Source organism: Miniopterus schreibersii (genome assembly GCF_964146895.1).
Source record: "Miniopterus schreibersii genome assembly, chromosome: 13".
NCBI classification, from domain to species: Eukaryota; Metazoa; Chordata; class Mammalia; order Chiroptera; family Miniopteridae; genus Miniopterus; species Miniopterus schreibersii.
The window spans coordinates 41,314,164-41,439,588 of record NC_138113.1 but is presented as its reverse complement, the minus strand read 5'-3'; the positions used below and the strand labels follow the sequence as shown (position 1 = coordinate 41,439,588).

Genomic DNA, 125,425 nt, shown 5'->3' with positions numbered 1-125,425 from the left:
AAGCTAAGCTGCGCGGTAAAACAGGGTCACTTACCCTCGCTCGCAGATGTCCGTTTGGTGTCCTTTCCCTTGGAACCTTTAATTATCTCTTATTGGTTGTTTAGTTTTCTATGTATTTATCACTTATTCAAACCCAAATTCTATCAGACGTTTCTACATATGGTGACATGCAGGCGCGTCACGTGACCTATCAATCAGCCCTCCCTGGTCCTTCCCAGCCTTTGGCCCCTCCGCCTGGACCCATCCCGCTCTGCGTGCCAGTCACCAAGCCCATATTGGGTTAACCGGGTGCCTGCAGTGTGCTAGGCCCCGGCAAAAGCAGTTATGATTCTTGCCCTCACGGAGCTACTGTCTGATGGTAGATTCAGGAAACAGAGGGTTTTCCTTCCTGTTTTCTGGGGCTGGGAACCGATGCCTGTTTTTCATTACGATGGCCCTGGCCCTGTGTCTCCTGAGTACGAGGGCTGCTTTCCAGGCTCCTCCCTGGCCAAAGCGCTCAGCCTGCGAGTTAGGGGCTGACAGTGTGAACTATGTGGACGTTTTCCCACTTTTTCTCAGCTGGACAGTCTCGTGTATTGAAGTTAGGGTAGGCAGTTTTTTAACCCACTGGCCCCATGGTTAGCTGAGGTTCTGGACTTAGATTCTGAAGTGATGCTGTCTTGTGTGGGGAGCAATGGCGAGGCTGGGTGAGCACTGTGAGGAGAGTGGGCCAGGGATCCTAGAAATATGTGAACCTGGCCATGCCTCCTCGGGGACATGCTGGACCCAAACCCCAGGCAGAAGTCTAGGAAGCCGGGCTGACCTCTGAGGGGCTCTATTTTCTCTAAGTTCAGGGCACAGCCTCAGATTTCACCTGTGCAGCAAGACCACCCAGAGTAATGGTACCTGCATCAGAGCGGGAGGGAGCGAAGAAAAGGAGGGAGAGTTTACTCCAAGGTATGAGGAAGGGCTGGCTTGAGCTACTGGGTATTTTCAGGCCAACTACGGCTCTCTGAGGTAGAAGAGGGGCAGATAGGACTAGAGCTGCAGTCTTGTACCTATCTGTTGTTAGGCTAATCATATATGGAAAATAACCCAGGGTTGGAGGAAGTGGAGTTTCCTAGATCAGGATCTTCCTTAGATTAGGGGGTTGTGGGGATGGGGAAGCTGTGAGATGAGCCAAGAGTGCCCCCTAGATGTCGATAAAGTTAGTTTTGCTTTTATTCAGCACCTACCAGAATTCAGGAGAATTTAGTGAGAAACTGGGAAAGGGCTATAAAAAAGGGTTCACAGCCAGTCAAAATAAAACACTGTAGGTTAAAATCACCGAGCTCCCAAGCAGGTAAAGATGAAGACCACGTGGACAGTTCAGCTTTGCCTACCTTTCTAACAACTGGCCAGCACAATCATTTGGGACACAAAATGCATTGTGATTTATAGTTAAAAAACACTCTGCCTTCCCTACGCACTCCCTCAGCCCACACCGCATGTGCTGATGGTCACTGGAGGCCTTTGTCGGGGTGAGTGGGCAGAAACAGAGGCTGCCCTTAGGGAAGAGGAGTGGCTGAGGAGGCTGGAGCCTCACCTCCAGGAGAAAAGAGGGCAGTGGGTTCTCAGGTTGGGTGTGAACTAGCTCTAGGAAGAAGCAATTCGAGAGTGAGTCCTCAAACTGATTGACGAATCTCAGAGAGAAGGCAGGGGTGGGTGGGTGGGGAGAGATTAACCTAAAAACTTATATGCGTATGTGCATAACCTATGGACAGTAGTGTGGTGAAGGGGTGCAGGGGGAGGGGATCAATGGGGGGAAAAAGGGGACACGTGCAACACTTTCAACAATAAAGATGAAAAAAAAAAGTGAATCCCAAGATAGATCTGAACCAGGAGCAATAGTTCAGCTTGGGCCTGGGCTTCTTGCATCTGTGCAAGGACAACAACGAAACACACACAAAAAACAACAGGATCAAGACCCTGACAGGCATGGGAAAGGCCATTTCAGAGCAAGGTCCTGGAGTGGCTGCTGGGGTATACGGGGCTGGTGGAGAGCGGGGGCAGATTAGCTTCATGCCACACGGTGACAGCACAAGGTGGTAAACTGTGGCTTCTGCCAAGTGCTGACTGAACCGATGTGGGCAGAGCAGGGAACCCACCGAGCTCTCGGGCCAGAACAGATTCTGGGAGAACCTAGGATTGATTACCTGTGAGGGCGATGCTTACATTCTGCAAGCAGCACTCAGCCCAGGAAAACTGCATTGTGAGAACTCTCAGCACCGCCCCCCCCCCCATGCTGTGCTTTGACCCTGTGTGCCTGGGGCTGGTGGCCTGGGAAAACTGTTATAATGTGAAAGCAAGTCCGTATATTTCCTGTTTTAGATGAATCTTCCCCAGGATACCCATGGTAGCATTCCCAAGGTGTGTTCTGGCTGGGGCTAGGAGGAAGGGGCTGCCAGCTGCCGCCTGTGGCTTCCCAGACCCTGAACCTAAATGCTCTGGGAAGGTGCTTGGATGACACAGCCCAGGTGTAGAGAATCACACTCACTGTTTCCAAGAGGACTCCATCCTGCCTGTTGTTTCCTTGCAGACCCAGGTTTCCAGACAATTAACACTTTCTGTCTGTATTCTGAGTAACAACTTTCCACAACACATGTAAATAGTCACAGCATTTAAGAGCTAAAAGGGGGCATAGACATATTAATGCTCTCATTTTACAGGTAAACTAGCCCAAAGTGGCTAATTGAACTGCCCAGCACTACAGGGCAGAGCTAGGCATAGTTCTCATACATGCACCATTGGTGCTTTTCTCTAAGCATTCTTCACAGAGCTCCTGGGTTAAGAGGGAGCCTAGGTTGCACCATTTGAAAGCTTTGAGCTGTGCTTTCTGGCAGGGTCTGCCTTTTTTTTTTAATTCACCCAAGGATATTTTTTTCCATTGGTTTTCAGAGAGGGTGGAAGGCGGAAGAGAGAGAAACATCAATGTGAGAGACACACATTGATTAGTTACCTCCCACTCTTGCCCGACTGGGGTGGAGCCTGCAGCTGAATTACCTGCCCCTGTCTGGAACTGAACCCGCGACTCTTCAGTTGGAGGGCCAGTGCTCTAACCACTGAGCAAAACTGGCCAGGGCAGGGCCTGCTCTTTGACACAGCCTCTCAAGAAGCCTTCTAGGGAAGCAGATGGCCCCTATGGCCCTGATGGAGCTTCACTGAACTTAGAATAAGGCTACTTAGCACCTTCCCTGACTCAACTTTGGGCTTTAGCTTTAATTCAAGGTCACAAGGTTAAGTGCTTTATGCACATTATCACATATATTAACTCCTGCTTTTCAGAGGTGGTTTTCCAGATTATAAACACTGGTTCCACGTGAGATGATAAATGCTCTGAGGCTTCAATCCTGCAAACAAGAGGGGGTGGGGAACACTTACCAAAGGCTGGTAGCCTTTCTCCTGGCCTACAAAGTCAGCCCCTGGGGCAGTTGCGATGAGACTAAGGGGACTTCTAGATCTGAGAGGGCCATGTCTGCCAGGAGTCTCTGGGTATGCCCAGTGGGTACCCTAACCAGACACCCTCTCCACAAAGCCCATGACAAGGCTCTTGCTATGTCATGCTGTGTTTCTAAAGAAAAGCCACATGTCACCCTCACAGCCCATTCTCTTGACTGACCCTTTTAGATTGAGGCTTCCCATGTACTTTAGGGGAGACACTGTATAGCCCCCTGCACAGGTCCAGCTCCAGACAGGAAAGAAATGACCCTCTGTGGCTTGTTTTACGATAAGCCAATAAGAATATTTTTTAAAAGTTATTTATTTTCTAAAAGTATAAAAACACATACAAAAAGGGACTAACTGGATAGAATTAAGAAATAATATCGTTATAACAAACACCCCTGTGGCCAAGGCCATTGTAGAGTAAGTATTGCTCCCAAACCATTAATAATCTTACGCACCACTCTGCCCAGGACTTTTGAGAAGGTTACTACTTTTAAATTACACATGGACAAAGAGTTAGTTTTATTAAACCTGACTCAAAAAGAGTAAGGACTGTGCTTCTTCAGGTTGATAAAATAGAATTCCAAGGCTCTGAATAATCTTATGTCAGTCCCAGGGAACTTTTCTCCCCAAGAGTTGATTGGTCACTTTCTGTGGAAGAAAAAACAGGAAGGAAAGAAGTTAGCAACTCTTGCCATTAGAGGCAGACAGGCGGTCCTAACCTAGGATATGTCACTGAAGAGACCAGTGTGGTTCACCTAAATCTTGTATACCTTCCCCAGTGACAGAAACTATGGTAACTATACAAAAAGTACTTCCTGAAGTGTTTAGGAAAGATGATCTATAATCAATATCTATTATTTCTATATAGATACAGATACTCTATAATCCTGATAGACTAATCCACCCAGCAGATCACAAACACATAAGCACAGTGAGAGGCCTGATGTAGTGCCTGGGGCCTCCCCACCTAAGGGGGCCCAACCTGAGCTCTGGAGTGTGTTCCAGAAGCAGTTTTCCAATTCCATATTGGTCAGGTATGAACCTGTCTTTTGGGGTGAAGTGAGGGGGTTGGGAAGGAACCCAGGACAGTGAAGGATGTAGACCTTGAAGGACCTTAGCCCATTTCATTTCTCAGGAATGAACTGCTAGTAAGTCCCCCAGCCTGCAAGGTTCTGGGACCTGCAGCACCACTGGTTCCACGGGAGAGATGGGCAGGAAATGGTGCCCGGTTGGAGGCTCTGGCTCCCCAAGCTGCAAACTCTTAAGCTATACTCAGACATTTTCCAGTTTATTTAAAAGTTTGAGAGGTATAAAACTACCACCTGGGACTTTAGAATAAAAACCCAACAATTCTACTAGATCTGTCCATTTCTACCATGACATTCATCTAAGCTGATCCCTAAGGATGACATTTGGTTTCCTTCCAAATGTATGCCTGGAAGGGGCCTTTTTTAGGTTTGCTTTTTTATTCCTCGATTTGAAATTTAGTGATAGGTGCCTTTATAGCCTCCACATTTCAGCAGTGGCGCAAAGCACTACGAGCTTAACTTCACTCCCCAAACGTAGTTAATTCAAGCAGGTCAGATGTGTTTCTCTGTTCTTCTTCCTTCTGATAAACCTGATCAATCCTGCTCTGGGACAGACTGACCTTTTTATACAGCTGGGCTCGCAACCGGTATGACTTATATTCCAATCTCCTCTTTTCCTCTTCTCTCTTTTTCTGTATTTCTGGAAGCTGCTCATAAATCCTTAGAAATGGCACCAGTGGAAAAACAGAAAGCAGTGAGGTTATCAGACCACAGAGGCAGGTGATGTCTTCTTACCAATGCCCCTAAGCTCTACGCTCTCAAGGTACCCAGTTGCTCAGACAGGCCTTGTGCCTGTTGTGTGTCCAGCTTCCTCTCAGACACTTGGACACAAAGAACTCTGGCCTGGGGTGTTTATGATCTGGAAGGGGAGACAGATAAATAAAAACACAATAAAATCCTGCTAATAGTGGCTACTTCTGGGAAAGAAGTGGGATAAAGGGGCAAAGATAAACTGCTTTTCACTCTACATATCTTCAATAGAGATAATGAACATGTATTACTATTATATTTTTAAACATAAGGGAAATAATGGGAAAAAAGTACAATAATAGTCATATCTCCACAAGGCTACACAATATTACAGGAAAAGAAACTTATTCTGAGTGAAGTAGGTCAGGGAGGGCCAGAGAGATTAGGCTTGAGGTAGGTCTTGAAAAATAGGAGCAGAAAGAGGATGGGAGGAGATGAAATCACAATCTCAAAGAGATAGCTGCACCCCCATACTCACTGCAGCATTATTTACAGTAGGGAAGACAAGGAAACAACCTAAGTATCCATAAATGGATGAATAAATAAAATGTGATACACACATACACATTTATAAAAATATATAATGGAATATCATTCAGCCACAAAAACAAGGACTTTTCCATTTGCAACAACATGGACTTTGAGAGCAATATGCTAAGTGAAATAAGTCAGAGAAAGACAAAGCTGTGTGATTTCACTTATGTGTGGAATTTTAAAACATCAGAGTCAGAAACAGAGAACAGAATGATGGTTGCCAGGAGCTGAGGGATGGGGCAATGTACAAGCTTACAGTTATAAGATGAAAAAGTTCCCGGGATCTAATGTCCTGCAAAGTGACTATAGTTAATAATACTGTACTGTATACTTGAAAGTTGTTACGAGAATAGACCTTTAATGTTCTCAGCATAATGACAACAACAACAATAAAATGGTAATTATGTGAAGTAAAGAATGTTAACTAACCTTATTGTGGTAAACATTTTCAATATATTTGTGTGTCAAAACATCACATTATACACCTTAAACTTACACAATGTTATAGGTCAATTAGATATCAGTAAGCTAGAAAAAAATGGTCACTACCAGAGAAGGGATAATAAAGGCCACTGGAAAAGTTATCCCAAGAACATGTGGTATGAAGGGAAAACCTGCTTGGACCAGGAAAGGTTGTAATCCAGGGTGGAAAGCTGGGAGCCAGACTAATCAGAGTAGCCAGAAAGAACATTTTATAAATGGCTCCTTGAAAGCAATTATTAACATATTATTGCAGAAAAATACACTATACATTATTGGAACTGTCTGTTCATCTGCTCACAGTCTAAGTCAATTATCTTTCATCTCTGGTACCTGGTCCAGTGCCTGGCACGTACAGCAATAAGTTCTATATGCATTATTAGATTAGTGAAATGACTTCACTTAAAGGACATATTGGAAGAAATGAGTCAAGTTCTCTCTTCTCCAAATCCTTTCTTCTCACCAGAAACCTTTAAATATCTTTGGTAGAGGTTGGTGATGAGAGATGATAAGTAACAGAGATGCAGAGATACAAATCTTCCAGATGATACAATTGAAGGAGGACTGGATGGGGAGCCCAATGCCAGGCTCTCACCCCTGCTCTGGTGCTGACTTGCTGGGCTACTTCTCTCTCGGTTGCAGTTTCCTAACAATTAAGGGTGGACTAGATGATTTGTAAGATAACATTCAATTCTATGATTCTCAAAAGGAAGTAGATGGCTTCTATGTAAAGGGGCCATACCAGAAATAAAACTGAATAGAAGCACTCTAATGAAAACGTATCAGTTTAAAACCTGAGTCTTCCCAGAGATGGGTACTCAATCTACTTCTACAACTTCTATGTTTTGAAGCACTGACACCTTACAGAAGATGCATCCCTTCCCATAGACAAAGCTTCACAGTCCCTTATAGCAAGGGCTCCTCTTACTGAGGTGAGAGTGTAATTAGCTGTCACACAATGAACACTGTGTAATTTCCCCTAATTAAATTTTGTGATGGAAAAAGCAATGGTTTTCAAATTTTTTGGACTAAGGAACCCTTTATATTCTTAAAACTTGAGGCCAATTTTGGTCAATGTAGATTTTATCTATTGATATTTACTGTATTAGACATTAAAACTAAATATTTAAGAAGTATTTAATTCTTAATTCATTTAAAAATAAAAATAATAAGCCTGTTACATGCTAACAAATATAAGAAATGTTTTCCAAAACTAAAATATTTTAGTAAGAGTGGTACTGTTTTACATATTTTGCAAATCTCTTTTAATGTCTGGTTTAATAGAAGACAGCTAGGTTCTTACATTTGCTTCTGTATTATGTCTGTTGTTATATACTGCCCTGGTTAAAGGATACATTTTTAAAAATCCAGTTTACACTCCTATATAGTTGGACAAGAGAGGAGTATTTTAATATTATTTTCAGATAATTGTTGATTTTCTTGATACTACACCAAAACTTGTCAAGTGGTAGTTTCTTAACAAGTAGTTGCAATGTGGAATCTAAAACCATATTAATGAACTTTTATACTCTTACATAAACAGAGGACATCAGATTATCTTGCACTTTGAATATATCATCTATCCATGCCTGATTCTGTAACAATGCAACAGGCATTGGGAGAATCCTGGTCCAAGGACTTATGCAGATCTTTCAAATGCTGACATATTTACTTATATAGAAACATTGTATTTGTTAATGTCACTGCGATAAAAAGTCTTAGTACTGCGAGATAGTCAAGCTTAGAGTGGTAGACCAAGTTTTCTAGAATTCTGTTCTTTGCTTGAAAGCTCAAATGTTCTCTTTGGCAGTAAATACTGTCAGCTGTTTTCCTTGAAGTGACAGGCTCACTTCTTCATTTTCAGGAAAAAGTCTGTCATATATCATACTCGGAATAATCAATTTGTCTTTCTTTCAAGTAAAAGCTGTGTTCTCTGAGAAAGGCAGCTACTTCAGCTTGCTCCATAAACCTTGGTGTAAGTGCTCTTCCTTGAACCAGTCATCGATCTTGTATTCAGCAAGTGCTTTGCGTGTACTCCCCTTACACCACTGGTATGTGGCTGTAAAGAATACAGAGCCTTCTAGACCAGCACAGTCTGGTGCCACGGTCTCAAATAGTGTTAAGGCACCAGCAGTTTTACTCCTCTCCCATTACTTTTGCATCATCAGTGCAAATGGCAACATAGTGAAAAAGACACATAATAGCCTAGTATTTATTTTGAGATTTATTTTGACCTGGCAAATCCCCTGCAAGGGTCTCAGCAACTTCCAGAGGTCCACAACCACATTTGGAGAACTACTTGATTAAAGCATCCCTGTGAATTACCTATAAGGAAAGGGTTTACTAAATTGAGAGTAAAAACACAATTTCAAGAGGAATGCTTTAATCACATAAAAGACACTGTTTCCAAGCACTGTGCTAACTATAAAACTGTTATTATTTAAGGAGGTAGCTAATGAACCCCTAAAAGGTAACTCTTAACTTAGTCATTCCATGGCATTCTCATGATCAATATATGCATATCTCTAGTTAACGAATAACTAAAGTGTGTAATGACACAAAATTCACAAAGTATCAAAAGGCAAAAAATCAGTCTTTCTCCCACCTCTGTACCCCAGGCACTCAGTTCTTTCTCCTAAAGGTAACCACTAATACCAGTTTTTTGGGTATCCTTTCAGAGATATTTTATACATAAAAAGTATTTGCATCTATAGAAGCACAAATACTTCTTTTTAGACTATAAATAGTGGCAGTGTACACATGCCTCTGAACCTAATTTTTTTTAAAGCTTAACTTAATGTATCTTGGAGAGTATTCCATTATTTCTCATTGTATTGAATAAATTCCTAGAAACAGGATGGCCTAGATAAAGAATAAGGCCCTGAATAAATATTTATTTCAAAATATTCTTTATTTATATTCAGGTTTGTAATACAGATGAGCCTGACTAAGGCATGCAAATTAGTGAGAGTTCTTTGTATCTTCTGTAGATGAGTCATCCATACCATGATCTGCTACCTATTTTTCTTCTTTTTAGTGCCAAAAGTGAGAAACTACCTTCACAACTAATATTCTTATACTGGGTTTTTTTTCAGAGATTAAAAAAAAAAGTTATTGTTGATTTCAGAGAGAGGAAGGGAGAGACAGAAACACTTATTTGAGAGAAACATCAATCGGCTACCTCCCGCACACACTCCACTGGGGATGGAGCTGCAACCTGGGCATGTGCCTGACTGGGAATTGAACTGGTGACCTCCTGTTACACGGGATGACGTTCAGCCAACTGAGCCACACTGGCCGCGCTGTTATAATGTTTTAACTTGAGCAGAATGTCTTTATTCTGAGGGCGAGCCAGAGCTCATGATCATTTGCTGGCCTGATTTGTACTTTTCTAATTACTCTTATTCTTTTGGCCTTACCGTTTAGACCTCTGAATCATTTCCTTCTTTCCAACAGGCCTGTACTTCTGGGCAGCCAGGAAGCCTAAGCAAGAGAAGAAAGCATTTTCAGTGAATAGTGACTTAATAAGGAAGGGTGTGGTGTGCAAGTGTTGTGTGAGAGAGCTGCTAGGACTTTGTGGCCCTACTGTGAGCTAACAGTGCTAGGTGGTCACCAATGGCAAAGGCGAAGGCCAGGGTTAAACTATGATGACTGTGACAGCAGCCTAAGTCTCCTGAAGACACAACACTCTGTGGCACAGACTAGACTGTGAACTGAAACACTGCCCAATTTATAGGTAATGTGATGAAACATTAGGTAGTACTTCATAGTTTTCACAGCTTCCATATATTATTTTATTGATCTTACACCCAGCATAGCCAGCCCACCTGGGTTCAAATCCCAGCTTAGTATGTACTTAATTTCTATTTGCCTTTGTTTTCTCATCTCTAAAATAGGGATATTAATAGTATCTACTTCAAGAGGTGTTGTAAGCATTAAATTTGAACAATATCTGGGTAAAACGTAAGGGTTACGTAACTATTATTATTATTATTACTACCACTACTACTACTATTGCTGCTGCTACTATTACTACTATTATTATTGCGACCACCCTATGAAGTAGACAAGCCTGGAATCAGACCCATTTTTAATGAAAAAAACATACTACTACTTTTAGAACCAACTTGCTCATGGATACAGAGCTTGTTTATAAAAACACCATTTTCACCGCACACTCTCGTTTCTAAGATGTAGTGACAGGGCAAGAGTAACTGGCCTTATTTGGATCATGCAAGTACTAAGAGCTAAACTGGGTAGGTTCTGCACCTTGGGAGATGTAAGTCTTAGCAAACAAAAAGTCACCGTCTGCCCATGTAACTGGCCTGGAGTTGAGCAATGCTCCCAGCAAGCAGCAGACCTTGGCCTCTCTACCCATTAACAGGAAAGTGAACAGAGTGTACCTCTCTTAGGGAGCGGGTGCCCAGGGTCCCCCAGGCCCTGCCACTCGCTCGCGGCGTTGAACAGTGCCTCCCGCTCACTCTGCAACACGTTCTGCAGCTTCCTCTCCTGGACTATCAGCTTCAGGCGTTTCATTCGCTCCCCAGAGCGGGAGATGAAGTCAGGTCTGTGAAGCTGAAGTGATTCCTGAGGAGGAGAAAAAGCCCCCACCCTCACATTAATGATGCAGTCTGCTCTCCAAGGGCCTAGAAAAACAGTACTTGAGAATAGATTTAAAAAGCCTGTTTCTAAGCATATTTTCTGCTCTCTAGAAAATATCTCAAGCTGAAGAAGAATCTAAGGACTGTGTGGGGAGCTCCAGCAGGGAACCAGAGGGATCAAAGAAATGCCTTTGGAATAAGGCAAGAACTAAGGCTGCGGCAACCACCACCCTCCCACATAGGGCAGCACCTGGCTCCTGTGCTGTCCTAACTTTCCCTTCAAACAAATACAGGGCAGGGCAAGTGGGGTTACAGTTGTGAGTACGCAAAATAGTTCATTCGTGAATCGTTATTTATCAACTACTGTATTCTTTTCCATAGGAACAGCTGTAAACCTACTTTTGCCCCACCCTGTACATCATTAAATAACATTTCCTTTAGCAACCAAGGAACATGTAAAGAAGAGATCTGGCACCTTTTAAAGCCTGTGTTAAACAGCAATAGGAGTTAAGAGGAACAGATATGAGGCTGATGCCAACAGGAGGCCTCTAGAGCACATGCAGGTGTCTACAAACCCAATTGGCAGTGTCACGATGTCCTCCCTTTTGCCTTGTCCCCAGACATGGAGGGTGATGCATGATTTAAAATGCTAACAGAGTAAAGCAGCCTTTGATTAATGATGAGAGTGAGAACAGATGAATTATGGAGGTGCCAGAAATGAGGGTCACATGACTGTATTTCTGAAGGCTAAGTCACAGATTTAACTTCTTTGTATCTCACCCTTTCTTCCCCCTTAAACACAGGGCTAAAATTAACTCAATGTCATTGTACCTGTAAAGTTGCTTTCACCAATGGCTTCAGTGGACTTCTGCCTGGGCCTGCTAGTGACCCGTGGCTGTCCATGTGCTGACCCTGACAGTTCTGTTCCCGTAGTGGCTCCCTCCAGGGTTTGGTGTTGGTTATTGGTGCAAACCAGGAGATAGCAGGGCCATGATGCTTGAGCAGGTTTTCCTTCTTAGGACCAGACTTCACATTTTCCACAGGAACAAACCATGAAACTCCTACAGGAAATATTGTTAGGTAAAAGTCTGCTTAAGTGCAGGTATGACTCTGTAACTGTAGTGCTAGATAAATATTTTAAAATATACCTTTATTGATTTCAGAGAGAGGAAAGGAGAGAGATAGATAGAAACGTCGATGATGAGTCATGGATCGGCTGCCTCCTGCATGCCCCCGACTGGGGATCGAGCCCACAACCTGGGCATGTGCCCTGACAGGGAATCGAACCGCAATTTCCTGAATACTAGGTCAATGCTCAACTGCTGAGCCACGCCCGGCAAGGCAGTGCTAGATACTTTTAAAGTTTGTTTTTCTTGACATGGTGGTGCTGGGGGTGGAGATGAGGTCTATAGAGTCATTTAGAAAAAAGAATCTGAGCATTGGAAGAGACCTAAAATTCACTAGTCTTTCTGCTACAAGACCAGGAATTAGACACTGACCTTCACAGCAACTCTGCTTGTTCTTCCTTAACTTTTTGTCCCCAAGATAACTGGTGAGGAGCCTTTTTTCTTCTACTTTTTCTTCTGCCCATGAAGTCATATCACTGTCCTCTTCCACTCTAGCCTCGCTAGAAGTTGGAGTTGGGAAAATCACCCCAACATCTCGAGTGTGTTTTTTGACACCGTTCACAATCTCCAAGTTACCTGAGGGAAAAGATCACAGATGTCTCTGGGAGCAGTCTTGAGACTTATTCGGCAGGTAGTATATTCAAATCACTAAATGAAAAGTTTTTAAGGCTTAAAAGATGCCTTTGCTGGGTGGGCTGCAGGTATGTGAGGGGGGGAAAGGAAGGCAGGAAAGGTGGGGGGAGAGAGAGCGAGAGAGAGGAGGAGGAAGAGGAGGGAGGGGAGAGGAGAGAGGAGGAAGGAGGGAAAGAGAAGGTTTTTATTTCGAAGGCAGTTTAGATACTAGAGGGAAAGAACTACTAACATATATTCAATGGGTAAAGGATTTCAGTTCTGATCCCAAGTGAGAAAGACAGTAAATGCTTGCAGACCTCCTGGCAGTCACCCAGGCAAGGAAGAGGTTGACAGATGTAAAGGCAAGACTTGAAGGGGGGGGGGGGGATCAAGGCAGAAGTTTACTTTTGTTTCATAAAATCAAAAGAAATGGAAAGACATAAAATGAAAAGCCTCCTTCCACTCCTGTTCTCCATTCACTCAGATTACAACCCCATGATTCCAGAGAATTTTTGTGCACATTCAAGCAATTCTCTGCCTTCCTTCATTTTTTAAATACATGTAGTAGCATGCCATACACTGTTCTGTGCCTTGCCTTTTCTATTTAATTACATGTCTTAGAGATCTTGCCATATTGGTAGAGAGAGACCTTTGTCATCCTAAGGAGGATTTCATTATATAGATATATAGTAATTTATTTAACCATTTGGCTACTGATAGACATCTAAGTTGAATTTTATTTTCTGCTATAATAAACAGTACTTTGATTAACTATGTGGTTAATTCTACACACTTGTCATTTTGCACATATGCACAATATATCTATAGGTTAAATTCCAAAAGTAAAAGTGCTGGGTAAAAGTAATTTTGATAGAAACTGCCAAATTGCCTGTCATAGGGGCTGTCCTTCCAACTTATATGCCCACTAGAATGTATGAGGATACCTGTTTCCTTACACTCTTGCCCACAAACTTGCTATCAAGCTTAGATTTTTGCCAATCTGAGGTTAATAATAGCATTTGAATATAGTGTTAATAGTCATTTAGTATGGTGCTGAGTATCTTATCCTGTTTAAGAGCTACTTGTATTCTGATGGAAAGAAATGTTCAAATTCAGGTAATTTACCTGCTTGTACGCCCTTGTTTAACATATGTACATTTTGCTTGTCGCAAAGGGTAGAGTCTGAGCTCCAGAAACTACTGGTAGGAGGTGAAATAGAGTCAGAAGAAATCATATGGTTTACCACCTAGAAAAAACAAGAGAGACCCTGTTATCATTACCTGCAGTCATTGGCACAATTCCCCACAGAATAAGAAAACAAAGTCACCAAGAACAGCCCTTTCTTATCGAGTTCAAATTTGTTGAGATGAAGTTGCCAGGAAGCTTGTGACAATGTGAACATGTTACCATATAATTTATGAGAGGGAGGAGAAAGCTGTTGTATTTGAATAAGGGCCTGAGCTGTTTCCTGAAAGACAACAAACAAACAAACAAACAAAAACAAAAAACTGGGTATATTCCTAGGACTTGAAAACACTGAGGATGCTGGCCCCAAATTTGCCTGGCCAGTCTTCAGAATGAAATTCTGACTGGACACCTGCATAAGTTTTGATGAGAGATAGAGGGCTGGGTATAATTAATGAGTGTGATAAGTTGCAGTGCTTTCTAATAAGATCAGACTCAGATACTTACACAAGGGTAAATGCCACAGAGCTGAAAGGTCGCCTAAGTAGTCCTGAATGAGTACTGCAAAAAGCACTTAAAAGCCCAAAAGGCCTTTTTAGTTACCTTCAGAGCAAGGAGAACAATAAAGGTTAGGAAAGTTCATGGGTTTAAGGGGATGTGGGTGACAAAGAAATTATCAAGCTATAGTTGAACAAATATAGTACAAAAGAGTATTTCTTAAATTTACCTATTGTAACAATCCCCTGGGGGAGGGGCCCTGACCCAGAACAATGAGTTGGAATCTCATGAGGAGGGATATGAACATCTGTATTTTAAATAAATGCCAGGTGCTTATCTCCTTAAGCAAGCTTGGTACGGGTAAACTGAAAACTAAGTCAGGAAAGGAAATTGAAGGTATCTGCTCCCTCGAACTAGACAAACTAAACTATATTCTAGGGACTTCAGGAAACTTAGCAACAGAATCCTGGAGGAGGTGAGCTATGTTAGATGTCTAGGGACAGGAAATGTTTTAATTTTCAAAAAGATATGCATTGCAAGTTGGTGGGTTTGACACTAGTGACCTGAAATATTTTAGAATGGATCACCAATCTGATAATTAGAAGCACCTGGAGGTCAAAGATTAGCAAATTTCAGCAGGACTCTATAAGACAGGCAGAACAAGCCCTGCCAGGTTAGCCGTTTTTCCTAGTAGACATGGACACTAACTAGAAGACCAAAAGGATGTGTAGTAGATTACTTGATTTGAATAAAATGACAAAAATTCTCATGACATCTTTGAGGGCAAGATGGAGTTATATAGGTTGAATGATAAGTTGGTACAACCATAATTATTTGCATTGTTCTTATCCAAATATTATTGTCAACACAGTGAGAGGCCTTTACTGAATGATGTATCTTGCACTCAACAACAAATATTTACTAAGCACTTACTATGTGCCAGTCACTTGTTTTGCTCTGGCTACTCCTTCTTAACGTTTTATGTGTCAATGTCTTAGAGATATAGGAAGCAGATTTCCCCTACAATGCACATCTGGAAGGGCCTAAATGGCTGTCACAATCCCAAATAACAACAGGAATGATAGGCCAAATCAAACAAGGGATACCTGTAAAGCCCCACACATTAGGCAGGAGGAATGGCAGAAACTTGGATGCACTAGTAGAAAAAGCTCTGAGTTTGGAGTTCAAGGCCTAAGCCAGTCTCAAATCTTCCCTGTACTGTTTCTACTTGAGTAAGCCATAACCTCTCTATGCCAGCTTCCCATCTAGAAAGGGAACACCTGCATTTCTGAAATTACTGAAGTGTTAAAAAGAACAAATGCTTTAGATTATAAACTGTAAAAAACTAATATAAAACCATGAGATTATTATTATGTTAAAAAAATAAAATGTACAAGTACAGGAAGGGTGGTGTGGAAGATGTGACTGACCAAATACATCACATCTTTTCTGTAGCTGCAAAAGAAAAAAGAAAAAAAGAAAAAGCACTTTAGTTACTGAAATAGATTGACTTTTCAAGATAGATTATAAGTACAAAAAACAAAGTATGCTGCCATTTTTGTGAAAAAGGATATAAAACATATGCAGGTATTTGCTTTTTAATATGTAAAATACCTGTGAAAGAAAAGAACCCAGGTTGGAAAGGGAGAGGTAAAACTGTTTTTATTTGCAGATGAAATGATCCTATCTGTAGAAAATATGAAGGAATCCATAAGGAGGTACTAGAACTAACATATGTTTAGCCAGATTGCAGAATATAAGATCAACAAGATAAAAAAAATTCATTGTGTTGCTATATTCTAGCAAAGCGTAATCTGAAATAAAATTAAAGGAACAATTCCATTCATAATATCATCAAAAGGAATAAAATATTTAGGAATAAACTTAACAGAAGTACAAGGTTTGTACTCTGAATACAAATGATTGATGGGAGAAATTAAAGATCTAAATAAATAGGAATTCCACATATGTAATTTAAAAGTAGGCAAAAGATTGAATAGACATTTTACCAAAGAGATATGAGTGACCAATAAGCATATGAAAAGATGTTCAATATCATCAGTCATTAGGAAAATGCAAATTAAAACCACAATGAGATATCACTTCATACCTACTAGGATAGTTATAATAAAAAGCATGGACAATACTAAGTGTTGACAAGGAAGCAGAGAAATTGGAACCCCTCACATACTGCTGGTGGGAATGTAAAAATGGTACAGCCACTTTGGAAAACACTTTGGCATCATCTTAAAAATTAAACATAAACTTAAATATTATCCAGCAATTTCACTCATATAAATGAAAATATATGTTCACACAAAAACGTTTATACAAACATACATAGCACATTATTTATATTACCCCCCAAAATTAAACAACCCAAATATCTAACAACTGATAATTGGATAAACAAAGTGTGGCATATCCATATAATGGAACAGTAATCACCAGTAAAAAAGAACTACTGATACAAACTACAACACGGATGAACCTTGAAAACGTGCTACGCAAAAGCAGCCAGATGCAAAAGACTACGTTACATGACTATATTTGTATGAAATGTCCAGAAAAGGCACAGGCAGGTTAGAAATTGGGGCTGTAATGCTAATTGGCTGCAAACAGGTATAAGGTACCTTTTTGGGGTGACAGAAATGTTCTAAAACTGAATTGTGGTAATAACTGCACAACTCTCTAAATTTACTAAAAATGACTGTACACTTGAAATGGATGACTTTTATGTTATGTAAATTATACTTTAATAAAGCTGTTTAAAAATCTCTGTAATGATATGGAAGAACATGTAACATTGAGTGACTCTGGAAAAGAGCTGGGTGCCTGGAAAACAGGAGTGGGAAGGGCACTCTATCAAATACTCTTTTATACATTTTTTATTTTGTACTAGTGTAATAAGTGAGAATAAACTAAACCTTACAGAGAAGAGTGTAGCAATAAAGGTCTAAAGGCTCTGGTGAGTTCAATAGGAGCAAAATACGTTAGGCCATAGAAATGTTCTAGGCACAGAAAGGAAGGTGATAAATCTGCCCAACATGCTCTCACCATCCGAAGTATAGCATGCTTAGTTCAGACAGACATGTTTAAAAATAGGATACTGACAAACGTAATAGAACCAGGAAAGCTGCCAACTTAGAAAAGGGGAGGAGAAAGTATGACTTGAAAGGAATGATTCAGAGTGAAGACCAGAAAGAAAAACAAACACATTTCAGGGAAGGAAGAGGAGGCCCAAGAGATAGGTTAGACCTATTTTCTGTGCCTTCAGAGTGCAAAACTGGGAACAGAGCCAGGATATCAATGCAGGCAGATTTTGGATCTTTGCAAATTACCACCTTTGATAAGCAGAGCCTTGAGCAAATGGGATGAGCTGCCCACGAGCAGTGAGTGGTATAGCTATTGAAGCAGCGGCTGGAGCACCTTGTGTTACGGATGAAGCAAAAGTGTTAATGATGGTCCTTTCCAAGCCTGAGTCTGAACCTCCTGAACTTCCAAAGTACATACCCAGTCATGATACGCACCACTGGTGTGGGAAAAAAAAAAAGGTTTACATCTGATTAAATGAAAAGCCTTGGTATGTGTGTTCCCATTTCTACGTCAAGTTTCTGATTAATTCCTGCCTAGAAAAAGGTTAATACTTAAAAACAGAAAATAGTCTAAAAATAAATTTCCGTTCAACAAAATGTATCTAGTTAGCCCTCCAGAATGCTGAAAATAAAAAGTACAAAACCAAGTGTTTTCAAGGAAGTGGAGAAATTGGAACCTCATACATTGCTGTGGGAATGTAAAATGGTGACAATACTTTGGATAAGTCTAGTAGTTCCTCAAACGGTTAAACAAGAGTTATACAGGGTATCCCCCAAAAAAGTATACACACTCAACAGCTGATAGTTCAATTACAGTCTTTGATAACTGGTGTTTCTTTTCAGTTTTAGCCCACTGGAATTAATAATTATTGCAAGTGTGTACACATTTTTTTGTGACACTCTATGTATCACCCAGCAGATAACCACTCCGAGGGATATGCACAAAAAAACCCATGGCCACACAAAAACTTGTACATGAATGTTCACAGATGCTTTGTTAATAGCCAAAAAGTGAAAGAAATTCAAATGTCCACCAACCAATGGCTGGATAAATAAAATGTGGTATATTCATACAATGGAATGGCATTATTTGGTAATAAAAAGGAATTAATACATGCTACAATGCAGATGAAACTTGAAAGCATTATGTGAAAGAAGCCTGTCACAAAAGATCACATATTGTATGATTCCATTTATATAAAATGTCTAGAGTAAGAAAATCTATAGACAGAAAGCAGATTAGTAACAAAGCTGGGGGCTGGGGCAGAGGTGGGAAGTTGGCGGAAATGAAGAATGACTGCTTATGTGCAAAGGGTGATTTTTTGGGAGTGTCAAGAATGTTTTAAAATTAGACTAGAGGGATGGTGCACAATTCTGTGGGTACACTAAGACCCACTAAATTGTATATATATGTAAATTTTACGGCATGTGAAAGATCTCAAAGAAGTTGTAAAAATATACTTATTCATGTATGGCCAAATGAAATACACGTTGATTATGAAGCCTTATTTGGAGGAAAAAGCTTCTCATGCTTTATGGTTCTGCATCTCCTGTGTTACTGAATCAAGGACATGAGAACAACAGGTGATCAACAGTGTCATTTTCACATAATAAAGAACAGACATTCCTAACAAAAATGTGGGTGCTGAACGTTGTGGGTACAATGAAACATTACACACACTTTATGGTTAGGGCCAAGTGCAAACTATCAGAATCATGTAATCATACCACGTTTACTTCCACAGATTCATAATAATCACAACCCACAGGCCTCCATTGTGCCTGATGTTAGTGCAGAGAACCCACCACGGGATAGAACAGCATTTGTGCTGAGTTATTTAGAGATGCTGTCGGTAAACCACAAGAGTCCACTTTCCTTGGTCTATAGGAAAGGCTCAGGCATCTCCTCTAATGATATCAACATCCCTCAGGGCCCGGGATTTGCCAGGTGTGGGTCATCAGCCCGCTCAGTTTTCTGCAAGGGGGCTTACACAGAAAGATTTAAGTGACTACAAGTCAACTGACATTATCAGCTACCATGGTTTGAGTTTTCTGTTGTAGAGTCTTGAGAGGAGATACATGCTGGCTGGCTGCTTGTTTTAACTTCTCTTATTATGAGCGCAAACTCACCTGCTGATGCCTTATTCCACACTGGGAAAAGAAAGTAACTGCCACCACCTCAGAGATGTTTAAGGCTTTTGTAGTATGTTTTAACTAAAATCTAGGTGAGACTCATTCCCATACTTGCTGATCAGAGACACCATCGGATCCAGAAGAAAAAAAATTTTCAATTAAAAATTTACTTTTTAGATGGAATAGGAAAATATATCTAATATAGGAAAAAAGGCCATGTTTTCTTACATGACCTATATGGCTATTCTTCATGTAGAAAGATTGTTACTGGTGATCTTCTGGTAGTCAGGTGTCTGCAAGGAGATGCTTTGTTTTGGACCAGAGATACACTCAAGTTTAGGACCAGAGAGACACAATGATAAGATAGTCTGAGTCAAAATTAGAAATACATGCAAAGGCATCAAAAGACACTTTTTGTAAGAAGTTTTCAGTTGGCAACTGTAATTTCAATAAAACTTACTAACCAGTAAAGGGTGACACAATCACAAAGTACCTGTCCCAAAAATATCATTTTAACCTAGTTTCAATTCCTAGAGACAAGATTAAAGTTTAAAAAGCAGGAACTCAGGTGATAACTCTTATTCACCTTTAGAAAATCAGAACTGGTCATTTATTTCTGCAAGTATGGTAGGTAGCAATTATGAAAAAACTCCCCAGAAAATTAAAAAAGCTCCTTAGAAATTTTCTTTTGTTACACGAATAAGTAAAGATTACAGAGATGGAATGATTCTGAATGCCAAAATTCAGAGTATGGTCACAAGACTGGATGGTTAAATTAGAACTGAGGTTAAAGAAACTAACAGGATAGTCAAATTTCCCAGAAATCTGGGGTAGAAAAGAAAATGAAGCAAGTTCTCAATTAACACATGGAAAAAAACAGGTTAATATTTATGAAGATGATGATCACCTTTATATAATGACTCTAAAATCTTTATTTCACTCATTATATACCCATGAAATCAGATATATCTATGTTATTTTCACTTGTATGTTCTGATCTAACTTCAGATTTAATAAATGAAATGGCTATTTTGGTCAGAGGTAAGTTTCTTCTTTAAATCTCCCCATTCTGATAAGGTGTTCACATATTATTTCAGTTATTTTGAGCAGAAATTTCAAAAGGACCATGATTAGAGTCCATTTGATTAGAGTCCAGCTTAACGAAATAATATTGGATTTTTATAATTTACGAATACCACTTTATTTAAAAGCCTCTATTGACAACTGAACACAAAAATCATACCTATACACAGAAAAATAAATTCCATATGGATTAGGGGTTTAAGAGTGTTGCTCTCTACCTTAAAAAAGTATTAAAAGAAAAACAGGAGAATTAAAAAAAAAAATCTTGAGTTGAAATCTTTCTTAGCACAGAACGAAGAAATAAAGTAGTTGAGTATATAACAGTACTACAGGCATACCTCACTTTATTGTGCTTTGCTTTATCGAACTTTGCAGATGCTGGTTTTTTTTTTACAAATTGAAGGTTTCTAGCAACTCCCGCTTCAAGCAAGTCTATCGGTACCACTTTTCCAATAGCATTTGTTCACTTCATGTCTGTGTCATATTTTGGTTATTCTTGCAATACTTCAAACTTTTTCATTATTATTAAATTCTGTTATGGTGATCTGTGACCAGTGATCTGATGTTACCATTGGAATTGTTTTGGGATACCATATAAGATGGCAAACTTAACTGATAGGTGTTATGTGTGTTCGGAGTGCTCCATTCACCAGCAGTACCCCCATCTCCCCCTCTCCTTGGGTCTCCCTATTCCCTGACACAACAATACTGAAATTAGGCCAATTAATAACCCTACAATGGCCTCTAGCATTCAAGTGAGAGTTGCAGATCTCTCACTTTAAATCAAAAGCTAGAATTAAGTTTAGTGAGGAAAGGCATGTTGAAGCTGAGATAGGCTGAAAACTAGGTCTCTAGGACCAGTTAAGTTGTGAATGCAAAGAAAAAGCTCTTGAAATTAAAAGTGCTACTCCAGTGAACATATGAATGTTAAGAAAGCAAAATAGCCTTGTTGCTGATATGGAGAAAGTTTTTCTGGATAGGTCACCTCAGCTGCAACATTCCTTTAAGCCAAAACCTAATCCAGAGCAAGGCTCCAACTCTCTTCAATTCTGTGAAGGCAGAGAAAGGTGATAAAGTTGCAGAAGAAAAGTTTGAAGCTAGCAGAGGTTGGTTCATGAGAATTAGCGAAAGAAGCCATCTTCATAACATAAAAGTGCAAGGTCAAACAGCAAGTGTTGATTTAGAAGCTGAGAAAAATTATCCAGATCTAGCTAAGAAAATCAATGAAGGTGGCTATGCTAAACAACAGATTTGCAATATAGACAAAAGAGCATTATATTGGAAGAAGATATTACCTAAGCCTTTCACAGCTAAAGAGGTCAATTTCTGGCTTCAAAAGACAGGCTGATTCTCGTTAGGGGCTAATGCAACTGCTGACTTTAAGTTGAAGACAATGAGCTCAAAAAACCCTCGGGACTTTTAAGAGTTATGCTAAATCTACTCTGCCTATGCTCTATAAATGGAACAACAAAGCCTGGATGATAGCACATCTGTTTACAACATGGTTTACTAAAAACTTTTTAAGCCAACTGTTGAGACCTAAGCTCAGGAAAAAAGATACCTTTTAAAATAATACTGCTTACTGACAATGCACCTGGTCACCAAAGAGCTCTGATGGAGATGTACAATGAGGTTAATGTTTTCGTGCCTGCTAACACAACATCCATTCTGCAGTCCATAGACCAAGGAGTAATTTTGACTTTAATAATGTCTAATTCTTAAAGAAATACATTTAGTAAAGCTATAGATTACACAGACAGTGATTCTTCTGATGGATCGGGGTAAATGAAAACCTTCTGGAAAGATTCATCATTCTAGATGCCATTAAGAATATCTGACTTATGGAAAGGTCAAAATATCAATATTAACAGGAGTTAGGAAGAAGCTGATTCCAAAATTCATGAACAACTTAGGGGATCAAGAATTCAGTGGAGGAAATAACTACAGATATGGTGGGAAAAGCAAGAGAACTAGCATTAGATGTGAAGCCTGAAGATGTGACTAAATTGCTGCAATCTAATGATAAAACTTTAACCGATGAAGATATGCTTCTTATGGATGAGCAAAGAAAGGTTTCTTGAGATGGAATAGACTCCTTGGTGAAGATGCTGTGAAGACTGTTGAAATGACAACAAAGGATTTAAAATATTACATAAACTTTGTTGATAAAAGCAACAGCAGGGTTTGAGGATTGACTACAATTCTGAAAGTTCTACTGTGGGTAAAATGCTATCAAAACAGCAGCACATGCCACAGAGAAATTGTTCACGAAAGAATCAATCAATGCGTCAATCATTGTTGTCTTTTTTTAAAAAAAAAAATGTCTTTATTGATTTCAGAGAGAGGCAGGGAGAGGGAGAGAGAGAAACATCAATGCTGAGAGAGTCATTAATCGGCTGCCCCCGCACGCCCCTTACTGGGGATCGAGCCCGCAATCTGGACATATGCCGTGACTGGAAATCGAATTTCGATCTCCTAAATCATAGGTCAATGCTCAAATGCTGAGCCATGCCAGCCAGGCTCATTGTTGTCTTATTTTAAGAAATTGCTAGGGTCATTCTAACCTTCAGCAACCACTACCCCGATCAGTCAGCAACCATCAACATCGAGGCAAGACCCTCCATCAGCGAAAAGATTAGGATTTGCTGAATACTCAGATGATGGTTAGCATTTTTTAGTGATCAAATATTTTTAAATTAAGTCATGTACATTGTATTTTTAGACATAATGCTTTTGCACAATTAGTAGACTACAATATAAACATAACCTTTACATGCACTGGGAAACCGAAAAATTCATGACTTTCTTTATTTTGATATTTGCTTTATTGTAGTTGTCTGGAACTGAACCTACAATATCCCTGAGGTATGCCTGTATTATGATATTAATACATTATAATTAATGCTTAAAAATTAATAGGAAAAAATCTTCAGAGAAGTATGGATAGAGTAAACAAGGTAATTCTCAAAATAAGAAATGTAATGACAATCCTTGAAACCTAATATTAAAAAATGGCAATTTAAAGCAATGAGCTTTTTCACACATCAGATTAGCAAATATTAGATTTTTTAAAAAAATCCTCACCTGAGGATATGTTTATTGATTTTATTTTACTTTATTTTTTGTTAACCCTCACCTGAGGATTACTTTTCCCATTGATTTTTTTTTTTTTTTTTTTAAGAGTGTGGGAGGGAGGAAGGAAGGGAGAGACAGAGAAAAATTGACAAGAGACACACATTGGTTGGTTGCCTCCCACACGCTTCCTGACCGGGCCGGGAATCGAACTTGGGACCCTCTACTGCGTGGGCTGATGCTCTGACCACTGAGCCACGCTAGCCAGGGCTGTTTACTGATTTTAGAGAGAGGGGAAGAGGGAGAGAAACATCAATGTGAGAGAGAAACATCGATAGGCCACCTCCCATACGCACCTGGACGAGAGATCTAACTCACAACCTGGGCACAGTGGAAAACAGTTTGGCAGCTCCTCAATAAGCCAAACACAGAATCACCACGACTCAGTATTTCCACTCCTAGATATATACTCAAAAGACCTGTTTATGGGTATTCAAAAAAACACTTGTGCACAAATGTTCATATCAGCTCTACTCATAATAGCTAAAAGGTGGAAACAATCCAAATGTCCATGAATGGATGAATGGATAAGTAAAATGTGGTATATACATGCAAAGAAATACGGATACATGCTAGGACATGGATGAACCCCCAAAACATTAAGCTAAAGGGAAAGAAAGCTGACACAAAGGTCACATATTGTATGATTCCATTTATATGAAATAACCAGAACAGGCAAGCTCACAGAAACAAGAAAGTTAAGTGGTTGTCAGGGACTGTAGGGAAGAGGGAATAGAGATTGCTTAATGCATATGAAGTTTCCACTGGGGTGATGAAAAGTTAAGCTAGATAGTGGTGATGGCTATAAAACACTGTGAATGTACTCAGTGCCACTAAACTGTACACTTTAAGATGATTAAAATGATAAACTTTGTTATGTGTATGTATTTTACTACACATACAAAAATCCCTCTACCCGGATCCTTTTCCCTATCTCCTCTATGGAACAAAAAGCCTTACTCTGTGCCATTCCCAATTATTTTTACTTAAAAAATAAAGTCATATTGTACTATTTATTTATGTAATCACTGTCATTTAATACCTACCAAACCTCAATTATAATATTTATGGTAAACTGGCTGTCTTGTGTCTTCTTTTGTCTAGACTATCAGTCTCTAAATTATGTGATCATGTGGTCCTACAGATAAAATACACACACACACATATATATATTTAATCCTCACCTGAGGATATTTTTCTGACTGATTTGAGAGAGAGAGAAACATTGATAGGTTGCCTTCCTTCTGCACCCTGACTGGGGATCAAACCAGCAATCTAGGTATGTATCTAATGGGGAGTTGAATCCACAGCCTTTTTGGTGTATGGATGATGCTCAACCAACTGAGCCACCCAGCCAGGCAATATTTTTGAGCATAAATTACCAAAGTTGATATTTAAAGGGTTGGCAAAAGTAGAGTTACATCTGTGAGTACATGAAACAGTTCATTCTTGTATTATTATTATTTATTGTATTTTCTGTATGAACTGTAACCCTCCTTTTGCCCCACCCTGTATTTATAATTATAAATTATATATTACTACTGCACTCATATAGTATAAACATATATAAAATATATTTTAAAAGTTTGAGAAAAATGTAAATCTAATATTTTCCTTTCTATACTCCAAAAAACCATTTTGCAAACATCACTCTTTGTAGAGCACTTCTCTAGATACCCTAAATTTTATTCTTGGGTTAAAGTACTTATATTTGTTGACCCCTTGAAAACTGCCTTTACTGAGCTCCGTAATAAGGTCATTAGCCTTACAGGCATTGTTATTGAACCTACTGTAAGGATGCTGCTGAGGACTCTGTTACACTGTGGTGCCTTCTTTATGAGGAAAGATGAGTAAATTTCTCTTAGGTCTTAGTACCAGATATATGTAATGCTTTTCAAAATTCATATTTATATTATAGACTCGTGACTGATTACAAAATTCTAGGAACACTAACTGGTAGAAAACAAAGCAAAATTTGTGGCTTACAACCATACCTACAAGGTATATCTTATCTCCCCTCTAGCATCAACTTTTCTTCCCATAACTCATAATTCTTCATTTATTTATTTTTAAAAGTCATGTTGTACCTCACCCCTCTCTGGCTTCCATAATTTTCTTTCATTCAAATTCTTCATTTACTTTTAAAAAATCATATGGTAGTGTGTGTGTGTGTGTGTGTGTGTGTGTGTTTAAAAGCAACTCAACATTTCTTGAAAGACAGGTAGGAATGAATAAACAAAAAACAAGCAAAAAACCCCCAGGCAATATTGTTCAGAATGGAGGTCTTTCTAAACTCAAGCCTCCCCTGTGCCAGGGATATGTTTTGCAAATTCTGAAGCAGTAGGCAGCAAAGCCCTTCAACCAAAGGATAATTTGTAAATGAATGTTGATGAAAAGAATGACAACTCACAAGAGCACTGTACTACACTTTCTCACTCTTTTCCAGTTGGTAAGGAATATTATAGTGAGGAAAGGGCAAATGGCTTTTTTTCACCTGTGTGCAAAGCTTAACTAAGAAGTCCATGAAAAAGGCAGTCACACTGCCAGATGCAATTTGTAGCCATGTACCTGGATGCGTTTCCTTCTGGTGTGTTCAGAAGTCATTTGGGGATAACATGTACTCAGTGCTTTCTTCTTGTTCTTGCTCCGCTTCTCAATGTATCTCCTCTGATGGTTGGTGATGCTGCTGTATAATTTAATTCGCCTGGGTGACAAACAAACTCTTTCATGGCCAAAAGCCTGGATCAATCGGGCAGTGTCAATGGTGGAAATAGAGCTGCTCCTCTCATGCAAAGTCACTTCTTTATCTGTTTGGGTCAATATATCTGATTCCACAGGAGAAGTTGTGGTGGACAGGATGTTGGTGGCAGTATCTGTGAGCAGCTCACTGTCCTCTGAGGGTCTAGAATCTGAAGAAGTATTGTTTATATAAGGAAAATCTGGCTGTTTTCTCAGAATATATTTATCAAATTTAACCTGTTCAATTTTAATCTGATTGGACCTGCCAGCTTGATGAGTAGAAAGCACCTTGCTTTTTTTAAGCTCGCCTATGTTTTTATGGCATTTCTCCAAGCTTTTATACCGCTTCTTTTTCTGAAGCTTGTTTCTCTGCTGTTGCTGTCCACCACTCCATTCCTTAGCATCTTGCTGCCCTCTGCTATCATCCTGTGTACCTTCTGAGGGCCGAAGAGAATGTGTGATGGGATTCTGAAGAAGTTTAGCTAAACGATCAAGTCGCTCCACCAAGGATAGTTCTTTCCCACCACTGAACCCTAGAGGTTTCTGTTGCTTCTGACGCTCTTGATACTTATTCCAGAGAGCATTCAAACTTGTAATATGCTGAGTTGTGGGCTCTGGGGTGACCTTAAGATCTTTCTTTTGATCATTAACTTGTCTGTCGCATTTTGCATAATCTCCAGCTTGATTTTTAGTAGGATGAATCACTTCTTTGTTTTTCAAGTTCACATTGATACTGAGGCTCTCTATACTGGCATAATCTGTCTTAGTCTTTTCTTCATTTTGATAAGGGGGAGGAAGAGAAGTATGTTGTTTGTCTGGATTATGCTGAAAGAAATCTTTCCAAGAATGTCTCATGAAAACACTTCTCCCTAAGGATTCGTGGCTAAAATCTCCATCACTTGGTAGGTGCACTGGGTGATGAAAGTAAAACTTGGCTGACCTGAACACAGAATGGGTAGTATTTTCAAATTCTGAATGACATCTGGACTCTGAAAAGGAGAGAAAAAAAAAGATTTTGGAGGACTTTCAAAATATTTTCATTCCCTTTAGAAATCATATTCACACTTAATTCTTTAGATATAGAAGAAAAGAACAGTTTATATATAAAGTTTCAGAAAATTCACCGCCTAAACAAAGGATTCATGCCTTGTGCTTAGTGGCCAGACTGGTATGGTAAACATTTAAGAGGCTCAGGGTCAGAAGACCTGGATTCTGGGAGGGACTCTGCCACAAACTGGCTGTGTGACCTCAAGAAATGTACTTTAGTCCTCTGGACTGTAACAGTAGCTGCTTTGTATTAACTGCTTGCTATGTGTGGGCTATTATATGTGCCCTATATCTTTTTCCCCCCTTTTTATTCAATCATGTTGATAAAACTGAGAGACAGGTATTATTAGCCCCTCTTTCAGCTAAGAAACCTGAGAATTCATTTTCATCATCAGTAACTAAATGTGCGGGATAAAAAAGAAAAACTCTTTGTATGTTCTAGAGCCTCTTAAAATTCCTTTCTGTGAGCCATCTTTACATTTTTTCCCTCCAATTTTGTTTCTTGTGGTAAAATATACCTAATACAAAATTTACCATCCTCTAAATTCACTTTTGACAGTCATTATTCTATGTCAAAATGGGCATTTTTAGATGTAACAACATCTTACAATCATAAGCCAAAACTGTACATAGTAATATAGAATCAATATATATTTTTGGAGTTCCAAGTCATGGGTAGAAACAAAGACGTATACATGCATGCAACAAGTAACACTTGTAACTATGGGATCCCTTTCACCTACAGTATAGATTACTGGCAACTAGAGTTTTCATTAAATACTCTGGGAATTGTTAAGGCAATTTCCCCAAAATATAATAAGACACATGAAATCTGCTTTTATGTCTAAAGTATAAAAAGACAATCTGCCCTGGCCAGGTAGCTCTGTTGGTTACAGCATTGCCCCAATTCCCCAAGGTTGTGAGTTTGATACCCGTTCAGGGCACATATAAGAATCAACCAATGAATACATAAGTAAGCGGCACAACAAATCAGTGTTTCTTTCTCTCTAAAATCTCTCTCTCTCTCTATATATATATATCAACATACATATATATATTCACCTGTTGATGGACATTTGGGTTTTAATATCTTGATTAACTTGAATAATGCTGAGATGAATGTAAGTGTGTAGCTATCTATAAGATCTGCTTTGATTTTTTTAGATATATACCCAGAAGTGGAATTGGTAGATTATATGCTTAATTCTATTTTTTTATTTTTTAAGGAACCTCCACACTATTTTCCACAATGGCTGCACCCTTTTATATTCCTACCAACAGTACACAATGGTTCCAATCTCTCTGCATCCTTGCCTACAATTGTTATTTTGTTCTGACAGTGGCCATCATAATCGGTGTGAAGTGGTATCTCATTGTGGTTTTAAGAGGCATTTCTCTGATGATGAGTGATACTGAGCATCTCTTCATGTGCTTATTTGTCATTCATATATCTTCTTTGGAGAACTGTCTATTCAAATCCTTTGCCCATTTTTAAATTGGGTTTCTCTGTTGTTGAATTATAAAGGTTCCATATATAATCTGGATATTAAGCACTTACCATGATTTACAAATATTTTCTCCCATTTCACAGGTTGCCTTTTCACTCTATTGACTGTCCTTTGATGCAGTTTTTAATTTGGTGTAGTATAACTTATTTTTTATTTTTTTATTTTGTTGCTTGTGCTTTTGGTGTCATATCCAAGAAATCACTGCCAAATCCAAGGCCATGGAGCTTTCCCCCTATGACTTCTGCTAACAGTTTCATAATTTTAGCTCTTATGTTTAGATCTTTAATTCATTTTGAGTTAAATGTGGTAAAAGGTAAGCATCCAACTTCATTCTTTTGCACATGGATATCCAGTTTTCCAACACCATTTGCTGAAGAGAATGTTTTTTCCCCACTATGCAGTTTTGGCACCCTTGTGGAAAATCATTTATCTTATACATTCTTGATGTGATCAGCTGTACCTGCACTATTTTGAAAATACAATATGGATAGATTATAGCTCCTTGACTCCTTTCTTTCCTTATTTGGGTACTGTGCTATCTTCCTCTAAGACGTAAAGTTTGACAGCCAGGTAGTAATGGCTTGTGTACTCAATGCCTTTCTTTTGTTAAGACTTAAAAGGGGCCATGAGTAAACATAAATAGATATGGTCTTGGCTCTCTTTTACTGTAATTTTTTAAAAGTTTCTATTAAGGTTCTTTCTTTGTTAGTCTTCTGGAATACCTTTAGGTTTTCCCCTGTGTCAGTACTGAGACATACTTCACTTGTAATACTATCTGCCTTAGGTATTTATTTATAATCTTGTTTCTAAGTTGCCAATATCTTTTCCCAGAAGTAACAATTATTTTACAAATCAATATGTACATCCAAACAAAGTAGCACTGAAGTTCACATAAGAAAGTGAAAAAAGAAAAAATGGATCTGTTTAAATCATGAGGTTATATTCTCATCAGAATGAAAAGAGAACAGACATAGCACTCCCAACCCTCCCACACACACATCCCAATCCCATTACCTTCAATATCTATCTGCAAGGATTCCTTATCTTCTGACCAGGCTTCCTTAGGAAATGTCCTCTGACTATGGATCTCCTCCTTCTGTTGAATGGCTTTAGTGTCTGGTAGGTGTTTAATCTTTGGGCCTTGTAGTTGAGCTGACAGCTCTGCAGCAACTGCATCACTGGAACCTAAGAGAGGGCAATTAATACCCTATCCAGACAGGAAGTTGACAAAAAATATTTTAAAATACTTCTCCAGCATCTACTATGAAGGGCATTATTATTGGTGTTGAAGAAAAAATAAAAAGATCAATCAAGAATGTGTTTAGAAACTGTTGCTCTACATTGGAGTTAAAAAAAATGTATAGCCCAGCCGGGTGTAGCTCAGCGGTTGAGCACTGACCTAGGATCCAGGCGATCGGGGTTCGATTCCCAGTCAGGGCACATGCCCGGGTTGTGGGTTCGATCAATGACTCTCTCATCATTGATGTTTCTATCTGTCTCTCCCTCTCCCTTCCTCTCTCTGAAATCAATAAAAATATATTTAAAAAAAATTAAAAATGTATAAAAATAGACATCATACAAAATAAAAGAATTACACCATAAGAGAAAGATAAAGAAGTATAAGCACACAAAGGAAAGTTAACTAAGCTTGGTGTTAAAAGATAGCTGAGCTGGAATACAGACTGAAATGGAAAGAGGAAGGCCATTTTAGGCAGAGGTGACTATATTAGAAAAGAACGGAGTCAGGAAAGCAACTGAACATCTACGAAATAGAGCAAATATATAGTTTGACTACAGAATTTATAAAGAAGAGAGATAAAATTGGCTTTTGAAAAGCTGTTTTGGAGCTGATTCTATTGTTCTGAAAGACTACGCTAAAAGTTAAGATTTTATTCTTAAGGGCAATGAAAACTTTTTGATTAATAGAGTAACATCATCAAAACTGCTTTTGGAATATTCAAAAGGGGGATAAATTTTTGAAGTGTTGACCAGAATATAATATAAATTTGAAAAAAAAGTAATACACAATTAAAGAGCATAATACACAATTATCCTCCAAAAGATATATTTCTGTTTACATGGTAGCAGACTGCAAGGTGTCGTCTGAAATCCAGTTTCCTTTTTCCTCTAAAACAGAACCCCAACATAGCTGGGCATATAGTTACCAGAATAAAGATATTTCCCAGACTCTGTGGCAACATAGCTTGGTGTGACGATGTGACTAAGTATGTCCAGTAGGATGGAAGGGGAACAGTACATGTAACTACTGAGAAGTATTTTAAAGAAGGAATATGCTTTTTTCTTTTCCTTTCTTCCTTTCTGCTGGCTGGAATGTGAGCCAGATGGCTACAGCATGAGAATGGAGGCTAACAATGTTAGAGCAACAGGAGAGAAAGAGCTTTGTGCCCTGATACTCTGAAGTACCAAGTCACCCCTGGATGTCTCTCTCTGGATTTTTACAAGAAAGATAGACAATTTCCTGCCTTCTTTAAGCCAATGTTATTTTGTTGTTTTCATCTCTCAGAGCCAAAACTCATCCTAACTTAAACACACTATAGGCATTTTTAATCAGCATAGTCCCACTGAAGAAAATTAACTGGATAGGTAGTTAAGAAGGTAAACAAGCTAAACTCCTAAAGCACACAGACTTATATAAACAATGGTGTCAGAAAGTCAGCATTTCGTGGCACTGAATGTTTTTAAAAAGCCCATTAAGTGAATTTCTGTCAATGAAATTAATTTGTGTACTACATTCACAAAGTTCTCCAGAAATGTATCAAAGAGCTTTAAAAATGTTTCATTAAACACTTGGTTTTATACCTGTCAACGTATAACAAAAATTACAGCTAGTATCTTACTTCACATAAGAGCAAGATGAAAGAGCAAGAAGAGAATAGAGAATACTGTTCTATCTATTCTCATTTTAGAAGGCCAGAAGAAAATAATATGCAGATAATCCAGTTCAGCTACCTCCAGTGTCTTTCTGCAAGACTTCCATTTCTTTAGCTTGGGCAGGCTTAGTCACTGCCTTTTTACTGTAGATCTCCTTTTTCTGGTTTTTGTCTGAGAGGTTCTCATTTCCAGTGATAAGAACTTGAACCTGAGCATCTGAAATAACGATATCATTTGACACCACAGAGAAAGAAAAGATAATAAACACACATGGCAAGTAACCCTATCTGCCCCACAACCCCCCAAAGACAAAACCCCAAACCTCATTATATATATCAGAAAAAAAGCACCTCTTAGGCCCCACCATGTAAAATCTGTGACAGTTATGTTGGATTTATGACATAAATTGGAAAGCTTTCCTTATTTTTCTTTGTACAACAATGGTTCAAATGAAGTATCACTAAAATCTGTTCCTTGTGGTTTGATACAACAATGAAGAAAAAAAACTAGATCAGGTATCTTTTTCAAAGTAGAAAAGTATAGTTGAACAACCCTTTCAAGTTCTTTTGCCTACTCAAAGTTTTTATTACTTATAGAGCCAATTTTGATATTTCATATAATCCTAGAAAAGCATTTATATCATGGACAGTTTATATATAGTACTCATATAACTTTAAAAATCTTCTTAAGTCACAGCCTTTTAAACTTGTCTAACCCTTTCTGTTTCTGTTTTCCTTGGTCATACTTGATAGAGATTTAGCTATTTTATTTGTCTTTTAAAATCAGCTCTTGATTTTTTATATGAGAAAAAATAGTGCAAAGTAATATGTTAGTAAATACATTAAAAAATCACCAATACAACAAAGATAAAGCATTTGTTAATAATGGTTACATGTTTTTACATTGGGTTGACAAGAAATTCATTTGCTATCTCTAAGTATGAATATTTCTCAACAAAAAAAATCAGAAAGGCAATAGAGATTATTAAACATAACATAATGAACACCAGTATGTCTTAAAAAATAAAATATTACTGAATAATGATTATAATGATTCTGTGTATAAAGCCTCAATGAGGCCATTCTCTTTTCAGTAGCAACCTTTATACTGAATTTAGAGTTTATCAATGTCAAGGATGTTTTTATTTTATTTACTATATTGTATAAATTAATTAACAATATACAGGATTGTTTTGCATGTCTTTAAACTTTATATAAATGGTATAATACTCTATGTAGCTTTAAGCAGCATGCCTTTTTCACTCAATATTATGATTTGGGGATTTATTCACACTAATATATGTGGCTCTAATGAATTGATTCTCTATTGTCTCTTTGGAACACATTTTTGATGTTGAACCTTTTGGGCCAATCTTGAATTTTCTTTTTTCCCCCCTTTCTTTCCCTTCTTTTTATGTTCTATTTTCCAAGAGATTTTCTCACTTTTATATTCCATCCCTTCAACTGAAACATTTACTTCTGATATATTTTATGAGTTCATTTAGCTATTTTACACAGGTCACTATTTCTTCAGGCAAGCATCTCCCCCTATCTTTCACAATCCTTTAAGGTAAGAGGTTCTGAGACTGAACTTTTCCCATGGTGAAATGGCTGCATAGGATTAAGTTGGGAGGAGGACTTTTCCTTAGGATGCAAAGTTTAAATGAAGAACAACAATAATAGTATTAGTAGACACCCATAACAGGTGGGAGGTTATAGAGGTCCCTTAGGTAACAGAGCCAAACTTTATTTCAAACACATCATCCTTACCAAATGCAGCCTAAGAGTGAGTTATAGTTGGTGAGTACTTTGTGCAGACTTCTGAAAGTGTTCCCTTATTCTATCACTTTGTTCCCTGCCAAATTTTCCATATCCTCCCCATCCTCAATTGTTTGTCACAGGGTTATCTATGTCTACCAAATTGCCACTAGTTTGTATCTTCTGACAGATAAACTCATCAGGTAATTTAATCAAGATTTTCTATGGATTCTAGTCTCTAAAACATACTTGACTGGTTATGTTTTATTTCAAAAATCGCAACATATTTTATTTTCCATAGTAAAAATAAAGTTTACAGGTTTCAAAAATCTGTGAAGTATTTTAAAAAGATTTTATAAATATTTTACCTTTTTCTATATCCCCAATAAAATAGCTAACAGTGTGTATAACAAAGCAGAAAAAGATAAAGACTGAATAGTATTCTCATTTAGGATGAACAGGGCGCACAAAATATATAAAGCCAATCCAGTTACCTGTATTATCTTTCTGAATGTTTTTTCCCCCCTTTGATAAGGATGCCTTAGATACTGCCCTCTTACTGTAGATCCCCTCTTTATGTTTAATATTAACAGTGAATTCTAGGTCATCGTCTCTAGTGCCTAGCACCTGAGCCGGGAAGTCTGGAGCAATGGCATCATTGGATCCTAAGAAAAATGGAAAAGTAGTACAATTAACACAAATATAGGCATGAAGCTGAAGAAAGACAAAAATTTACCTCTTAAACCACTTCAAAAAAAAAAAAAAAGCACTACAATGGGAGTGTTGTACAGTAATCAGAAGCTAACGAAAGTGTCAGACACTTACAATAAATTGCAATACAAGGTTAAGAAGCAAATGACATTAAGAGGAGACATATAAAGTAGACTAATTCAGGAAGGAGACAATTTCCAGCTCAGGAAGGTTTTCACAGGAAGGTGAAAATAAATTGTACCTTGGAAAATAAGTAGGCTGTTTGAAAAACACAGAGGAAGGAATAAAGACATTTTAGGCAGAGGTTATAGCATTAGTAGACAAGGAGGCAGGAAAGCCAAGAGTACATAAGAACAGCAGACACATTTGTGCTCTGGCTAGATTATAGAATACATTAAAGAGAGTGGTGTGAAATATTAAAAAATAACTGTTTGGGACAAAATTCAGCAGGACATGGAATCCCAAGCCAAAGAATGTAAATTTTATTGTAAGTGAAATGCAACATTGTTAAGATTTTTTAAATAAAGAGAAATATAATCAGCTATGTTTTAGGAAGATTAATCTAACAATACAAGAGACAAAACACTGAAAGGAACCTTTTATGTAATAATAAATACACAAATTGAAACTAATTTTATTTTTTTAAAAATTTTAATGTTCTATTCCTACTGATAAAAGTTTATCTATGCCACATATAAGCAGCAAAAGAACATCTGTGGACATGTAAGAGTTTGTAGTAACTTTAGAATTATCATCTACAAAAATGTGTTTTCTTTCAAATCTGGAATTCTGTACTTCACGCATTTTCTGAGCACATAAAATGAATATGCAATAAAAGCTGGGTAAGTATCAGTATCATCAGTACAATACAAATATTAATAAGCCATGAAGAATTTTTCAAGACAGATTGCAAAGACCCTACAAAGCCTTACTGGCCATAGTACCAATTATATTTGGATCTTCTCAGTTTCCGTGGTATCACTTTCTCTGGTTTGCTTCCTACCTCTGTGGCAAATCCCTCATATCTTTTCTCCTACCAAATCTCTCACTGTCATAGTTCCACAAGGGGTCAAAATTGAGCGTTCTTCAAATCCTGGGTGAAATCACAGATTACCGATGTATGGAACACTACCTATATGCTGATGAGCAACAAATATATATCTCTAAGTGGAACCTTTCTTCCGAGCTTCGGATTCTAGCATTCAAGACAGAGCCAGCCCTTACAGCATCTTTTGAAGAAATTAGAATAACAGTCCCTTCCTTAGTTACAAAAATACTGTTATTATATACTATGGTATAATACAAACTACTATACATGGGGGTCACTCTCCTCACAACTACTTCCAGATAAACAGCAAACACACTCCGGCAGCAGCACACACATGCACACTCTTACTACGACCTTTCATTCTCCAAGAGAATGTCAGGTTCAGTCAGGTGGGGAACAATTAAGTTCCTGAGAGCAGCGAGTAGATGAGCAAGAGAATCAGTCTCAGTGGTGCTGAGAGGCAGCTGAAAGACAGTAGAGCCACATACATGTATGTATGCCAATGCGTGTACCTGTACTTATTTCTTGCGTCTGTACACAGCTATCGGATGTGTAAGTTTGAGGCAGGAAGAGAGTTAACAATATTGCTCCAAATTTCTAAGGAGATCTGGAACCTTCATGCCCACTATGCGTTTTCATAAAACAGCAGCATGTATTTATGATGCAAATAGCGCCATCTTCTCTGTGGTGCCCTTGCATAAACCTCAACATCTGCAAACTGACTGTCCACATTCAGTTGCACATTTAACAACTCTATGTGACTGTGGAACAGGAATCGCATTTTAATATGTCCAAAGCAGGTATTTCGATCGTCTTCAAACCTGCTTCTTCTTCAGACTCTGCATCTCAGTAAAGGGCGCCTCTCTCCCCACCCAGTTGCTTGCTCCTCCTGGACATGAGAGCATTTTTCTCACCTCCTCACCCGCCACCGTAACCTACCACCAAGTCTGGGAGGAACTATTTCCTAAAAGTAAGCTGACGGTACGCACTTCTCTCCGTCTGTACGCCATCACTCTAATCCCACATACTCCCATCTCTGGCACTGACACTGCATCAGCCTTCCAGCGAACTGGTGCCCTCACTTCCACTTCTTGACCCTCCCCCACTATGGCTCCCAGTCTTCCCACCTACAAGCCATTCTCCAGGGTAAATTTTACAAATGTAAATCAAACCACAGCTGCCTACCAGAATAAAATTCAAGTGCTTCAATATGGTTTTACAAGACCCTGCATGATCTTGGACCTACCTTTACTTAACCATATCTAGCTGCCACCCTGCTCTACCTACCCTACCTTTTTCTCATCTGTCAAGTGCATTAAACTCTCCTGCTTCAGTAGCTTTGGCCATACTGTTGCTCCCTCTGGCCCAAACACTCTCACTCTCCACTCTGCCTTCCTAACTCACCTTTATCATCCAGGTCTCGGCTCAAATGTTTCTTCTTCCTTTGGAAAATTCTTCATGAGCTCCTAAAACTAAACTGGGTCCTCTTATTATTCTCTTAGGACTCTTTAATTTCTTAACACTCATCATTTGTAATGTACTTATTTGTGGTCTATTTGTTTAATCTCTCTCCACTTTAACATACACTCCAGGATCATAGGGGCCATGTGGTGGTGTTTTTAAAATATGGAACGCTTCACGAATTTGGGTGTCATCTTTGTGCAGGGGCCATGGTAATCTTCTCTGTATTGTTTCAATTTTAGTATATGTGCTGCCGAAGTGAGCATGGGGCCATGTTTATTTTCCACACCCCTGTAAAAATAGCACCTAGCACACAGTATCTGCCAGGAACACAATAAGAGCTTTAAAACCGTTTGATTGAAAAAAACAAATGAACATAAGCTGAAGGCTTTCTGTCACCTTAAAAAAAAATAAAAATCAACCTGGTTACCTTAGAAAATTCAGTGAAGTATGCAGAAAATAATTAAAAAACAAACAAAACACACACAAAAAACAACCAAATATATCTTTCTAAGTGAATATATTCTGGGATCACAATGCATAGTCTCCTATCTTTTTATTCACTCAAGTAGAGATACATTTTAAAAGGAATTTAGAGTTTAAAGTCAGAATATAAGTTAAAACATCATGCAGAGCCTGGGTTATGGGCTTAATCCCCAGTTGGGGATGCGCAGAAGGCAGCCGATCAATGACTCTCTCATCACTGATGTATCTCCCTCTCTCTCTCTCCCTCTCTCTGAAATTAATAAAGACATATTTAAAAAAAATAAAAACAACAATTATATGTTTATGTAATTTTCCTTTCATTCTAACTCAAAATCTTTTTCTAGTATGTATGTCAGTCTCTTTCTACTGATCTTTGCCTGGATCGCATAACTTTCAATCTTCATACTGTGTTCCCGTTTTCAGGAGACTTAAGATTTCCTCCATTCAGGCTTTGATATTACTTTTGTTCACACTGTTCTGCTTTCTTCTTCAGCTATAGATATAATTCTTGGTTTGGTTTACTAAATAGCTGTGATTCTTATGTTTCTCATCTTCTTTTTCCTCTGTATTTTTGGAGAATTTCTCAAGTTTGTACTCATCACCACTTCAATTTCCTTCACATTAAGTTTACTCTTTATTGCCTGCAAAATGTATTTTAAATCTGCTTCCAAATCTTTACATTTTCAGGCAGTCTTTCCTTCATTTGTTCATTCCTGCTGCTTTTTTTTTGAATTGAGATATAATTCACAAAACACTTAAATAAGTATGTAATTCAGTAGTTCTTAGTACAATCACAGCCAGCACTGCTATCTAATTACAGAACTTTTTTGTTACCTCAAAAAAACCCCTGTACAAGTTTAGCATATACTTCCCATTTCCCCCTCACCCACAACTCCTGGCAACCAGTAATCTACTTTCTATCTACATGAACTTGCTTATTCTGCACATTTCATATAATGGAATTATTTTTGCTACTGGTTTGAATTACTTCTCATGTTTTGTTTTCTTTTTAATTCTGTGTTTTTCTTTTTGTATTTAGGACTCTGTTGCTAGGTGCATGTATATTTATGTGTTTTACCTTCTTGATAATGGACTGACTCTTTTATCACTATAAAGTGACTTGTCTTTAGTAATAATTTTTGCTTTAAAGTCTTTTACTGTTTATGAATGTTACTGGTCCTAATAAGTAAATTCTAACACCTATTTCTTTGGGATGTTGTTACCTTTGCTTGTCTGTATTTTTTTTTAAAGGATTTTATGGGGTCAATTGTTTATTCATTCTTAATTAAGGAGAAACCTATTTGGCCCAAATATTTGCTAACAGTAACTTGTCCTTGGCCCCAAACTCTAATTGGATCATTCGCATATCCATAGATGCACAACACATTAATAGACAATGACTATTAGAACAATGCCTAGGCTTTCATCTAGAGTAACTCTACTGGTCTGAGAGAGGATTGTTTTCTATTCTCAACTCCCTTATTCTCAGAATAGATGGAGAACATGAAAAACTACAATCTCAAGTATATACAGTTACTAGATCTCTTATCTTACTGATATATTTAGTACCTTATTTACAGGAGCATTATTTCTCAGGATACAATGTACCATCCCACTTGAGTCATTTTCTCCTCCCATCACTGCCCATTTTTTCTCAAAGATAATGTCTCGAGCCAGGCATGGCTCAGTGGTTAAGCATTGACCTATGAACCTGGAGGTCCTGGTTCGATTCCCAGCCAGGGCACATGCATGGGTTTTGGGCTCAATTCCCAGTAGGGGGCATGCAGGAGGCAGCCAATCAATGATTCTCTCATCACTGATGTTTTTCTCTCTCTCCCTCTCCCTTCCTCTCTCTGAAATCAATAAAAACATTTTAAAAAAGTTAATGTCTCCAACTAGATGGTATAGTTATGGATGTAAATGGATAGCTGGACACCAGAGGCCTCAAAAAGTACTGGGAAAACTGATCAGATTTCTGTTGATACAGACATTCTGACTTCTGACGTAGAGGCTCAAAGTGATAGGCCAAAAAATGTCCTGCCTACAATCAATTAAGCGATCTTGTTTTATTTCTGGTAGCCATTAAGTGTGTTTTTAAAATCAGAGACCAGCAAGTAATGGACATTTCTTTCAAGTTCTGGTTAAAGGCTTAATAATCAATTTTAATATTTGGTAGTATGAGCATTTATGTAGTCCTTTTTCAGTGGTATCATAGTGGGAAATTAGAAACAGTTATACCAGGGGCTTTAAGTCAATTACCATTAGGTACTAGTTGTGTCCTCTCAAAATTAACAAGACAAAACAAAACAAATCTGTCTAAGCCCGGCCAGTGTGGCTCAGTGGGTTGAGCGTAATGCCATGCACCAAAAGGTAACCAGTTCAACTACCAGTCAGGGCACATGCCCTGGTTGCAGGCTTGATCCCCAATAGGGGGCATTCAGGAGGCAGCCAATTGATTTTTCTCTCTCTCTCCCACTCTCCTTTCCCTTCCTCTCTCTGAAATCAATAAAAAAATATATTTTTTAAAAAAACATGCCTAAGACCAAAACAATTTCTCCTTTCTATGTAATTTCTACAAATATAAAGATGTCTACTGACAAATCATGAAGAAACAGTTTATATCTAAACTGAACCAAGTCATCTTCTGTGGACCACTCAAAATGTTATACCATCAATCAAAACCCCACAACACACCAACTATCCATCCTTATTTTAAAGTCATCAGAGGAAACATTTTCTAAATCCTCAGTTGCCCTGGAGTAATCTCACAGGAGTGCTGCAGGATATTTTAAAGATCTATGGAAAGAACAATGATATCTGCTATCTGGTATACACTACACAAACTACTACCTCAAGGTCAAGTTTCAATATTAGACAGCGCTATACTCCTTTCAATGCTATGGTATCTTTACAAACCTGAATTTATTACAGTTTCTGTAATAAAAGCAGGAAATAGGGTGTTGTGTCCAAGTTCATCTCAAGATTTGAGAAGGTATACAGTGCCCTAGCAGCTGCACATATCTCATTAGTAACTGTGGTTATTTATGAATGAAGTATTTTCTTTCTTTTTTTAAAAAATATTTCTTTATTTATTTCAGAGAGGGAGGGAGAGGGAGAGAGAGAGATAGAAACATCAGTGATGAGAGTGTCATTTATTGGCTGCCTCCTGCATGTTCCCCGCTGGGGATCGAGCCCGCAAGTCGGGCATGTGCCCTGACAGGGAACTGAACCTTGATCTCCAGGATCCTAGGTCAATGCTCAACTGTTGAGCTACGCCTGGCAGGGCTGAAGTATTTTCTTTCAAAAAACAAAACCAAAAAGAAATACCTAACATTTTTGTTTATAGGTAATATTTTAATTAAGTTGTTTTATTAGATCAAAACAAGTATTTGTGTCCTAATAACTTACTAGCTATTTGAAAAAATGCTTCTTATAATTATATGCGTTCCACATAATGAGGGAAAAAAATCGCTGAAGCATTAAGGGCTCTGCGAGCAAACTTGGAAAACTCTGACCTAGACAGAGTCTACTAACAATTGTCCATGCAATTTTCTTCATCAAATATTTATTAAATGTTTAAGTATACATAATATATATGACCAAATAACTCACCTATCTGAACCAAAGATTAAGGCATGAAAAGCTCCATTATTTCACTGAAACATTAAATAGCACTGAAATTTTATGTCATTTCATAATTAACCAGCTAATCCACAAATAAAATTTCAAAAGGTAAAATTTTAAATAATTCTGTATAATACCTGAATGTGAGCTCTCAATGGTGGTGTCTGATGTGGAATCCAGAGATGAAGGAAAATGACTAAGTTGTGGAACATAGTACATCTTCGTACTACCAGAAGGCTTATATGGCAACAATGAAGGCTGAGCTAAGGAGATAAAGATCAGAACAATTAATAAGAAAACATTTACTATTTCAATGAACAAATACTGAGTGCCTTCAAGTGCCAGGCAGTGTTCAAGATTTTGGGGATATATCAGTGAACTACAAAGAAAAGTACCTCTGCCTTAAGAGAAAGGAGATATACGGTAAATAAGCAACATACAAAAATAAGTAAATTATCTAGTATTTTAATAAATTATAAGTGACATGAAGAAAATAATTAGAAAATGATGAGGGAGACTAGGAGTACTGGAGAAATTGGGGCAGGATGCAGGCCTAGTAAAGTCTCAGACTGTTTAGGAATACTTATACCATTCTATCAGGCAAAAAACAAAACCCAGAAAAGCAAAAATAAAACCTACGACAAAAACACAACACACACACAAATCCCAAAAAATCCTAGCCAACGAGAACCTGGCTAAAGTTAAAAGAAATAAAACTTTTGTAGAGGGAAGAATTTAAACAACAGAAAAATAAGCTATAGCCTTCACTTTTATTTGGACATTGCTATAATCATTATTGCTAGAATACTGATTTATTAATTTTGTTCTTTTACCAGTGTACACAAAGCTTGACAGTGATGGTTAAATTTACCATTTATTTAAAAGTTTGCGCCTGGCCTGTGTGTGGCTAAGTTGTTCAGTGTCCACCCATGAACCAGGAAATCACGGTTCAATTCCCAGTTGGGGCAAATGGCCAGGTTTTGGGCTCAATCCCTAGTAGGGGACATGCAGGAGGCAGCCGACCAATGACACTCTCTCATCACTGATATTTCTAACTCCTTCTCCCTTCCTCTCTCTGAAATCAATAAAAAAACATACATATATATTTTAAAAAGGTTGTGGAAAATGAATAACAACAATTGGGCAGAAAGAATTACAATGGACCCAGATCAAGAGTGGTTATGATATGGAGAATTCTGAGGAAGATAAGTGGCTTTTTAAAATTTTCATCAAATTTATGTTTGGATGGAATAGTCTTCAGGTTACTTTGTACTGCCTGTCTATAGAGGAAGAAGTGACTACACAGCAAATAATGGTTGCTTTTGGGAAAGAAAAAACTAGCAAGGATTAAAGAAAATTCAACTATAAATTTCTTCAAAAAATTTAAAAATAGAACCAAATATAAACATAGTAAATTATTCTGAATTTATTAATTTCAAATTAGTGGGCATAGTCATGTGTTGAGCATACTATTCTTTGTACTTTAAAATGTTTTCACACAGCCCGACTGGCATGGCTAATGGCTTGAGCATTGACCTATGATCCAGGAGATCAAGGTTCTATTACCGGTCAGGGCACATGCCTGAGTTGTGGGCTCGATCCCCAATAGGAGACAGACAATCAATGACTCTCTCATCTTGATGTTTCTCTCTCTCTCCCCTTCTCCTTTTCTCTCTCTAAAATCAATAAGGACATATTTTAAAAAAATAAAATAAAATGTTTTCACACTGCCCTAGCTTGTTTGGCTCAGTGGTTAGAGCGTTGGCCCATAGACTGAAGGGTCCTGGGTTTGATTCTGGTCAAGAGCATGTACCTCAGCTGCAGGCTCGATCCCCAGTCCCGATTAGGGTGTGTGAGGGAGGCACCAGTCAATGTGTCTCTCTCACATTGATGTTTCACTCTCTCTCTCTCCCCCCTTCCACTCTCTCTGAAAAGCAATGGAAAAAATATCCTCCGGTGAGGATTTAAAAAAAAAAGTTTTCACACCAAAAAAAAAAAAAAAATCATAACAATTTTACTTTTAAATTCATAGTATTAAAAATATTTAAACCAAATAATATTAATACTTTGATGGAATCCTTTCTGCTCTACTGGTGTGGTCCAGTGGTTGAGCACCGACCTATGAACCAGGAAATGACGGCTTAATTCCAGGTCAGGGCACATGCCCGGGTTGCGGCCTCGATCCCCAGTAGGGGGCATGCAGGAGGCAGCCAATTGATTATTGTCTCTCATCACTGATGTTTCTATCTCTCCCTTTCTATTCCTCTCTCTGAAATCAATAGTAAATTAATTAATTAATTAACTAAAATAAAGTAAAAAATAAAGGAGTCCTTTTTCCCAGGTGCCTGTATGTAAGGTAAAAACCCTAAATTGTGGCCTCTATATAGATTAATCCATTTGATATGAACAGTGGTTTAAAACACACTTTTACAGTTGGGTTTCCCCTTTTGTGCTTCTAACACCACCATGAGAACAACATACTGTAGGGTAGCTATTGTCCCATTGCCTGGGTTTCAAAACAAGGCAAGTGGAACAGAATCAAATCATTTCTGCTGCCTGTAGCCACACTCCAACTGACACACAAACAAACCAGTGAGTGAGATAAGCAAATGTTTGTTGTTATAAAGCACTGAGATTTTTGAGACTGTTGTTACACAGTAGTATCACTGTGGCAATAGGTAACTGACACATAAAGGTGTTCTTTGTAATATTTATTAAACTGTACAATTTGGGAGTTTCCTTTTATTTCACAATAAAAATGCACAAGAAGTATAACCATCTTAAATAAATGTACTTATTTAAATTCAATTCAATACAATTTAAATGCTGAACCAAGCAATCTTTTTATATACATTTAGGCATATCCTTTCTGTATCTACAGATGGATAAACTTTTTGCATAAGTAGAAAAATTTTAAATAGATTTGTGTAAACTATTAAATACTTTAAAATTAGTAATCTAAAGTTTCCATTCTCATATGGGAGAAGAATGGAAACTTAATGGTTAATTTTCCTGTTATAAAAAGAAAATAACTTACTCTGATTTTGAATGTTATACAGTATAAGCACTATTGAAATATCACTGTCACAATAATAGCGTAGCACTCTGAATGTAGACCTTATGGTACAGATGGCTAGCTGCTCACCAAAATCCATCTCTTCACCATGGAAAACACAGCTAAATTATTCTTAGCCTATAAAAGGTAATTTGGACCACTTCAGGCCTAGCCCATAAAAACTTCCCACATGCACTCTTTCATGGTTTCTGTCCCTTCCAGCTGACTGTGATACTGAATTCGAGGTAATCACGAGTTCCATGTTTCAAAGACAGCAGGGCTACAGCCAACCTGGGTCGCTGGTCACTGTTTTATGATATTTTATTTACACTATTACATATATTTGTATCCACTTATTATGGTATATAACATTTACTATAAGAAAAAATGCCAATAATTCACCTGCCCATCTAAAATCAGACCTCTGTAGTTTTTAAGTTTTTATGAATTATTTGCATTCTTAGTACAAGTAGCATGAGTTAAAAATATGTTAACCACAAGCAGCATGAGTTCCATATATGTTAACTCCACTAGAAATTAAGGTAAAAACATAATAAATCATTCTCTTTATAGCTATGTAAATAAAAATTGGATATAATCATGTGGCTCCTAATGCTTACAAGTAAAATTAGGTTTTCTGACTAGAAAAACACAATCACAAATTTCTAAGATAATTACACATAAAAGTAGGAATCGGACCTAAAATGCAATCACATTCTCTTACCTTCATTTGTGTCACGAGGAACAGTAATCTGTTGGACTGAAGACGATGAAGCATACTTGACAGGAGCTTTACCCAGCTTCTGGGAACTGGGTTCTGGAATTTCACGTCCAAGATCTTTAGCATTAATAAAAATCTCAGATGAAAACATAGTTTTTCCTGGACTCTCTGTTGTAATCTGAGTGACTGCATCAGATGATAATTTTTCAGAGAAGGCAGAAAATAGGGGCTTAATCTCCTTCAGTGATCTGAACAAATAAGAGAAAGGACACACAGCAGGTCACATTCTTGTCTTATAAAATACCATAATATCTTTCCAAAAGTGGCTTCAAGGAATATTTCAGTAGTTTCAAGGAATGTTTTGTGCAGACACACCAAATGGTTATTTCTGTAATGACCTTCGCTTTCTTAGATACTTACTACAATGCAATCATGCATGAGTTTACTTTTGTTTTAAAATCTACTTTTTAATTTGGAATGCTATTACATAATTTAGCTGAGGAAAGAGTTCTTTTCGGTTCAAGTGAAAACACATTCAACCATTTTTTTTTTTTTTTTAAATTACTGGAGGTCCACTATAAATTAGGGGACTGTACTAAATACAGAGAGTATACAAAGATAAACAAGAAACAAAGCCTTCCCTCAAGGAGTTTATATGTCAATGGGGGAACCAGAAATTTTCAATGTTGTAATCATGTATTAAGATTATAGAGAACTCATATTAAAACAGAGTAAATAAATGACTGAATAAACAAATAGGAGATAAAAGACAAATGTTGCTTACAGAAGAATTTCAAATAATATGCAGATACCACCATCACCCACCCCAGCCCAAGGAGGTGAAGCTTAATCTCTCCTCCCCTTGAGTACAGATGGAACTTAGTGACAGGATTCCAAAGAATAGAATATAAAAAGGGAGAAATAGTAACTTTACTATGGAGAAACCTGGCAAACACTATGTTATTTATCCAAATGATAAAGGTACACATCACCAGTGATGTCATGTGAATGTCACATGCTCTCTGCTATGATGTGATGAGAAGGGTATTTCACTTCTGTGGTATTCTTTGCCAAAACCCCATAACCCTAGTCTAATCATGAGAAAAGCACCAGCCAAACCCAGACTGAGGGACATTCAACAAAATATCTGACCAGTATTCCTCAAGCAAGCAATGAGGAACTATCATAGACCAGAGGAGACTAAGGTACATGACAACAAACTAAACTGAAAGTGATATACTGGATTGGGTCCAAGAACAAAAAAAGGTCATTAATGGAAAAACAGGTGAAATTCAAATAGTCTGGAGTTTAGTTAACAGTAATGTACAAATGTAGGCTTCTCAATTTTGACAAACATACTATGTTAATGTAAGATGTTAACAACAGAAAAAACTTGGAGAGTACAGGAAACTCTATTATATTTATTTATATCTTTTCTGTAAATCTAAAATTACTCAAAAAATAAAGTTTACTTTTTAAAAATGGAGTAATTGTATTATATTGAATGAGTATCTATAATATATCACAAGACCAAAAGAATTTTTGAATTTCTACCTTCTGCCTACTACTTACTAATTGAAAAAAACAATCATGAGAAAAGAAACAGGCCAATGACTCTTACAAATATAGAAGCAAAAATCCTAAACGAAATATTACAAAACCAAATGTGTGTGTGTGCACGTGTGCACAAATTGCTACCAAGGTTTACCCCAGGAATGCAAAGTGAATTATTATTCAAAAATCAATGTGACTCACCCCACCAATAAAATAAGAAGATGCATATGATCATATTGATTAGGTCAGATAAAGTATTTGATAACATTTAATAACCAGGTGTGATAAAAATTTGTAGCAAAGGGAAACTACAAAAAACTTTAGAGGATCTACCCTACTTACTGTGAAATGTGGAGAATGTTCTTTGTGAGATTAGGAACAAAATAAGGATGCCCACTCTTACCATTTCTATTGAACATTTTAGTAGTCTTAAATGGTGTCAGCAGTTAAAACAGGAAAAAGAAGAGATATTAGGATAAGAAAGGAAGAAATAATACCATCACTTTTCATATTTGATATAATTTTGATAGAAAATCCAAAACAATCTATAGATAAGTTATTAGAATATGAGGTTTTAGAAACGCTGCCAGATATGAAACCAAATTTTTAAAAATACACTACTTTTCAGTACCAGAAGTTTAAAAATTGAAAGCTAAAAAATACATCACATGTACTATTATCAAAAACATAAAATACCTAATAATAAGTATAATAAAAGATATAAGCACTCTAAGTAAAATACTATTAACATATCATAGAGAGAAATTAAAGGTGATCTAAAATAGGATCCGCTTTCAGGTAAGATGTAGGTAGCCACAGGCCATCATTCCTGCTGTAACAAGTTGAATAAATTATAAAAATCATACTAGAAAAATCAGAGAGCTATGGGAACAATCAGGGAACAATATCAACTATTATGCTAGAGAAGCATCTTAGAAATTATGGGCAGGGGCTTGGTCTAGGTAGATATACTCCACTGGATAGGAGAAATCATCAAGAGTTTTTGATGAACCCATGGGCTGGCATAATAGAGTGAAATCTAGCAGAATGCCAAACTGATTTTCCCCACAGGACATTTCCTTAGTGTTAGGGAAGTATTGGAGGATGGGTAACTGAGCCATAAAAGCAGAGTGAAATCTCCTGCACAGTCATGGCACTACTAACAAACCAAGTCCCACTAGATAGAGGGGCCTATGATAAACATCAGGCCTCCTTTTCACATTTGCCAGATTTTGAACCTGGATAAGGCAGGAAACTAAATAACTAATGCTTGAGGGGGAGAACTTTCAAGGTAAGGAATTTCGACCTACAAGACTAGCAATAAAAAAACACACCAGGGTGCCACCCTCAAGAAGGGGGCTGAGTAAGAAAACAGTGAAATCACTTGTAATCTTCTGAGTGCTTATGAGACAAATTGCCACTGAGAAAATGTAACCACAAAAATATATAGCTGGTTTCCCTTTACAGTTGCCACATTTTAAAGTTGAGAGTCTAAAGAGCTGAATTCAAACATCTGAAAGACTGAACTGTGTATCTCACTATATTTAATTATTGAAGAATCAAAGACTTGTCGCCCTAAAGCAAAAATCCAAACAAATCATTAACAATCATAGGCAGAATGAGTCAACTAAAGATCCAACCCAGCTCTGATCTAGTAAAATTCCTGAAGTGATTAACAGAGAAAAGGGAAAATCTTCTCTGTTGCAAAGTAATAACATTTTCATTCTCTATGATTTTTTTAATTCACAATGTTTAGCATACAAGCAAAAATTATAAAATCTGTGAAGCAGAAGAAAGTAAAAATTGAGAGGAAAAAAACAGAAAAGTTGATTTACAGGAGATTCAGATACTGAAATTAGCACAGAAGGACTTTAAAATAATTATTAATATATTAAGAGAACAAAAGATGAGGATAATAGATAAAAACATAAAGAAATCTCAACAGAAAATTGGAATCTATTTGAAAAATAAAATACAAATAAATAAAAGAAGAGCACTGATCTCCAGCAGACCTCAGGAAATACCAAAATAAATTTTTTTAGGTTGAAGTAAAATGATCCAACAAAGTACAGAATTGCCAAAAATAATGAAGAGCACTTAATAATGTGTAGCATATACATGTACATATGCACACATACATACACACAACTTTATATATATGTATGTTATTCTACATTTCACATATAATGGAATAAAAAAGCAATGATAATGTCATTTGCGAATTTATAAATATGTAGAACAGTGGAGAATACTGGCAGACACCACTTTAGCCAAGTGATCAAGGTTAATGTCACCAGGAATGCGTATTAATATGATGTGCTCCCTGATGAGATGCATTAAAAATGCCTAACCTTAATCTAATCTTAAGACATCAAACAGTCTAATGGAAAGACTTTCACCAAAATAACTAATCAATTCTCTTCAAAGTGTCATGGTCATAAAAAACAAGGAAAGACTGAGAAACTGCCACAGATTGGAGGAGACTAAGGAGATGACAACTAAAATACAAGGTGGGATCTTAGATTGGATCTGAAACAGAGAAGGTTCATTTGTGGAAAAACGAAGTGAAATCCAAATCAATCTCTACTTTAGTTATAATTTTATATGAAGGATAATTTCTTAGTTTTCGTGAATGTTTTATGGACTGATGTCTCTAGCTAACAGCCACATAAGCAAGCTTGGAAGCATATCCTCTCAGTCAAGCACAGCTGAGATGAGACCACAGCTACAGCCAATACCTTGCTTGCAACCTTGTGAAGGACCCTGAGCCAGAAGCACCCAGCTAAGCCATGTCTGGATTTTAGACCCACAGAAACTTTGGGATAATATTCATTGTTTTAAGCTGCTATATTTCAGGGTAATATGTTACACATCAATAGATAATACAGAAACTCTACTATTTTTTGTAACTCCTCTTTAAGTTGAATATTATCTCAAAATAAAAGTTTAAAAATATTTAATACTTGCACATTGTGTATATACAAACACACAAAATCATGCCTTGCTTCACGATGAAAATACATTCTGAGAAATGCATCTGTAGGCAATTTCATCGTCGTATGAATATCAAAGAATGCACTTACACAAGCCTAGGTGGTAAAGCCTAATACACACCTACACTCTATGGTACAGCTTATTGCTCCTGGGCTACAAGCCTGTATAGTATGTTACTATATTTAATACTGTAGGCAACTATACCAAAATGCTAAGTATCCGTGTGTCTAAACATATCTAAATATAGAAAAGGTACAGTGAAAATATGGTATAAAAGATTTTAAATAGTATACCTGTACAGGGCACTTACTATGAATGAAGCTTGTAGGACTAGAATTAGCTCTGGGTGAGCCAGTGAGTGAATGTGAAGGCCTAGAATATTACTGAACACTACTGTAGACTTTATACTTAAGTATACTACTGTATACTTAAACTACACTAAATTTATTTTAAAAACCACCTTTTTTCTTCAATAAATTAACCGTAGCTTACTGTAACTTTTTTATTTTACAAACTTCTTATTTTAAAATTTCATTCTTTTGTAATAACACAGCTTAGAAAACACACTGTACAGCTGTACAAAAATATTTTTCTTCATATCCTTATTCTATTTAAAAATTTTGAAATATTTTTTACTTTTTAAACCTTTTTTGTCAAAAACTAAGACACAAACACACATATTAGCCTAGGTCTACACAGGGTCAGAATCATCAATATTATTGTCTTCCATCTTTACATCTTGTCCCACTGGAAGGTCTTCGGGGGCAGTAACACACATGGAACTGTCATCTCCTATGATAATGAGGCCTTCCTCTGGAACAACTCTTGAAGGACCTGCCTGAGGCCCTTCTTGAGGTGTCACTCTTTTCAGAAATATGTCCATGGTGGTTTGCTTGGTTGTTTCTTTTTTATCATAGATTTACTTGTAAGTAGATAATGCACCATGAACATTCCTCTCTATTAATGAAAACCCTTCAGTGTTGGGGTTCATGTTTTTAAAAAATTTTAAGGAGCTTGTTGATGTCTGCAAAAGCTTCTACTAAACCCTTCACTGAATTTTCTTGGGTGTTCCTCTTCTTTTTCTCCTGCCTCTCCTTCTGCTATGCATTCCTGTTCCAGTTCCTCAGGAGCCGCCCTAGGAGCTCTCCATCATCATCCTCACCCACCCAAGTTACAGCTGTTTGTCATCTCAACCACAACCTTGTTGATTTTTGCAACCTATTCAACTTTGGCAAATCCTTTCGAGTCATAGATGTCATTAGGCAATAAAAATTTTTCAGCTCCATTCTAATCTTATGGGACCGTTGTCATATATGCGATCCATCACTGACCTAAATATTGTTATGTGGTGGATAACTGTATATACGCACAAATAAATGTGTTATGTGTATATACAGTTTGAATTATTTATGAACTCCGGAGTCAGACACACCATGGTTCAAATGACACCTCCAACACTTAATGATCATGTGATCTGAGGCAAAACATTTAATTTCTGTAACTATTAGGCTTTTAAAATCTATAAATTGAAGTAATACTATCTATCTCTGATTATACTGAACAAAAAAATAATATAGGTAACCACTACAATGCCTGGCATTTAGTACATTCTGGACAAATGGCATTACTATTAGTTCATATTTATAATCACACATAATTTTCTCACCCAAGAAACTCAGCTACAATAACCAGGCATTTTATCATTTTGATGAGTTTAAGTATTGTATATAAACTTGTCAATCTCCTCATTTCTAAACATTTTTCCAAAAAAAAAAAATCAATATTGATTTCTACAACATCCTACTATTTATAACATTGAAACTAGACATTCACCTTGTTTGTTTTACCCCAATTCAATTCTCAATCACTAACTTTTAGAGCTACAAGGAACATTTAAGATTTCTAACCCTTGCCCTTCTACCACCATCCACATATGAGTGCCAAAGGACATGTCCAAGAAGATAGTTGGTAGAAGAGCTGGAAGTGGGTATCATGTCATGAACAAACTCTTGTTTTAATTAAACAGACTGTATCTGAATGCCCTATCTGCTGCTTACAAACAGCATTATGAGACAATGCTGTTTGCTGACAAAGTAGCAAGTCTATGTCTCAGTTTCCCGGAGGGTAAATATGGATACCACCACCTACCTCATAGGATTATCATGAGTATTAAATGAGATAAGTCCCTCATTGCCAAGAATACCACATATGGATGTTGAAAACACATTTTTCCCCCTTCCTCCTTTCCAAGATCAGTGCTCTCCACTAATGATATGCTGCCTTCTCAACTATCAACTGGAAACATTAAATGCACAGGGTAGTTCTGTTTAGCCATTACAGAATGTTATGAGTCTCCTGTAAGAGACTAATGTAAAATTGAATTAATGACAGTCTTAAAACTAGGCTGAATAATATAAATCTAATGCATTTATCCCTGAACTGGTTTTCCTTTCCTATAATACATTGTGAAGTAGGACACCACATCAGGGAGCACATTATGTTGATATGCATTACTGGTGATGTTAACCTTGATTACTTGGCTGAAGTGATGTCTGCCAGAATTCTCTACTGGAAAGTTACCTTTTTACATTGTAAATACTAAATATTTGAGAGGAATCATAAAATGGAAACAAAAAGAGAGGGAGAAAGGAGAGAGAGCATGTGCAGGAGAGTGAGCATGTGCATGCATCCCCTCCCAAAGCCTGGTCTTGAGCATTTCAACACAATAAATAAGGAATTGGTAACCTGTGCCAACTGCATGAACAAAGATTCTTCTCAAAGTAATTCAATGTTTTAAATACTTGAAGCCAAGTCTTGTTAAAAGCCCTTTGAAAGTATAAACACATTACTTTCAGATGTTCTCTCTTAATTTGATATTTATCTCTTGAAAGACTTCTAGCAGGTGAGTCAGATAAAATCTCCCCTAAGAGAATCATACTGCTTTCCCCCCAGAAACCTACATTTGCTTAAATATTTAAAACCCTTTATGACAAATTCCATCAGCTTGCTTGTCATCACGAGACTCACCGATCTGCAGATATTGGAGTCCCTTCTGGATTGGAATATTCTTCCAAATCTGAAAAGTTCACTTGTGTTTGCCTTGAGGTTACTATCTGGCTATTCTGAAAAGGTACGGTTTTCAAGTCCTGAGTAATAGTATTACTATCTGGAAGAGACTGTATGACTTGAAAGTCCGGTGAAGATTTAGGTCCTAGAGAACCTTGATCATGTGCTACAGGTTTACTGGTCAGTAATTTGGAGGTTGGTTCCACTGATCTTGAAGATATAGTTTGTAGGTCAGAGTTAAACTCACTATTCATTCTTGTTTTAGAAGCCGGATCCAATGAAAGAAATCTTTTATCTAAGGTTCCACTATCCAACTTGGAGGGAGTCTTGGGAGAAAGAGTTATACGAACACAAGAAAGTGCTTTTCTATTTGAAGGTGGAGTAGATGGAGATGTTACTAATGTATATTGATCTGGGGCTAATTTGGAGACCACATTATTGAATTTAGTTTCAACATTTATATTAGAAATGTGTGATTTAGGCTTATGTTGATTGTTTTCTACTACAGAATCCTGACCTTGAGGAAGGGGGGAATATTGTTTTCTCACGAGGTGATCTACATCTGGGGCTTTGCTTTGTTCAAACAGCTGACGCTGTTCAAGAAAAATGGAAGAAGGAAGGTCTGACACTACATAATCCTGACCTTGAGGGAGGGGAAAGTGGTTTTCTCTCATCTGATGATCTACCTGTGGGGTTTTGTTTTGTTCAAAGATTTCTCGTTTTTCAAGAAAAATGTGACAAGGAAGATTTGGAGCTACATAATGCTGATGTTGAGGAGGGGGAGAATGATGTTTTCTTACATATTGATCTGCATGTGGGACTTTATTCTGTTCAAAGAGCTCTTGTTGTTCAAGAAATATGGGCGGAGGATTTGGAGTTACAGTTACATTCTTCTCTTTTACTCCTAGTGTGGAACTTGCTCTGCCCAAGTTAATAAGGTTATGATTATCAGATAAATTAACTTCCTTGAATTTGCTACAATGTGTACTGGTACTGGGCTCAGAATTACTGCCTTTAAAATCTGATCTTTCTAAGGGTTTCTCTTCTCGGTAGGAATGTTCAACAGATAATTTTTCGCCTTGTCTACTACTTTCTGCTAAAATAGTCACAGCTTTATCTGGTGAATGACTAATGATTTTAAATGATGAAGGGGAAGAGGTTTCCTGTCTTAGATCTCTAAGAGGACTTTGCTCTTCAGTGAAATGAGAATTAAATACCCCTACAGATGCTCCAGTACACTGGCTATCTTCAGTAACACCAACCTTAAGAACAGAGGAATCTGAAAAGCATTTAGAATGTCGGTGAGATGAAAAAGTGATGGAGGTAGTAAACTTTTTCATGGATTCTGGGGACAGCCTTTGTGGTGAAGAATGACAATCCATTTCTTCAGGTGGCACACAAGTAGGTTCTACTAATTCTGACAGCCAAGGGTTCATATTTTCACGGAATGGCATTTGAAAACCCTTGCTAATTTTGAAGTCATCAGCTGAAAAGTTTTGAATTGGGGAATGACTTTGTAACTGCAAGGAATTCCAAACTTTGAAATGGGTGTTGCTCTGGTCTAGTGATTTAGAAAGGTTGATGTGCCTGGTTTTCCATGGTGATGGTCTCCGTTGTCCTCTAATGATTTCTAAGGGTTCAGCTGATCTGAAGACACAGGGATGGCTGTCCAACTGTGGCTGTTTAGCAGTTAGGGTCCTGAAACATCCTTTTTCATGGCTCTCAATAATAATATGACTACACACAGCTTCTGGCTTGCATCCTATTCCTCGTGGACTCTGTAAACCCTAGAAAATATAAACAAGGCCTTACTTGAAGTAGTCCAAATAGTTATACAAAAATCACTTTGTTGATGTTTTACAATAAAACAGGAAAGAACACAAGACAGCCAACTACAGAATAAAATGGCCCATGATAACTACAACCACGCAGTTAATTTCTTCTAAAAATTTTTCATTGAAGTAACAAAAGCAAGTACTGTTGTCCTCCAGTATTCTCACCTTTTTTCTTTTAGTAACAGCAGTCCCATACCCCAGCATTGTCTGGTCACAGGGCCACCAAGCTGCATACATTTCCAGTTTCTTTTGAAGCCAGGTGTGACCATATGACTAGGTTTAGGCCAATGGAGCAAAAGCATTTAAGGACAAAATCTGCTTCCTGTCCTTAAAAAATCAAGTTCTTGACCTCTAAGTTCGACCTACTACCACCATCACTACTATCACCATTACTATTGCCAGTTGAAATAGGTGATGTCTAAAACAACCTTGGAAGCCATGTAAAAGGATGGCTCAGCTGCCCACCCAGCTTGGGTCCTTGGATAACCTCAAGGAGCTTGCTCCTGCTCCTACCCTGGACTATCACATAAAAGAAAAATAAAATTCTACCATATTTGAGCTATTGTATTTTTGGGTTTCTTTGTTACAGAAGCTTAGCCTACATCCTAATATTTTACCACTTAGAATAGGAAAAAGAACTAATACTTCCTTCCTGGTTAAGATTAGTGCCTAATACTACCATAAATATAAATTTTCTTTGAGATTTCTGTGTTTTACCTATAAAGTCATAACTTGGCACTCTACTTGATGATATAGCCACATCTGGTTTCATATAAAAATATTTTAAAATATGCTGCCACTTCTGACATAGTGGAGATGTGCTTTGCCCTATTCTACCTGCTAAGTCCAGCTATAAATCCTGAACATTATACATAAAACAAACTTAAGAAGAATCTGAAAAATGTAGAAAAGGCAGCAGACTGGCGGGACATTGGGGCCTGAGGAATGACATGGTAGTGAGAACCCTGGGTTTTCTTTTTACCTCATATATCCCAGATTTGGATCTGAAGAAGCCAGCAACCCAGGAACGAAGGGCACAGACAAACACTCTAACAAAAAACCTACTCTCATTAGCCCCAGTAAAGGTGAAGTCTAACAAGACAGAAAATTTTGCCCTGGCTAGTGGCTCAGTTGGCTGAGTGTTGTCCCGTACACAAAAAAGGTTGTGGGTTCAGTCCCTGGTTGGGGCATATAATGGGAGACAACAGATCGATGCTTCTCTCTCTCTCTCTCAAATAAATAAAAAACACACATATCCTTGAGTAAGAATTAAAAAAAGACAAAACTTTTAGACAAAAACTGATCTATTTCAGCAACCACTACAGAAAAAAAATGTGGCGAAAGTCTAAGTGAGAAGCATAGACTTCTACCCTTGCAAAACTATAATGAAGCACCCTCAAGCCAAGATTATGGTATTAGAAATGACTAAGTAAGAGCCTAGGACTTATTTTTACCCCTGCTGGCTGGTACGAAGCTACTCCTCCCTGTGGTGTCAGTGGAAACCACATAGGAAGACCAGACTTCCATTTTCACTCAGCAGTAATGAGGTGCCCCAATCCTTCCCAGCTACCAAATGGAAAATATTTGCAAATCTATATCCAATAGAAGACTTATATCCAACATACAAGCATGAAAAGATGTTCAACATCAGAATAATAAAGAAAACGCAAATTAAAACCACAATGAGATATCACTACAAACCTATCAGAATGGCTAAAATAAAAAAATAGAGAAAATACAAAATGCAGGTGAGGAGTAATGGACTCATTCACACATTACTGGTGGGAATGTAAAATGGTACAACCACCCTAGAAAATGGTGTGGCAGTTTCTCAAAAAACTAAACATACAACTACCATATGACCAAGCAATAGCACTTCTGGGAATTTACCTCACAAAAACAAAGACTTACATTCACCAAAAACCTGCACATGTTTATAGCAGTTTTATTTGTAACAGCCCCAAACTGGAAAACAAACAAGATGTCATTCAATAGGTGCATATTTAAACAAACTGTTACATCCATACCATGGAACACTACACAGTAATAACAAGGAACAGACTATTGATACACTCAACAACTCAAATATTACCCAGAAAATTATGCTCAGTGAAAAATGCCAATACCAAAGGGTTACATACTACAAGATTTCATTTATATGACATTCTTGCAATGCCAAAATTATAAAAATAGAGACAAGATTTGTTGGTAGCCAGTGAAGTGTCTGGACATGGTCCATGTCGCCTGAGGGTCTGCAGTCAAGGACTCAACCCTCCCCACTATTACCCTTGAGGAGGTTTGCTATCTGAGATAAGGAAATATCAAGGTCTGGACTCACCCAGAAGGCAATTTACTCTGAAAGAGTGTTTATGCAGCCTTGAAGGAACTATTTTGTATCACGCTCACCTCATTACCAATTGTTTGTCACTTACTATACAATAAAGGCATTGAAGCCATTTGGGGCTGGTCCTTGCCAGAGGGCAGTTCTCCTGATCCCATAACTTTGTCTGTCTCTTTCATTCCCACCACTCGAACTCAGGTTTGTTCGTTACTCAGGCTGGTTCCTGACAAAGATTAATGGTTCTATTCCTGGTCAAGGGCACATACCTGAGTTGCAGGTTCGATCCCTGCCCCAAGTCAGGGTGCGTGCAGGAGGCAATCAATCAATGTGTCTCTCACATCGATGTTTCTCTCTCTCTCCCCTTCTCCCTCCCTCCCACTCTCTCTAAAACTAAATGGAAAAATATCCTCAGGTGAGGATTCACAATAACAACAAAAAAATACCTACCTTAACCTTATCCATGGGCTTTGATTTATTTTCTTGCTGCACCCCAACAAATGAGGGGATGGTTACGAACAGAATTTCAAACTATCATTTATCTATTGATGTTCTTGATTGGCATTTTTGCTTTACTCAAATGTTCCCAGGGTTTAGGTGACCAAAACCCTGCCAGTGGCTGTTAATATCTCTACCATCTAGACAGTGCCCTTGATTTTCCCCAAGGACTAATGCCTAGGCATCACAGGGTCAATTGTGATGAGAAAACAGCTATTTTGAATTGCTGCCTAGGCATTTTACAGTATGACAATCCTGCTTACACCCAGAGTATAGACAGTTAGATAAGGCCCTGAGTTTAGGATTCCTGCCAGAATTTCCCTCTTTGTTTCTTCTAGGGCATCTTTGAAACTAAGCACTTAGAGTTGAGCCTGTGAAAAGTCAGCAACCTCCACATCAACACCTTATAAGTAATAAGTGCTAACCTGCTCTCTATCTTCTGCTCATGACCTGTCCTTCCCCCAGCTCAATGCACCCTACTCAGGCTTCTGAGATTTGTAAGTAATAACTCTTGTGATTTTACTTCCTTTGTGTGAGTGTATTAAAACTGCGCCTTCAATTAAAATGACCCCGGAGGTTTTCAATTCCCCAAAGTGGGAGCTCTGATGCTGCGAAAGCTACCTGCCTACCCCATGTGGGTGGCATGTGCCTACTCATTCAAGAGGTCATAATCTGCATATTTTTAATACAAAACACCAACTACAGGCTCCACAACACAGCATACTACAAAGCAAAACAATTATTTCAAGAGACAGGAAGCATAAAACCAGATATGGCAAGAATGTTGGAATTACCAGACAAGAAATTTAAAATAACTGATTAATATGCTAAGGGCTCTAATGGATGAAGTGAACAGCATGCAAGAACACAAACACAATGTAAGCAGAGAAATGAAAATCCTAAGAAAGAATGAAAAAAGAAATGCTAGAGATCAAAAACAGTGTAAAAGAAATGAAGAATGCTTTGATATGCTCTTTAGTAGACTGCACATGGCCAAGGCAAGAATCTTTAGCTTCAAGACAGCTCAACAGAAACCTCCGAAACTAAAAAGGAAAAAGGAAAAAAAACAAGCCCAGACCAAAATATCAAAGGACTTTAGGACAAGATATTAATACATTAGCAACAGAAATACCAAAAAGAGAAGAAACAGAACTATTTGAAAAGAAAACAATAATGAAGAACTTCCCCAAATTAATGTCAGACACCAAAATACCAATCCAGGAATTTCAAAGAACACCTAGCAGGATATATGACCAAAAAAAACAAACAAAACACACCTACAAAACCAGGAAAGCTACACCTAGATATAACATTCTCAAAGTAAATCAAAGATAAAGAAAAAAATCCCAAAAGAAAACACACTTTATCTACAGAGAAGCAAAGAATTACATCTGACTTCTCTGCAGAAATCATGTAAGCAAGGAGAATAAAGTATTTAAAGTGTTGAGAGAAAAACCCCCCACCAACTTTGAATTCTATACCTTATGAAACTACCCTTCAAACTGAAGGAGAAATAAGACTTTCTCAGACAATCTAAAATTGAGGGAACTTGTGCCAGCAGACCTGCCAGGCAACAAATGTTAACAGAAGAACTTTACAGAGAAAAATGTAGGTAAAAAAACAAACAGATCTACATAAAGAAAGCATCAAAGAAAGAATAAGTTAAGGTAAAAAAACAAAACTTTTTTCTTATACTGAATTGATCTAACAAAAAATAGTTTGAAATATTGCTATGCATGCGTGTGTGTTTGTAATGATTGACAGAAATGACACGACAGGAAGGAAGAATTAGGATTATTCTATTAGAAGGTACTCACACTACCTGTGAAGTAGTACAGTGTTATTTGAAATTGATGTAGTAAGTATATGATACCAATTCTAGGGCAACCGCTAAAAATGTAAAAAATACATCTATACATCTATAACTGATATGCTAAGAAAAGAGAGAAAATGTAATCATAAAATGCTCAACTTCAAACCACAAAAGGCAGAAAGAGTGGTAGACGAAAACAGAAACAAAGCATAAGGGCAACAAGTAGAAAACAATAATGAATGTGGAAGATACTAACCCACTATATCAATAATTGCTTTAAAAGTCAATTGTCTAAGCCCTTGGCAGGTGGCTCAGTTGATTGAAGCATCATCCTATACACCAGAAGGATGTGGGTTAGATTTCTGGTCAGGGCACATACCTTGGTTGTGGGTTCAATACCCGATCAAGGAGTGTATGGGAGGCGACCTATCGATATTTCTCTCCCCCCGCCAAAATCAATAGAAACATAACCTTTGGTAAGGATTAAAAAAAAGAACAAGTCATACTAGAAAAAATGTATTCATAATCACTGAGATAACAGATTGAAGAAAGTCAAATATAAAATGGCAAATGGTAAGTACCCACCCCACTTGTGAGAAACATCTTATTCAAAGTTTTAGAATTGAGCTTTCCAAGATGGCAGCAGATTAAGTGGAAGCTACACTGACACTCTTCCAGGACCAAACTGGAATTACAACTAAAATACAGAAAAACCATCCTGAATAATCAACTGAAGACTAGCTGGAGAGAAACCTCATAACCAAGGACAAAAAGTGGAGACTGCACAGAGGTTGGTAGGGAGTGCAGAGGCGAGAAAGGGATGGCTGAGCTCCTACAGGCAGTAGCTGAAGTCCCAGAGGGATATTTCAGCTGTGGGGAGGTTCCCACTGAAATCTCTGGAGTCTAAACCCCAAGCTGGGCACCCAGCCCAAAGCACCAGAACTGAGAAAGGGGCCCACATAGCATCTGGCTGTGAAAAGCAGTGGGGTTGTCTGCCAGGGAGAGATGGCTGGAAATGTAGGCACCCTCTTAAAGGGCAAACCCACAAAGCTTCGTGTGCTGCTGCTCACATCGGGCTCCAGCAGAGAGAGAGCAGAATGGACTAGAGCTGTGTGAGGAGAATCCAGAGTTGTGGACTCTGGAGATAGAGCTCAGAGATCACCGGTCTGGATTCCTGTGCTGAGTCATTTCCCCATAAGGCAGAGATATCTTTCTCAGGCAGACATTTACCATCCAAGCAGTTTTTGCCTGGGGGGTAAGCAACTGTCCCACCCGTTGAAAACTTCTCACCACCCTGTGGAGATTACGGATTGCTGTGGTCTACAGGCTGAGGCTTTTTAAGAAACTAAATAACAATCAGCCTCTGAGTTCTTTGAGTCTTTGCCTGATCTGCTTCTGAACCCAGGGCTCGGAAAAGCAGACCTTGTTGCATATCTTGGTCCTTTCCAAATGCACCAAGCCCCGGAAGAGGGAGCCACAAGACATAGATTGCGAAAAGCTTCAAACAGGGTTCTCAAAACCAGTCACAAACAGCGTATGACATTGGTCTGTACCAAAGACTATCCAGAAGTTTGGGAGTCCTGGCAGATCTACCTAATACATAAAAACAAACCCAAATAGGCAGACAAAATTGGGAAACAAAAAAACAAGCCTCAAATGAAGGACAAGAGAATTCTCCAGAAGAAGAGAGAAGTGAAATGGAGATAAGCAATCTATCAGATATAGAGTTCAGAATACTTATCATAAGGATGCTCAACAGCATGAGAGAAGATATGGAAACCATGAAGGAAATTAAGAATGACATAGTAGAAATTAAAAAAATACACTGAAAGGAATAAAGAGCAGATTAGGGGAAGCTGAGGATCAGATCAGCAACTTACAAGACAAGGTAGAAAAAAATCCCTCAATCAGAGAACCAAAAAGAAAAAACAATTAAAAATCAGGAGGACAGCTTAAGGGAGCTGCAGGACAACATGAAATGTAACAATATTCGCATCATAGGAATGCCAGGAGAGGCCGAAAGTAAGCAAGGGTTAGAGAACCTGTTTGAAGAAATAATGGCAGAAAACTTCCCTAACCTGGTCAAGGGAAAAGTCACACAAGTTCAGGTGAGTCCCAAGCAAGGAGAACCCAAAGAGGCCCATACCCAGACACATCATCCTTAAAATGCCAAAAATTCAAGACAAAGAGAGAATCTTAAAGGCAAAAAGAAAAAAGCAATTTGTTACATACAAAGGAGCTCCCATAAGGCTGTCAGCTGACTTCTCATCAGAAACTCTACAAGCCAGAAGGGAATGGCATGAAGTATTCAAGGTAATGCAAAACAAGGATCTAAAACCAAGACTACACGATCCAGCAAGGCTATCATTCAAAATAGATGGTGAAATAAAGAGCTTCCCAGACAAAAAAAGGCTAAAGGAATTTATTGCCACCAAACCAGCATTGCAAGAAATGTTAAAGGAACTGCTGTAATAAGAAGTTAAAATAGAGAAACATAAGCATAAAGAATTAAAATGGCAATAATAATAACCTTAAATGTAAATGGATTAAATACTCCAATCAAAAGACATAGGGTAGCTGAATGGATAAGAAAATATGACCCAAATATATGCTGTCTACAAGAGACTCACCTCAGAACAAAAGACTCACACAGGCTGGGAAAAAACCAAATTGGAGGACTTTAAGGGAAAGATCGACAGCAATACAGTCATGGTAGGGGACTTCCACACCCCACTGACTTTATTAGATAGATATTCCAGACAAAAAAATCAACAAGGAAACAGTGACTGTAAATGACACCTGATCAGATGTATTTCATTGACATTTACAGAACATTTCACCCCAAGCTTCAGAATATACATTTTCCTCAAGTGCACATGGGACATTTTCAAAGTTAGACCACATGTTAGGATACAAAACAAGTCCCTACGAGTTCAAGAAAACTGAAATTGTTATCAAGCATCTTCTCTGACATTTACATCATGGAATACTATGCAGTTGTAAAAAAGAAGGATCCCTTACCCTTTGAGACAGCATGGTGGGACCTGCAGAGTATTAAGCTAAGCAAAATAAGCCAGTCAGAAAAAGACAAATATCACATGATCTTACTCATATGTAGAATCTAATGAAAAATAAACCAATGAACAAAATAGATCCAGAGACATAGAAGCATGGAACAGATTGATAAATTTCAGAAGAAAAGCAGGGGTGGGTAGGTGGGAAGAGATTAACCTAAGAACTTATATGCATATATGCATAACCCCTGGACACAGACAATAGTGTGGTAAAGGCCTGGAAGGAGTGGGGGTTCAGAGTAGAGGGGATCAATGGGAGGAAAAGAGACATCTGTAATACTTTTGACAATAAAGATAAATTAAAACATTAAAAAAAAAAGTTTTAGACTTTCCCCCAATGACCATGTCTTAGTAAACATTTTTATCAAATGTATGGACAAAAAGTTAATACATAAATGGCACAAAGCTAGAGAGATATTAAAATTGTTTTTTAATCCCTACCTGAGGATATTTTTTCCATTGCTTTTCAGAGAGAGTGAAAGGAGAAGAGAGAGGGGAAAAAGGGAAAGAGAGGGAGAGAGAGAAAGAGAGAGATAGAAGAACATTGATGTGAGACAGACACATCAATTGGTTGCGTCCCTCACGCATCCTGACCAGGGTGGGGACCAAGCCTGCAACCGAGAGATACATGACCTTGGCCAGAATCTAACCCAGGACCCATCAATCCGCAGGCTGATGCTCTAACCACTGAGCAAAACCAGCTAGGGATATTTAATATAATAGGGATATTTAATATATTAGATGATCTAATTGAAATTAAAAATCATTCCAAGAGTCTTGAACATTAATATAAAACCAAGAAGAAGAAACACAGTACAACTGAAAAGAATTATATGTACAAGCAATGGGAACAGAAATCTGGTCAGCAATTTTAAAAGACCACTATAAATCATGGGTTGACTCCTGGTTGGGGCACATGCTTGGGTTTGGGCTCAATCCCCAGTGAAGTGCGTGCAGGAGCCAGCCGATCAATGACCCTCTCTCAGTATTGATGTTTCTCTCTCTCCCTCTCCCTTCCTCTCTCTGAGATCAATAAAAACTTTATTTAAAAAAAAACAAAAAAACACACACAAAAAAAAACCCCACTGTGTTTAAGAGGAATACAAACTAGAGTCTGCCCAAAGAAAGGAAATTTGATTGCGGAGGCGGTCTCAAAACATCAGTATATGAAGATTAAAGAAACAAGGAAATACAGATCACTGGGAGAAATACGTACTTTTAAACAGAAGCAACAAATTATCCATTATTTGTTAATTTTGTTTTTCATAAGCATATATGTAAATGTAAAATCCAACCTAATTTATACTTTTAAAAACTTTTCCAAAATTGATATGTCAAATAACTATGTTATATCTCTGATGAACTATTTTCTAAGAAAATGTATGAATTAGACAATAAAGTCTACACATATGATAGCTATATTGACTTTAACAGGATTAATAATAACAGCTAAAATTTTTGAGCACTAATCAGATATCACACATTCTAATAAGCATTTTATAGACTTTATCTCATGCAAGCCATACCAAAACCCTTTAAGACAGGTATTATTACACTCTATTACTATTCATAATAGCAGACCAAATGTCCAGCAACAAGAAAATGGATAAACAATGATCATTTCTCACACTGAATACTTAGAGAAATAAACTAAAACTATGTATAGCTACATAAAATCTCAAAAACCTAAGATTATATGAAAAACACAATTCTCGTAAGCATATATACCATGTTAATTCCACCTTTTATAGAGTTCAAAACTATACTGGCCCGGCCAGGCGTGGCTCAGCGGTTGAGCGTTAGCCTAGGATCCAGGAGATCACAGTTTGATTCCTTGTTAGGGCCCAGGCCCAGGTTTCGGGCTCAATCCCCAATTGGGGGCATGCAGGAGGCAGCCAATCAATGACTCTCTCATCACCGATCTTTCTATCTCTCTCTCCCTCTCCCTTCTTCTCTCTGAAATCAATAAAAATATATTTTAAAATAATAATAATAAAAGAAAACTATACGGAACAGCAAGAAAATCAATACATGTCAGGATAAGTAGTAGAAGAGTATGACTGGGAAAGGGAACACACAGAGCTTCAGTGTCATTTGGTAACATTCTATTTCTCAAGATGAATGACTAATATACAGGAATTAATTTTACTTTATTCCTTATATACATTTTATATCTAGTTTCTATTCACGAAACGGTTTACAATAGAAGGAAAATAAGTACTATTAAAAAGAAAGTGATTTATACATAAGCTATTAAAAAGCTATCCTCTGTGTTCCTAAGCAGAGGATATACATCTGAAAATAGCTGGACTTGATCTGCGTCACAAGATATCACCCTCGAGAGAAAATAAGAGTGACAACAATATATTGATAAAACAAATCCTCTTATTTTCCAAAGGAGGTAAATTTTTTTCAATAGACGAATTTGGAATTAATCAAAACCTACAGAATCTAATCCTTAATCTTAACTTTTAAAGAAGACTCCTAACACTTTAAGCCAAATACTATCAGTGACTTAGCCAGTCATCAATGCCCAGGTAAGAGATCCAAATTCTATTACCCTTTCTTTCACATTTTCTTTTTTCATTTCTAGATTTATTTCATACCTTGGACAAGTCAGCTCTCTCATGACTAAACAACTTTGCTTTGATTTCTTCTACTTTTCTCCGGTCATCTTCATTTAATTCTGAAAGGGAGTAGCCACACTCACGAGCCATATTAAACTTCAGATTCCAGGCTGGAAAGAAAGTATAAACACACTTGAGATAATACAATGCAAAAGTGATAATTTGTCAGTGATTATAAGAGCACAGAAGATCATTCTATCTAATTTATGCTTATCACATGCTTAGCAAAAAGTGTGTGCTCTAAATTATATGACAAACTATTAGAAGTTCTTGAGAGAGATCATTTCATTGGAGAGTTTTATTTTTTAAAACCACATTTTACAGATTTTTCTCCAAAAAGGCCACTTTAAATAGGGTATTTAATCATTTTTATCTTAATCTTCCTTCTAATCAGAACAGTCCCTTTGCCTTCTCCATTAGCTCCTGCTACAGTTACTGCCACTTCCACAAGAGCTGATATTTTAAAACAAACAAAACTTGGGAATTTTTTTGAGAATCAAAATATACTTAAGTGATAAAAGGAACGGTTTAGGTAGTTGATCTCAAGGAAAGATTCCCAGGTAGGTCTAGCTTGTTTATAAGTTATCCTTCAAAATATATTCCCCACATTGTCCTAAAGATTTTTTTCTTTTTTAATGGAGTTCTACTATTAGAGATTAAAAGGATTAACAAATATTCTCTTTCAGACCTCTAATCCAAGTTTTAGTATGAAATACTGTGATTAGTTTTTTCCAGTGTCTACCTAAGATCTACTCCAAGAATGTTATTAGCAAAGGGGATGAAAAAGTATATGTAGTTTTATGATACAATGATTTAGAGCAGAGTAAACTGGGTTTTGTTTTCTATCTCCAAAATAAGGATACTATAATGGGAGGATTAGGGAAAACATGAGAGCTTTGGGAGTTTGGAAACTCAAGCCATCTCCTTACTCTCCTCTCCTTCAGACATCAGAACTTACTTAAGACCCTAAACTCAGACTAGCACTATTAATACTATGATTTAGCTACATTATTGATTAAATGGGCTTATTCTGGATTGTAGTAGAAAATGCAATCATCCTAACAGTTCTACAAAATAAATTTAGAACACCAAACACTTAACTTTAATTATTAAACTGCAATGTTTATAAGCTTCATCTGCCTTTATAACAATCAGTTCTTACCTCGTGCGCGTACCCGACATTCCTCTTCCTCTGCATTTCTGAGTATTTGTTTAGCATGATTCAATGAGGATTCACATTTCAGAAGGTTTTTCACATGTGCAGCCAATGAATCTACACTACTACCACCCCCATCATCACTCTCTGACACACCCTCTTCCTCTCTGCTCTCTGTCATGCTTGTCTTCGGTGAAGCATATGGAAATAAATTTAGAAGAACATCAGAAACTGACTCTAAGGAATTACTGTCCCAAGAGCAGGAACTTGCTTCACTACTTGAATCACTTTTTATGATAGTCATCATAGGGATAAGAATTTTATTCCCAAGGGTTCCACTATACCCTTCAGGTTCAGATCTCATTACAGATCTGGCTGCTTTATATTGCCTTAGGGTTTCGTCTAATGCCACTCTCGCTCTGCTTTCTGCTTCCTGTAGAGGACTTCTAACTGTAGTTGAACTAATAAACTCCCAATTTTCAATGCCTCTCTGGCATTTCAGATTTGACTGTGTGCTAGTATCTTTCTGAATATACTTGTTGTATGGATTCTCCTCTGTGAATGGCTGTCTCTGAGGCAAATCAACATTAGATTCATCAGTTGTAGGGGGTTCTTTGAAGCAAACAACCTTCTTAGATTGAATAAATGAAATATCATTAACATCTCTGAAAGGTACAAGGGGAGCAGGAAAATTGCATCGTTTCAGTGCTATATTTTCTGCCTCCATCAAAAGTGTCCGAATCTCTTTAAGAGTTTTAGAACCATTATCTGTATCCTGGAATTCCTCAGAGCTAATATCTTTAAAACCCGAAGGTTCTGCTTTATTTATTACAACTCTACCATCAGCTTGAGAATTTAAGGGCATATCGTTTGAGATAATACTAGAGTTAGAAGAGTCCAAATTATCTATTAGCCTTTGGACATGGTCTGAAACAAGTTTATGCTTCTCACTATGTGAATAAGTACCAGGGTGAACTGTTGATAACCCAGTAATCTGATCAGCTTGACCAAGACCACTTGAAAACTTCAGGGCATCTTTAGTTAGACGTCTATCTGGCAAATCCTGTTGATAGAATTTATTTGGTTTCTCCCTATGTGAAAAAAAACTAGGAGGAACTGATGGTAATACAGTTTTCTGGCCCGCTGGTACAGGAATCGTTGATACTGTCAGTACATCTTCAGTTAGAAGTTTGTCTGGCAATTCCTGTGGGTAGACAATATCAGATTTCTCTCTCTGTGAAGAGGAACTAGAAAGAGGTATTGGTACCCCAGAATTCATATCAGTTGATTCAGGAACAGATGAAATCTTTGAAATATCTTCACTATGAAGTCTACCTGGCAAATGCTGTTTAAAGAAAACACTGGGCTTTATTCTCTGAGAATAAGAATTACGAAAAACTGTCAGTAATGGAGTCTGCTGGTCGTCTGGTCCAATCACAGTTAAATTCTTGGGCTTCTCTTTATGTGAATAGGAAATAAGGGGAGCGGTTGGTAACTCAGTCTTCTGGTCACCCGGTAAAATCACAGTTGAAATCCTGGGTTTCTCTTTATGTGAGTAAGAACTAGAAGTTCCTGCTGGTATCTCAGTCTTCTGGTCAGCTGGTCCAGGAAGAGCAAAAACTTTTAAAGCTTCTTCAGTAGTATCTGGCAACTCCTGGTAAAAAATACTGCCCTTTTCTCTGTATGAGTAGGGACCTGAAGGAATTATTCGTATCCCAGTCTTCTGGTCGGTTGGTCCAGGAATAGCTGAAACTTCCAAAGTGTTTTCAGTAATATCTGGCAATTCCTTCTGGTAAGGGAAGATGGGGCCCTCTCTATGTGAGTAGGAAGAGGGCACAATTTGTATACCAGTCTTCTGGTCAACTGCTCCAGGAACAACTAAAAGTTTTGAAGCATCTTCATTATGATCTGGCAACTCCTGCTGATAAGAAATGATGGGCTTCTCTCCAGGAGAGTAAGAAGTAGAGGTTACTACTGGTATGCCAGTTTTCTGGTCATCTGGTCCAGAAACCCCTAAAACTTTTAAGGCCTCTTTAGTGAGATCTTGCTCATAAGAGATGACGGGCTTTTCTCTATATGAATAAGAAATTGATGCTACTGTAGGTATCCCAGTCTTCTGGTCAGCTATTCCGGGAACACCTAACACTTTCAGAGCCTCTACAGATAGATGACTACCTGGCAACTCCTGTTGGTAAGAAATAATAGGCTTTTCTCTATGTGAGTAAGAAGCAGAGGCTAATGTTGATTTTCTGGTACTTTGGTCACCTGGTTCAGGAACAGCTGAAACTTTCAGAACCTCTACAGTTAGCCGACTATCTGGCACAGCCTGTTGATAGAAATTAATGGGCTTCTCTTTATTCGAGTAGGAAGTAGAGGTCACTACTGCTATTCCAGTATTCTGGTCACCTGGCTCAGGAACAGCTGTAACTTTCAGAGCCTCTTCAGTTAGCTGATCAACTGGCAAGGCCTGTGGGTAGAAAATAAAGGGCTTCTCTCTATGAGAGTAGGAAGGAGAGGAGATTGTAGGTAACCCAGTCTTCTGGTCAGTTGGTCCAGGAGAAGCTGAAACATTCGGAGCCTCTTCAGTTAGCTGACCATCTGGCAAGGACTGTGGGTAGAAAATAAAGGGCTTCTCTCTATGAGAGTAGGAAGGAGAGGAGATTGTAGGTAACTCAGTCTTCTGGTCAATTGGTCCAGGAGAAGCTGAAACATTCAGAGCCTCTTCAGTTAGCTGACCATCTGGCAAGGACTGTGGGTAGAAAATAAAGGGCTTCTCTCTATGAGAGTAGGAAGGAGAGGAGATTGTAGGTAACCCAGTCTTCTGGTCAGTTGGTCCAGGAGAAGCTGAAACATTCAGAGCCTCTTCAGTTAGCTGACCATCTGGCAAGGACTGTGGGTAGAAAATAAAGGGCTTCTCTCTATGAGAGTAGGAAGGAGAGGAGATTGTAGGTAACCCAGTCTTCTGGTCAGTTGGTCCAGGAGAAGCTGAAACATTCAGAGCCTCTTCAGTTAGCTGACCATCTGGCAAGGACTGTGGGTAGAAAATAAAGGGCTTCTCTCTATGAGAGTAGGAAGGAGAGGAGATTGTAGGTAACCCAGTCTTCTGGTCAACTGGTCCAGGAGAAGCTGAAACATTCAGAGCCTCTTCAGTTAGCTGACCATCTGGCAAGGACTGTGGGTAGAAAATAAAGGGCTTCTCTCTAAGAGAGTAGGAAGGAGAGGAGATTGTAGGTAACCCAGTCTTCTGGTCAACTGGTCCAGGAGAAGCTGAAACATTCAGAGCCTCTTCAGTTAGCTGACCATCTGGCAAGGACTGTGGGTAGAAAATAAAGGGCTTCTCTCTATGAGAGTAGGAAGGAGAGGAGACTGTAGGTAACCCAGTCTTCTGGTCAACTGGTCCAGGAGAAGCTGAAACATTCAGAGCCTCTTCTGTGAGATGTCTATCTGGTGAGGCCTGTGGGTAAAAAATAATGGACTTCCCTCCAAGTGAGTAGGAGCTTGGAGGTACTGTTGGTATCCCAATCTTCTGATCACCTGTTCCAGGAACAGCTGAGACTTTCAGACCCTCTTCAGTTAGATGACTATCTGGCAACTCTTGGTAGAAAAGAATGGGCTTTTCTCTATGTGAGTAGGAAGTAGGAGGTTCTGATGGCAACGCAGTTTTCTGGTCAGCTAGTTCAGAAACAGTTGAAACTTTTAGAGCCTCTTCAAGTAGGTGACTATCTGGCAAGGCCTGTGATGAGATAATAATATGCTTCTCTCTAGGTGGATAGGAAGTAGAAGGTAATGTTGGTATCCCAGTCTTCTGGTCAGCTGGTCCAGAAATGATAGAAACTTTCAGGGCCTCTTCAGTGAGGTGAGTGTTTGGTAAGGCCTGTGGATAAAAAATAATGGGCTTCTCTCTATGTGAGTAGGAACTAGAAGGTTCTGATGGCAACCCAGTCTTCTGTTCAGCTAGCCCAGGAACAGCTATAACTTTTAGAGCCTCTTCAGGTAAATGACTGTCTGGCAAGCCCTGTGGGTAGGAAATAAAGGGCTTCTCTCTATGTGAGTAAGAAGTAGAGGTTACTATTGGTATCCCAGTCTTCTGTTCAGTTGGTTCAGGAAGAATTAAAACTTTCTGAGCCTGTTCAGTTAAATGATTGTCTGGCAATCCCTGTTGGTAAAAAATATTGGGCTTCTCTTCAAATGAGTAGGCCCCAGAGGATCCTGATGGTATCCCAGTGTTCTGCTTAGCTGGTTCCAGAACAGATGAAACTTTTAGAGCCTCTTCAGTTAGATGACTATCTGGAAACTCCTGCTGGTAATAAACAATGGGTTTTTCTCCATGTGGGTAGGCACTAGATAGTACTGTTTGTATCCCAGTGTTCTGGTCAGCTGGTCCAGAAAGAAATGAAATTCTCTGAGCCTGTTCAGTTAGATGACTGTCTGGCAACTCCTGCTGATAGAAAAAACTGGTCTTCCCTGTAGGTGAGTGGGAAGTAGGGGGTGCTATTGGTATCCCAGTCTTCTGCTGAGCTAGTCCAGGGATAGCTGGAACTTTCTGAGCCTCTATAGTTAATTGGCTAACTGGCAACTCCTGTTGGTAGATAATATTGGGCTTCTCTCTATGTAAGTAAGAAGTAGAGGTTACTGTAGGTATCCCACTCTTCTGGTCAGCAAGTCCAGGAGCAGCTGAAACTTTCAGAGCTTGTTCAGTTAGATGACTATCTGGCAACTCCTGCTGATAGAAAAAACTGGTCTTCTCTCTAGGTGAGTAGGAAGCAGGGGGTGCTATTGGTATCCCAGTCTTCTGCTGAGCTAGTCCAGGGATAGCTGGAACTTTCTGAGCCTCTTTAGTTAAATGACTAACTGGCAACTCCTGTTGGTAGATAATATTGGGCTTCTCTCTATGTAAGTAAGAAGTAGAGGTTACTGTAGGTATCCCACTCTTCTGGTCAACAAGTCCAGGAGCAGCTGAAACTTTCAGAGCCTGTTCAGTTAAATGACTTTCTGGCAATGTCTGTTGATAAAAAATATGGGGCTTCTCTCCACGTGAGTAAGAAGTAGAGGTTCCTGTTGGTATCCCACTCTTCTGGTCAGTGAATCCAGAAACAGCTACAACTTGTTGAGACTGTTCAGTTAGATGACTCTCTGGCAATATCTGTTGATAAAAAATATGGGGCTTCTCTCCACGTGAGTAAGTAGTAGAGGTCCCTGTTGGTATCCCACTCTTCTGGTCAGTGAATCCAGGGACGGCTACAACTTGCTGAGACTGTTCAGTTAGATGACTCTCTGGCAATATTGGTTGATAAAAAATATGGGGCTTCTCTCCACGTGAGTAAGAAGTAGAGGTTCCTGTTGGTATCCCACTCTTCTGGTCAGTGAATCCAGAGACAGCTGCAACTTGCTGAGACTGTTCAGTTAGATGACTCTCCGGCAATTCTTGCTGGTAGAAAATACTGGGCTTCTCTCCACGTGAGTAAGAAGTAGAGGTTCCTGTCGGTATTCCAGTCTTCTGGTCAGCAAACCCAGAAACAGCTACAGCTTGTTGAGACTGTTCAGTTAGATGACTCTCTGGCAACTGTTGCTGGTAGAAAATATGAGGCTTCTCTCTATGTGAGTAAGTAGAGGATACAATTGGTATGCTTGTTTTCTGCTCAGTGGATCCAGGAGTAGCAGAAACTTTCAGAACCTTTTCAGTTAAATGACTTTCTGGCAATGTCTGTTGATAAAAAATATGGGGCTTCTCTCCACGTGAGTAAGAAGTAGAGGTTCCTGTTGGTAACCCACTCTTCTGGTCAGTGAATCCAGAGACAGCTACAACTTGCTGAGACTGTTCAGTTAGATGACTCTCTGGCAATTCTTGCTGGTAGAAAATACTGGGCTTCTCTCCATGTGAGTAAGAAGTAGAGGTTCCTGTTGGTATCCCAGTCTTCTGGTCAGCAAATCCAAAAGCAGCTGCAGCTTGTTGAGACTGTACAGTTAGATGACCCTCTGGCAATTCTTGCTGGTAGAAAATACTGGGCTTCTCTCTATGTGAGTAAGTAGAGGACACTATTGGTATGCCCGTTTTCTGCTCTGTGGATCCAGTAGCAGCAGAAACTTTCAGACTCTGTTCAGTTAGATGACTTTCTGGCAATATCTGTTGATAGGAAATATGGGGCTTCTCTCCATGTGAGTATAAAGTAGAGGATACTGTTGGTGTCGCAGCTGATTGATCAGCTGGTCCAGGAACAAATGAAACTTTCAGCGCCTGTTCAGTTAGATGACTGTCTGGCAGTGGTGGCTGAGAGAAAACGTGCTTTTCTCTTTGTGAATAGGAACTAGAAAGTACTGTTGTTTTCTCACTCTTCTGGTCAGCAGGTCCAAGAACAGCTGAAATTTTTGGAGCCTCTTCAGTTTGATTAGTATCTGGCAATGCCTGTTGGTAGAAAATACTGTGCTTCTCTCCAAGAAAGAAAGAACTTGGAGGGACTGTAGATATGTTGGTCTTCTGGTCAGCAGGTTCAGGAACCGCTGAAACTCTTAGAGACTCTTCAGTTAGATGACTTTCTCTCAACACCTGTGGGAAGAAATTATTTGGCTTCTCTCTTAGTGAGTAGGAACTAAAGGGTAATGTTGATATCCCAGTCTTCTCATCAGCTGGTTCAGCAGAGTCTAAAACTTTTAGTGTCTCTTCAGTTACATGACCATTTGCCAATATCTGTTGGTTGAGAGACTCAATATGCAGACCAACAGTATTCTCCACAGAAGACCTTACAGCCAAGTGAGAAAAGTCCTCAGAAGACAAGGGTAAATGAGATCCAATGTCTGATTCTCCAGAAGTGGTAGTGATGTCGGCTTTCAAATTGGATTGAGTAATTTTACTTATGACTCCTTTAGAAATATCTCCTAAAGAAAGATAAATTTGTTAATAGTATATATTTTTTGAATTGAAAAATACTTCTTGCCCTGGCTGGTGTGGCTCAGTTGGTTGGAGCACCGTCCCATACACCAAAAGGTCTCAGGTTTCTCAGGTTCGACTCCCTATCAGGGCACATACCCAGGTTGCAGGTTCAATCACTGGTCAGGGTGCATATGAGAGGCAATCGATGGATGTCTTTCTCTCTCTCTCTTCCCGCTCCTCCCTCTTCCTCTCTCTCTCTTAAAGCAATAAAAACATGTCCTTGGGTGAGGATTTTTTTAAAATACTGATTCCTAGGCCCCCATCAGAGAATGAGATTCCACTAGTGGGGGGGGTTTAAGCATTGGTATAAAAGAAAAAATATTTCTTTTATGCACTAAAAGAAAGCAAGCTTTCTTTCCTTCCTTGGGAATTTACACTCTAGAAAGGAATCCTAAGGAAACAGTCATCAAAGGACACAAATATTTACACTCAAAGATATTTATTACAAAGCCATTTAAAGCAGCAATCTAATGTGAAAATAAGTTAAATACTCAACAACAGAACTATAGATTAAAGATAGCAGTATAGCAATTTGATGAAATATTATGCAGACCTTTAGGTGATTTTTAAAGAATTTTCAATGTGCTGTGAAAAGGCTGTCTACTCTGGGATTTGATTTCACACTACTTATAAGCTAACAAGTTAGCCTGTTACTGTGTCATGTATGCTAGCAGAAGTTTTGATACTCCTCAATTGAGACAAAATACATTATTCCATGGCATAGCAAAGGATCATCAGCTTATTTTCATGCATTTCCCCTCTCTCCCACATCCTACAAGGGCAATGCAATATGGCCCAGATGGATACTATGCATTCAGTGGGTTTAACTGACTCTGCTAATAAGTGTAGCCATAGTAAGATATGTTAGGTTTTTTTACATTATCACCCGAGGATATTTTTTCCATCACTTTTCAGAGAGAGTGGAAGGGGCGGGGGAGAGAGAGAGAGATACATCGATTGATTGCCTCCTGCACGAGTCCTGACCGGGGGCCAGGGATCAAGCCTGCAACCAAGGTACGTAACCTTGGATGAAACTGAACCCGGGACTCTTCAGTCCTTGAGCCAAAGCTCTAACCACTGAGCCAAACCGGCGGCTAGGGCAAGATATTTCCTTTTAACAATATGAAACTGTAAACCCTCTAAAGGTTACACTAAGAAGTTTAAACGTAACTCTATATGGCATAGGAAATTATTGACAGATATGATCAGAACTGTATTGCAGAAATACAGGTTCTAAATTGAAAAGGGAATACAAAAGTGTAAGCAGTACTGTCTCACCGAACTTTCTGCAACAATGGAAATGTGGTATATTTGTACTGTCAAATACAGTAATTCTAAATAAAAATAGTTCTAAATAGCAATGGGATGTAAATAACTGTAATAGAAATGGCAAGATTTGACAAGTAATGAGTTCAATCATTTGTTCACTCAAAAAAATAAATTGCATACTATAGGCCAGTCACTGTTCTAGATGCAGAATATAGTAGCAATAAATAAACAGACAAAGCTTACAATCTCATTCTGTCTCACAAAGCTTACATTCTATCAAAAAGAAACAGACAATAAGTAAATTGGTAAAACATATGGTAGCAAAATGATTGACATATTCAGCAAAAATTAGCTATACTTTACAGACAGGAAAATTAAATTTCAAAGGTAATGATATAGCAAGTGCTGGTCAATGTAAAGACCTTCTTTGACTAATTCAGTAGGTCTGGGGTGGGATATCAAATTCTGCATTTCTAACAAGCTCCTGGGTAATACCCAATACTATTGGTCCTTAGACCACATTTTGAGTAACAAACTTCTATTTTCCTAGAGTTGTACAGTGAGTAAATGACAAAAACAGACAGTTTAGCTTTCTAATTATAACTGAAAATTCTGAACTCTTTTCACTATAACTGTCATTCTAAATCCACTGGTGAGCTTCAAATAAGGAGCTGAAAATACAGTAAGGACTGAATTATAAAGTAAAAAGGTAGAAATATCAAGTATTAACTTCAAGAAAACTAAAAGAAAAGGGAAGAATGTACAGTGCATTGCAACTTTAGAAGGATATGGGTTATGAAAATTTTTGAGAAAAAAAAGCTCAAGAAATTAATAAATCAAAACAGATTAATAAACTGACCAACCAATGGGTCAAAAAATAAATAAAAAGAGAAACAAAAAATACCTCAAGACAACTGAAAATGGAAATAAAACATTCCAAAACTTATGTGAAGTTTATAGGGACAAATGCCTATATCAAGAAACAAGGAAAGTCTCAAATAACATAACTTTACATCTCAAAGAAATAGAAAAAGGATAAACAAAGCCCGAAGTTACCAGAAGGAAGGAAAGATCAGAGCAGAAATAAATGCCAAATAAAGACTGAAAAGGTCAATGAAACTAAGATACGATTTTTTAAAAGATAAACTATATTGACAAACCTTTGGCGAGACTCACCAAGAAAAAAAGAGACAGGACTCAATGAAAATCAGAAAGAAAAGCGGAGAGAAAATCCAAGATAAAGGCAGAGTAGGTAGAAGGTACACTCACCTCCTCCCAGGACCAAACTGAAATTACAACTAAAATATAGAAAAATCAACCTGAATAGCCAACTGAAGACTCCTGAAGAGAAGTCTTATAACCAAGGATTTACAGAAGCTACATCGAGACTGGTAGGAAGAACAAAGACAGGAAAAGGGCTGGCCCCACTCCCACCAGAGGTGGCTGAGATTCTGGAGGGATATCTCAGCAGCAAAGGCTCCCCTCAGGAGTATGGGGTTCAGACCCCACACCAAGCATAACACCCCAGAGCACCAGAACTGGGAAGAGGCACCTATATAACATATGACTATGAAAATCAGCTGGGATTCTGTCCGCCAGGGAGACAGGAATCTGCCAGAGACATAGACACCCTCTTCAAGTGCCAGCACACAGTCTTGTTCACAGCCATTCACCCTGGGTTCCAGTCAAGGGAGGGCGGAGGGGACTAGAGTTGTGTGAGGAGAGAATATGGTTGTGACTCTAGGAAAGAGCTGAAGGGACAGCTGCCAAGATCCCTGTACTGAGTCCCTTTCCCACACCATAGATGCCATCTTTCTTTGGTGGAGCACTCTCCTTTATATGGTACCAGTGTGGGAAAATGCAATAGCCACACTCAATGGACTCCCTGTCTCTCTACCCTGTCCAGCTTGCACCCTGTTGAGTCAGCTGCCTCACCGGGTATAGAGGTCTAGGCAGACTCAGGGGGTATCAGTGACTGAGCTGTATGGCTTTGGGACAGAGACCATTCCTCTAACATTCCTGTGAACCTGACCAGCATGTTCCTCTCACAGGAGATCTACTAGCCCCACCCTCCTGACTCCTGGTGGCCCCCCTAGTGAGCTACGGCTCCTGTCAGAATCTGGGACAGGCTGAGTTGCGTGGTTCTAGGGCAGGGACCATTTTTCTGTCACACACACCCGACTGATGCACAGCCTTCCGTTCACATGGCAAAATCTTGGTCTGTTTGGGCATGATAAATTCTGCCAGCCTCACTCTGATGATTTCCTGAGACCCCTTCCCCACAAAAAAAAATCTTCGGGCACTCGGAAAGGGGAAGGTATACTTAGTATATCCTGGAACTTTTGTTGAGTGGCTTCAGACCCATCAATGGCAGATTGAGCCTGTATCAATCTGGTAAACACCACTCACCCCTACCTGGTGACTCACAGAGAACCTACCTCAAGGAACCTGAGTATTGCCAGAGGCTCTTTCAGTCACTGAGCCTAACAGCAGGCCAGCAGGGAAAGGTAGGTGAAAATGGATCTCAGAGTGTCTTGGGCTTTTTGCTGACATGCTCTCAGGCTTGATGCTGGTTGAAGGCCAGCCTTGGTGCACAGCTTGGTCTTTCCCAAGGACACTAAGGCCCAGCAGAGGCAGTCACAAACAAACAAACTGTGGATCGCTTTGTAACTCCAAACAGTTTGCCCAGGGCCAGTCACAAGCAGCATCTAACAATGGTCTGCCCCAGAGTCCTTCCCAAGAGGTCCCAGAATAGACACAACCAGTGGCCAGCTTCAGACAACATCAGAGCAGGATCCAATTAGTGTCACAAGAGGCATATCCAAAGGGAGATCTTGGCAGGCACCAGATCCTGCTGAGGCAAATTCCGCTCCATGTGGTCAGCACCGGCACAGCAGCTCCTACACTATGGTCTGGGTTGATCCTCAGTCAGCCAGCCTAAGGGTTGACCCCACATGCAAACAGGCCAATAACCATCAAAACTCAATTACCACAGGAGAGCTCACATAACCCACACAGGGACATTCTTGGAACACCTAACTCAGGTGATCAAGGAGAATGGACCATTAGGTCCCACAATATACCTACTACATCATAAAGCCACCCTACCAGGACTGAAAGACATAGAAGATCTAGCTACTACACAGACACAAACACAAAGATGCAGCCAAAAAAGAGGAGAAAAAGAAATATGCCCCAAATGAAAGATAGGAGAAATCTCCAGAAAAAGAGCTAAATGAAATAAAGGCAAGCAATTTACCAGATACAGAGTTAAAAAAAAAAAAATGGTTATAAGGATACTCAAGGAACTTAGTGAGAATGTCAAGAAACTTAGTGAGAATTTCAACATCATGAAAAAGGACATAGAAACCATAAAAAAAAAAAGAACAGCCCAGCCAGTGTGGCTCAGTAGTTGAGCATCAACCTAGGATCCAGATCGTGGTTTGATTCCAGGTCAGGGCACATGCCCGGGTTGCGGGCTCAATCCCCAGTGGAGGGCGTGCTGGAGGCAGTCAATCAATGATTCTCATCATTGATGTTTCCATCTCTCTCTCCCTCCTCTCCCTTCCTCTCTCTAAAATCAATGAAGATATATATTTTTTTAAAAAGACGACAATATCTGAATTGAAGAATACACTAAAAGGAATAAACAGTACATTGGATGAAGCAGAGGATCAAATCAGCAATTTTGGAAGACAAGGTAACAAAAAATACCCAATGAGAGCAGAAAAAAGAATTGTAAAAAATGAGGATAATTTAAAGGACCTTTGGGACGACATGAAGCATGACAACATCTGTATCACAGGGGTATCAAAGGGAGGGACAGAGAGCAAGGAATAGAAACCCTATGTGAAAAATTAATGGCTAAAAACTTCCCTAACCTGGTAAAAGGAAAAGACACACAAGTCTGGGGAGCACAAAGAGTACCAAACAGCATGAGCCTAAAGAGATACACACCAAGACACATCATAATTAAAATGGGAAAGGTTAAAGACAAAAAGAGAATCTTAAAAGTAGGAAGTGAAAGACTGTTAGTTGTCTGCAAGAAAGCTCCCATACTGTCAAGCTTTCTCAATAAAAACACTTCAGGCCAGAAGGGATCGTCATGAAATATTCAAAATGATGAAAAACAAGGACCTACAACCAAGACTATTTTCCCCAGCAAGACTATCATTTAAAATTGAGGGAAAAATAAAGAGCTTCCCAGAAAAGAAAAAGGCAAAGAAGTGCATTACCACCAAACCAGTATTACAAAAAATGTTAAAGGGTCTTCTGTAAGAAGAAAAGAGGAGCATACTTATAAAGAATAAAATTACAATAAATACGAACCTATCAATAATCACTTTAAATGGAAATGGCTTAAATGCTTCAATTAAAATACATAGGGTAGCTGAATGGACTAGAAACCACAACCCATATATATATTGTCTAAAAGAAACCCACCTCAGAATGAAAGACACACATAGACTAAAAGTAAAGAGATGGCAAAAAGATATTTCATGCAAATGTAAATGGGAAAAAAAGCTGGGGTAGCAATACTTATATTAGACAAAACAGACTTTAAAACAAAGGCTATATAGTAAGAAAACAAAAAAAAAAGAAAACCAAAAAAACAGAAGAAACCAAGCACTACATAATAGTAAAGGGAGCAATCCAAAAAGAGGATATAACACTTGTAAACATTTATGCACCCAACACAGAAGCACCTAAATATATAAAGCAAGTCTTGATGGACATAAAGAAAGATATCGACAGTAATACAGTCATAGTAGGGGATTTTAATAGCAAACTGAAATCAGTGGATAGATCTTTCAGACAGAAATTCAACAAGTAAACAATGGTCTTAAGTGACACACTAGATAAGATGGAATTTAATTGATATTTTCAAAGCATTTCACCCGAAACAAGCAGAAGATACATTCTTTGCAAGCGTATGTGGAACATTTTCTAGGATAGACCCCATGTTAGGAAACAAAACAAGACTCAATAATTTAAAAAGACTGAAATGATATCAAGCATCTTCTTTGACCATAATGGTATGAAACAAGAAATCAATCACAGGGGAAAAAATCCTGAAAATTGCACAAAGACATGTAGGCTAAATAACATGTTACTAAACAATGAATGGGTTCACAATGAGATCAAGGAAGAAATCAAAAGATACCTTGAAACAAATGAAAATGAAAACACAACAACCCAAAATCTATGGAACACAGCAAAAGCAGTCCTAAGAGGAAAACTGATAGCATTACAGACCAAATTCAAGAAATAAGAAAAATCTCAACCCTAGTCAGCTAGTTCAGTGGTTAGAGCATCATCCCAATACGCCAAGATTGTGGGTTTGATCTCTGATCATGGCACATACAAGATGCAACAAATGAATGCATAAATAAATGGAACTACAAGTCAATGTCTCTCTCTCTCTCCCCTCCCTCTAAGTCAATGAACATGTCCTAGGTGAGGGTTTAGAAAAATAAATAAATAATAAGTAATACTGATATAGCATTAAACAACTTAAAATGTCACACTAGAAAATATTAACTTAATTCAATAAAAAGCATTAAAGTAGGAACAGAAGAACAAAAAAGATATAAAACCTATGGAAAACAAAAAGTACACCAGAAAATGTAAACCCAGTCTTCATCAGTAATGACATTAAATGTGAATGGGTTAAACAATCACATAAAAAGGAGATTATCAGTCTGCATTGAAAAAAATTCCAACTATTTACAAAAGATGCACTTCAGATTCAAAAATATAATTAGGTTGAAAATAAAGGGATACAAAAAGATATGTCATACAAACAGCAACCATAAGAGCTAGAGCAAATACACTAATAAAAGACAAAATAAAACTTTAAGATAAAAAATGTTACTAGAATTAAAGGTAAATTTATAACCAAAAAAAAAAAAAAAAACTTAATTCATCAGGAATGTAACATTATAAATTATAATACATAAACATAAATGCATTTAATATCATATCTCAAAATGTATTAAGTAAATCTGGTAGAAAAGAAGGGAGAAACAGACAATAATAATTGGAGACTTCAACACCTCACTTTCAAAAATGGAGAAAACAACCAGGCAGAGGATCAACAAAGATACAGAAGACTGGAACACTATAAATCAACTAGAACTAACAGATATGTATGTATAGAACACACCACCTAACAACAGCAGAATGCACATTCTTCTCAAGTGCAAACTGTACATTCTATAGGATTAACTATATGCTAGGACATAAAAAAAGCCCCAATAAAACTTAAAAACTGAAAACACACAAAGTATATGTTCTCCAAAATAAATGAAATGAGATCTCAATAACAAAAGGAAATTCATAATTATGTGAAATTAAACACACACTCCCAGATAACCGAGGTGTCAACAAGAACAAAATATTACAATGGAAATTTGGCATTATTTTAGGTGAATTAAAACAAAAGGACAACAAATCAAGGCATGCAGCTAAAGCAGTGCTTAGAAATTTATCTATGTAAACACTTGTATTAAAAAGAAAGAACTCAAGTCAGTAACTTAACCTTTCACCTTAAGAAACAGTAAAAAGCTCAAACTAAAACTAAAGTGCAAGCATGGAAATAATAAAGACGAAAATGGAAATAAGTGAAATAGAGATTTAAAAGGTAGAGGGGAAAATTAGAAAAAGTAAAGAAACTAAACTTCATTTCTTTGAAAAGATCAACAAAAAAACTGACAAAAGTTAGCTAGACTCACACAAAAAAACACCAAAAAAAACCCCCAGAGAGAACACTCTCCAATCACTAAAAGTAGTAATGAAAGAGAGAGAACTACTACCAGCCTTACAAAATAAAAAGGATTATATGGTAATACCACAAACAGTTATATGCCAACAAATTAAATAACCTATCTGGAATAGACAAATTCCATGAAAGATACAAATTATGAAAACTGATTCATGAAACATATAAATTCTCATAGACATATAGCAGATAAACAAATGACATTAATAAAGCTAATACCAATCTTTTACAAACTCTTCCAAAAACTAGAAGAGGAGAGAATACTTCCCAACTCAACCTAAGGCACTAGTATTACCCTGCGCCCAAAACCCAACAACAACAAATTACAAGGCATCTATTATAACTATAAACCAAAAACACCTCAAAAAAATTACTAGCAAAAGTAATCCAGCAACATCCAAAAAGGATTATACACCATAACCAAGTCACATATACAACCAAGAACTCAAGGTTGGCTCAACATATGAAAAGTTATTAATGATGCAGCATATGATTAGAATACAGGACAAAAACCATCAGGTCATCATAGAAGATGCAGAAAAACATTTGACAAAATCTAACACCTTTACATGATAAATATGCTCTAAAAACTCCAAATAAAAGGGAGCTTCCTCAACCTGATAAACAGCATCTATAAAAATCCCATGGCTAACATCATACTTAATGTTAAAAGACATGATACCTTCCCACAAAGACCAGGACAAGATAAAAGGTATTTGCTCTTGCCACTTCTATGCAACACTGTACTGGAAACTCTAATTGGGGCAACTGGGGAATGAAATATGTAAAAGGCATCCATACTGGAAACGAAAAAGAAAGACTATCTCTATTTGCAGATGACGTGGTCTTGTGTAGAAAAATGATAAGAAATCCACACAAAATTAGAAATACTAAACAAGTAGTTAAGTAATGTTGTAGGCTACGAAATTAACATACAAAAGAAATACAGTGTATTTCTACACAATGACAGTGAATATTCCAAAAGTGAAATTTAAAAAACAATTCATTTTACAATAACACCAAAAGATTAAAATATTTAGAATTAACAAAGTGCAAGATTTATACACTGAAAACTAAAAAATACTGTTAAAAGAAATAAAAAACTGTTAGGCAGGATAGATAGATACTAAGGCAGGAGAGAGAGGTTATTATCACACCGAAGCAGTCCTGAAACCTCCCAGGACAAGATAATCAACAGTTAAACTGCAATGACAAGGGGGAACTTGAAACCCGGTATGCTAATCCTGATACCAGGGGAGAGAAACCTTGAAGCTTGCAACAAAAAGATGTAAAACCCTCAAAACCCCAATGGGTGGGGTGCTCAGACTAGCTGAGCTGCGACTTGTGCTTTATGCCAAGTGTATCTTTAATAAATTCACTTGCTTTACTTCAACACTGCTTTCTGCCACTCATCTAAATTCTTTCTCTGGAGCTCACAAGATACGAGGCGGGGAGAGTCTAGAGCCCTCTCTGACTTGGGCGGCTCTCTGGTAACAGAACAACTAAATATATGAAAAGACATTCCCTGTTTATAGACAAAATATTTATTATTAAGATGGCAAAACTAATCTACAGTTTCAATGCAATCTGACACCTGCTACAACATAGATAAACCTTGAAGACATTATTGTAAGTCAAATAAGCCAGTCACCAAAGACAAATACTGTAGGATTCCACTTATATGAGGTAGGTAGAGTTGTCAGAGATCATAGAGAAACAAAAAGTAAAATAGAGTAAAACTTCAATATAATGGACTAATTCAGGCGAAGGGGTGTCTGTTAAAGCCGAAAATCCGTTATATAAAAAAGTAGGTTTTCTGAATGCATATGTTAAAAAGTTGACAAATTAGTTAGGTTGCCTGTTTTTACTTATGTAGACACATTTGTGTAATTAAAATGAAGTATGTATGAAAAGTTTAATTTCACAGTTTTCTATATTTATTACGATACTTTTAAATTTCTACTGAATAGGTCTAGTAAAGGCATGCATTTACCAGTCACCACAAATAAACATATGCACACAGCTGGGGCATGGCTCAGCGCACATCGGAACAACAGGCACATCAGAACATGGAACATCGTCAGAACACCACCAGCAGGCATTAAAACTGTTGCAAAAAGTCATGCCAGGCAACAACAGAACCAATCACCGTGCGATGCAGTGTGATCATGTGCTAATCATTCGCTCAACATTGTTTACAAGTGGTGAGTCTTGGTTTTAAATACACAGTCTATAGCTGCAGATATGTAATATTTATGTCAGTGAAATTACTACAATGCTTTTTCCAACATGACCTATTCGCTAAAATTTGTTAAAAATAACAGTGAATCAATAATAAAAAAAATAACCTGTTAGCTTAATTATAAGCAAATCCTGGTTAAAAGCATTTTAAAATTAACAGGGTGTTAACTTTCACATATGACAGGTGGTCAGGAAATTTTGTTTGTTAAATCCGAAGTCCATTAAATCAAGGTCTACAAAATTGAGGTTTACTGTAGTAGTTGACTGGGGATAGGAAAGAATGGGAGTTACTATTTAATAGGTACAGAGTTTCAGTTTTAGAAGGTGAAAGATGGATGTCGGTGATATTTGCACAACAATGTGAATGTATTTAATATTGAATGTATTCTTAAAAATGGTTAAGATAGTAAATTTTATGTGTATTTTACCACTATGTAAAATATTAAATTTTTTTAAAAGAAGAAAATAGAAAAATTGCACTTCATCAAAATTAAAAACTGTTGTAATCAATACCACCAAGTAAGTGAACAACCCACAGAGTGGAAGAAAATTTTGCAAATAATTTATCTGATAAGGAACTTGTATCCAGAATATATAAAGAACTCTTAAACTTAATAATAAAATGAGCCCGGCCGGGCGTGGCTCAGCAGTTGAGCGTCGACCTAGGATCTAGGCGATCAGGGTTCGATTCCTGGTCAGGGCACATGCCGGGGTTGCGGGCTCGATCGATGACTCTCTCATCATTGATGTTTCTATCTCTCTCCCTCTCCTTTCCTCTCTCTGAAATCAATAAAGATATATTTAAAAACAAAAAAACAACAACAAAAAAACCCCACAAGATATCACTTCACACCTACCAGAATGGCTATAATAAAAAAAGACAAAAAAATAACAAGTGTTGTTGAGGATGTGAAGAAACTGGAACCCTTATAATGCTGGTGAGAATGTAATATGGTACATACTCTTTGGAAAACTTTAACAGTTCTTCAAAATGTCAAACATTGTTAGCATGAACCAGCAATTCCACTCCTAAATATATACCAAAAAGAAAATATACATACACACAAAAACATGTACATAAATGTTCATAGCAGCATTATTCATAACAGCCAAAAAGTAGAAATGACCCAAATGTCCATCAGATAATGAATGGATAAACAAAACATGACATATCCACACAATGGGCTATAATCTGGCAATAAAAAGGAATGAGCACTGATGCATACTATAACATGGATAAATCTTAAAAACATACTCAGTGAAAGACGCCAGACACAAAAGATCACATATTTTATGATTTCATTTATACAAAAATGTCCAGAATAAGCAAATTTATAAGCAGAGTGGATTAGTGTTGCCTAAGGCTGAGTGTGCTCAGGGAGGTATGGAGTGGGCAGTGACTGCTAACAGGTACAGGGTTTCCCTAGAGTGCAGTGATGTTTGTACAACTCAGTGAATTGTAAAACTTAAATGAATGAATGGTATGGTATGTGAATTACATCTCAATAAGCCTGTTTTTAAAAAAGTAATGTTTGTATCCATCAGTAGATAAATAGATTAAAAAACTGTGGTACATTTATGCAACAGAATACTATGCAGCTATAAAAAAGAATGATCTCTTACCCTTTGAGACAGAATGGAAGGACCTAGACAGTATCATGCTATGTGAAATAAGCCAATCAGAGAAAGACAAGTATCACATGATATCACTTGTATGTGGAATCTAATGAACAAAATTAATTGATGAACAAAAAAGATCCAAAGACATTGAAGCATGCAACAGGCTGTCATATTTGGGGGGGGGGGGCAAGGAGGAGATTCACCAATGAACTCATATGCATATATGCATAGCCCATGGACAGACAATAGTGTGGGGAAGGCCTGGGAAGGGGGCGAAGAGGGTCAATGGGGGGGGGGGGGAAGGGACATCTGTAATACTTTCAACAATAAAGATAAATTAAATAATAATAATAAAAGCTAATGATTTAAATTTTCATTCTCAGTGTAATCATTTGTTGCCTAAAGCTCTAGATTAGCTGTTTTTATCATATATTTGTATTTGAACACTTTTTTAGAAAGAGATTTTTCTTATCCAACATGTAAAAGAGTTTAGAAGTCACTACCATCTCACATAAAAAGAGCTGAACAAACTGAAAATCAACAACTCTTCTTCAACCCATCAGAGAAATGAGTTTACAAGGTAAACCACCATCCTGAAAACTGTAGATTCAGGTGAACACAGAGAATCAGAGATTATGGGGAGCAGAAGCCTCTGGAACCAGGAACTGGTAAGAAAAAATAAACTGTAATTGGCAAACTGCTAAAAGCCAAACAAACATGGACTCACTTTGGAGATTAAAAACTCCTGGGGCCCAGCCTTAGGGAAGGCCCCTAAATTTTACTTCTAGGAGACCACCAGGCTCTCAGGATGATGATGGAACAAAATTTGCCCTCATATTTATGGCAGAGGGAGGGAAAAAGTGACGATTTTTAAAGCCCCAAAGCCCTCTGGTCTCCATAACAATAGGCTGACCTCAAGGGAAACTAAATTACCAGAGCCTGACTTGATTTTATCAAAGCCTAACCAGCCTGTAACAAGGGAAATACCCAACTCCAGGCCCCTTCTAGCCTTTCTGTTTCACCTAAGGAGGGGGAAAATGCTGAGAAGCACTTGCAACAGTAATAGCCTAAGGCAGGGGTGGGGAAAGTCCCGCTGCAGGCCATATAAGGCCCAAGAAATCATTTGGTCTGGCCCTGCCAAGGTAACCACTGGCAGGATTCTAAATTCAATAAATTAAATTAAATGTTTGACCAAATATAGCAGGCTAATTTTTAAGTTGATAATTTTGTATGGCCTGCGAAAGATGTTATAAATATCCAAATTGCCCTTGGCAGAAATAAGGTTCCCCACCCCTGGCCTAAGGAAAGAGGCTCACTAAAAGACCGAGACCTAATCATAGGGTTATTATAATGAAATCTCTTCCCTCCACATATTACCACTACATAAATAGGGCTCTTGTATAAATTACAGAGGAAAGAATGCAAACAAGCCTATGACCCCGTTTAAGGAATCTTAAGGGAAACCAAAAGACAACATAGGAGAAAAAACAAGGGCACCAGAGACAATTTTAGCGTCTGACACCACAGTTATAGCTAACTGTAATAGAGCCTAACTTCTAGCCAAATAAAACCTCACACCAAAGGCATATTTATTTACCTCAGTATTTTTACTTAGTACATCATGTCCAGTGTTCAACAAAAAATTACAAGGCGTGTTAGAAGGCAAAAAACAGTCTGAAAAGACAAAGCAAGAAATAGGACCTGACTCAGAAATGGCAGAGATTTTGGAATATCAGACCAGGTATTTCAAGTAACTATGATTAAATATGTTGAGCACTCTAATGGAAAAAATGGACAACATGCAAGAACAGATGAGTAATATAAGCAGAGAGATAAAAATTCTAAGGAAGATCAAAAGGAAAGTATAGAAACCAAAACATTGTAACAGAAATGAAGGGTGCCTTCATTGATGGGTTCATCAGTAGGCTGCACATGCTGTGTTGAGGAACAAATCAGTGAGCTTTAAGGTAGGTCATTAGAAACTGCCCAAACTAAAATGTGAATAGAGAAAAAAAAAGAACAGAATACCCAAGAATTTGGGGACAATTTCAAAGGATGTAAGGGGGGGGGTGAACAACAACCTGAGAATTCTTTACCAAGGTGTGCTATAATTTGTTAAAGTCACAAAACAACATTTTTAGATATGATGCCCTTCTCAAACCCTATGGCAGTTCTAAATTCATCTCTATGACTAAACCAGGTATGAGCTGGGACCCTTAGATAGTTCCGACATTAAAATTACTTGATAAAATTAGTATATTTGAGGCCACTCATTTCAAGTAAGCTTATCACTGAAATTCTGGTCCAGACAGAATGCAAATATTACCAGTCTCCTGTCCCCATATTCTATTCCTGCTGTTTTCTTACCTTGGTTCCTCCCACTACTTATTCCTTCCCTCCCTTCTTTCCTCTGTGCTCTTTGAAACCATTCTGCTATTTAATAAACAACCTTTCTCAAATTTTTCAGAGAATACTCTCTAACTTTTTGCCCTAAAAAACACTTGATTTTCCTCTTAATAATATTATTGACTATGCAGCCCTCTCCCATATACCATGACTCTGAAAACAAGGAGAGATAGATAGAAGATAGCATTTAACTACCTCTCACAATGATTTCCTTACCATATTTTCTATGTTCCTCAAATAAACAAAAGACATACAAATAAAACCTCCTTTCTCGAGGTTTAGGCCACACATAGCTTCAATACCATCCTCCATCTATCATGTTCTTACAACTCCAGTTGCTTCCATTCACTTTCTGGAGACTTCAAGGTACAAAGGCTTCCCTAAGCCCCAAATCCCACAAAAAAATCAGAAAATATTTAAAAATAGTTAATCAATCCAAAAAGCTAGCTTCAAAATCTCAATTTACTTTATCCCAGTGATCTTTATTCAACTTCTACTATTCAACCACCGCAGGGCCAAGCAGTGGATCTTACCCCCTTCAAACTGATGCACATTTAAATGTACTAACTAACTCTGACCAAAATTACTCATTCTTCTAGCTCTCTCAATAACTCATACCTACCTCATGAATTCAACTTCATAAATAAACCTCTGTCCCTTCATTTTCTCCCAGACTAACAACTCTCCTGACTTCTTTTCTTTCCCTATGCAGGCTGAAACCAACAGCTAACCAACTCTTCTCTCACATATTCCGTTGCCCTGCTATCCTTCCACCACACCCAAATCCCTAAACTAAGAATCAATCCTGTAATTAATCTTCTCCATTACTGAGTTTTAGTAGAGAGAAATCAGAGAGGCAACACAGGCTGACAACATTATAAAATCATTTCTAACCTCACCTGACTTCTCAGAACTACCTGCCAATCCTTTTGCTTGTCCTTAGCTCCATCTCCTATTCACTTCAACATAAATTCTGAGCCTTCACCCAAGCCACTCTCCTCTTATCTCCTAAAACCCCCACCTGCCCCCACCTCCTACAGCAAATAGATAACCTTGCTTTCCGCCTCGAAACTGAGCTTTCAATTCCCTCTCTACAAGCTTATTTGTATCCACTCTTGTCCTCTTGAGCTCCATTAATTTTTTTCCTTCAAGTCACAGAAAGGAATATAGAAACAAACTGACTCTAACTAAGACTTGTCCATGAAATTCAGTTCTAAACACTGAAGAATGCAATTAAATCAAATGGTTCATCTAATGAGACCTGTGCATTTATAAATACACTTAATCCAAAGTCAACATGACTGCAGGAATTCAAATATAAAAAATTAGCCACAGCTAAATATTTTTAACAAGCTAGCCATACGGACATTTAATATCACCTTTTCTACATACCTGATAAATGTTTGAGAGCCTTTGGCACAATCTCAGGAGATACTCTCAACATTCTGAGATCTGAAGAGTGAAACTCCAACTCTCTGGTTGGCTCATGAGGAACAAATGGAGGTAATACAGACGAAAAAGACTGATTAGAATGACCTACCTATGAAAAGAGATACAAAAGAAAGAAAATAGGATTAATTTTTGACATCAACTGCTGAAATACAAACCTCACTTTTATGAAAATAAATACTAGGCAGTTATACCAGTTCTTTAAGATTATATTCTCAATCCTCCTGAATTCATATACAGGTCATTTCTTGTTTGGTCAATTCCAAGAAGGCTCTACAAATTATTCTGAGGGTCTGTAAGTCTGCCTGTATAGAATATTATAGATATGAGGCCTAGAACTATTATATTACTCAGTTTTCTCCTTATAATAGCATGATCACTGCAGAATTTGAACTATGGTACAAGGATTTTTTTAAGAGGAAGAAGTGTGTTGTGGACAGGAAAAAGGAGGGAAGAAAAAACAGGAAGATTTCCAAGAAATCCACAAATATTTAGAATAATAAAAGCATCAAAAACCTGTATCTGTGATCAGTTACCAAAAAACAAAAGTCCTCAAAGTTCTTGAAACAAAAGTAGTGGGAAATAAAAACTGATAGTGAAGTAAAGGTTAAATGCTGAAACAGAAGTTCCTAAAGTTTTATCAGATTACAAAGTTATCACTTTCATACCCACTGTTATTAGACTGAAAATTAGAATTAAACAATGCCTACTTTAGAATAAAGAAAATAAAACTAGCCTAACAGTTCTCTATATTAAAATCCTTTTTAAATTCAACAAATTATAAATAAAAAGTACATCACAATATCTTTGTTCATTTCCTCTTATCAACTATCTGAACCTAAGGGTATAAATATGGTTGCAACTCAAACTAATAGTTTTCCAATAACTACAATCTTATATTTGGAAAAACAGTAAAAGGAAAGTAACATTAAATATACCACATATATTATCTAAGTGAATCTAATGACTAGCAGGATATAAGAGTATATTATAAGGAAGTGGGACCCAGGTTAGAGTTGACAGTTTCAGACAAAAGAAGGTGGGCAATAGGACCAGAGGAAGATTAAAGCCAAGGAATCCAAAAATCCAGGAAAATAAGCCTTGTATAAAAGAAACATTGAAACAATTTTTATAACACCCCAAAGTTATAATTTTCTAGTACACACACACAATAATAATGATATAAATAGAGAAAAAGGGAATGTAATAATACATAAGCATGTTGCTCATGTGGGAAGGAGACAGGTAGTTTCCTTTGGGAACACTGACTAGTTTGGACATTAAGTACCTCAGTATCCTTCCTGGGGAAACACAGATTCTTATCATTTTCAAGATACCTCTAAAGTCAAATCTTTCAGGAGCATCTAAAAATAAATACTTGAGCACTGTCAGGTAGCACAGTTGGTTAGAGCGTTATCCTGATATGCCAAGGTTGCGGGTTCAATCCCCCATCAGGGCACATACAAGAATCAACCAATGAATACATAAATAAGTGGAACAACAAATTGATCTCTCTCTCCCTCCCTTACTCTCTCTAAAATCATAAATTAATTTTTAAAAATTAAAAATAAATAAAAATACTTGAATATTTCCAGGGCCTATTCCAAGGCTTGTACATTGAAGACCAGAGAGAGAAAAAGCACAAATCAATGTCTCCATGAGTGAGTCCAGTCTTTTTAACACTGTCCCAAAGGTTCTTGCTAGCAAAACTTAGATGAATTAAGATGCCTAGGATGAAAGGCCTGGAAGCACCAAAGGATGGCTTTTTCCAAGACACCATAGAACTAAATCTTATGGTCTACAAAATACAAACATTTCTTTTAGGCCACTCGCTAACAAATTAATGATATTCCTGCATATCAGATGAAGATCAGATTATAAGTCACAAGTTGGTATTAGAAGACATAAACAGGCACTTTTATCCCCATTTTTCAACTAAAATATTTCTTTCCCTGCCCCACAGGAAATGACAAATGGAAAAACTTACAGGCCTTTCCTTGGATGGTAGGTGAAAAGCAGACTGCCAGGGCAGAGAGAAGTCACAGATCTCTAGATCATCAAGCAAATTTTCTAAATCTGCTAGCTCAATGTACTCCCCAGTCAAGTTACCTTGGTCACATATCTAGGAAATAGTAAAAAGTAAAATAACAATGCCATTTCCTGAAACAATACTGGAAAAGACCATATTTTCCCCAACTATCATTTTATTATGTCTCACCTCTTGTAGTTCAGTAGTTCTTTTACTGCATACAATGGCATTTTCATCTAGGCTACAGCATTCAGTATCATCACCCAGACTACAGATGTCAGATTCCGCCGTCCCCTGCAGGCCCTCTACAAAATAGGAGTCATTTTGCATAATTGTATATATCATAAAACTGGACTTGGCTCTCTTAAGCCCCGGAATTTCACCTAGGCCTATATGAGCTTTCAGCAATGTCTCCTGGGCAACTGTAATTAATGATGCATCACTGATCATTGGTAAAGCACCTTGTGACTTTGCATCATAAGCCACCAAGTTTGCTGAAAAGCTGCTTCCTACAGCTGTGAATGGACCATCAATGACATGACTAGAATTTACATTCTTACCCAAAATATAGTTTGAGGAATCTGCAACTTCTTCAAAGGTTTGCTGCTTTAAATCTTGCAAAAACAAAGAATCTGAAGTTGATCCTTCCAGTGGGTAAATAACGCTTGAAGATCCTGCCTTTTCTGCAAGGTCAAGAGCAGAAACAGACTTTATCTTCACAATAGGAAGAAATGGTTCATTATCTACATCACACTGAAATAAAGCTTACTGTGTTTTGCAAAGACCAATAACCTGGCTGTGAGATTTTTCACTTAAAGAAGCAGATGATTTAAACTCTGGAATAAAAGAAAATGGCTTAAAGACTATTTCCTGAGAAGCACTGGGGAGTGATTTTACATTAGGAAGCCAGTACAGGGAGCTAACATCATCATCTTTTTTATGCAACAATCGTTTTGAAGCTGCTGGTTCAAATACCCCAGGAGTAGAGTGATAGCGTGGATGACTAAGTTCATCGAAGAAAGAATTTTCATCATTGTAATTTAATAAGATCTGAATTTCTTGGTTCACTTTCTTGGCTGTCATTTGTTACACATTTACAGATGTCAGTCTGGATTTCATTTACTGTACTCTCTTTCTTGGAAGGCTCAATAGAGGCAATAACTGCCTTAAAGGCTACATTTGCAGTAGCATCAACATTTTCCCTCCAGCCTGGCCGGGCGTGGCTCAGTGGTAAAAGCGTCGACCTAGGATCCAGGCGATCAGGGTTCGATTCCCAGTCAGGGCACATGCTTGGGTTGCGGGCTGCAGCCAATCAATGACTCTCTCATCACTGATGTTTCTATCTCTCTCTCTCCCTCTCCCTTCCTCTCTCTGAAATCAATAAAGATATATTTAAAGAAAAAAACAAAAAAACATTTTCCCTCCAAAAGCAGCACTTGCCTTTTGGTTTCTTTCCTCTTGAAAATAAAGTTGTTCTGATGTCTCATCCAAGCTGGATGAAATAGTCTGAAGACGACCACCAGAAGTCGCTACCTTAGAGATATCATGTCCCCTAGAGAGTATATGTGTTTCTGAAACTTTTACAGAATTATCAGGAACTATAACATTCTCAATATACTCTATTTCTGAAGATCTGGGACACATCTCTGAAAATACTAAAGTACTGCTATTCTCCTTTAGTTCAAAACATTGAGACAATTCTTTCCCCAAATCTTCTTCATTTCCTTCAGAACACTCCAAAGAAACTATGTTTTGTTTCACCTCATTCTCAGCTGGAGCCCTTAAATAAACACTCTCAAAATAATGACTATCACACATCAAGGGAATCTTTTCCCTATCCTTTCCAACAAGCAACGCAAGAAAAAATATGACATTTTACTATTCAAATGAGGAGCAACTACTGATCAGACATGTTTCTGGATGGTGTGAAGCTCCCTGTTTGCTCCATGGCATAAATGAAAAAGGGGCACTGAAATTATCACTTCCCTCAGGAATTTTATTTTTATCAATGGTATCAGATGAATTTGAGCAAGAATCTTGGTCCTTACTGGTTAAATATTTTTTTGACTGTTGTAAAGCTTCCTGTTTCCAATACTGCACATATGAACAAGAAGCATCAAAACTGTCACTTTCTCATCTGTAATGTTTTAAACAATAATAAAATTTAAAAAACAAAAAAACAAAAAACTGTCACTTTTTTTAGGAGTTACATATTCATCACTTGTATCAGATGAAGTTGAAAAAGAAAATTGATTTTTATCAGCTAAATTGGTTTCTGGCTCCTGTGTAACTTCTTGTATCTTCCATGACATATATGAACAAAGAGCACCATAACTATCAGAGTCTTTGGGGGTTTTCAGTTCATCAACTGTATCAGATGAAACAATCTCTTCTTTGGTTCCTTGTTCAGGATGTAAAAAAGAGCCCTGAGACTTAACAGCTGTACTCCCTGTAAGTGTGTACTGAGATACACTAAAGCGACTATTAACTAAGTCTGAAGCTACTTCTGAGGATGCCTGGAACAAAGCTTCACTAACTTCCGCCAGTCGAGAAAATCCTTCAGTGTCTTCGGACTTACCAGGAATCCCCCTGAAAATATACAGTTAAAAATAAAAAGGTTACACATTTAAAACATTTATTTTTTTAAATACCAACATAAAAAAATACAAAACTGATACGTCACTGATATCAAGGTTATTTGAAAAATGTGTTGAAAAGCAAAGTTCTAATTTCAAATTCTTTTAAGATGGCTAATGACTGAACAAGGCAGATGTTTTATAAACAGAAAGTATACTACCATCCTGTGACCCTGATATTTTCTCAGGCTCCTCTAAAACAGCATTACCAAATATATGAGTAATTTCATATTGTCAAAAAAAATCCTTTAAATAAAAAATCAAACTTTACTATTTAAAATGTTTAACTTATTCCCACCTACCATAATTTAAAATTCACTTAACCTGCATTAGTTATTTTACTCATCATTTATTATGCTCTTGAAAACCACTTAAGAAGTGATCTACTCCCCACACACACAAAATACAACAGTAATCTAATCACTGGTTGACTATTGTGTACAAAATACTTTTCATAAAAGTAATTTTAAAGTAATACACAGCAGAAGGGCAGAGGTTTCTACTCATTAAACATCTAGTTTTTAATTTGTCTTTTTTTTTTTAAGTTCTACAAAAGAAAAACTTATATTCTTGGATAATTTCAAATGTTTTGGAGAATTACAGACTTGTCTTCCACTATGACCATTCTAAAGGGTATTAAATTTGGAACAATTGTTAATTTGGACATGTCTGTTAGAAAAATCTTGTTATTTCACATTCACACATGTAACGTAAGGAAAGATAACGAGGCTCATTCAATATATCAGCTGACCAAAATGAGAGTGCAGAACAAGTTAGTGACCATGAAACAAATGCTTTTTACAAAATGAGGTTGGGTGATGGAAGCAAAAGGGGAGATTTATAAAATGAAAAATCGTGTGCCTTCTAAATTAAAATATGCCTGAAATGCTAGAACATATTAGAAATTATTTTTAAATACACTACAGTAACCTGGCTCATTTTTACACATACATATGTTACTATGTCAAACTGATACGCATCATGTCTTAACTTAGGGACTTGCCACCTTCAGAGTATGAGCTGAAACTATCTAACCCCTACCCTAAAGTCTCAACTTGAGCTAACGTAATTAATATTAGTAACAACTAAGAACAAGAAAAGCAAGAGTAGAAAAGTTACATGAAAATAAAAAAATAAATCATCTTACCTTAGAGGTGTAAAATCTAGTTCACTTTGGTGAAATATAGAATCAGGCCCAAACTCTTGGTCTTGTGTCAAACATGTCAGCAAAGGCAAATCCGGAGAAGCAAAGTTGTCTTGTATGACTGCAAAGTTTCAAATATGAAAATGTTGAAAATACTAAAAATTAACTGTTTGGTTCACTCATATAATACTTTAAAGAACCTAAACATGCCGCCATCTGGAAGTTTCTATAAACTTTAGTATGATGATATAATAGCAGCAGCAACTACCTGAGAAGGTCGAGACACTACACATACAATATTTCACTTAATCCTCATGACAACCTTGAAGGATGGGTATTATTATGCCCATCTTATAGGTGAGGAAACATGATTACAAAACTTAAGAAATATTAAGTAATTTGTCCACAATCAAATAGCCTAAGTGCCAGAGTGAGATCTGAACCTAAACACTAACTTTTTAGCAAGTGCTCTTACTGTTATGGGTGTTTCTTTCCATCAAAGTGTTGTCCATGGGTTCCTGGGCATCCCTAAGATGTTCTCAGAAAGTGACTAGGGTCAAAATTATATTCAAAATAATATTAAGGCCCCAGTTGGTTGGAGCGTCGTTTCATGAAACAAAAGGTTGCGAGTTTGATTCCTGACCAGGGCACATACCTACGTTGCGGGTTTGATCCCTGGTGGGGTACATACAGGAGGCAAATGATCGATGTTTCTCTCTTACATCAGTGTTTCTCCCTCTCCCTTCCTCTCTCTCACAAAAAATTAATAAATCAATCATATCCTCGGGAGAGGATTAAAAATAATAATAAAAATATTAAGATATCATTTGCCACTCTGGTCATTTTGGCTCAGTGGTTAGAGCGTTGGCCCACAGACTAGGGGTCCTGGGTTTGATTCCAGCCAGGGCACATACCTCGGTTGCATGCTCAATCCCCAGCCCTGGTCATTCCAACATCGATATTTCTCTCTCCCTCCCTCTCTCTCTCTCCACCCCCTTCCACTCTCTCTGAAAAGCAATAGAAAAAAATATTCTCAGGTAAGGATTAAAAAAAAAAAAAGCTATCATTTGCCTTATTCACTCTCATTCTCTCAGAAGTGGAATTTTCCAGACGCAACATGTACGATACTGAATGTAGAAGCAAATATCAGAAACTACCTGTTTTCTATTAAGTCAGCCATTACAGAGATTTTTTTTTTTTTTTAAAGTAAAACAATGATACTCTTCTAAATAATTTTGTTTTGGAATATAGCTATTTTTCTTAAAAAACTTTGTAATTTATGTTAAATGCAATCAAGTTATTTTTAATGAGTTAATCGTTTTAAATTGGTGAGTTTTAATTTTTAATATGGGAAAAATACCAATAACCCACATTAAACAAAAGGTCTTTAGAGTCCTTAGTAACTTTAAAGTGCGTAAAGTAGTCCTGTGACCAAAAAGTTTGAGAACTACTGATTTAAAAGGAAAAAATTATTGTGAATTCCTAAATGCAAACCTAAATAATTCTTATTAGAATGCCCTTGATTATATACAAAGTATAAAGTCCTTATTCCTTATAATATTTATAGTACAAAACAAAAAAGTAAAGATTAACTGAAACAAATCTATACAACTAACAGCATCCTATTTAACATTAATTCGACTGGATGGGTGATATTTTGCTAAAACTAAATGGTTCTTCCAATATGCATAACTCTTGCTACAGTTTACTTTCTTGATTTCAGAATGCCTGTAATACTGCACACCTTCCCTATCATAACCATCACACTCTTGTTTTAATCTTTGGTCTGCTTCCCACCTAGATTGAAAACTCCATGTTTGCTTTATTCATAGCTGGATCTTCAATGCCTAGCAAAATACCTGCTACGCTTAGCAGGCATTCAAAATAGAATTACTTATTATTTACTTACTGAATTAATTAATTAAAAATGAGAAGCCTTTACCACTGAGGACTAACTAGTATGATTCCTCTTTGGCCTTTGCTTAGAGACTCAGTCTTAAACCTTCATAACCTTAATTTCATAAGCTTCATAAGTCCGAGACACCTCTAAGAATCCTAAGGTTTTTTAACAAAGACTCCACATTTCCTTACATTTGGACACTGTTGATAGCTTGGATCACTCTTTTTTGACATATCTAACTGTTACAGCACCGGTTTTCATTATGACATTTGCCATTAGCGAGACTAATATACCCCACAATGACTATAGTATTCATGCATAACAAAATAGCAACGATAAAATTTCCTCTGCCATCACATCCAGGGATCTGCTCTAATAATTAAATATGTTCTACTTTTTCTATAGTAAATGAGAAGCTAGAGTTATAAAACTTTATGTTAGCAAAAATTTTAGAAGCCAGACACACAGTTTCCTACCAAAAGCTGAAATTATTTCATTAGAGAATTTTGCTTGACATTTTGCTGTGACATAAGCTCATTTTAAAAAAAAAAATTTATTAATCTTTTCTTAGAGAGGAAAAGAGAGAGATGAAGGGAGAAGGAGAGGGGGACAGAGAGAAACATACAAGTGAGAGCGAAACATTAATCAGTTACCTCCTGAACCCCCCTTACTGAACACCCCTTACTGAAGACTGAGACCACACCTGGGCATCGAGCCAGAAACCCAGGCATGTGCCCTGACCAGAAATTGAACCAGCAACCTTTCAGTGCAGGGGACAACGTCCAACCAACTGAGCCACACAGGCCAGGGCTAAGCTCCTTTTTTTCGTTGTTATATAGCCTTTCCATTATTGAATGGCTCTAGTAGAAAGTTCTTTCTTATATCAAGTTTACAACAGCCTTATGTATTCTCATTTTAACCTCTAGACTAGGAGTTAGCAAATACTTTTATAAAAGGCCAGGAAGTAAATATTTTAGGCTTTGTTGCTCATATAGTTTCTGTTGCATATACTTTTTTTGTTGTTTTTACAATCATTTTGAAAATGCAAAAACCACTTAGCTCGTAAAAAATCAGGCCTTGGCCTGTAGTTTGCACACTCTTGCTGTAGACCATTCAAGTACTCATCATACACGATACTGTTATTTTCTGTTTACTGGATTGTCTTCCCAAAGAGATAGCTTTTATCTATATATTCCTAGCATCAAACACACAATAGACACTTAGCTATTTGTTAAATAAATGAATGAAAATGTTGCTTCCACTTTAGCATGACAGCCCTTCAAATACCTGATCATAGCAAAGCCTTCTCTTTCATCCACTATCATAGTCATCTCCTCCCATAAAGGAGCACTTATGTTGTCAACATCTTTCTTAAAATTAATAAATTTTAAATAAATTTAAAAATTAATAAAACCAAAATTGAAGTTGACTTTGACGATCCACATTACAGAATTCATTTGCACTAGTATTTTTATTTGGATAGCATTAGTTTATGCTTAAAAAGAACTTAAACTAACTCCTATTCAAGCTCCTCTAAAAAACTCTGACAACTTCCTGATTGAACCCATTTCTCTGACAAAAGCTAATTCTAAAATGTGGTGGTTGTATTTTTTTTCAATTTCTGAAAACAAAATCTGAAGAAAGGAAGAATGAAGTAATATTTGTCTGAATTATGATTTAGGCATGGAAAAATTTAAATTACCATATTTGTTTAGCATTCTTATATATCTGCAATGATCCAAAGTAGTAACAGTACAATTTACTCTACCTCCTACTTCGATGATTTGAGAGATACTTAAAGTATACCTTTTGTAAAGAGCTAATAAATCAGTTCCATATGCAGCAAAGCAGTAAGAGCTACCTTAAACAAATCATTTAACTTCTTTATCTAAATTTTTGTTTCTGAAAACTGAGAATAACAACATATGTGGTAACCAATTTTAAGAATCTAATGAGGTAAGCATGAACATTTGTTTTTTGTTTCTATTTTAAGGATTATGGAGTCAACATTGTCGAGTAGTCAAAGGATAATATATGGCTTACCCCAAGAAAAACTATCACAAATTCAGGACTGAGGAGGTGCACCTACTAGAGAGGAAGTTACCAACTTTCTGCCTTCCGTGAGCAAAGAGTATGATAAAATGAGGAGCAACTCACATTAGCATAACTACACAAGCTGGTCTGTGCAGAAAACCAGGAATAAACTAATATCTTTGAGTACATCTTTACAGAGCTCCTCAACTCAAGAAAGGATTTAAATGCAGGACTTGCACTCCCCCAAAAGTATTTTATAAATGTTAGGTATTAATACTAGTTTAAAGGGGGTAAAAAAAGAGGTATTACCTATCAATGGAGAACAAAAGAGATCTCTGTTGTGTTCCTTTACTTGATTTTCTGATTGGGTCAATATACCTTCCTCCACAGAGGGGAAGTCTGTAACTTCTGTCCCTTCCTCTCTCACATTAAACCTGGTCTGGGTTGTATCCGAGGTGTGGGAAGAGTCGATTTCTTGAGGAAGAAAATGCCAAGATTCTGTTCTCTAAAATAATAATTTTGAAGGAAAACATACTAAGTTATTAACTGAATTAACATACATATTAACATTCAGATTAAAATATCCACTTCCTATTTGATAAAATCTCATCAAAGTTTATAAAAAGTAAAGCTTTCTGTTTTTTCCAATATCAACTATATTTTAGACCTTCTTCCCCTTATATCCATCTCTTAACAATTTGAATCTGTCAGTGATTCTTGAACAGTTAGTTCTCATCATTAAAACAATAAATCTGGGCCCAGCTGGCATGGCTCAGTGGTTGATCATCGACCTATGATCCATGAGATCACCGTTCAATTCCTGGTCAGGGCACATGCCCGGGTTCCAGGCTTAATTCCCAGTCAGGGGACATATAGGAGGCAGCCAATCAATGACTCTCTCTCATCATTGATGTTTCTATCTCTCTCTCCCTCTCCCTTCCTCTCTCTAAAATCAATAAAAAAACATACTTTAAAAACCAACAACAAGTTTGGTTCTACATGATGAAATCTTACAATTTAATTATAATAAAACTGAAAAAAGAATTCCAAACCTAAAACTTCAATGTTCTCTACATGTGACCACTTTACTGAATTCTTATTAACTATACCAGTATCTAGTGGACTCTTTGCTCCTGTCGATAACTTTATCATATCATCCATGAATAATGATACATTTGTCTCTTTCAAATCATGATTCAGCAATGCTTCTAAAAATATCTACGGGAAAGATCAGTTTTTCCTATTCCTAATTCATCATAGCAAGATATCTTATTAAAATACTAATAAAAATTAATAAGTACTAAGTAAATAAAAATAATACATAAACTAATAAAAACTAATAAAAATAACTAGAAAAATGAAATTTAAATGATATATAAGCCCAAAATACAAAATTTCTAGTTCTAAAAAACATAAAATCACTCTGTCGAAATGCTATAAAAGTTTCTAAACACTTCATCTCAATTCTTATACTAATCTCTGGAGAAACCAATAATAAGAAATTCATGGACTGGCACCAATCCACAGACCACATACTAAATAGTAATGTTGAATTAAAGTTGAATTAAATACTAATGATAACCAGTTTTACAAGGCATTTTTCTTCTAAATTTGGTATTGGTTAATAAGAATATTCTATCATACTATGAAAGTATTCTTTTATTTCATATTGTAATTTGATTAGGAATGAGCACTGAATCTGATCAAACTACATTATAGCATCTTTTACCCCCAATTAAATCTGATAAAGAATAGCAATACATTTCTTCTTTTTAAATTTTTAATCTAGGTATTTATTTTATTTTTTTAATTGTTGACACTATTACAATAAATTAATTTATACTACAACATCACATTTCTTATTTGGTAGTGGTAGATCAAACTTTTAACCCTATTCACTAGCAGTCTTTAACATATATATATATATATATATATATATATATATAGTTATACTAACATTAATCTGCATTTATGCCCTGGCTGGAGTTGCCCAGTGGTTAGAGCGCTAGCCCATGCACCGAAGGGTCTCATGTTGGATATCCAGTCAAGGGCAGGTTGCAGATTTGATCCCCAGCCCGGGCTGGGAGTGTGTGGGAGGCAACAAATCGGTTTCTCTCTCCTCCTCCTCCTCCTCCTCCTCCCCCCCTCCGTCCCACCCTTCCACTCTCTCTAAAAAAAGAAATCAATGGAAAAAATATCCTCAGGTGAGGATTAACCAAAAAAAGGACCAAAAAAAAGATTAATCAGTATTTAATTTTTTTTTAATGTAACTTAAACTGGAAAAAAAAAAAAGTTCACCCATTTCTCCCACCCCCAACCCCACCCACCCTGGAATCACCAACCTGTTCTCTGTATCTAAGGCTTAGTTTTTTGTTGTTGTAGATTCCACATATAAGAGATCATAAAGTATTTGTCTTTCCCCGTCCCATTTATTTCACTTAGCATAATGCCCTCAAATCCATCCATGTTGCCTCTAATGGCAAGATTTCATTCTTTTTACAGCTAAATAACATTCCATTGTATGTATATACCACATTTTCCTTACCTACTCATCCATCCATAGACACTTAGGATATTTCCATACCTTGACTATTGGAAATAATAACTGAAGTGAACAAGGGGTGCATATATTTTTTTGAGTTAGTGTTTTTATTTTCTATGGATAAATACCCAGAAGAGGAGTTGATAGACTATATGGTAGTTCTACTTTAATTTTTTTTTAAGTACCTCCACACTGTTTCGCATAGTAACTGTACAGATTTACACTCCCACCAACAGTGCACAAGGGTTTCCTTTTCTCCACATCCTTACCAACACTTCTTTTCTTTTTGATAACAGCATTCTAACAGCTGTGAGATTCTATCTCATGGTTTTAATTTGTACTTCCCTGATAATTAATGATGTTGAGTACCTTTTCATGTACCTGTTGGCCACTTGCATGTCTTCTTTGGAAAAATATCTATTCAGATCTTCTGCCCATTTTTTAATTGTTTGGATTTTGCTATTGAGTTGTATAAGTTACTTATATTTTGGATATTAACCCATTTTCGAATATATGATTTGCAAATATTTTCTCCAAGTCAGTGGGTTGCCTTTTCATTTTGTTGATGGTTTTCACTGCTATATAGAAGCTTTTAGATTCATGTAGTTCCACTTGTTTATCTTTGCTTTTGTTGCTCTTGCTTTTGGCATCAGACTAAAAAATTCATAGCCAAGGCCTATGTTGAAGAGCTTACTGCCTATGTTTTCTTCTAGGAGTTGTGGTTTCAGATACTACATTCAAGTCTTTAACCCTTTTTGAGTTAATTTTTGTGTAGGGTGTAAGATAGGGGTCCAATTTTCCCAACACTGTTTATTAAAGAGATTGTCCTTTCCCCATTACATAGTCTTAGTTCCTTTGTTGAAATCAACTGACCATATACATGCATGGGTTTATTTCTGGGATCTCTATTCTGTTGCATTAACCTAGGGGTCTGTTTTTATGCCAATACCATACTGGCAGAGACTTGTAATAGTTTGAAATTAGGGAGTGTGATGCCTCCAGCTTTGTTCTTTCTCAAGCTTGCTTTTGCTATATGGGGTCTTTTGTGGTTCCACACAAATCTGGGGATTTTTTTTGTTCATTTCTATGAAAAACATGCCATTGGAAATTTTGATAGGGATTACAGTCAATCTGTAGATTACTTTTGGTAGTATGAACATTTTAACAATATTAAGTCTTCCAATCCATAAACACAGAATATTTTTCCGTTTCTTTGTATCTTCAACTTTTTTCAATAATGTCTTAAGAGTTTTCAGTGTACAGAGCTTTCACCTCCTTGATTAAATTTATTCCTAGGTGTTTTATTCTTTTTTATAAAATTGTAAATGGGATTCTATTCTTAATTCTTTTTCTGATAGTACATTATTAGTATAGAGAAATGCAACTGATTTTCCTGGCTAGGATTTCCAACTATGTTGAAAAAAGTGGCCAGAGTGGGCACCTTGTCAGCTGGCACCCCTGATCTTGGAGGAAAAACTTTCAACTTTTCACCATTGAGCATGATGTTAGCTGTGGACTTGTCATATATTTCAGATATATGATTTGGCGCTTTATTCCACTGAGGTACATTCCCTCTATACCCACTTTGTTCTGAGTTTTTATCATAAATGGATGCTGAATATTGTCAAACGCTTTTTCTGCATTTACTGATCACATAATTTTTATCCTTCATTTTGTTAATGTGATATATCACACTGACTGACCTGTGAATGCTGAAACAGCCTTTCATTCCTGGAATACATCCCACTTGATCATGGTGTATGATCCTTTTGATGTATTGTTTAATTCGTTTTGCCAATATTTTGTTGAGGATTTTTGCATCTCTTTTTATCAGGGATATTGCCTATAATTTTCTCTTCTTGTGGCATCCTTGTCTGGTTTTGGTATCAAGGTACTGCTGGCCTCGTAAAATTAGTTTGGAAGAGTTCCCTCCTCTTCTATTTTTTGTAAGAGTTTGAGAATTGGCATTGAGAAGGTTTGGTAGAATTCACCAGTGAAGCCATCTGGTTGTGGACTTCTGTTTGTTAGAAGGTTTTGATTACTGACTCACTCTCTTAACTAGTAATTGATCTGTGCAGGTTTTCTATTTCATCTTCATTCAGTCTTGGTAGGTTTTATGTTTCTAGAAAAATATCTAGGTTATCCAATCTGTTAGCATATAATTGTTTATAGCAGATTCTTATAATCCTTTGTATTTCTGTGGTATCAGTTTTAACATCTTTCATTTCTTTTTTTCAATTAAATCTGGTAAAGTACAGCAGTAAGCTTTTTTATATTGCAACATCTCCACAGTTGTTACTTGGTAGTAGTGGAACAGAATCTTAATCATATTTGCTAGCACAGTCTTTAACATTTTTACCCATACATAGAGTGTTATAACAAGACTATAATTAATCAATCAGTATTTTAGAATGTTTTGATTTGTTTTCTAACCTTGTTCCATAACTTTGTTCCATTTATATTATACAAGGAAACTGAATTTTCCTTAAAAATATAAAGGATTTCATCAGTGAATCCATTTGGTCCAGAAACCTTTCTGATGGCTAGTACTAATACTACTTTCCCCATTTCTCCCCCAGCAGTACTAGTCTACCTCTATAAACTTTAATAGATTTGTATGAAGTCTATCTCATTAAGTGTTTTTGTCTTGACTGGATTTACTAGAAATATATCCTTTTTTTCCTATCTTGAATTTAACAATTTTATTATATTTTCTTAGTTATTTGTTCTTCTCTTTACCATTCTTCCTCTACTTGTAGTTTTTCTTTATCTAAAAATTTTGGTTAAATAATGAACTCATTTGATTTTACATTATTTATTTAAATAAAAAGATGGGAAGGTGACATTACATTGGTATAACCTACATACTTAGATATATAATGTACTGATTCTCATTATTTTATAGTCTATTACTGGAGTCTTCTTCCTTGACCAACACAAATGTTTTTAAAGAGAACATAGCCCTGGCTGGTGTGGCTCAGTTGGTTGGAGTGTCGTCCCATACACCAAAGGGTTGCGGATTCAATTCCCAGTCAAGGCACATACCAAGGTTGCAGGTTTGATCCCCAGTTGGGCACATGCAGAAGGCAACCAATCTCTCCCCTCCCCCCAAAATCAGTATAAAAACCAAAAGCATACCCTCCAGTAAGGATTAAAAAAAAAGAGAGAATATAGATTTTTTTTTTCATTCCCAAATGACTTAGAATCCATAAAAATAAGATGTATTACAATTAGAAAAATTTTCACAAACATTTTCACAAGACTTGTCATTGAAGAGCTATTTTCAGTACTTAAAATACACTAACCAAATGCTCTTTCAGTAAGTTTTTAAAAAAAGATAAACAACTATCCACTACCTAATATCAGTTATACCGAGAAAAGACTGGAGAGAAATATTCTAAAATATTAACATTACTCATCTATGGCGGGATTATGGAACAATAAACTTTTGACATTCCAAAATATCTCAGTCCCTTCTATGCTGGATAAGTTAGTCAAATCTATAACATCAACTTGCTATTAGAAACATGTTTTTTACATTTTTAATACTTGAAAATAAAAGAAATCTGAGAATGATTATTTTAATTTTTTTTCATTTGAAAGCACTCCATTCTAAAGGGATTTCAAGCAGGGGAGTTCCAGTCATATTGTGACTCTCACTACAACAACATCTCTACCATGGTTTGAGCCTGGTCCCAGTTTATTACTCACTACTGATAAGAAAGGTATCTATTTGTTCTCCTGTTCATCCTGTGTCCTCCACAGATCACTTACTCTACTCTAGATCCTCAACTGCAATAATTCTTTAACCTCATGAAGACAACTACCCTACATTTACACTTTTTATAATTCCTTTCTTACTTGTATTTCCCTCTTTACCACTCTGAGAGATCATAGTCATCCTTATAATTACTATTTTGCAAACATTTTTAACTTTCTTGCCCTTTTCTCCAACTATTTGTCTGGCAAAAGCTCAGTTCTAGTTGAATCTTCTCCTCATCTGAATCCAAGCAGGCAGCGCACTGATGAAGAAAGCATAGGTTTAAAGGGGAAGACAAAGCAGCAAAGAAAACTGAAAGAGAATAAATAGCCAGAGGAGCAGAAAGAAAAGCAGAAGCCAAGAAATTATTTTTAAGAATTTATGCAATGGTTAACAGCATCAAATGCTATTTATTGCATGCACCTAAGATAAAGACAGAATATTGTTCACTCTATTCAGCTACATAAACGTTGTTGGTAACAGTTGCTCTCACAGACTTGACATCAGAACACAAAGTAGAGCCCTAGCGGTTTGGCTCAACGGTTAGAGCGTGGGTCCTCGGACTGAAGGGTTCAATTCCGGTCTAGGGCACATACCTTGGTTGCAGGCTCGATCCCCAACCCCAGTCAGGGCGAGTGCAAGAGGCAACCAATTGATGTCTGTCTGTCTGTCTCTCTCTCCCCTCCTTCCACTCTCTCTGAAAAGCAATGGAAAAAATATCCTCGAGTGAAGACTTAAAACAGACAAACCACAAAGTAGATCAAGTAGAACAACAACTAGATCCTAGCCAGTGATACAGGGCATATACAGTAGACCCTTGAACAACATCTGGGGATTAGGGGCACCAACCCCCCTGTGCAGTTGAAAATCTGCCATGGCTCCCGCAAAACTTAACTAACCTCAGTACCCACAGAGGACTGGCTCATGGATCCCCGTAGATACCAAAGTCCACAGATGGTCAAGTCCCTAAGTAAAATGGCATAGACCAATGCATACAGTTAGCCCTCCGCACCCACGAAGTCCCAAACATGGATCAAAAATGGTACAGGTATTTATGAAAAAATTCCATGTATAAGTGAACCAACACAGTTCAAACCCGTTTTTCAACAGCAATCTGTATATTAAAAGGGAAAAAATACAGGTGATATGATTGTCTACAAAGAAAGTCCTAAAGAATCTACAAAAAAAGTTACTACTAGAACTAGTAAATGAGATTACCACGGTCACAGGATACAAGGTCAACATAAAGTCAATTATATTTGTATATGCTTGTAATGAACACGAGGAAATTGAAATTTTTTAAAATTCTCACTCAATTTTTATTGACTTTTGGAGAGAGAGGAAGGGAAAGAGAAAGAGAGAAACATCAATGTGAGAGAAACATCAATAGTTGCTTCCCACAGGTGCCCCAACTGGAGACTGAACTCTCAACCTAGATATAGGCCATGACCAGGAATCAAACCTGCAACCTTTTGGTGTACAGAACAACGTTTAAACCAACTGAGCCACCCAGCCAGAGCAAAAAATTGAAATTTTAAAAAATACCGGTAAATCTAACAAAATGTGTATTAAGTTTGGTACACTAAAGACAACAAAACACTCATGAAGAAATTAAAGATCTAGCCCTGGCTCATGTGGCTCAGTTGGTTGGGTATTGTCCCATGCATCGAAAGGTTGCTGTTGGATTACCGGTTGTGAGTTCAATCCCCAGTGGGGGGCGTGCAGATAATCACCCTTAAATATTTAACCATTATAAGTAAGGCCTTATTTTTCCTCCAACAAATATATATGAGCTTTTTTCCTATCTGCTCATAATTTTTCCATTTCTACTAAGTTTATGATTATGTTCTAAAGCAGTGGTTCTCAAAGTGTGATCTGAGGTTCCCTGGGGATCCCCTTTTCTAACTACATTTGTGAGCCTGCTTTTTCTAAGTACATTTCTATGTATGGCCAGATTTTCTTTACATGCTTCAACCAAAACAATATATCCCAAAGGACAAATGCAGAAGCAGATAGGAGAATCTAGTTGTGATGGTTAATTTTATGTGTCAACTTGACTGGACCATAGGGTGCCCAGATATCTGGCTAAACATTATAGTGGGCGTGTCTGTGAGTGTGTGTCTGGATGAGATTAACATTTGATCCACAGACTGAGTAAAGCAGACTGCCATTTACAATGTGGGCAGGCCTCATCCAATCCATTAAAGGCCTGAATAGAACAAAAAGCTGAGTAACAGAGAATTCCTTCTCTCTAACTAATGGTCTTTGAGCTGGGACATTGGCTCCCTCTGCCTTTGGACTTGGACTCAGAATGAACATAAAATATCAGCTGGCCTGGTCCTCAGGCCTTTAGACTCAGACTGTAACTATACTATCAGCTCTCCTGAGTCACCAAGTCACAGATATTGGGAGTTCTCAGCCTCCATGATTACATGAGCATATATATATATATATATATATATATATATATATATATACCTTCCTTCCTCCCTCCCTCCCTCCCTCCCTTCCTTCCTTTCTTTCCATATATATAGTATATATATGTCTCCCACTGGTTCTATTTTTCTAATAGACCATCTGTTTCCTATTAAGTCTGACATTAAAGAAATATGTAAAAACGTAAAACAATGTCACTCTTCCAACTAATTTTGTTTGTTTGGGAAAATAGTCATTTTTCACTTTAAAATACATTATTTATGTTAATATATAATGGGTTTGGTATTTTAAAATAAATATTTTTAAGTGTTTTAATTTTTAGTAAGCTAAATATCAATATAGATAACCCATATAAACAAAGCTTTTTAAAATACTTTTGAAGAATGTAAAGGAGTCCTGAGACCAAAAAAAAAGAAGTCCTGTTCTATATAATTAAGGTTGCCAAAGATATCTTAGAGAAATGGACTATTAAAGTAATTCACCTCTTTCCATTCTTCACAGCTAAGAATTTCTCATGCTGCTTACCAAAAGAAAGTTTGCCAGTTACATAAGACATACCTGATCATCCCCAGAACCCCACTGAGCTGTTTTTTCCAAAGAGACCACATTAAAATCAGAAATCTGTGTACTACTATTGTCTTGATATGATGACTGTTGCCATACATGACTGGTCAATGGAACAACCTGAAAATCAAAAGCAGATTTAAATAGAGTAGTAACAAAATCTAACACTTAGATTATATTTCTCAATTTATAAAACATTTTCATATATATAACATTTCAACATCACAATCACTATTCAAATTATTATCTTCACTTAAAAATAAGGAAGCATGAATTTATGGTTGTCCTGTTAGGACTCAACATGCTTTCCAATAAACCATAGCAGTTCCTTAACTTCCTATAACCTCAGAGGTAAAAGAAGGAAGCAGAAACAAGCAAATTATATGTTTAAAATCTTAATGTTTGAGACACCTAAGAAATTAGCTCTAATAATGACTAAAATAAAAGACAGGTTCACTTGTGAAATTGGCTTGAAACAGGGCTCTCCCACTTGTAGAAGACAGCAATAAAAGCAGTGACTGCTGCCTAAGGCTAAAACAATGCAAATGAAAAAGATCACAGGCACCAGGCAGCATGGCTCTGTGGTTGAGCACTGACCTATGATCCAGGAGATCAAAGTTCAATTCCTGGGACAGTGCATGTATTGGGGTTTTGGGCTCAATCCCCAGCAGGGAGCAAGCAGATTCTCTCTCATCATTCATGTTTCTATCTTTTCCTCTCTCTGAAATCAATAAAAATATATTTTTAAAGAAAAAGATCAGAGGCAATCGAACAAAAATGAATGAGGTCAAGTCACTCACTGGTTCAGGGGCTGGCTGTTAAGATTTTACCCAATATCCCTGAAGTACAAAAACACAAAGCTGCCAATATTAGACTTCCTCCTAAAGAAGCAGATATAAGGGGCAAGGCAGAGACAACCACAACACACCAGGTAGAGATGGGTGTGCCAAAAAACAAAACAAAATAACACCCCTGCTAAAAATGAGATTACAAACTATACTTTCAAAAGACATTTTTATTTACTGAATAGATCTTCCAGACAAAAAAATCAACAAGGAAACAGTAACTGTAAATGACACATTAAATCAGATGGATTTAATTGACATTTATAAAACATTTCACCCCAAAGCTACAGAATATACATTCTCCTCAAGTGCACATGGGACATTCTCAAAGACAGACCACCTGTTAGAACACAAAGCAAGTCTCTACAAGTTGCAGGCTTGATCCCCAGTAGGGGGCGTGCAGGAGGCAGCCAATCAATGACTCATTATTGATGTTTCCATCTCTCCCTTTCTCTCTCTGAAATCAGTAAATATATATACACACACACACACACACACACACACACACACACACATATATTAAAAAAAAGAAGAAGATTGAAATGATATCAAGCATCTTCTCCAACATTTACACCATGGAATACTATGCAGGATCCCTTACCCTTTGGGAGAGCACAGTGGGACCTGGAGAGTATTACGCTAAGTGAAATAAGCCAGTCAGAGAAAGACAAATATCACATGATCTTACTCATATGTGGAATCTAATGAACAAAATAAACCAATGAACAAAATATATCCAGAGACATAGAAGCATGGAACAGACTGATGAATCTCAAGCAAAGGCAGGGGTGGGGAGATGGGGAGAGATTAACCTAAGAACTTATATGCATATATGCATAGCCCCTGGACACAGACAATGGTGTGGTGAAGGCCTGGAGCAGGTGGAGTACAGGGTAGAGGGGATTAATGGGGGGGAAAGGGGACATTTGTAATACTTTCAACAATAAAAATGAATTAAAACATTTTTTAAAAAGATTTTTAAAATAAGAATATCACAGATTCTCAAAGAGATAAAGAAGACACAATGTCCATAAAAAAAGGAAGCTGCTCTAAAGCAGCTACTGTTGTGATAACTTGGTTATTATTTAACAGGAAAGGAAAAAAGGGAAAACTAAATATAGGGATGTCATTTACACAGCTTTGACAAAAGGCTGCATTTAATATTCTCCAAGTCTATTCCTGCTGATTAAGGGGGAAGGGACTAGACAAAGGCAGTTTAGACACATGCCCACTAAGGTCTGAGTAATGTGGGAAAATGCTTGCCCATCAATCACACCTGGAAACAGGTAATTGGACAGGATAGGCGTGGTCACTGCAAGAGTACAAAATCTAAATATATAAACTTCTAGACAAAGGAGCCACTGTCTTGGCTCCAGGGCACCAGGCCCTTATGGGACTCCAGCTGCAGGGGGTTGTGCTCCCGTGTGCACAGAGCCCACGGCCATGTTGGGCTCCACATGTGGACTAAAGGAGGATTTAGTCTGAATGCTGAACACCCGACTACAAACATGGAATGGAAGCTCTGGACACTGGCCCTGTTTCTCACTTTGCTAAACTCCCAGCTGCACCTTTTCCAGGACTGACTTAAGGAGCAGGGGACTTTGGAACCCAAAAAATGTAACTCCATGCAAATAAAGCCTACTTCCACATACCATCCTTCCATGGGGGCTTCTGAAAATGCTTCTTTCAGTGGGACCCCAAGAGCCTCACTCCCACTCATGTCTGGGAAGTCTGGCCCTTTCATTCCTCCAGTATCACTGAGTCAAAAAGATGAATGCTAATAAAATATTAACGACAAATGTGAAAGTGCCTCTGAAGGAAACCTGTCATTAGATATTTTTCCTGAGTTAAAACACTGCTACTATACTAACATTTTTATAGAGCACTTACAACAAGGTGGTTTTGGTCATAGAAAGACCAGTTTAATTGAAAACCTATTCAATAAATAAAGAAAAAGAAGAGAGATTCCTAAGATATCAAGTCTTCCAAGAGGTTTTTCTCAAACTATAGAGCACCATGGAGCATACACACATTGCTTAATGGCAATTCGTAAGAGAGAAAGAATAAAAAACAAAGAAAGCTGTTTTGTGAACTAATTTTGGCAATGTAAAGTTCCTAAATATATAACAATACAGCCAATGTTTTGGCATGGCTAGTTTTCTTTAAGCCCTCCAAAAAAGAGTGCAAAAGTAAAAATTCAAAATGGCTATTCACTGCAATTAAATAATGCTGGGCGTGGAGCATGAGGAGTCTTGCCTTTGAAAACAGTTGATTCACAATAGCTTACAAGAGAGGGTTCAATTCATTAGAATATTTGTAGAAAACTAATGATATATGAAGAAACTAGCACTTTGATAATTAACCCAATGTATGAGAAAAAGAACACTCCTCCTCACTTTATCAGCTGAAAGAAAACCCAAAGTTAAAATTAAATGTTAAATGTTCTTACTAAAAAATGAACTTCCCAGAACTCCTGATTTTTATTATCTACCTGATTGTTTAGGCTTCATCAAAGAATTAATTTCTAAATACGTATGTTTTATCAGCTTTCCCACAGTTGCCTCTGAATAGTAGGGTTACCCAAATACTTGACGGAGGATTCTTAAATTAAGTGCTTCAAAACTAAGGAGGTGTCATCAGCAATTCTCTGAGATTAAATACCTTTGGATATAAATTAAGTTTTAGAGTCCTTCCCTGAGCCAGTTTTTAATATTAAAAGTTAATGGACTTCTGTCCAGTTGCTTAATTACCTGGAGCATCGTCCCATACACTAAAAGGTTGTGGGTTCAACCCTGAGTCAGGACACATGCAGGAGGCAACCGATCGATGTCTGTCTCTCTCTCTCTCTCCCTTCCTCTCTGCTTAAAAATCAATAAAAACATATTCTCCGGTTGAGGACTAAACATTTAAACAAGTTAATAGACTTCCAACTATATGCTGTATAGAAGAGAAATAGTTTAGATCTAAAGACACATATTGGCTGAAAGTGAAAGGACAAAAAATAATTTCATGCAAATGGTAGCCAAAAGAGGACAGCAGTATCTATGCTAGTATCAGACAGAAAGACTTTATTTTTATTTTTTTAAATACAATTTTACTTTCTTTTATATGTTTTTATTGATTTTTTTAGAGATGGAGAAAGGGAAAGGGATAGAGACACATCCATGAGAGAGACACACAGGTTGTCTGCCTCCTATGCAGCCCCTACTGGGGATCGAGCCTGCAACCCAGGCACGTGCCCCAAACCAGGAATCGAACTGGTGACCTCCTGGTTCATGAGCTGACGCTTAACCACTGAGCAACATCGGCCAGGCCAGACAAAAAGACTTTAAATCAATAACTGTTACAAGAGACAGAGAAGGACATTATAACAAAAGGTTCAATTCACCAAGAAGGTATAACAAGTATTTATGCACCAAACCTCAGAGCTCCTAAATTAAATCAATGAGGCAAAGTTTGAAAGAACAGAAGAGAAAAATACACAAATACACATAAACACAATAATATTAAGAGACTTCAATACCCCACTTTCAATAATGGATAGAACAATCAGGAGAACAAGGAGATAAGAGGAACTGAACAACTCTATAGACTGCTGCACCGAACAGAAATATACAGAACACTCCACCCAACAACAGCAGAATATACATTTCTCTAGTATACATGAAACATCCTTCAGGAAAGAATACATAAGGCACAAAGCAAATCTTTTTCTTTTTTTTTTAAATATATCTTTATTGATTTCAGAGAGAGGAAAGGAGAGGGAGAGGGAGAGAAACATCAATGATGAGAGAGTCGCTGATCTGCTGCCTCCTGCACGCCCCCTACTGGGGATTGAGTCCGCAACCCAGGCATGTGCCCTGACCGCGAATCAAACCCCAATCTCCTGGATCCTAGGTCAATGCTCAACCGCTGAGCCACACCAGCCCAGCAACACAAAGCAAGTCTTATCAAATTCAAGAAGATTGAAATCATACACACTATCTCTTCTAATCAAATGGAATGAAACTAGATATCAATAGCACAAGAAAAACTGGAAATCCCATACCAATATACTCTTAGAAAAACAATGGGTCAAATAAGAAGTCACAAAGGAAACGAGAAAATTCTTTGACACAATGAAAATTTAAAAATACCAAAACTTATGGGATGCAACAAAGGCAAAGATAACAGGAAGTTTATGGCTAGCTCTAAGGGTATATACATGTTTTTTAAATAAGCAAGATCAGCCCTGGCCAGTGTGGCTCAGTTGGCTGGAGCATCGTCCATACAACAGAAGGTAGGTTCGAATGTGCCAGTCAGGGAACATCTCCAGTTGGGGTGCGTGCGGGAGCCAGCTGATTGATGTTTCTCTCTCTTGCTCTCTCTCTCAAATAAATTTTTTAAAAAATTAAAAATGAATAAATAAAATAAGCAAGATCACAAATTCACAACCTATAACATACATCAAGGAACTAGAAGAAGAACAAACTAAACCTAAAGCAGGAAGAAGGAAGAAAATAATAAAGATTAGGACACAGATAAACAAAATAGTGAGTAGGAAAAAATTAAACTGAATTTTTAATATCAATAAAACTGACAACCCCTTAGCTAGACTAGGAAAAAATATTCAAAAATATATATTCAAATAAAAATCAGAAATGAAAGAGAGAATATTACAATCAATACCACAAAAATAAGAGAGAGTACTATGAATGTTACACCAAACAAGAGAGCCAAGAAAAAAATTCATAATTCCTAGAAACACACAACCTACCAAGATTGAATCATGAATAGAAAAATCTGAATAAACCTATAACTAGAGAGATTAAATCAGTAACAAAAAAAACCTCCCAGTACAGAAAATCCAAAGACCAGATGGCTTTACTCCACAATCCTACCAAACATTTAAAGAAATAACACCAATTCTCATGACACTTAAAAAAACTGAAGAAACACTTCCTAACTTATTCTATGAGGCCAGATTATCCTGATACAGATAGCCAGATGCAGATACTACAAGAAAAAAACAACAAAAAACACTATAGACCACTATCCCCCTAATAGATAATAATGCAAAAGTCCTCAACAAAATACTAGCACACAGAATTCACAGCACATTATAAAGATTATACAACATGATCAAGTGAGATTTAAACCTGGAATTCACAGATAGTTCAACATATAAAAATATGGAAAAATTAACATTGTTAAAATGTCAATAGTACCAAAAGCCATCTATAGATTCAGTTCTTTTGGATATATACCCAGAAGCGGGATCATATGGTAGTCCTATTTTTAATTACCTGAGTAACCTTCGTACTGTTTTTCATGGTGGTTGCACCATTTTTTTTTTTTTTAAATATATCTTTATTGATTTCAGAGAGAGGAAAGGAGAGGGAGAGAGACAGAAACATCAATGATGAGAGAGTCATTGATCAGCTGCAGCCCGAAACCCGGGCATGTGCCCTGACCAGGAATTGAACCCCGATCGCCTGGATCCTAGGTCAACGCTCAACCGCTGAGCCACGCCCAGCCTGGAGGTTGCACCATTTTATATCCTACCAATAAGGGTTCCAATTTTTCAATATCCTGGCCAACAATTATTATTATTACTATTATTATTATTATTGGCCATCCCGATTAGTGTAAGGTGATATCTAAATGTACTTTTGATTTGCATTTCTCTGCTGATTAGTGATGTTAAGCATCTTTTCATGTGCTTATTGGCCATTTGTGTATCTTTGGAGAAATGTCTACTTAAGTTCTTTGCCCATTTGTTAATCTGATTGTGTTTATTTTTTGTTACTGAGTTTTAGGAGTTATCTATATATTCTGAATGTTACTCCTTATCAGACATATGATTTGCAAATATTTCCCCCCATTGGGTGGGTTGCCTTTTTACTGTTAGCAGTGTCTTCTGATATTCAAATTTTAAAATTTTCACGAAATCCAATTTGTCTGTTGTTTTGTTTGTTTTTGTTGCCCATGACTTTGGTATCATAGCTAAGAAATCATTGCCAAACCTACTGTCACGTAGCTTTTGCCCTATGTTTTCTTCTAAGAGTTTATAATTTTGCGTCTTACATTTAGGTCTTTGATCGATTTTGAGTTAATTTTTGTATATGGTGTTAGAAAACAGTCTAACTTCATTCTTTTGTATGTGGATATCCAATTTTTCCTGCACCATTTGTTGAAAAGACTATCCTTTCCCATTGAACGGTCTTGGCACCCTTGTCAAAAATCATTTGACCATCTATGTGAGGGTTTATTTCTGGGCTCTATATTCTATTTCATTGGTATATTTCAGCAATTTGCAACCCGTGTGCTGCAAGAATTTTTAAAACATGCAATACCTGACTATTTAGTCAGGGGCACTGACCTCTCTTCTCGTAGATTGTCAAACAAAAAAATGACAACGGCCAACACAACTATAGCTGTCCAGTATGAGTGAATCAAAATTATACCTATTTTTTTTTTCAGATCTGCAAAAAATACATATTTTTGGTGTGCCATAGAATTTTAGTAATTAATTTATGTGTGCCATGAGATGAAAAAGGTTCCTCCACACTGTTTTCCATAGTGGCTGCACCAGTTGATCAACTGATTTTCGACAAGGGTGCTAAAACTTATCAGTTGGGAAAGAAGAGCCTCTTCAACAAATGGTGTTGGGACAAGTAGGTAGCCACGTACAAAAAAATGAAATTGAACTCTTTCCTCACACCACATACAACAATTAGCTCAACATGGTGAACACACAATACAATATACAGATAATGTATTGTAGAATTGTATACCTGAAACCTATACAATTTTATTAACCCGTCACCCCAATAAATTCAATAAATAAGTAAATAAAGTAATTGTTGATAAAAAAAAAAATTAACTCAAAATTGATCAAAGACCTATATGTAAGAGCAATAACTTTGTAAAAACTCTTAGAGAAAACATAAGGGTAAATCTTCATGATTTCACATTTGGCAATAGGTTCTAAAATATGACACCAAAAGTATGAGCAACAAAAGAAAAAAAGATAAATTGAACTTCACATTCTTGAACACTATCAAGAATCTAGGTTGTGGGCTCGATCCCCAGTAGGGGGCATGCAAGAGGCAGATCAATGACTCTCATCATTGATGTCTATTTCTCCCTCTCTCTGGAATCAATAAAAACACAGTATTTAAATAAATAAAAAATTGTGAAGTGTCAATAAATTTGGAGATAGGGGACAGGTTCACCAAGGTTCCTTAACATCCAGCACAATGCATGGCCAGTGGTGAATGCTCAATGAATTAAAGGCCCACTGGAATATTTACCAGGCAAAACAACTAGTATTCTTTAATGCTCAACAGTCCATAGCATCACTGACCAACAGAACTTTCTGTGATGATGAAACTATTCTATTATCTGCATTGTCCAATAGGGCAGCCACTAGTCAAGTGTGGCTACTGAGCACTTGAAAAACGATTAGTACATACAACAGAGGCACTGACCTTTTTACTTGCTTTTTAACTAATTAAGATTTAAAGAGCCACATGTGGCTAGTGACTACTGGACTGAACACAGCACAGGTCTATCTATAAAGTCTTTCCCCCGTCTTTCCAATTTTTGTACTTTTGTCGTTTCACTCTGTTCATATCTCGTCTAAGGGCAGTCCTAAACAATAAACCCTAGGCTTCCTTTTTGTCCCCACAATGTACGCGTTGTAGAGGACAGAAACTTAATGATAGCTTTATGTCCGAATTGTATAGCAAACCTTTTTTACTCTCTGAAAAGTAATCAATTAAATGCAAGTATTTTCAAAATGATCTTCAGGAGCCGACCATAATAACAGCTCGCTCTTCACTGCATGTTACCTTGAGCTTTACTTTTCCAGGCTGGAGCTGCGGCAAAAGCCTCCAACGTTTCTAAGCCCCTCCTACCTCCTGGGGTTCCCTTTATTGCTACAAACGAGGGTCCAGAGAAGCACAATCCACGAGGAGTCCCTAAAGACTACTCGTGCAATGTACATAACACACTGCTTCCTCGGGGGAGTCCTGCACTCAGGTAAATTAATCTCCTAATTGTCTTCCCAACAAGATACTCCATGGGCAACCAGCACTCCGACACCGTCCTTTTCCCCCTCCTTCGGGGCACGATAAGCCCCACCTCCTCCCAAAAGCTTTCCTTAACTACACAAGCTGGGGATACTGGCTCCTCTGAACGTCTGGTGTAATTCAAAAGGCCCGGGACCCACCGAGGGGGAGAAACAACAGAGGTCTCTGCCAGAAAGAACGGAAGACTGTAGTAGTCAGCCAGAACCAGAGCAAGAGTCAAGATAGCTTTTACAAGCCTCTAAAAGCGCGATTATGTGTCAAGCACGGTGACAGGCAGCACGCAGGAGGCAGCAGGGTCGGAGAGCTGGCAGAGCGCTCAGGGGCAACCGGTCACCCTGCCCCGACGGCGGCCCACACCTCTCCCCCGCCAGGCCCACCTTCTCCGGGCCGGGCCGCTCGCCCTCGGCGTAGCGGTGCTTCGGCAGCGACGGCGGAGGCAAAGTCCCGCTGGGGTGCGCCTGCAGCCAGGCCTTGGCCTCGTCGTCGTCCTCCTCGTCGGTACTCTCCCGAAGCTGGCTCTCGTAGTTCAAGTCCGTGTCCAGTTCCCGCCGCTCCTCTTCCTCCACATCCTCCACCATCACCACCTCGTCCTCACCCGAGTTCTCCGCCTCCTTCTCCTCCTCTTCCTCTCCCTCCTCCCCCTCCTCCTCCTCCTCGAGCTCGCCGGGCCACGGCAGGTCCTCAGGCTCCATATTGGTGTCTCGCTCTCCAAGGCTGAGGAGGAGGGGGAGAGGGGAGGAGGGGGGGGAGGGGGAGAGAGCTGACTGGCGGTTGCGGCCTCACGCAGGCGCAAAGACCGCCGCCGCCTCGCGCCCGGCGCCGCGCCGAGCGGACGGGGCGGGGCCAGGAATGAGCGCGGGTGTTGCTAAGGACGCCCCGCGGGGGCCGGCGGGAAGGCCCGAGAAGGGGGAGGGGGGCGACAGGTAACGTCACCGCCGGTTCCCCGTCACCGTCTGGCGTCTTGATCACTGTATTGTAAGCTCACAATAAACCCGGACTGGGCTACTCTCACCGGAGGGGAGCATTTAGTCCTCGGCTGGCCTGGGTCAGGACTGAATTTTGCCTCTGCTGGGAGGTGAGATCAGACCCTAGGATAAAACTAGGACAATCAAACTTGCAAATTATTAATTTTTAAAGGTGGAGCGCCCACGGTCTAACAGGTTGTATGATGGGCACTTGAACCTGACAAGGGCAGTAGAGGGGTTAAGTAAGGAGCGGGTACTGGTATCAGAAAGATGCGAGTTTGAATCTAACATCGCCTCGCCACTTAGAAGTGGTGTGACTGACCCTCTAGCAAATGAGCATAATAGGATGGTCGTGATAATCAAAGGAAATAACCGACTTGAAGGACTTAGGGGTAGGTATTATTCGTTGACTGTTATACAGTAGCTCATTAAATGTTTGCATTATTGTGAGACAAGTATTGCTATCATTTTATATTTAAAGAAAATAGGCTCAGTAAATAACTTGCCCAAAGCCTCTTTCCCAGTAAGTGGCTGGCTGAGTTAATACCACTTACAGAAGATCCCAGGTCTTCTGTAAGTCCAGTAATTGCCCAGACCTATCAGCTAATAAAGGATAAAAGAGCAAATATTTATTCTGATAGAACATGTGTTTTTGTGTTAGTCAATGACTTTGAAATGCTTTGGAAATAAAGATTTCCTGATCATTTCAAGAACCCCTGTAAAATGAATGGCAAATTAAAGAATCTTTAGGTGCTTTGCTATTACTAAGGAGAGGGCCATAATTAAAGTGGAATCCAGCAAATATTCTTCATGGTATTACCCACAATAGCAGAGATAAATTGGCAATGATACTGAACCAACATTGGTGGGGTAATTTTAGGGGTATTGCCACGGATATACATCCTATCCTCCAAATGACTCGATCCTGGCAAAACTATAAAGTAGAATGTGAACTGGAGCCCAAAGTCTCAGGAGTCCTTTGAACACTTCTCAGTGAACTATGAGTACAGTTGACCCTTGAAGACAAAGGTTTGAACTGTGCAGGTCCACTTATATGCTGATGTTTTTCAATAAATACTGTAAATGTATTTTCTCTTATCATTTTCTTAAGTTTCTTTTTTCTAGCTTACTTTAGTGTAAGTATTCAGCATATAATCCATATAGCATGCAAAATATGTGTTAATCCTGTATTATTGGTAAGGCTTCTGGTCAACAGTAGGCTATTAGTAGTTAAATTTTGGGGAGTTATACACAGATTTTCAACTGTGCAGGGTGGTGGTGCGGGGGGCATGTCTTATGCTCTTTGCCTTATGGTTGAACTTCAAAAACCCAGTTAAGATTTCCTTTTTCTATAATAAACAGCTTTTTGCTCTCCTTGCCACATGTCTAATGTGGCACAGGCCTGAGAGGCTGCTCAGACTGGACCTGCCCACTTAATGGGGCAGAAAAGATTGACCCAAAGGAAGGAAAGACATTGAAGCTAGAAAACAAAACCAAAAGAGAATTGGTAAAATCAGAGAGGATGGTGAGTGATTCAGGTGAAGGCATTACCCTCAGATAGAAGTATGGGGATTTTTCATAAAGCAGAGGAAAGATAGGTGCCAATAAAGATCCTTTACTCATTAACAAGTTGATTGAATTCATGTTTCCTGATTTTTATTCATGTTAAAGTGTGGTCCACAGAGTACCTTAATCAGAATTACCTGAGGCATATATTATTTTGTGAAGAATCCCAGCTCTCATCTCCCAGAAAATAAGATTTGGGAAGTCTGAGTTAGCATGCAGGATCTGATCTTTAATACCATACCACCCCAAGTAATGATGAGGCACAGTAATGACTGAGAAACATTCCTTTCTTTTCTCTGTCAAATATCAAGGACAATACAGTTCTTCCTCATCTACTGCAGAAAGTCATCCCTCTCCCTGCCACCTACTAGCCAGGGCATGGACATGTCACCTAGATTCACACAAAGTCCCATCTGTGACTTTGACTCTTAAGGGGTAAAGCAGGAACAGTTCAGAACTTTGTTACTCAAAGCATATTCTAGATACCAGTAGCATCACCCCAGAGCTTGTTAGAAATGCAGAATCTTAGGCTCCACTCAGACCTACTTAATCTGCATTTTAATTGATTTTTAGAGAGAGAGAGAGAAACATCGATGTGATAGAGAAACATCGATTGGTTGGCCCCTGCCCTTTTGCTGTATGGGATGAGGCTCCAACCAACTGAGCCATACTGGCCAGGGCCTGCATTTTAACAAGATCCCCAGATGATTCATAGGCACATTAAAGTTAGAAAAGTACTGTTTTATTTATTTATTTTTTTAAATATATCTTTATTGATTTCAGAGAGAGGAAAGGAGAGGGAGAGAGAGATAGAAACATCAATGATGTGAGAGTCATTGATCGAGCCCACAGCCCGGGCATGTGCCCTGACTGGGAATCAAACCCCGATTGCCTGGATCCTAGGTCGATGCTTGACCCCTGAGCCACACCTGGCTGGGCGGAAAGTACTGGTTTAGAATACATTCATAGTGCTGGAGTTTCGAGTTCAGCAGTATCAACAGCCAATGGAACAAGCAGAAATATTCTCACCAACTGGTTGGTTGGTGTTTTTTTTAAGAGACAGAGAAAGAGAAATATCAATTTGTTTTTCCACTTATTTATGCATTCATTGACTCTTGTATGTGCCCTGACCAGAGATCAAACCCACAACTTTGCTCTATTGGGACAGTGCTCTAACCAACTGAGCTACCTGGCCAGATCACCAACTGGTTCTTATGGCATGACCTTAGTCATGGGTCCTGCTCCCCAGCCTTCCTTGGTTCTTGCCTTTCTTGGTCAGTTATTCACACTTAATGCTGTGTGGCAAGAAATCACAAAATCTCAGTGACCTGTAATAAAAAAACACTATCGCTTGCTTTTGCACCAGCTGGTTGCCTGGGGACATCTGTTTCAGGCTACAGTGTATGAGTTGGCTGGGGTTACTTGACTCCACCCTGTCTTTTATTATTCTGGGACCAGCAGGTTACCCAAAGAATGCTGCTTCCATGATAGAGGTAGAAAGCTCCAGAGGTGAGTAGAAACACAAATGCCTTTTAAGGCCACAGGCACTTCCTCCCACAATTCATTGGCCAAAGTAAATCACCTGGGCCACTGAGCCATTAAAAAAAGAATGAAATTTTACCATTTGAAACAGCATGGACAAACGTAGAGGGTGTTATACTAAGTGAAGTATGTCAGTCAGACAGACAAATACCAAATGATTTCACTTATATGTGGAATCTAAAGAACAAATAAAACAATTAAAACAGACTCATATATACAGGAAGTATCTGATAGTTACCAGAAGGGAGGAGGGTTTGGGGGCTGGGTGAAAAAGGTGAAGGGATTAAGAAGTATATTTTGGTAATTTCAAATTAGTCATGGGGATATAAAATGTAGCATAGGGAATATAGTCAATAATATTGCAATAACTATGGTGTCAGGTGGGTACTGGAAATACCGGGGTGAACACTTTGTAAAGTATATGACTGTCTAACCACTATGTTGTACACCCGAAACTAATACAAAATAATATTGAATGTAAACAATAATTGGGAAAAAGCCTAAAGAAAAATAAAGCATTTAATCCTTTCCTGATTGAAGTTAAAAAAAAATCACATGGGCCAATCCAACATAATATTTCTCCCATGGAGGTTGATATTGATCGAGGAGAGGGAATAAATTTACTGAATGATAAGCCTAACATAGATACCACTCCTTTTCCAAGCCTAGTTTCCAGCTTTCCCACTGGTTCTAGGAGCCCTATAATATACGTCTAGTACAATGTTGCCAAAGCTAGCCAGAGTCCACGTCTGTTGACTGAAACCAAAAACCTTCACTGATCCACAGGAGGAAGTCTAAGCCAAAAGGAAGGAAAGGTGTAGCCCTGGGATGCAGCCGGTGGACTTGGAGAAGCAGCGCTCAGAGACTAAGTGCACAAAATGGTTAGATGGCATGAAGAAATTGGAGGTTTTGACTGGAGACCAAAATATTGAAGTTTAAGAGGCCCTGGGTGCGGTTACAAGAGTGAGTTCCTGAAACAGGTTTCCCCATGTGGTTATTAAAAACCCCTAGGATGGAGGGAGCAGTTGGGATCTTGCTCCCCTGCATATGTCATTGGTTTGGCTCAAATAAACTCTTATAAAAAAAAAATTTTTTTAAACCTAGGAGGGAGACAAGAGCTGAATTAGAGAGAAGGTGAGTCAGATAAGTGACAAGGGGTGCCCTATGGATATCAAAGGGACCAGAGGGAAGGAAAGACTAAGGTATTTTTAAATCTCAGGCACTATATGGGTATTTTACAATGATTGCCTCCTCTAATCTTCATGACAATTTTGGCAAAGCATTTTACAGATGAAACCAATGCTCAGATAAGTAATTTGTGCAGTATAACCAGCCAGTCAGAGGTAATGCAGCCCTGGCCAGGTGGCGCAGTTGGTTGGAGCATTGTCCCATACACCAAAAGATTGTGGGTTCCGTTCCGGGTCAGGGCACACACCTGGGTTGCAGGTTCTATCCACTGTCGGGGCACATGTGGGAGACAAATGAATGACGTTTCACACTGATGTTTCTCTCTCTAAAAATAATCAAGAAACATCTCCTCAGGTAAAGATTGATAAAAAGCTGGTGCAACATGGCTTCAAGCCCAGTCTGTCTGCTTATACAGTCTATGCTACTTCCCACCGAACCATACAGTGCAGCAGCTCCCAGGGGGGCAGCAGGAGCAGGCACAGCCCAAGTCCTTGCCCTGCGTTAAGTGGAACATGAGAAACTGTCAACCTTTCTTGCAGATGCTACAAGGACAGCTGTGCCCTCAGGAGCAAACAGGGTGTCAGTTAAGGGTAGGATGAAAGGCTATGAGGGCAGGGAAGGTTGTCTACAATTGTAGGACAGGTTTGGAGGTAGAAGGTCAGGTCCACAGTGTAGGACAAGCCAAAGAAGCCTGGCAAAAAATATGTAAATGAAAGCCCCGAAGTGAGAGGAAATGGGAGTAGCTTGCAGTTTTGAATGTGGCTGAAAATGAAGAAACTTAGAGGTATGGAACTAGTTGCCATCATAGACCATTCTTTATAAGAGCACAAGAGTGATCCCATTAAATCATTAATCTGAGCATTTCATATCTCTATTCAAAACCCCACAAGGGCTTTCATCCTCACTCAGAATGAAATCCAAAGTCTTAACCATGGCCTATAAGAGCCTACATGATCTGGCTCCAGTTCTAAACTCTTGCCCATCTCTCTTGCTCTCCTCACTCCAGCCACCTTGACCTCCTCACGGTTCCACAAGATGCAAAGCCTCTCCCACCTTAGTGCCAGCGAACCTGCTGTTCCTATTGCCTGGAACACACTTCCAGAGTCACTGCTCACATTATCAGAGAGGCCTTCTCTGATAACCCAATACACCCACACCCTTACCCATGCTTTATTTTTCTTCTTAGTATTTATCACCACCCAACATTTATTTGTTTATTGTCTGTCTCCCCCTACTAGGATGCAAGCTCCACGAAAGAAACAGTTTTGTTTTTTGCATACCACTACATGCCTACTGCCTGAAACCATGTTGGGCATATAAGGAGGTGGTTGGCAAACATTATTGAATAAACTTGGCTGGGCAAAAGATTGCGAATAGAACTTCAGAATAAACTTGGTTTCACTGGGGCTGATAAAGATTGCCTACTGGGGACCTTTAATTTCCTTTCCCAGCTGGCTGCTGGGGGCATTAGATAAGAGGAAAGTGAAGTGTACTCCAGGTGCTCGAGTAGGTGGAGGGGAAGCTGATTAAAACTTGCAGTTGAATCCTGGTGGTAAACTTTCCCTTAGAATAAGTCATTTCCATTGATGGTTAATAGCTTCATTTTTATAATGCTTTTATAATCAGAAAAAAAAAACTTATTGAACTTAATATGTGGCATACAAAGAGAAATTTTTGTTTTATATATGTGTGTGTGTATGTATAAAATAAATTTAGTAAATGATAAACCAATGAGGACAACATGAAATATGCACTAAGTTTCTATTCCTGTGAGTACAAAATCAGCGTCTCAGCTTACTGATCCATCCTAAGGGTTGCTCCCGTATTACTGGCTCACAGCTTGATGCTGTTATCAGCAATTGGGTACTAAAAAGTGGTGGTAGCTGTGTGAAATTTAGTGAAGGGAAGTCCATATTGTTGAGTTCATACATAGTACCCATCTCTGCTACTAGGACTGCTCTTTGTTCAAGTATCCAGCACACTCTGAAGTGTATTCTAGGCATCTGCTACTCAATTCTATAGAACTTTGCTGTTTCTTCATTGGGTTCCAAGAAGTATTAGTTTTCTCTCCCCCAATATTAATTGGGGTCTCACCGCCTTATCTTGGCCTGATGACCAATTCCAAATACCCCATAATTCTTCAAGGATCTTTTCCTTGGGACACACTCTCAGGTACAATTTCTGTTCCAATTGGTGTTCTTTGGTAATAAACAATAGAAATAACTCTGGTCAACTTCTTTTTTTTTTTAATCCTCACTCCAGGATATTTTCTCCACTGCTTTTTCAGAGAAAGTGGATGGGAGAGAGTGAGAGACACATTGATTGATTGCCTCCCACATGCACCCCGACCGGGGCTGGGGTTCGAGCCTGCAACTGAGGTACATGCCCTTGGTTGGAATCCAACCCAGGACCCTTCAATCTTTGGGTCGATACTCTAACCACTTAGCCAAACCAGCTATGGCTTCATTTTAAAAATAAATTTATTGGAGCCTGGCTGGGTAGCTCACTGGGTTAGAGCGCTGTCCCAAACACCAAGGTTGTGGGTTCAACCCCTGGTCAGGGCACATACAAGAATCAACTAATGAATGCATAAAAAAGTGGAACAACAAATTGATGTTTCTCTTCCTCTCTCTCTCCCTTCCTCTCTAAAATATAAATAAATAAATAAATAAATAAATAAATAAATAAATAAATAAATAAAATTTTAAATAATGCAAAGTATTAGCAAGGATATGGAACAACTGTAAATCTCATATTTTAAAAAAACTAAAAAAAAATTTGTAAACGGGAATAAATGGTGACAGAAAGAGACTAGACTTTGGATGGTGAACACACAATGCAATGTCAGATGATGTATTGTAGAATTGTATACTTGAAACCTATATAATTTTATTGACCAATGTAACCCCAATGAACTCAATAAAAAGAAATTTATTGGGAAAATATAGTCTAGCTCCATACTATGTGAATCAGAATTACCCAGTCAACTCGAAGAATTGTGAAAGGTAACAAATTGTTGTTGTTGTTGCTGTTTTAAGTCATTAAATTTTGAGGTGCTTTGTTATACAGCATCAGCTAACCAGAACATCTACTATAGAATAGTAGAAGATACAGGGACAATTAAAATGTATAGCTCTAAATAGATATTTAATCACATATATATACTTACATATGCATAATGTGAGGAAAGATAAGGTGGCTCCTAGAGTTCTCATTTCTGCAACTGGGCACAAGTTACACAGCACTGCTGTAATACTATATAACGTCCAGCTCACTTTCTCTTTCAGCCTGCATCTCAGCCAGCTCTCATCATCTTGTCTATTAACTTTTTTTTTATTGATTTTTTTTGAGAGAGAAACATCTATTTGTTTTTTTTACTTATTTATGCATTTATTGCTTGCTCCTTGTATGTACCCTGACCAGAGATCAAACCCCAAATCTTGGCATATTGGGATAACAATCTAACCAACTGAGCTACCCGGTCAGGGTCTTCTATTAACTTTTATTACCAGATATGTCATGCTTAATAAGTGTTCCAGAGGGTCACTTGTGTTCCAGACATATTCTTCTCTTACTCTGTTTTTTAGCAGTGTTCCTACATCTCTTTGATAATAACATGTTCCCTTGATAATCCCCAGCCAAACAGTAACCTCCTTTTTGTTGTCGATCCAGGTGTGTAAGGAGCACAAAATGACAAGGTGACAGTTTCAGCTTTCAG

General features: G+C 37.8%; 1 protein-coding gene across 2 annotated transcripts; it reads right to left on the bottom strand.

Moving 5' to 3' along the window:
- Positions 1 to 3,743: 3,743 nt before the first annotated feature.
- ALMS1 (ALMS1 centrosome and basal body associated protein) lies at positions 3,744 to 117,147 on the bottom strand. Of its 2 annotated transcripts, XM_081156973.1 has the most exons (25): positions 116,824 to 117,147; positions 107,521 to 107,646; positions 98,534 to 98,729; positions 94,294 to 94,411; positions 93,089 to 93,099; positions 91,071 to 91,193; positions 90,700 to 90,815; positions 90,469 to 90,603; positions 88,425 to 88,572; positions 65,794 to 72,660; positions 64,611 to 64,741; positions 52,408 to 54,233; positions 44,836 to 45,080; positions 41,194 to 41,319; positions 34,221 to 34,391; positions 32,048 to 32,185; positions 30,092 to 30,262; positions 26,352 to 27,511; positions 13,783 to 13,903; positions 12,418 to 12,621; positions 11,750 to 11,979; positions 10,721 to 10,904; positions 9,737 to 9,800; positions 5,114 to 5,213; positions 3,744 to 4,113 (listed from the first exon to the last, which is right to left on the bottom strand). In XM_081156973.1, the coding sequence occupies exons 1-25, from the start codon at positions 117,136 to 117,138 to the stop codon at positions 4,069 to 4,071; spliced, it is 13,071 nt and encodes a 4,356-aa protein (XP_081013099.1). In that variant the 5' UTR covers positions 117,139 to 117,147; the 3' UTR covers positions 3,744 to 4,068. The 2 variants fall into 2 exon arrangements, with proteins under 2 accessions (XP_081013099.1, XP_081013100.1); XM_081156974.1 differs by lacking the exon at positions 107,521 to 107,646.
- Positions 117,148 to 125,425: the final 8,278 nt, after the last annotated feature.

Excerpts from the sequence above, each read along its gene's own strand:
- ALMS1 (XM_081156973.1), bottom strand. The coding sequence starts at position 117,138 with ATGGAGCCTGAGGACCTGCCGTGGCCCGGCGAGCTCGAGGAGGAGGAG. Across the intron at positions 13,904-26,351 it reads CCAGAAGGAAACGCATCCAG|GTGGTAAACCATATGATTTC; the intron begins GTACATGGCTAC and ends TGTTTTTTCTAG. Across the intron at positions 9,801-10,720 it reads GCACCCGCTCCCTAAGAGAG|GCTTCCTGGCTGCCCAGAAG; the intron begins GTACACTCTGTT and ends TCTCTTGCTTAG.